Below are 143,352 nucleotides of genomic sequence, written 5' to 3'. Positions count from 1 at the left end.
AGGCCATTTGATAGCAGGTGGTAGGCTGGATTTGCCCCCCGGGGGGCTGCGGACCCCGGGGAGGAAGTGTTAAACATAAGTGTTTCTAAGGCACTTATCATGGTTGGGTATTTTTTCCCCTTCTTTTCTCCCTCTCTACTTTCCTTCCTTTTTTTTTTTTTTTCCTTTCTAAGTTTATCATCCTGTTTCCTCCCGTCAGATCTAAGCCCCCTGGAAGCAGGGAGCTTGTCTCTCTCTTCTGCTTTTCTTCCATTCCTTACCTCTTCTAACATTTCTTTTTCTTTTTTTCTTTTTTAAGATTTTATTTATTTTAGAGAGAAAGCGTGAGCATGAGCATGAGGTGGGGGGAGGAAAGGGAGAGGGAGAGGGACAAGCAGACCCTGTGCTGAGCATGGAGCATGACACCGGGCTCAATCCTACGACCCCGAGGTCATGACCTGAGCCCAAACCAAGGGTTGGTGCTTAACTGACTGCGCCACCTAGCTACCCCCGAACATTTCTTGAACCCTTACTCTGTACCAGGCATTGCTCCAAGCCCATTATGCCCAGTGACTTATTTAATCTGTGTAATAACCCCAGGAGGTACTCTGATTAGCCCAGTTTTACAGGTGTGGAAACTTAATGTCTTGTTCATCACTCTTTTCCCAGAGCTTAGAAAACACTCAAGCTGTCAACAAAACAGGGGCTCCAATGAAAACTTTTAATGAATTTGATATTTCATATATTTTTAAAAGGGAATCAAAGCGGTTACTATGTATGTGAGTCAGGGTTCAATCAGAGAAGAAGAACCGGTAGGAGATATATATTAAGAGACATATTGGAGGGAATTTTCCTAAAACGATACAAATTTATTATTTTTGTGTTCTGTAGGTTAGAAGTATTATGGGGCTAAACTCAAGATGTTGGCAGGGCTGCATTCCTTCTAGAGGCACTACGGGAGAATCTGCTTTCTTGCCTTTTCCAGCTTCTAGAGGCTGCCCCCAACCCATACCTTGTGGCCCCTTCCACCATCTTCAAAGCCAACGATGGCATCACTCCAACCACTGCTTTGGTCATTTCATCTTCTCTGGCTCTGACTCTCCTTCCTTCTTTCCTTGACAAGAAGCTTTGTGATTACATTGAGCCCATCTGGATAATCCAGAATGATCCCCCCATCCCTCAAGGTCAACTGATGAGCAACCTTAATTCCCCCTTGTCATTGTAACATAACCTATTACAGAATCCAGGGATTAGCACATGGACATCTTTGGGAGGCCATTATTCTGCTTAACACACCGTGGGAAAAAGAAAACCTCTGTTGATCTTCCATTTCTGTTTACTGTTTAGTATTGTTTCACATGGATTTATGTATGAGTTGGGGGTAATTTTTCAATGCCTATGAACTTTAATATTTTAATCTGGCCCTGGCCACATAGCAGGTAACAGGCACTAGAATTACTAGGCAGAAATGAAAAGGTTGGGCTTGTAGAATTCAGTGGAATCGGGTGCAACAGCTACTTCTCAGAGAGTTTGTGAAAAAATACAGATTCCAGGCCTATCTCTGACCTCCTGGATCTCAGGTGAGGGGCTTGGGAATCTGAGTTTCTTTTTGGATCTCTCCCATAATAGACTCTGCTGATGACTGCTCATAACTTCTTGGAGGATCCTACTGCTGCCCACGGGCTTCCTCTCAACACAGCACAAGCTGGCTGTGCTAGGGAGTGAATGCTCCCAGAAGAGCCCTCAACCAATGATCGGTGCAAGTGGAGGATAAATGCTCCCACTCCCACTCCCTCACCCAGTGGGTGGGGCAAGTCTGAAGTGTGTGTTCTAAACACAGCTCCCCAGTGGGTTTAAAACTCAAGCTGACCACAGGGATGACCTGCTTGACAACATACTTTGAGGATATCTCATGAGTTTTGACCCATGATGCTCTCATTATGTTTTTTTCCTTTCCTTTCCTTTCTTTCTTTCTTTCTTTTTTTTTTTTTAAGTAATCTCTATGACCAATGTGGGGCTTGAACTCATGACCCCAGGACCAAGGTTCACATGCTCTACTGACTGAGCCATCCAGGCACCCCCATAATTTCTGCTTTGAGACAGGATTTACTTAGGGAATGTTTTAGAACTTTCTACTTATTGAGTGTTTATGTAAATTTTGTATCCCTTTCCAATTTTGTTATATTTTTGCCAGGAGATATAAACTAACATTTTTCTGCTTTTATGACTTCACAGAGATTTTTTTTTTTCTTTTAAAGATTTTATTTATTTGAGAGAGAGAGAGATAACATGAGCAGGGAGTAGGGACAGAGGGAGAAGGAGAAGCAGACTTCCACCAACTAGGGAGCCGGATGCAGGGCTCTATTCCGGGATCCTGAGATCATGACCCGAGCTGAGCCGAAGGCACACACTTAACTGACTGAGCCACCCAGGCACCCCATGACTTCACAGAGATTTATTTCATCATCTAATTAATGAATAATTTTTTTAAGGTACAGGGAGAAATGGAAAAGTTAAATTTTTTGTTATTAGAGTATAAATATTGATGTCTATATAGCAACTCTTATTATTTATATTCTTTAAATTCTATATTCATTTTTGTTTTTTAGATAACTGTAGAAGACTGAATGCATAGGAAATGAAAGAATACCTTTGACAAACATAAGCATTAACATTTTGCATAATAGAAAATGCCAAAAATAACTTTCTTCCTATTATATTTTAACCAAAAGCATGTACTCTGAAAATATAGTTTATAAGTGAAACTCTGAACAAGTTGATACCATATAGATTCCAGGGCTCTGAAATCTATGAATTTAAGAATTTTTATGCTCACTGATGAATCACTAAATTCTACACCTGAAACTAATAATACACTGTTAACTAAATTGAATTTAAGTACAAAATTAAAAAAAAAAAAGAATTTTTATGCTCTCCACACAGATTTTATAGGTATGATAATATGTAATATATTATAGATTTTATGTGTTATATAAATACATATATATCGTACATATATTAATATATATCATTTTAATTAAGATCTATTGACAGGCAACACACCTACATTGACTTCTCTTTCTTGGGTGTCTGAATTCTCCACTCCCATGTCTAGACAAACCAAACTAGGACACTCCCCTCAATAATTGCTTGTGGTAAACACACTGGGTAACCACTGCTGAAGATGATCCATTAAAATACATTCCCATGCTTCCTGTGTATGTGTAGGCCCCATTCTTGGCATGGGGAATGGTGAGCTGAGTCAGATCTGGAGCTCTAGGGAAGGAGGAGTGGGATTTCAGCAGAGGCAGAGAGCTCCATGTGCTTCTTCTCTGTTACACTTCTAGGCCCCGCTAGGTTGGCAATGAAGGGATTCATTTTTAAAAAGCCTAAGTCCTCTATCGCTTCTTGGCCTTTTGGCTAAGATCAAGTGTAAAAGCCTAAGTCCTCAAGGACTAGAGAACAGGAAAGGAGACAACGGTGACAACATCTTGGGGAAGAGAAAGCAGGTGGGTTTAAATGGCTCAACAAAACTGAGAAAATCCAATCCTCAGGCAGCAGAGGGGAAAGCCACAGTCCAGCCTGATTTACACCCCCACCCCGGAAAAGCCTCCGGAAGGCTCAGGAATTGGTGACACCAGGTGCCTTTGAAAGTAAAACTGAAATGGGAGTGGTAAGTGGGCGGAGGAGAGGAGGGTGTGAAAGAAAGGAAATTGGCTAAAAAGAAGCAGATTTTCATATGCTCCCAGCCCCCACTCAATTCTAGGCAACTGGGCACCCACTCGGGTGAGAGGTTGGAGGACTATTCTGTGGAGACAATAAAACAGGAGTGTGTCTGGACTTGTGGACCCCAGCATGCTTTAGGGCAGTGGCACTACATTGATAGTGGGGGATTCACTGGACACTAGTAAGTATGGCAGCTTCCTGGGGCTGCTATAAGACATTATCACAAACTGTGGGGTGTCACAATAGAAACATATTCTGTCACAGTCCTGGAGGTCTGAAATCAAAGTGTCAGCAGGACTGTGCTCCTTCCAGAGGCTCTAGGAGAGAATCCATTCCTTGTCACTTCCAGTTTTTGGTGGCTGTTGGCATTCCTTGGCTTGTGGTCATATCTCTTTCCACTCCGTCTTTGCATTGTCTTCTCCTCCATGTCTCTGATCTCCCTCTGCCTTTCTCTTATGAGGATGCCTGTGATGGTGCTTAGAGCTCACTTGGATAATCCAGGATTATCTCCTTATCTCAAGAGCCTTAACTTAGTTGCAAAGATAGAGAGCATTCCCATGTTCCAGGGATTTACGTGGATATCTTTTTGTGGGCTGTTTTCTGGCCTGCATGCTGGGCTACCCTATTCTAGTCTTTCCCTACACCTGCAGGGCTGGCCCCATCAATCACATCCAGAGGAGCCAGGCAAATTAGATGCAGTGTCCCTACCCACATGGCTCTAGAACAGGCCAACCAGGCCATTCATTCTATTTCAGGCAGGAGACCAGGAGAGTCTTCTGCAGAAAATCTCAGACTCAGAGGAATCACCTAAAGATAGTTTGACATCAGGGGTCCCTAACAAAGTTCACAGGCATAACTCAAAGTCAACAGCCCCCTTTCCAACATACCCAATAATCAGCTTCTTGGTTCCCTACACTTAAACATGACCAGAAAATGAAGAAATATCAGATACCTGAGGATATCCTCCTTTGTGAAAATTCGAGACTAAACAAATAGAGAAAAGTAACTAGAGGAAACAGAAACAATGCGAGAGGAAAAAAAAAACAACAAGTTTTCAGAGAGCAACCCTGAAGGAAGAACAAGATGCTGTAAAAAAAGAAATATTTTGAGAACAAAGAGGGGCTCTTGGAAATTAAAAGCATGACAGTAGAAATTTTAAAAATTTAGTAAAAGGGTTGGAAGATAAATTTGAGGGTTTGTCTCAGAAAGTAGGACAAACAGACAAAGTTAGCAAATAGGAGAGAAAGGATAAGATGTTTAGGATAAAGATAAAAAAAAAAATCCCGCAGCTGAAAAATAGGCATTTTATCGAGAAATGCCCAATAGGCATTTATCCATTTATCATGGATAAAATAATTCACAAAAATGCTCCAGAACTAAAGGACATGAGTTTTCAGACTGGAAGAGTTTACTGAATGTCCAGCATGTTGGATAAAAATAAATGCATAGTAAGGACATCTTCATGAAATTTCAAAATACCAAGAACAAACTTCTAGAAGGGGGGTGTGTGTGGATAGGTCACATGTAAAACATTGAGAGCAGAACAATTTTGGACTTCTCAACCAAAACTTGGAAGCAAGAAGATGATGGAATAATACCTTCAAAATTCTGAAGGAAAAGGATTTCCAACCTAGAATTCCATACCCAGCCAAACAATCATCAAGGGAGCAAACAGAATAAACACATTTTCAGACATGGCAAGTCACAAAATTTCTGTCTCTCAACACCCTTTCTCAGGGAGCTGCAGAAGGCTGTGCTACCAAAAAGCGGGATCAGATGAGGAAGAATAAGACACATGACCCAGGAAACAGAGACCCAGCACAAAAGATAAACAGACAACATCCCCAGAAGATAATGGAGATCTCATGATGGCTGGGTACCAACGAGTACCAGTTCAGATACCAGTAGGTGTGAAGGCTCCACAGAGATTTCTTCCAAAAGATAAATGGATAGAATTTCTGATGCATTGGAAGGTGTTGAGAGGACACTTGGACCCTGGCAAAGAGTTCACAGTTGGACTGATAACAAATAATGAGAAAATTAGGTTGGCTTGGGGTGGGAATAGGGAATAAGACAATTATTAACTCAAGGAAAAATAAAAAAGCTGTGCAGGAAAGTAAAGGACAACCTGGTTTACTGTGGAGCTCAGCTGTGAGTGGCATTTACATAGTCACAATTATGTAAATAGTGGATATTGATCTCACCAAAATTACCATATAGCCATCTTGAGAGGATGGGGGGATGGGAAGGGTGTGCCTATCTGCTGGGGCCAAGTTCAGGGAGGGAAAGACAGCAGAACCCTCACATCCTAGGGTGGAAAAGCAGATTATACTGAAAACTGAAAAAAAAAATTAGAAGTGGAAATAGAAGCACGTTATTGAGACATACGGAATTAAACATCAAAAAGTCAGCTAAAAGTGGTCAAAGTGGTTGCCTTTGGGGAGGGGGAAATGAGCGGAGGGTGTGAAGTGAAGATTACTGTTTTTAGAAAATGTGACTCTTCGATTTATGTGACTATATAATCTTGATACAAATAAAATCTAAAGCCAAATAATAAAAAAGGACAGGAATAATATGTATTAAAATGTTGTTTTGATAATAGTTGTCTCTGAATTGTGGCTCATGGGTATTTTTCTTTTCCTTTTGCTTATTTGTTATTTTTTAACAGTTTTGTTCTGCAAATGATATACAGTGTGAAAAAAATAGGAGAGAAAAGAAGTTATTTTTAAAAGGGAGAAAGAAAAAAGTCACGCCCGGGGGCAGCCTGGAAACTAGTGTTTCCATCTGTCACCAGGTCGCAAAGTGGGGACAGTTGGAAGGATCCAAGAGTGAAGGGGTGAGGGACGGGGGAGGAAGAACTGACAGAGCTTGGTGACTCACAGAAGAGGGAGGTGAGGCAGTGTCAAAGACAGAAGTATCAAATAACCAGGGCCTTGACTTCTTGTTTTTAAATAAATATGACAAGCTGGCATAATGCTAATTTGTGAAAGCTGACTGGCAGTTCCTGAATGTTTCCAGTATCGGGCACAGTGTCAAAGGGCTTTGCTTATATTTTCTGCCTCTACTTTCACTTGCCTGCTATTTACTTTACGTGGCAGTCCAAGCCGTCCTTTTGAAGCATTTATCAGATCGAGTTGCTCTGCTCAAACCATTCCATGGCCCCTCATTTCACTGAGCACAAAACCCAAACTCCTCTTAGTGGGTCTGCAGGGCCTGGTTTGGGCTGCTTCCTGTCCCCCCCCCCCCCGCCCCCGGGAGTCTCTGAGCCCTTCTTACACCTTTTCCACTGTACTGCTCCAGCTCCTCTCACCTATATCCTCCTTGAAGGTGCCAAACTTGTCCCCACCTCAGGACCTTTGCACATACTGATCCTTCACCTACCTTCTTCCACATATTTTTATAGCTGCCTCCTAGTCATAATTCAGGACCTGTCACCACTGTCACTCCCTCAGAGGGGCCGCCCTGCTCCCTTGCAGTTATTATCTCTGCCAACAGTTTACTCTCTTGGCCTCACTGTACATATCTCTGTGTATCATATATGCGCTTTGTTTTAAAAATTATTATTGAGGGGCGCCTGGGTGGCTCAGTCGTTAAGCGTCTGCCTTCAGCTCGGGTCATGATCCCGGGGTCCTGGAATCTAGCCCCACATCGGGCTCCCTGCTAAGAGGGAAGCCTGCTTCTCCCTCTCCCGCTCCCCCTGCTTGTGCTCCCTCTCTCGCTGTCTCTCTCTCTCTGTTGAAAAATAAATAAAATCTTTAAAAAAAAAATAAAAAACATTATTATTGAGATGTAATTCACATAGCATAAACTTCACCATTTATAAGTGTGCAATTCAATGGCATTTAGTATATTTGTTATACTATGGCGTGGCCATCAGGACTATCTGATTCCCAAACATTTCCGCCACCCTGACAAGAAATCCTGTGCCCGTTAGCAGCCATTCTCTCTCCCCCATCCCGTGGCAAGCACTAATCTACTTTCTGTCTCTATGGATTTGCCTTTCTGAACATTCCATAGAAATGGAATCATGTATATGGCATTTTGTGTCTGGCTTCTCTCTCTTAGCATAATATTCTGTTTCTTTTTAAAAACTGACTTCCTTATTCATCCCCATTAAACTCTCAGGAGCTCCGATACCTAGATAGTGCCCAGCATAAGTCATTAAATATGGATTAAGCATCTCTTATGTGCTATACACACAGTAGCACAAAAAAACCCTCTCTAGGAAAGACTTCTCTAACCTCCATTTTCCCCCCAGTAATCTTCAGGTCTCCCCTTGTGCATCCCCAGGGTGGGTGATGGGCTAAGGGTTAGTGGGCTGGTTTGGGGAAGTCTACCCTTTCCTGGCTCAGGAGCCATGGCTGAGCTCTTCTAGAAAGGAACACTTCACACCAGCACAGTGGTCCCCACCAAAACTGAAACAAAAGAAAATTCCCACTGAGTACCTGTTTCTAAGGGGGTTCCCTGTCCTTTTGTATCTTATTCAAGACAAATCTGTGGGTCAGTTAAGATCGTCACCTTAAGGAAAAAGTGGAAGGAACTATATAAGACAAGGAGTGTGGGACACCTCTAGTTGCAGGGAGAATAGCCTCCACCACCAGCAGCAAGCGAGGAAACTGGGGCCTCAGTCCCAGACTACAGGAAACTGAATCCTGCCCACAACCTGAATGAATCTGGAAGCGGATTCTTCCCAGAGCTTCCTGATGAGGAAGCAGGCAGGCTGCCATCTTTGACCTCGGCCTGTGAGACCCGGGGCATAGAACACAGCAGAGCCTGCACGGGCTTAGGACCTAAGAACTCTGAGCTGGATGTTGTTTGAGGAAAAAATTTGACTTGTGCTTTCAGCCCCGCGCTGAAGGCAGGCTTGCTTTGAGGACCCCAGGGCTGGCTGGCTGGCTGAGTTGGGCCAATGGGTAGACAGAGAGTTAGAATAGGAGTTAAGGACCCATACCCAGTGCAGCCAAATTTCCAGGGTTCAAATCCCAGCACGGGGCTTATGATCTCCTCTTGTCATCTTGGGCAAGTTAGTCCCCCAGTGCCACAGTTTCCCTGGTAGGTATTTCAGGATATTCTTTTTGGATCAAGTGAGTTCACATTCATGAAGTGCTTAGACCCATGCCTGGCACATGATGAGTACTTTATGGATGTTTTGCAAATAGAAGTAACCCCCCCCCCCAGACACCAATGTATGTGCACATAATGGGGTGACTGCTTCCAAGTGGTGCTGAACTCCTTTATTGCTTCTCTTTGATTAGAAATACTGGTTGGGAGGGGCACGTGGGTGGCTCAGTCGGTTAAGCCTCTGACTCTTGATTTCAGCTCAGGTCATGATCTCAGGCTCATGGGATGGAGCCTACATCAGGTTCCGTGCTCAGTGGGGAGCCTGCTTGAAGATTCTCTCTCTCCTTCTCCCTCTGCCCCTCCCTCTGCTCACACACACTCTCTCTTTTTCTCTCAAAATAAATAAATAAATCTTTAAAAAAAAGAAAAGGAAAGAAATACTGGTTGTGGTAACATCTACCCACAGTTTTCTCAGCTCATTTGAAGACCAAAAGGGAAATTTTTCTCTATTTCCTAATAGGGGAAAATTAGAAAAATCCCATTTATCCATTAATAGAAGGATAAATGCAGATACTGAAAAGGGTGACTCATATCATCATCAGTGATGATGCTGAAAGAAGCCTGCCCTCTGCCTTGACCATGTAGTGGAGTAGTTAGGTTCACAGGCTTAAAGCTAGACCCCAGCTTGGTCACCTACAGCTGTTTGAACTTAGGTAAATCACTTAATCTCTCCGTGTTTCAGCTTCCCCATCTGTAAAATGGGGTTAATCAGAGTGTTTATCACACAGAACTATTAATATACAAGGAGCAATGAAAACATGCATTGTAGATACTCAATAAACTTTAGTGATTACTGTTGAATAAAAAGTAGCACAGATTCGCTTTAGTGTTTAAACGTATGTTGATGAATTGAAAAAAATCTATGAGATAATTTACAAAATGTTCTAAAAGTATGACTGTTGGGTGCCTGGGTGGCTCAGATGGTTAAGCGTCTGCCTTCGGCTCAGGTCGTGATCCCAGGGTCCTGGGATCGAGCCCTGCACCAGGATTCCTGCTCTGCGGGGAGCCTGCTTCTCCCTCTCCCTCTGCCTCTCCCCCTGCTCATGCTCTCTCTCTCTCTCTCTCTCTCTCTGTAACTCTGTGTCTCAAATGAATAAATAAAATCTTAATAAATAAATAAACAAATAAACAAATAAATAAAAGTATGTATGACTGTTTTTCACCCTCACTTCTTTTCTGTATTGTCTGAAATTTGTAAAATAATAACAATCCAATACTACTTTTGTAATTAGAAAAACTTTTTTTAATTAATTCCATTTGGGAGTAGAGGGCTTAATAAACAAGTCTGCCCTCCAGTGTTGAGGTGATCACTGAATTATTTGTTTGTTCTTGCCTTTGTGTGTTTGAGGACTGTTTTTGCCTGGGAAATTCTTGCTAGAACATGAAGTCATCCGTGTCTGCTCACATCCTCTCTCTGTGAATCAGGATGAGCCTGTTAAAGGCTGGGAGGATTCTCTTTCCCCATGCCCTACTGTGTGTCGCAGGGGAGGAGGTACTGACCCACCAAACCCCTGGTTCATTTGGCTTCCTCCCTCCCTCCCTCCCTCCCTCCTTTCCTTCCTTCCTTTTTAAAAAAGATTTTATTTATTTATTTGAGAGACAGAGAGAGCATGAGTAGGGCGAGGGCACAGGGAGAGGGAGAGGGACAAGCAGACTCCCCTTCGAGCCCAGAGCCCAACCCAGCTCGAACCAGGGCTTGACTCCAGGACCCTGAGATCATGACCTGAGCTGAAGTCAGACACTTAACCCAACTAAGCCACCCAGGTGCCCCCATTTGGCTTTTTATTTCATTCAGTTATTCAACAGGGCTTGGGAAAACAAACATGGCCCAACAAATCAATAGTATTCTATGCATTTGAATCAAAGATTGAGGCAGATCCATATCTATTACCCTGAAAAGATGTTTGTGATCATACTGCTCAGTTAAACGTACCAACTACAGAATATTTATTCAACAAATAGGTATTGAATATTTAACCACTCTGTTCAAGGCACTGGGGATGTGGCAATGGTAAGCAGAGAAAAATCCCTGCCCTCATAGAGCTGACATTCTGCAAGAAGAGAAAGTGCACAAGTAAACAAAATAAGTTAATTTGGGTAATGAAAAATGCTGTGATGCAAGAAAGCAGGACTAAGGTGGAGCTATTTAGATGGGGTGATCATGGAAGGCCTCTTTGAGGAGGTGGCCTTTGAACTGAAAATGTACAGTGTGATTCCATCTTTGTAAAAATATTCCTCTAGGGCGCCTGGGTGGCTCAGTTGGTTAAGCGACTGCCTTCAGCTCAGGTCATGATCCTGGAGTCCCGGGATCGAGTCCCATGTCGGGCTCCCTGCTCTGCGGGGAGTCTGCTTCTCCCTCTGACCCTCTTCCCTCTCGTGCTCTCTATCTCTCATTCTCTCTCTCAAATAAATAAATAAAATCTTTTAAAAAAAAATTCCTCTATGTGTGTGTATATGTCTGTTTATTAAAGCATAGAAAAAAAGTCTGGAGGGATACTCACCAGACTGTTTGCACTTTTAACTCCAATTACTTCTAGAGTTCTATTCTATGCATGGGCCTGAACAAAACTCTCAGGACACCAAGCTGATTTGGGCAGGCATGGTCCTCAGAGGACTACCTCCTTCTCTGATTCTCCAACTTAGCAGGGCTAGGCTGCACTATGAACTCATCATCACAAACAAAAGAACCTCAAGCTAGTTTAAAGGAGATGTGGTATAACTAGTTCAGGCATGGTTGGATCCAGGAGCTCCAGAGTGTCAACAGGCCTCTACCTCTCTCATCTCCCTCTCTACTTCCCCTTCTGTTGGTTTCACTCTCAGGCAGGCTCTTCCCAAGAGGTGACCAAGAGTCTCCAGTAGCTCCTAGCTTCTGTTCTAGCTCAGAAATCCTAGAGACAAAAGAGAGTACCCCTTTCCTTGGCAAGACCAGCAAAATTCTGGAGCTGCCTATCATTGATATATTTTGGATCATATGTGTTCCCTGAACCAATCACATTGGCCTTGTTGCAGGGGGAGGGGGGGCAGTGCAGGAATCCAGGTGAGGATAATGCATCCATTTCCCGGAGTCAGAAGGAGGAGTGTCCCTCACTTGGAGCACATCTACTGGAAGGAAAGGTCACCCAAATTGCTACTGGGAAGATAACAAACAAACAAACAAAAAAAAAAAAAACAAGCAAACAACTCCCCCAAAAAACAAACAACAAAAACCCAGCACAGATTGAGCAGTAACTATTTGCCACACAATAATGACATGGCTTAGGAGCTCTTATCATTTCCGTTTTACATAGAATTGAAGGTTGGCAACTTGTATAAGGCCACCCCGCTAAGAAGTGGAGAAACTCTTTAATTGAAATCTGTCTGATGCCAAGGTCCCCAAATGATGATGGTGATGTTGATGATGACAGTAATAAGAACTACTGTTTATGAAGTAACCAGTGTGTGCTAAACTTTGCAAAGCATGATGTCATTTCATTCCCTCTGCTACTCTTTGAGGTTTAGGGGACTGTGCAGGTAACTCCTTGACATCCATTCCCGCCCAGCCTGGGACCCAATTAGTCTGAGCCAATCATAGAATTGCATCCCTTCGCTAGAGATTGGTTCAAAAATAGGCATGTGACCCAAATTTGGCCAATGAGAAGCGAGGAGACGTCTGCCAGGAAAGTTCTTCCTCATTCTTCCAGCAAAGGGTCTGGAAGGGAGCGTGTTTTGCAACTGAACATGAAAGAGTCTGATAGCCTTTGGCAAGTCATCCTGTGATCACGAGGAGGACCAACCTTAGGATGAAACCAACACGAGTCAGCAGAACAGAGAGATGGAGAGAACCTAGGTCCTTGATGATAGCATTAGGCTGCTAGATCTATCACTGTCTTGCAGTTGGTCTGAGCTGGATATCCTTTCGCGGGGGGGAGGGTTAGGTTAAGTGGTTCTGGCTAGGACCCTTTGAATTTTCTCAGCTTCTTCTTTCTAGCAAAAGGCATTCTAATGGGCTCAGTACGGGTTTTTAAAATCTTTATTTCACAGATTGGGAAACTGAGGCTCAGAGAGATCAAGTGAGTCGCCCAAGGTAACACAGTGAGTGGGCTCTGAGCCAGGGTTTGTCTGATTCCAAACTCATCATGCAGCAGTTTCCCATACAGTCGTAGCTTTCCTTCTGTTAGATGCTTTTTAAGCACCGTAACACTGAATCCTCATGACTACCTTGCGAAGTTAAGTGCTTTTATTATCCCCATTTTGTTGATCAGAAACATCCATAGGAGAGGGGAGGCTGTTTAGCAGATAGACTTTGGATCTGAGGCTTTGCTTTTAAGTTTATGATTCAGAGCCAAGGGCAGACAATGGTCAGGTGGAAGGTGGGAGGGGGGTGGGAGCAGGGAGTAAGGAAATCCTGGAGGTTACAAAACACTGGAATCTTATTGCAATCCTGATGAAGTGTTGAGCCAGGAGGATTGGAAAAAATAGAGCCTCAGAAACTCACTTGTCCTCTCTCAGGATTGGCTCTTAATTTTAAATTTGAGTAAAAAAAAACACATGTAGGAAATACATCACCGTTTCAGAAAAAAATGAAATATAGGCACATAATAAGATAAGAAAATTCAAAAATCTTACCCATACTCCAGCTGTGTAATTACAATTATGCTCAATCTCTTCATGCCTTTGTGTCCTCTAAACAGGAGAGTCAGGAAAGCCTCTCTGAGGAGGTGGCATTTGACCTGAGGCCTGAAGGTTGAGATGGAGTTGCCATGAGAAGAGCGTTCCAGGCAGCAGGAATAGCACATGCAAAGGCCCTGAGGTAGGAGTGAAGTTGGCTGACTGAAGGGACAGGAGGATGGCCAGTGGGGTTCACAAGAAACAAGGAGAGGAGATCAGGGAGATAAACTAGAGTCAGATCACAGAGGAGAAAGTGGGTTTGGGGCCAGGGAGCTGCTCATGTGTCCAGCACACAGACGATGGGCCAATAATATAAGCAGAAGTGTTATTAAGCACCATCAGGCTTCTGGAAGGAGAGAAGGGTGAGACACTCTGCCAGTTCAGTCTAGTACATTTTTACCAAGCGCCTACCCTGTGCCAGGCTCTGCCTGGAGTTCTGGACTCTAGGAGCATCTGCTTTGAAGATCAGAAATCAGGAGCAGCCAAGGCTAAAAAAAAAAAAAGGCATTTTTTTTTTTTTCCAAAGAGGACACCTGACAGGCCATCAAATGGATGGAACAATCCTCAAGGTCCCTCCAAAGTAGGCAACGAAAGGTCAAATATTTATTGATATTTCGCAGCCAGAGACAACAATTTGAAAATCAGAAAATACCAAAGTATAGAAACACTCTGCCATTCCTAGCTGAGTGATTTGGGGCTAGTTACTCTACCTCTCTGTGCCTCCCTTTTCTCTCTCTATCAAATGGGAATGATCATTGATTTTACCTCAAAGCTTTTTGGGAGGGTTACATGAGTTGTTTCATGTTAAATGTTGAGAAAGTGTCTGGCACATAATTAGTGCCATATGTGGCGGTGGTGTATTATAATTGGTGAGGGAGTGGGGTAATGGGAACTCTCCTACACTACGGTTTGGCAAATTGGAATGCATGCACTCTGTGACCAACCATCCCACTTCCAGGTACTCACCCTAGAGAAGCTCTAGCATGTGCGAAGCCCGGTAGCTTCACCCATCATAGGCAGAATCAACTGGATAGGCGTCAGTGGGTAAATAAGCAGTGACATACTCCCATAAAGGAATTCCAGTGAGCAGTAAAAGTGAATAATCTAGATCGAAATAGGTCTTTATAATGTTGAGTAAGAAAAGAAACTTTCAGAAGTAAACTCTTAGGATCATACTCATGGAACCATTAAAGCCACAAAACAACATTTTATGTCTACGGTAATAGCAGGGGTGGTATTGAAAGATTTAACAACTGGCACGATCCAGGCACCAACCAGGCAGAACAGAGGCTGACCGTGTGGATCCCGAGGGGCAGCCCGTGGTTCCCGTTGCTCCTCAGATAGGGATGTGGCTTCTCTGTCCTCACCAGCCCTCCCATCTTCCCACCCCTGTTCTGACCATTCTGTTGCTTCTCAGCTGTGTGACATCAGGCAAGTTGATTAATCTCTCTGGGCCTCAGCGTTTTCATGTGTACAGTGAGAATAATAGCTGAAAAAGCTGACACAGACATGGTTTCCCATGTGCTAAACATTCAGTATAATCCTCATAATAACCCTTTGTGGTAAGTTCTGTTATTACCACCATTGTGCATATGTGAAAACTGAGGCACAGAGAGGGGTCTGAGAAACTTGCTCTTGTCCTGTAGAGCCTGACTTATAGGACTGTTGCAAATAGATGCTAAGTGATACGTGTTAAGAGCTTAGAAAAAGGTCCGTCTCCAAATAAGTGTTCAATAAATGTTAGGGGTTGTTATTATGTCACTGCCCTGCTCATGTGTCTTTGGTGGGTCACCATTGCCCTTAGGAGACATGGACTGCAAGGTCAGGGTCTGTTGCCTTCTTACTCTTCTACTGCCTTCCCCCTATTTCCCCTTGTTCTCTGTCCTCCAGTCATCTGGCCTTCTCCCAATTGCTCCCACAACCCTCACCTTCCCTGACACTGGCCCTTTGCACAGGATATTGTCCCTTGCCTGAAATGCTGTTCCCTCCTGCTCTTTTACATGGTTAGCCTCTAACCCCCTTCACAAGTTCCATACAATGACACCTCTTTCAGGAGGCCCTGCTGGAATGGGTTAAGTCCTCCTCGTCTACGTTCTCATAATTTCTCAAATTTCCCTTGAGTAATACTTTCCCCTCCCGGAATTATTTCATTAGTGTTGGCCTCCCCCTATCAACTGTGAGCTCTTGGAAAACAGAACTTTTCTGAATTTATCATTGTTATGAGCCTATGACCAGCATTACAGACCTGCCTCTCCTGTTCTGTCCCGATCCCATTCTAACGTGGCTTCCTGTACCGTAAAGGCAAAACAGTGAAAAAACACATTTCCCAGACGCCCTTGCAACAAACTGGAGTGACTTATGTGATCCAGGTTCCCCTGGTGAAGCCTTAGAGACAAACACAAGCTGTGGGACACCAAGAGGCTGCATCTTTGGGCAAGCACAGCAGTCGGAGTATCTGGGCCTCCTAGGGAATAGTTGTGGGGGGCGGATCCCATCAGCCAATCCCTAGCAGCTCCCTAAGTCCTGAGCTGAGGTGGGGCAGCAGTAGCCACATTTCTGTTGAAACAGTGCAGCAGTGAGGGTGGGTATTTCTCCTGGCTCTGGTGCTTCTACCCATGCCATTTATGGTTATTTAGCATGCAGGATACTACCTGAAACATTTAATAGGTCCCTTTCTGCTTAAACTGGCTCTAGTTGTTTCTACTGTCTTCAATTCAAAACGCCTTGCCCAAGCACTCAATAAATATTTGTTGGATGGTTGGATGGATGAATGGTGACCTCTTAGGAACCTCCCGGTTCTCGTTGCTTTTATCCCCAGAGGTAACGTCACAAGCCCTGGATGCATACTGTTCCTACAAAGGTCAGGGACAGGAAGATGACGTAGTATGTCTTATCCTGCCAGTGATAAGACAGAACAGTGAGGTCTTACAGATAAAAGAGAGTCTGGGGAGGGACCTGGGGCCCTCTCCCGGGGTGGGCGGGGCAGCTGGACGGGGGAAGAGGCAGGGGGATCACTGAGCTGTCCCAGGGCCAGCCAGGGGCGTTTCTCCTCTCAGGGCCCTTTCTGCCTTGTATACCAGGAGGCCAGTGGACGTGCTGCTTATCAGCTGAAAAACAGGTTGGAAAAATAGAGTTAGGAGGCATGTGTGTTCAAAGAATGCTTGAACTACGTGTCAGCCAGAGCGCTTTTGGCTGTGAGTGACAGCAAGCTGATCTTGGGAAGTGCTTAGGTTGGGTTTCCATAGAAGAGGATCTGAGACAAGGATGTGTGGGCAAGGAATTTATTTAAGAGATGATGGCAGGTGGGATCCGTGGTGGGGGAAGCAGGAAGGGAGACAGGACAGAGAAAGAAGCAAGATAAGTTACTGAGCAGGTGGTCACTCTGGGCAACCCCGCCGTGGAACCGCGGGACTCAGAGTAGAACAGTCCTCAGTATCGTCCACCCAGGGCTCAAGGAAGTAGGGCTATTTATCCACCAACTCCTGTCAGTCATTGGTTAAGATGCTGCCAGGGGAGGGTGAGCCCCCGGCATTCTTGCCTATTTGAGCTAACGGTCTTTGGGAACAAAGGCCGCCGACAGAGAGCGCAGGGGTTGGAGATTGGCAGCCTTTAGGCTGTTGAGCATCACAATGACAACTGCCAAGGGGATATGGGGACAGAGGACCAACATCGTCTGCCATGGTGACCGCAAGCCAAAACACAGCCATCTGGGCTCAGGGAGAATAACACGCCCAGGGATATGCGGGCTTCAGGTACAGCTGCGATTCAGGGGATTCATCAGTTATCAGAGCTGAGTCTCTCCCTCTCTCACTAGTGGCCGCCTTGAGCTTCAGGCCCTCGCCACACTCTTCCAGAACAGCAGAAAGAAAACAGGGCGAGGCCAGTGATTCTAAAACCCGAGGGCTGGCTCACTGGTCCACGTGGGGCGCATGCCCATCCCTGAACCAATCCCCATGGGCAGAGAGGTGAGGCACTGATTGGCCAGTTTAGGGCACCTGGCCTGCCCTGGAGCCAAGGATGGAGTTTGCCCCATATGCTTCCAGGGACAGGGAGTAGAGAAGGGGGCTTCCAGGAAAAAATCAGGGTGCTGTTACCAGACATCGGGAACTTGACACTGAGTAGATAACACCAAGAGGACAGATGTCGTCCAACCCAAGGTCACTCATTCTGGCAGTGGCAACCCATATTCTGGGTCTTTTTTTTTTTTTTTTAATTTATTTATTTGAGAGAGCACAAGCAGGGGGAGTGGCAGAGGGAGAGGGAGAAGCAGACTCTCAGCTGAGCAGGGAGCTCTACAGGGGGGCTCCATCCCAGGACACGGAGCTCTATCCCAGGACCCTGGGATCATGACCTGAGCCGAAGGCAGCCACTTAACCGCTTAACAGATGGAGCCACCCAGGCGCCCCAACCCCGCTTCTGTCTTAACCCATCTTTCCTCTAGAAGCCTGTGGCCTCTCAATAAACAGCACCTGTTTAACCAAAACAAACCCTTTAGCACCCTCCCAGCCAAACTCCTTTCTCAATTCATGCCTTCTGTGACTCTAACACATATGTCCCTGCTTTTGTGAAATATCTAAGCCCTCATTCCCCAAGCAGAGATACTGAGAGGTTAAAAAAAAAAAAAAGAAAGAAAAGATGTAATGCAGGGGTTGGCAAACTCTTTCTGTAAAGAGTTAAATAGTAAATATTTAAGGCTTTGCAGACCACATAAAGCTCTGTTGCATATTCCTCTCTTCCTCCTCCCTTCAACCCTTTAAATATGTGGCAACCATCCTTAGTTGCAAAGGCCCACAGGCCACCGTCTGCCAGTCCCAGGTGTAATCGAAGGACATAAGACTTGGTGTTTCAGAGGGTTGGCTCTGGCGCTTCCCAGCTGTGTGATCTAGAGCATCTATTAAGCCCCTCAACTATTAAGAGGCCACCATACTTCCTCTCTCGTGAGGCGGACCCGAGAAATAAAGATTATGAATCTAAGGTGTTATATATTAGGCTACAAACCAGGGACCCAAAATAACTATGACTTAACAAGGGAAAAGTTTGTTGTCTTCTTAAAAATGGAGATGAAATTCACATAACACACAAGTCACCATTTTAACCACTTACAAATAGACAATCCAATGAAGAGGGATGTTTTTTATTTCTTTTTAAAATCTTTCTTGGAATTGTGTGGGTGTCAGTACTCCAGGACCAGGGTGGCTCCCCAACACTGTGGCTGTCATTTCAGCCAGAGGGAAGGGGTACAGTGGAGGGAAGAGCATTGCCCATTCCTTGGGAAAGGCAGGACCCAGAAGTTGGTCCTTTGGATGTGTGGGAGCAGAGCTTTCCATTGGCTGTCACTTAATCTAAACATGGCTCCACCTCACTGCAAAGAAGGGTGGGATATGTGGTGAAGCCCTGGAAAATTGTGGGTCCAGCTAAAAATCATTTGTTCTCTTAATAGTAGAGAGAAGGCAGGAACATATATGGGGAGGGGGGGGTCATTCATAATCTTGATCCAAAGCATCTGGCTCAGAGAAGCTCTACAAAAGACACCTGCTATTTTTATTTTATTTTATTTTATTTTATTTTGAGAGGGAGAGCATGTGCAAGCGGCGGGGGGAGGGGGCAGAGGGAGAGACAGAATCCCAAGCAGACTCCCTGCTCCGTGTGGAGCCCAATGCGGGGCTCGATCCCAGGACCCTGAGATCGAGCTTTAATCAAGAGTCAGACACTTAACCAACTGAGGTGCCCCCTCAGTAGGTATATTTGAAAGATGCACATAAATGCTGGGTACTGACACCACCCTGCACTGGACTTTGGAATCAATACAGTAAAGGTTAAATCTTAGCTGTGCAACCTTGGGTAAGTTACCTAACCTCCCTGAATCCTACCTCCATCATCTGTCAAGCAGGGATAAAGGCATATTCCTCATTCAGGGGCTGGGAAAATCAAGTAAAGCTCAAGCACAATGTTCAGCTCAAAGAGAGTGTTCAATAAGTGGTCATTTTATCAAAAAGAAGTGTGTATGGTGGGTAAGAAAATTCTTCGGAGATCAGACAGACCTGGGTTCAAATGCAGACTCTTTGCTTCATAGCTGAACAAATTATTAAAGCTCTTTGTGCCTTAGTCCTCTCATCTGCGACATGGAAGCAATAACAATTGCAGCTCATGGAATGGTTTTGAGGCTCCAAGGAATGGCCGGTATGTTGAAACCAGCCAAGCGGAGTTATTAGGATCCCATTCCCACTTTGAGCTTGTGGAGGAAGGGGTGAGGTCTTTGCAGCCATTGCTGCAAACATAATGTCGTGCAAAGAAGTAATAAACAAAAGAATGAGCCCTGTATGATGCCATTACATGAAGTGCAAAAACAGGCCAAAATAGTCATTGGTGTTGGAAATCGGGGTCATTGTTACTGTTGAGGGTGGTGGTAGAGACTGGAAAGGGTCTTCTAGGGGACCGGGAATGTTCTGTTCCTTGGTCTAGGGGCTGGTTACCCTAGTGAGTTGCCTTTGTGGAAATGTACTGAGCTGTCGCTTACACGTGCATTTTTCTGTATGCATGTTACATTTCAATAAAAAGTATCTGTGGTCTATTGGAAGCCGTTAGTGGCTGAGGGGCCGAGGGGCACAGGTGGCGGCATCCTTCCTTACCAGCCACTGCAGTTTCTGTTTCGACCCGAAGTACAGGCATCAGCTTCCCCAAATGCTCCACCCCTGGAGCCTCTGGCCACAAAATTCCCCTTTCCCCTGTGATGTGGCCTGATTACCACATCCCGGGGCCAGGCTGCTGCCAGCCGCTTGACTGCCCACATTACTAGCTCCTGGACTATGGAACAGTCTTGTTTAATCCAGGAAACTTCCATAAGTCACTATGAACTACAGCCTCAGATCATTGATCTCACAAGTGGGATTTGTGCTTTTCATTCTTTATTTCGTGAATTCAACCCTTTTTGGGTGCCCGCTATGCACGTAGCTCTAGGCAAGTTTGTGTTTGGTACAACGATGCTTTATTCATTCATTTATTCATTCGTGCAATAAATATTAACTGAGCACCTACCAGGCACTGTGCTAGGTACTGGGGGTGCATCTGTGTACACACAGACGTGGTCCCTGCTCTCTCTGACTGTTAGTGGAGGTTTAGATGTTGACCAGCTCTAAGGAGAAAAATTAAGCAGAGAGAGGGCTATGGAATGCAAGACATGTTCGGGGAGGTTGCAATTTTTGTTTGGGGAATGCCTCCCTGAGGAGGGGACGTTTAAGCAACGACTTGAAGAAGGAGAGGATATGGGCCATGTAGGAGAGAACATTCCAGCCAGAAAGGAGAGTGGGGAGCTGAGGTCAGAGAAGTTGCAGGCCACCTGATCTCTCAGGTCCTCGTGGGCCAGGGTGAGGATTTTGGCTTTTCCTCTGAATGGGACGGCAGTTATTAGAGGGATTTGAGCAGGGAAGGGGCATGGCCTGATTCTACCTTAACTTTCGCTTTCGATTTGAGAGTCAGTTATTGGGGGAAAAAAAGCAACAAATCTCTTGAGGAGGCTGCTGGAATAATCCCAATGAGAACTGACAGTGGTTTGGCCCAAAATGGTGTCAGCAGAGAAGTGCTGATTCTGGATATATTTATTTATGTATTTTTTAGAGAGAGGGGGTGGGGAGGGGCAGAGGGAGAGAGAATCTTAAGCAGGCTCCACACCCAGCACGGAGCCTGATGTGAGCCTTGATCTCACAACCTTGAGATCATGACCACAGCAGAAACCAAGAGATCATGACCTGCCCAGAAACCAAGAGTTGGATGCTTAACCAACTGAGCCACCCAGGCGCTCTGATTCTGGATGTATTTTAAAGGTGGTACCAAGAAGACAAGTTGGTTTGGATGTGGGGGATGAGGGACAGAGAGGAGTCCAGGATGGTGCACAGATTTTTGGCCTGGGCAGAGACATTAACTAAGATGGGGCTGGTTGGGTGAGGAGAAGGTCAGAATTTGGATTTGGGGTGTGTTCCTTTTGAGATGGCTGCTAGATATCTAAGTGGAGATATGGAAGAGGTAGATGGAACTCTGATCCTGAAGTTCAAGAGAGAGGTCTTGGCCGAAGACACACATCTGGGGATGTCAGTGTTGAGATGCTATTTCAAGCCAGGAGTCTGGCTGGGAGAAGACGTTTGCAGACCGAGCTGCGGGGCACATCCGACATGATCAAGATCAGAGAGATGAGGAGAAGCAGCAAAGGAACGTGGGCTGGAGCAGCCATCACTAAAATTATACTGACCCATCGTAATGAAAATAAAAGCTGACCTTGAAAAAGATTATACCAAGATGGAATGCACTCCAGGATACACCTTTACAAGAAAACAAGACAAACAAATGTGTATATTTCTGTGAACAAAAATATGTTTTAAATTTTTATTTATGTATTTATTTGAGAGAGAGAGCGTGCACGAGTGGGGAGAGGGGCAGATGGGACAAGCAGATTCCCCACTGAGCAGGGAGCCCGATGCGGGGCTCGATCCCAGGACCCCAAGATCATAACCTGAGCTGAAGTCAGATGCTTCACTGACTGAGCCACCAAGGTGCCCCGAAAAAAATATATAATATTTTAAAACCATCACAGACTGATTCAGGCAAAAATTAATAACGAATGCTTAATCTAAGAGCTCAGAGAAATTTATAAGGAACAAAATATTTCATTGGTCTTCACATGTTCTCCCCAACAGATTATGTATCAGTTTTAAGGAGAACTCTACTTTCACCAGGAGATCAAAATCAACATCATCAAGGAGAGGAGAGCGACATTATGTCTCTCCAAATGTGACTCCCTGAGAAAGATACACCCCTTAAGTCACATTTCAGCTGGGGATGCATAACCAGAATCAAACTGGAGCAGATTGTATTTTCCACAGATGGTCATACCAATATTTATCCCATCCCGAGTGCTTTTCTTATGAAGTGGCATTGGCATGCCTCCTCCAGATGTGGAGTCCATGTTCCCTGCCCTTGAACCTGGGTAGAAAACAATAATTTCCTCAACTAATAGAATGCAGCCAAAATGCCAGTGCATGACCTCCAAGGCCAGGTCATAAAAGGCAATATAGCTTCCTCCATTCTCTCTCTCTTACTTGGCTGCTTGCCTTTCCATCCCAGCCACCATACTGTAAGGAAGCTCGGGATCCATGGAGATGCCCTGTGTGGATGTTCAGACCACGAGCCCAGCTAAGCCCCAGCCAGCAGCCAGATAGGTGAATAAGTAAGGCTGATATATGACAGGCTTCTCCACTATGCTCTTTCTGGTTTCTCGTTCTGTAGAAATTTGGGGTAATTTGTTACATAGCAATGTTAAGCAGACAAATCCTAAATGAGGAATATTCTATGCAATAATTGGGCTGTATGATTTAAAAATATTAATGTTGGGGCACCTGGGTGGCTCAGTCAGTTAAGCATCTGCCTTTGGCTCAGGTCATGATCTCAGGGTCCTGGGATCGAGTCCCGCATCAGGCTCCCTGCTCAGCAGGGAGTCTGCTTCTCCCTCTCCCTCTGCCCCTCCCCTGGCTCATGCGAGGGTTCTCTCTGTCTCGAATAAATAAATAAATAAAATCTTTTAAAAAATAAAAAAATGTCAATGTCATAAAAGACAAAGAAAAGCTGAGGAATCATTCCAGATTAAAGAAAACTAGAGAGAGGGGCACCTGGGTGGTTCAGTTGTTAAGCGTCTGCCTTTGGCTCAGGTCATGATCCCGGGGTCCTGGGATCGAACCCCACGTCGGGCTCCCTGCTCCACACGAAGCCTGCTTCTCCCTCTCCCACTCCCCCTGCTTGTGTTCCCTCTCTCGCTGTCTCTCTCTTTGTCAAATAAATAAATAAAATCTTTAAAAAAAATAAAGAAAACTAGAGACATAATAACTAAGTGCAAAACATGGTCTTGACCCTCAAACAAATAATACATTATATGTTAATAATAATAATAATAATAAACAAAGCAAACAAACCAAAAACATGGTCTTAATCTGGATTCTGTCCTAGAAGGAAATAATGACTAAAGGACATTATTGCAACAGTTGACAAAACTGGAATATGGTGGTAGATTACAGTATTGTATCAAGGTAAATTTCCTGAATTTGGTAGCCATGCTTGGTTATATAAAATAATATTCTGTTCTTAGGAAGTATATGCTGAAATTTTAAGGGGCAAATGGTGCATGATGTATGTAATCTATTCTCAAATGGTTCAGAAAAATAAATATATTTTTTTAAAGATTTTATTTATTTATTTGAGAGAGAGAGAGAATGAGTGGGGGAAGAAGAGGGAGCTGGACCAGCCGACTCCCTGCTGAACACAGAGCCTGTTGCAGGGCTCAACCCCACCACCTTGAGATCATGACCTGAGCCGAAATCAAGAGTCAGATGCCTAACCGACTGAGCCACCCAGATGCCCCCCAGAAAAATAAACATTAATAATGAATACATATATTCACATGAAGAAAGAGAGGATGATAAAAACAAACATGGCAAAATATTTTTAAAAATTGGTGAATTGGGGTAATGGGTATACTGGAATTCTTAGAATTATTCTTGCAACATTTCTGTAAATTTAAAGATATTTTATTTTTCATTTGACAGAGAGAGAGCACAAGCAGGGGAGCAGCAGGCAGAGGGAGAGGGAGAAGCGGCTCCCCGCCCAGCAGGGAGTCTGATGTGGGGCTCGATCCCAGGACCCCGGGACCATGACCCGAGCCGAAGGCAGGTGCCTAATGACTGAGCCACCCAGGCGCCCCATTTCTGTAAATTTAAAACTATTTTGCAACCCATGATTGTGGTGTGTCTGGGGAAGGGGAAGTAGGTGGGGAAAGGAACAAGGAAGAAGAGAGACTGACTTTTCAACCTTTTGTACTTTTTATAGGTATGGCCTAGCCCAGTAAATAAGTAAAAGGTGAAAAATAACAGAAGTTCATGTATTAGACACATATTCTAGGCATTGTGGGAAGTCACTTACACACTTGAGATGATTCTCTTTATTCCTTTCAATTATGCGCATTGCATGGAGGAGGAAGCTGAGGCTCAGAGAAATGAGGTGATTGGACCAGAACCAGAAATTAACCCAGGTCAGTCTCATTTCAGAGGCCTCAAAATCAGTTGTGCAGGATCTTTGCCTTTAAGGAGAGGAGATTTCTCGGGGCGCCTGGGTGGCTCAGATGGCTAAGCTTCTGCCTTCGGCTCAGGTCATGATCCCAGGGTCCTGGGATTGAGCCCCGCATCGGGGTCCCTGCTTGGCGGGGATCCTGCCTCTCCCTCTGCTGTTCCCCCTGCTTGTGCTCTCTTGCTCTCCTTGTCAAATAAATAAATAAAATCTTAAAAAAAAAACAAAAACAAAAACAAAAGGAGAGGAGATTCCTCAAAACCTCCTTCATTGTTTAGAAGAAATAAAAAAGCATATGACTTTTAGCCTGGTGGGTGTGCATTGTCCACTGTGAAGATTATTAATTTGGGGTGTAGCTATTTGACCAGTCATTCAGCAAACATTTATTGAAAATCTTTATTGGGTCCAAAGGCAGGTTTACGATGATTTACCAGTACTGGGAGGTATTAGGAGTTCTAGAGTGCTCTGGGGTCAGTGAGGGGCAGCTGGGGTACCACCGGGAAGCATTTCCATATAAATTTCCTAAAGAGATCTCAGAAGAAAGGGTCTTGACTCTCCAAGCGACCGGTAATTAGAGATGAGCTATTTTTTTGTCAATAAATACTTTCTTCCCTACTTAATATTTACAGTTTTGTATTCTTTTTCTAAAATTGCGTGAACTTCAGAACCGATAACCATCAAGAGTCAGAAGAGGGAGCTCAGTGAGGCTCGGCTGGGGGAAGTAGAGGCACTGTGGGCCGACAGCTCCAGAGCCAGTCACCCAGGGCTGTCTCTTCCTCTTTCTTCACGGTTTGACCAGTGATTGATATTCTTATTATCTGTTTTCCTGCTGTCCCCCAAGTGACGTGGGGAACGAGATGGCTCATCGGCATGTGTGATCATTGTAGATAAGGTAATGACTGCTCATGGTGTGCTAGGCACCCCTGCAAACACTTTACCGAATTCATCTCATTTACACCACGGAATAGTCCTGTGACGGACATGGGACTGTTATTGTGATCTGTGTAAAACAGGTTTTACAGGTAGTAAGGCGTGGAAAGGTTTAGCACTTTGCCAAGGTCACAGAGCTAGCAAGTGGAGGAAGAAGGAGTCCAACCTGGGCAGTGGGTCCACGGTCCCTCAATACCATGGGCATTGCACCTGCCCAGAATCCCGATTATCTTTTGGGGGCCCATTTGCCCCCACTTCTGACCATGTGGTTTTGGGGGACCTGACCGTACTTTTGGCTCTAGGGTGGTTCATGTCACCCAGTCCTGGACCATCAGAGCAACAAATTGTTCTGGCCACAGTGAGTAGTGCAAGGGCGATCCAGGCCAGGTCAATGCGGACCCTCCCCCTAAGCCTTTACTGATACTATGCAGAATCCCCAGGGTGGCAGGGATGTTTAAGAGTGAGGCAGCTTGGAGCAGCCAAAGCCATCTTTGTCACCTGCTTGAAAAGGCAACACAGGCTAGTCTGAGCTTGACAAAGCCCATTGACAGTTCGGTAGCGCCTGGATCCAGCCATGCCTGAAATGTCTGTGAGCTTTTCCATTCTGCTTTCCCCCTGCCCCTGCCCCCGCCCCTTGTTGGCTCAGGCTAGTTAAGCAGAGTAGCAGATTCTCAGTCTGTCCTCTTATTTTTTTTTAAAGTTTTTTTCTTTAACAGCTTTATTGAGATATAATTCACATACAATATAATTCCCCCATTTCAAGTGTACGATTCAATGGTTTTTCATATATTCAGAGCTGTGCAGCCATCAGCCTAAGAAGAAGATTTTCATCATCCTAAAGAGAAACCTCGTACCCATTACCGGTCACCCTCCATTTCCCTTCAACCCCTGACTCCATCCCAGCCCCTGGCACTCACTAATTTACTTTCTTTCTTTCTTTTTTTTTTTTTTAAGATTTTATTTATTTATTTGACAGAGAGAGACACAGCGAGAGAGGGAACACAAGCAGGGGGAGTGGGAGAGGGAGAAGCAGGCCTCCCGCGGAGCAGGGAGCCCGATGCGGGGCTCGATCCCAAGACCCTGAGATCATGACCTGAGCTGAAGGCAGACGCTTAACGACTGAGCCACCCAGGCGCCCCTTACTTTCTGTCTCTATAGATTTGCCCATTCTGCACATTTCATATCCATAGAATCATAGAATATGTGTTTCTTTGGGGCTTTCTTTCACTTTGCATGTTTTTGGGATCCATCCATAGTGTAGTTTGTGTCACAACTTTATTCCTTTTCATGGCAGAATAAGACCCCATTGTACAAATAGACCCACTTTTTTTTTTTTTTTTTTAATCCATTCACCATTTGGTGGACATTTGGGTTGTTTCTACTTTGGGCTATAATAAATTATGCTGCTGTAAACCTACCTGTGCATGTTTTTGTGTGGAGATACGTTATCCATTCTTGGGTTTATTCCTGAGAGTGGAATGGCTAGGTGCTATGGTTGGTAACGCTATGTTTAACCTTTGGAGGAAATGCCAAACTATTTCCCAAAGAGGCTGCACCATTTCACCTTCCTACACAGCAACCACACTCTTGCTGTGTGATTCTCTTTTGCTGTGTGACTCTGGCAAGTTGTGTCATTTCTCTGAGCTTCAGTTTCCCCATTTTCGAAACAGGGATGCACTGTAGTGAGGATGAAAAAGAGATCGTGCATGTGAGGTTTGGAACAAGTCTCCTAAATTCTGGGCCTCGGTTCTCATCTGTGTAATGGGGATAGCCAAAGCATTTCCCTCATAGGGTTCTTCTCAGGAGGAAAGGAGACTCAGCTGCTAGGGATAGGACCCACTCAATAAAACGTGGTTGTAGACCTGGTTATAATGTGATTCTCCTCTTTCCACTTGAACAAAACTTGCCTGAACATCTGTGGGCTATGCACCCGGCTTGTAGCATATGTATTAATGCTCCCTTAATTTTCGAGTTGGAATTCCTTTGCCTTGTGAAACTCTGGAAGAATTGTTGTCCAATCTGGGACTATCAGCTGACATTCAGGAACCCACCGAGTGGATCAGTGGGGTGACATGATCTGCTGATGAATGACACATTTGCTGAGATACAGAAACTGTGCCAGGCTGGAAGCCAGAGAGTGTGAAAACCCCATGACTGAGTCATGATCAGGGGACTGGGATGGGGGTGAGGGGGTGGAGGAGGGGTGGGGAGGGGCCTGGCTAAAATTGCAATTCCCTGAAGGCATCCCTCCTTTCTCTCTGACCTCATCACTTCCGCTCTCTCCCCGTACAGTACCCCTGGGTCAGACTAAATCACTCACATTTTCTGGAATAAGCAATGTTCTCCAGACCTTTGTACATGCCGTTCCCTCTGCCAGGTGCACCCTTTCTGCTCCTTTTCTCCCTATCACCTGGCATAGTCCAGCTCATTCCTGAGTTTTTCAGCTTAGAGGTCAATGTTTCCAGGAAGCTTTCTATAGTGGGGATCTTTTATCTTCCTTGTACAACATTGGTTTTCTCTGGATCAGAAAACAGCATCTCGATTTCCTGTTGGGGAACCACTCCCTCTCCCCCATTTATCCATTGGGGTTCAAGTAGGAGCTCCTGGCTCTATGGGTGAGCCTGGCCGATCAGCATATTCCATCTGTGCACCCTCCCCCCCAGTGATTGGTTTGTCCTCATTCCTGCAAGGAAGGACTTGGAGCGTCCTGGCCATCTTTGTCAACAGGTGCAGAAAGCCTGTCTGAAAGTAAATCCAAAACAGAGGAAAGCGGAGCGCAGAGATGGAGAGAGAGAACCAGAGAGAGGAAAGAGAAGAGACAGAGAGATGTAGATTTTTACATAATTTGAGCCCCTGGATCCAGGCACACGTGAAGGCAGTCTTACATCATGATTTCTCATAAAGCAATGAATCACTCTCCCCTTCGTCATCTGTTTCATTAGTTAGTGGGTATTCTGTCACTTAAAACCTAAATACACCTGACTAGTACTCCCTGGCCCCCCACGCCCCCTGGGATGGAGTGGGTACCCTTTTGGATTTTCAAAACAGCCCGTTTCCCCATTTTCCTTGCACTTAATAGATTGTGTTATAATGATCTCTTTGTTTGATTGTAGTTCCCACAATGCTCAAGGAGCAACTAGCTGTCCCTCTTTTACGGCTGTATCACTAGCACCTAGTTAGTCATGCCTGGCACATAAGAGCATCTCAGTAAAATCAATTTTAATTCTTTTTTTTTTTAAATTGCAAAATAGTTCATGATGGCATACATTCAAATACACACAAAACAATTCAAAACTTTTCTATGGATCTGCATGGATACACACCAAAGAAGTCTGGAAAGAGCCCACCCATGAGTCATAGTGGTGAGCTACCTTGCATCTTGGTGGTTACAAGGAGACTGTACTTATGTATCACTCGTTATTAAAAATTAATTAAAAACAAAACTGAACAAAAGAGCGTGTGCTCTTTGTAATATTGAGTGCATACAGTTCAAAAGGATATTGTTAAAGAGTTACATTACCCTTCCCAATAATTATGCGTTGAATAAAGGAATAAAAGGCATAACTATACATAGTTGATGTAGAAATGATTGAATAAGAAAACAGCTCTGTCTGGATAGACTTCGGTTCAAGATGACCCCCCTTACCCCCAGCCCAGTGGGCCAGCTGGTTTCCCTGAAAGTCTGGGCCTTGGGCCAATGTTTTATTTTTTTCTGGGATGGACCCGTGTCTGGGAGTCCTTTTTCCCTGGAGCCTCAGAGAATGACTCACAGAGTTTTGCGTGGGCAAGGAGTCCCCTAGTGACTGGCGGGTCACCTTCTGTTCCTTAAGCAGGTGGATTCTGAGTAGAGTCTCTGCGGGGGGTGGGTTGTCAGGGGAAGGGAGGCTCCTGTGTTTGCATGGCCAGTGGCTGATTGCTGTTCCCCAGGAAACAGTCTCTAGCAGAAACTCAGTCCCCAGTTGTAACAGTGTAGAAAGTCTGCTGGCCCAGACTGTGGGCTCAAGGTCCAGTCTTGCCAATTAACTTGCTGTGGAGCCTTTCCCAGCTATAAAATGAGGGAGGTATGTGGCAGATGCTGATGGGTACCTATCTAGTAACCATCTTGCCCCTTCTTTCTTGCTTACAGAACCTCACTTTGAGGGTGGGGAGCACTGGATGGCCATGTGTTTAAGGGGAAGGCTGAGCCTGTCTTCAGCCCTAATTTTCTGTGTCTGGGTGCACACACACGTAAATCTTATATAGCCTAAGTGAATCACAATAGTGCCATAACATCTACTTGCCAATAATGGGTTGAGGCATGTAATGACATTCTTCTCATTTCTATGTGGCTTTGGGCTTAATCTCACTTAAACTCTTTTTGCCTCAGTTTCTCCTTTAAAATGGGAATGGTTCTTACGTGCCAATGTTTGTTGTGGGCCTTAAAAATAACCCCGCTGGGGTGCCTGGGTGGCTCAGTTGGTTGGGCGACTGCCTTCGGCTCAGGTCATGGTCCCGGAGTCCCGGGATCGAGTCCCACATCGGGCTCCCTGCTCAGCGGGGAGTCTGCTTCTCCCTCTGACCCTCCCTCTTCTCATGCTCTCTCTCTCTCTCTCTCTCTCTCAAATAAATAAATAAATAAGATCTTTAAAAAAAAAAGAAAGAAACCATATTAAAAAAAAAATAATAACCCCGCTGAAAGGCCCCAGGTACAGCAGAAGTTAGAGTACCAGTTCTTAGACACACTGTTGGCTTCATTCTCTGTTTGAGGACACCTTGGATTTTTTCATAGGTACTCGGTGAGTGACAGTTATTAACTGAGTCTGCTAATCCAGCTAATCTCATCTGGAAAATGTGTGAATTATTACAATAAAAGCAGATTTTGTTTGATAAGCAAAATAATTTCAAAACATTGGGGGTACATACAGGCGAAAAGCTCTAAGGACAGAGGATGGGAGCCGTGAAATATTGAGAGCTGCTGGTGTCTGGAAAGTCTTGATATCTGGAAAGCCACCTTGTGGGTTATACAAAGCTGCTGGCTCCATTCCTAAAGGTTCAGACGCAGTGGGTCTGGGGTGGGGCTGGGACCTCTGGTAATGAGGATTTTATCAGCTAGAGAGTTTGAGACTTACTGTCTTTTGTGTGTGTGTGTGTGTGTGTGGTTTTTTTAGAAGATTTATTTATTTATTATTTTAGAGGTGGGAGAGGGCCAAAGGAGAGGGAGAGAGAGAATCTCCAGCAGACTCCCCGCTGAGCGCGGAGCCCAACATAGGACTCGATCTGATGACCCTGAGATCGTGACCTGAGCTGAAATCCAGAGCTGGACGCTTAACCAACTGAGCCACCCAGGTGCCCTGTGAATCACTGGTTCTGGACATTAACTCTAATTCCTTACTTTGCCCTTTACCATTTAGACAAGTCCTCCTATTTCCATTCCCTGGTTTCATCATCTGTAAAATGATGATGATATTATCAACCTTAGTAGTTTGTAGGACAGATTAACAATGGTTCTCAACCACGGTGATTTCATACCCCAGAGGACATGCAGTGATGTCTAGAAACATTGTTGGTTGTCCCAATTGGGGGAGGGCGCTACTGGCATCTAGTGGGTACAAGCCAGAGATGTTGCCAAACATCCTTCAGTGCACAGGATGGCCCCCTACAACAGAGAATTATCCAGCCCTAAGTATTAATAGGGCCAAGGTCAAGAAACTTGGGTTAAATGTATTAATGTGCCATGAGGTTGGAGGCCAAGGAGACCATTCTATTGCCTTAGCATAAACACAGTTGCCCACAACATAAAGGCCTTCTCCAGTTCAGGCAAATAGAGTTAAGTGGGTGTGTGGAGAAGGTTGGAGAGCCAAAGAGAGTTCCATTGTTCTGTGTGTGGTTGGGGGGGGGGGGCGGGTAGTGGCAGTGGTTCCAGAGTCCGTGTGTGACTCACTGGGAGAAGCCACCTGGCTGGCAGGGGATGCCGGGGCCTTCATTGCAAGGTGCATGTGTGTGATGAGCTTGAGGTTTTTGTGTAGATGGTATCCACAGCTCAATGCAAATGACTATATTTTCTAAGTTGCTTATTGCTATGCTTTATATAATATTAAGGAAACATCGATGGTCTACATCAGTGGTCCTGAACCAGGGGTGATTTTTTCTCCTAGGGGACATCTGGAAGTGCCAGAGACATTTGTGATTGTCACAATAGTGGAGGAGGCTGCTGGCATTGGGTGGGTAAAGACCAAAGGATGCTGCTGAACATCCTACACTGCACAGGACAGGACCCCCCCCAATATTATTTGGCCTCAAATGTCAATAGTGTAAATGTTGAGAAACCTCAGTTTATACTAGGATACTGTTGTTATTGGGGTCGAAAAGCCACCTCCAGCTGTCAGGGGATGATGGGGGACAGGTTTGGGGGATGGAAGTGATAACTTGTGTTTGGACAGGTCAAGCAGTCCCTGAGATCATTTGGGAGCTAGAAGGGGACCCTAGAGGTATTTCACTGAGTGTTTCTTGAGACCACATGACATGACATGCCTTCTGCCCTCTGCTGACCACAAGGGCATGTTAGAGGGAGTTTATCTCAGTTCTGGAGAAATGTCCAGTTAGCTGAACGACACACATTAAGGATTTTGAGGGGTACAGAGTCCTGACTTTGTTTCTGTGGGACCAGCAAGTGCCTTCTCTGCTCTGGTCCTTCATTTCTAGCTCCACAAGCCCTGGAGTCCCGGGGCTGAGATGTCGAGAAACAAGATGGTAGGACATGGGGGATTCTGGAAGCTGGACAGAGGTTCTGGCATCACTCGGGTTCCCAGTGGAGGATCAAGGAGGTCCAGCAATGAGGACAGAGCATAGGCAGAAGGCCTGGCCACCTTTTAGTCAAAGAGGAAATGATGAAGGGAAAGAAGCTTGTTAGGAGGAGGAGACAGTACAGAGGTTACATTTCTCAAACTGGAGTTAGGGTCTCGAGTGACATGAGTATGGCAGCATTGACCAGAACCCTCTTGTCCCAAACTGGGATGGTCGGTCACCCTGCTCCAACTGCCCATTTCCAATCTCCTGACCTGGCCACTGTTCAAACCCTCCGTGGACGCTGGCCCAGACTTTATCTCTTTGTCTGAGAACTTTCTTAGGTCGCCAGGGACCAGTTGGTTCTTGCATACTTAAAATTATGGGTAATTAACTCTCCTGGGAGTAGCTCTCAGACAAGGATTAACAGGAGTTGGTAGCTAAACCCCTCAGTGCCCTCAACCCTACAATGGGATACCTCTGTGATGCATGTTCTACACTGGCTCCCAGAGTTCCCCGATGGGATTAAGCTCCAATTGCCCACAGTGGTAACTTGTTCGAAAACGTACTGACTGGGGCACCTGGGTCAGTTGTTAAGCATCTGCCTTTGGCTCAGGTCATGATCCCAGGGTCCTGGGATCAAGCCCCGCATCGGGCTCCCTGCTCGGCGGGAAGCCTGCTTCTCCCTCTCCCACTCCCCCTGCTTGTGTTCCTTCTCTCGCTGTGTCTCTCTCTGTCAAATAAATAAATAAAATCTTAAAAAAAAGAAGAAAACATATTGACTGCCTACCTTTCCCTGTCTCATTCCCTCAAGCCCCTAATGGTGCTACCTGGGATCATCTCCCAAACAATCAGTTGCACTTGAAATCTTTGTATTGGGGTCTCCTTGAAGGGGAGCACAAGCTAAGGGATGCAACTATCCTCCCTGTTCCTGGGTCTCCATCTGTATGTGCTGGAAGTGAGACTGACCCCACCCGGCGACTCCAGGGTGGGCACACGAGTCGCATCTGACCAGTCACAGCACCATACCTCTTTGGTACGGTGATTGGTTCAGGAATCACCATGTGACCCCCAAGCCAGGCCAGTGGCAGCTTCTTCCCGGACTTCTGGTTAAACAATTGAGAACGAGAACATCTTTCTGCTGTGGTTCCTAAACTGTTCTGGAACTGGCTTGGGGGCTGGCGTTCCCTGACAGTGAAGCCACCTCAGAGGACAGTGGTGCTGAGTTGAGGAAGAGAAGTCAGATCCTGGTGGCCATCTGTGCATCCCTGGATCCAGTGCAGTGTAGCCATAATTTTACATGTCATTTATTAGCGTGGGACGTCCTGAGCACTCCTGTTCCCCATAGGCAGGCCTATTTCCCGTTGCTTCACAGGTGTGCTCTCCCTATCTGGTCCCCCAAGTGACAGGGTTTGCAGTCCCTGGGTTTGGCTGGGAAATAGTTCTTGCCTGATTGTTCTGAGTTGCTTTAGCAACACTGTGGAGCAAGGGGAGTTACCAAAGTTTACGGGGGTGGCATAGCCTGATTGAGAAATCAACTACTTTTCATTTCCTCAACCCCAGAGTCATTGAGAAAGAATGAAAGGTTTTCCCCTACTCTTTGCCAAGAAGGTAGCTGGACTTTGTGATTGAAAGGTCCGAATTTCTTTTACTATCTTTATTTCTTTACTATCTTTCACTATCCCCTAGTGAGGATAACAGACCATTCTTCCCCAAGGTCCTAGAGGCTCAGATTGGGGTGGGCAGGACCACCTACATTGGGGACTTGGAGGAGCTTGTTCCAAAGTGGAGTCAAGCCCCAGCCCCGGTTGGGGGGGGGTTCGGGAGGGGGAATTAGTCACAAATCTTTGGGGACCAGACCAGGGAATTGACCTTTCAAACATGCTTCTCCAAAGGCTGAGAAACTTGGGATTTTTTTAATTTATAAATGACAGAAAACCCATTTGAAACTGGCTTTCTGCAAAAGAGGCAATATATTGGCTTAAGTAACTGAAAAAGTACTGGCTGAAGTAACTGGAGAGTTCTGGCTTTAGGCCTGCCTGGATCCATGAACTCAAATGAAGTTGCCAGACATAGTCTCTTGCCATCTCTTGCCTTTGTTCTCCAGTGTGTTGGCTCCATTCTCAGACTCCACTTGACAAGATGGTGACCAGTAGCTCTAGGCCTACATCCTGCCAGGTACAAGTCTGGTGGGAAAAAGAGGGTCATTTCCTGAAAACTCTGCTGTAGTTCCAGCATCCACTCTGGACTAACTTAGGTCATGGTCTGTCTCTGAACCAATCACTGTCACCCCAGGAAGACAATGTTCTGATTATCCAGGCCTGGTCACGTGCCTGTTGAGGTAGAGATAGCCTCACCCGAACTACAGGGACTGGACACGGGGAGGGGAAGTTCCCCAAAGAAATACTGAGTGCTGTAAGCAAACATGGGGCAATAAATGCTGGACAGGCAAGACGATGGTGTCCAGTGTAGAGTCCCTGGTATAGGCCATGTATCTTGAGGGCTCTGGGCTTTTGGCACTCTTGTGAGCCTAAGTTATTCTTTGGTTCAGATCATGAGAAGAGAACCAAGGCACCCACTCAGGAAACAACCAAAACCATGAAGGAGACTCTGTTGATGGCTTCACTCCCCTCCTTCCTTGCTATCAGAGCCTAATTTTGTTGGGATTAGGAGCAATATGTAAGGCTCAGAGAATGAATTTTTTTTTAAGATTTTATTTATTTGAAAGAGAGAGAGAGTGAGGTCACAAGCAGGGGGAAGGGTAGAGGGAGAAGCAGACTCCCCACTAAGCAGGGAGCGCAATGTGAGACTCGACCCCAGGACCCCAAGATCATGACCTGAGCTGAAAGCAGACGCTTAACCGACTGAGCCACCCAGGTGCCCCCAGAGAATGAATTTTGATTGGTCTAAGCCGGCCATGGCAATCCTGTCTCCATTTGTCCTAGTCCTGGGGTAAGCATGGGACCCACTTCTGGCCAGTGAGGCAGCAGGGGTAGTCTGCTGAAGGCTTCCAGGCAGGATTCTCCTCCCTGTTAAAAGAGAGATGTTTTCTCCCCCAACCCCTTTTCTTTCATACATACATTCTTCCATCTTTTGGACATTGTTGTGCTAGGATGTGACCTTTGGAGCTACAGCAGTTGTTCTGAGACTATAACAGAAAGGCGAAGGGAATCCTCAAGAAGCAGACCCATTGCGCTAATACTGAGATGCCGAAATATCCAATCCTGAAACATCTTACTTATTGATTTATTGTTACCTGAGATAACAAAGATCGACATTTAAGGCTCTCTTTTTTTTAAACCTTTTTTTTTTTTAAAGATTTTATTTATTTATTTGAGAGAGAGAGAGAATGAGAGATAGAGAGCATGAGAGAGAAGAGGGTCAGAGGGCGAAGCAGACTCTCCGCTGAGCAGGGAGCCCGATGCGGGACTCGATCCCGGGACTCCAGGATCATGACCTGAGCCGAAGGCAGTCGCTTAACCAACTGAGCCACCCAGGCGCACAAGGCTCTCTTGATGGACTGTCCAGTTACCTGTAGTCCAAAGCGCCCTAACTGGTCCACCTTTAGACTATAAAAGTTTCAGGTCAAGAAGGCAGAACAAAAAAGGCTACCACGGCTCTGAGATTTTCTGGTTCTAAAGCTGATCACGCTTCTCTCATTTTGCTCTTTGACTGTTCCATTATAAAGCCCTTGCAGCTGATAAGCATTAATAATTCATCAGGACCCTACCACTCTGGACTGAATTTTGTGAACTTCCTCGTAAGTCTAAAAGTTGCCTGAAACCCTGTGTGAGCATTTACCATGTAGAGGGTAAGACTGGGCTGACCTAGGAGTTTGGCCTCTAACATTTTAATTTTTGTTTTGAATTTTTTTATTTGTGAATAATATTAAAGTTACAGAAGAGTTAGATGAACAAAAATAGGACAAAGAACACCATATACCCTTCACCTCAATGTACCTATTGTTAATATTTTACCTTCTGTTCTTTATCATTTGTACCTCACTCTTGCTCTCGCTCTCTCTCTCTGTCTCTGTTGACATAAGTTTTTGAACCATTTGAGCATAAGTTACATATATCATGGCCCCTTACCATGAAATGCTTTTAGTATATATTTGCTAAGAATAGGAAAATGCCTTACAGGACCCCAATACAGTTATCAATCTTGGTACCTTTTTTTTTAAAGATTGTATTTTTAAAAATTATTTATTTATTTATTTGAGAGAGACAGAGAGAGAGTGTGAGCAGGGGGAGGGGTAAAGGGAGAGGGAGACAAGCAAACTCTCCGTTGAGTGGGGAGCCCAACAAGGGCTTTGATTCCAGGACCCTGGGATCATGACTTGAGCCAAAATCAAGGGTCAGACACTCCACCAACTGAGCCAGCCAGCACCCTCCCCCAAACTTGGTACTTTAACATTGATAAAATTCTTTTTTTTAAAAAGATTTATTTATTTATTTGAGAGAGCAAGAATGAGAGAAGAGAGAGAGCACATGAGAGGGGGGAGGGTTAGAGGGAGAAGCAGGCTCCCCGCTGAGCAGGGAGCCCGATGTGGGACTTGATCCCGGGACTCCAGGATCATGACTTGAGCCGAAGGCAGTCGCCCAACCAACTGAGCCACCCAGGCGCCCCGATAAAATTCTTTAATCTACTATTTCTACTATTTGTATTACAATAAAATACAAATTTTACCAACTGCATACCAGTTTTGCTAATTGATCCACTAATGTCCTGAAGTGTTTTTTTTTCCCTCCAGCACAAGATCCAGTTAGTTTAGCGTCAAATATTGCATTTAGTTGTCACGTCTCTTTAGTTTCCTTTAATCTGGAACATTCACAGTCTTTCTTTTATTACATTGACGTTTTTGAATAATAGTCTCCCCCACCCCTTGTCTTTTTTTTTTTTAATAATATTTCTTATTTTGGGAATTGTCTGATATTTTCTCATGATCAGATTCAGATTGTGCATTCTCAATCTGTCCTCTAATTTTTTTTAAAGATTTTATTTATTTATTTGACACAGAGAGAGAGCGAGAGAGAGAGAGGGAGAGAGCACAAGCAGGGGGAGCGGCAGGCAGAGGGAGAAGCAGGCTTCCTGCATGAGCAGGGAGCCCGATGTGGGGCTCGATCCCAGGACCCTGGGATCATGACCTGAGCTGAAGGCAGCGGTTTAACCAACTGAGCCACCCAGACGCCCCTGTCCTCTAATTTTTATTCGAACAGAACCTAGTAAAAAAAAAACCCCAAGCAAGCTGTATTGCCTCTTTGAGCCTCAATTTCCCCATCTGTAATAAAAAAGCATTGAATTAAATGATCACTACAATCCTTTCCTAAGGAGTCTACTATCATTTTCATATGACACCAGCCCTCTAAATTCTTTTCTTGCTTCTCGGGGCATGTGGGTGCCTCTGGCTCATGATCTCAGCTCAGGTCTTGATCTCAGGGTCATGAGTTCAAGCCCTGTGTTGGGCTCCATGGGCTGGGCATAGAGCCTACTTTAAAAAACTCTCTTCTTGCTTTTAAAAAGAAAAAAAATGAATAAGAAGAATTAATAATAGAAGTAAATAGCTATTGTAGGGGCGCCTGGGTGGCTCAGTCGGTTGGGCGTCTGCCTTCGGCTCAGGTCATGATCCCAGGGTCCCAAGATCCAGTCCCATGCCGGGCTCCCTGCTCAGCAGGGAGTCTGCTTCTCCCTCTCCCTCTGTCGCTCCCCACCTTTCATTCTCTTTCTCCCTCAAATAAATAGATAAAATCTTTAAAAAAAGAGATGTGTTATAGGAAGTGGACCACCCACAATTATGAGAGGAGTTGGAAGTGAAAGTTCGGAAGAGGGCTTGAAGGATCAGAAAAGAGTCACCAGTCAAACTGAGAAACAAAGTATGTCCAGCTGCAGAAGTAAAACTGATTTGCAAGGATCGTGTGTCCATTCTGGTCCAATCATTGCTGAAGGGGAATGGGATCGCTGCTTCTACTTAAGATGGGTCATGATTTATCTGCTGGGGCTGGTGAGCAACCCACCCTCCAAAGATCAAGGGATTTCTACCCCTTAGCTGAGCCCCAAGTCAAGGGAGTTACTGGAGAGATCTATGGGAAGCAGTTGCCTCTGTGAGTCAACAGCCAAGCATCTGGCCACGGGCCCAAGATAGCTTTTGGTCAGCGGGACTAACAGGGGAAAGAGCTGGACCTGGCATAGTGGAGAGCAAAGACAAGTTCACCAGTCCTGAGAACAGACAATTATAATCTAGTCTGATAAGGATTTTTCTAAGTTTATTTCTTTCTTTTAGTATTCTCTATACCCAATGTGGGGCTTGAACTCATGACCTGGAGGTCAAGAGTCACATGCTCTTCCAACTGAACCAGCCAGGCGCCCCTTCATAAGTGTTTTAATAGAGGTTAGCATAAGGTACAATTTTTAAGAGCTGTAAGGATTTACTGAATCCAGTCTAGAAATCAAGGAAGTCTTCCTGGAGGAGACAACATTTGAGCTGAGACCTGAAGAGTAAAGAGAGAGCCAGAGGAAATGGGGGAGGAGTAGAGAAATTAGCACGTGCAAACACCTAGAGGTAGAGGTAAGATAGGGTATCAGGGGACTAAAAGCAGTTCAGTCTGGCTGGGGCCCAAGGAAGAGGTAAAGAGGGTCAGCGTGATGCCAGGGTGCTTGCAGGTCTTTACAATGAGGAGTTTGAACTCTGTCCTAAGAGCAATGGGAAGTCATGGAAGGATTTGAAGCAGGGGAGAGGTAAGTGTCATATGTAGATGTTAGCGATTTGGAAATGGGAGGATTTTCTGAATGTCTCCCTTCCAGGGAAAGCCCAAATATCCCTACGGGAACTCTGAGCTCTGCACCTCCAGGGGTTTGCCAGCTGTGGTTTCCATCCATCCCCCCCAGGCAATCTGGGTAATAGAGCATCGGGAAAGTGACCGCATCCGTTACGCTACTTTCAACTGCAAGTGACAGCATGTCTGACTAATAGTGGCTTCGGCGAAGAAGAAATGTAATTCTCTTTTATAACAAAAAGTCTGGAGGTCGGCAGCTCTGAAGTTGCTGCAGCGGCTCCGTGGTGTTGTCAGGGACCCAGGCAGGCTCTTCTCATCTTTTGGCTCCGTCTTCTCCAGCCGTTGGCTTTCGGCCTCAGACCCGTCACCCATCACAGCTATGGCGGCATCACATGCCATTTGATCACAGGACACCGGTCAAAGCAGGAAGGAAGGGACGGGGGCAAAAGGCTTTTGTGCCCTGAAGCTCTATCCTATTAGTGAAGTGAACCCCCAGATTTCCCCCGACCTTTCACTGGCCAAGAGCTGGATCATGTGCCCGTTCTGGACCAATCATTGCTGAAGGGGAATGGGATCACTGCTTTCCTAAAGACGGGTCATGATTTTATCTGCTGGGACTGGAGAGCAACCCACCCTCCAAAGATCGAGGGATTTCTACCTCTTCACTGAGCCCCAAATCGAGGTTCTTTGGGCAGGGAAGATGTGGACGTGGGGTGGGAATGCCTGCGGGGCAGCAAGGGGCAGTGTGTCAGCTCATGCCCTCTGGGAAGCAGATGCTAAGATGGAGTGAGGTTTACAGAGGGTAGGAGAGGTGTTATGCTTGTGAAAAATGAATATGAGAGAAAGCAGAATTGATCGAGGGAGCCTCAGACTGCAATGCAGACCTGCCAAGTCCTTGTCAACTCCATGGGGGCCCCAGAGCAGAGATTAGAGGAGCCCCATGTTGGGCAGAGATGGCCAGCCCTGGAACCCTCCCATGCTCAGTCATTGACTGAGGATACTCAGGAAGAGCATGGCGTTGGATTTGAAAGTTGAGACAGATCCCAGAGATGCTGCAGCTGGAGGCTGTCAGCTAACTGCATTCTTCACAAGGGAACAGCATGTTCTTCTTGAAGCTGTGCCCCTCCAAGACTGTCATAGGGTGTCCAGGGTCTGGCCTGGGTATGCCCAAGGAAGTCAAATTTGAGGTGACAAATCCATTTCTGCCCGGGACTAGCATCGAGTTTGACAGAAAGAGTTAGAAGAACAATTGAGAGATTAGGCTCAATTCAGAAATTGAGTTTCATTTGAGAAAAACATTTTCTTTCCCCAGAGAATACTTTTATTACACTAAAGTGAGAAATTGCACCTATGCACAAAGAAGAAAACAAAAATCAATCATAATTCTTCCACCATAGATGAGGATATGATTAAGACAATAATAACTACCATTTATAGAATGATAATTATGTACCAGGCACTGTGATATACCATTCATAATCTCTTTTAATCCCAGCTCTGCTGCTTGAATGAGTTACTTAGCCCCTCGATGCCTCAGTTTTCTCATCTGCCTCATGGGGAGATACAATAGCATCTATCACTCGGGGTCGTTCTGTGGATTCAACGAAGTTAATCCATGGGAAGTGCTTGCAACATTGCCTAGCTCAAATAACTGCTCGATAAATACTAGTTATTTTCCTTACAAGCCCCCATTCTTTTTATCTACAATTCTGAAATTTGTTTTAAAAAGCTGTGAAAACCAACAGTTTCCCAAAGTCTGGCACCAAAACTCACTTGGGAGCAAACGCTGACCTGATCTGAGGTTATTTATAATCTTGTCAAACCCTCTTCATGTGAATCCGCATTCATATGTTTCAAATCAATGTGTTTGATTATGGGATGCTATAAAATATACGGCATATAAACTGCATTACTTTTCTAAAATCCAGAAATTTCTATATTTTGAAACACTGGTCACCCTCATGACAACTCTGTGAGAAGGGTACTATTAATAACCTTATTTTATTGATGTGGAAGTTGAGAGTCTGAGTCATTATGTGCTTTGCCCAGGGCCCCCCAGCCAGGAGGTTGGAAGAGTGAGGTTTTGGATGCAGGTAGACTGATTCCAGGGTTTCTGTTTGGGGGGGATTTTTTTTTTTTTTTGAGTAGTTTCCTTTCCAATAGGACTTTCCAGAGGCTTTCATTTGCTAACATGCTCTGTAAATCTCCAGAAAGGGGCTATAGAAATAGAATGCAGCATTCTCCAAACTCATGGACTTTAAATGTCAAGGTCATTTTTTCAAGGCGATCCTCCCAGTGCTGACACTGAGCATCAGTGAGGCCCCTAAGAAGAGATAAGGAACGCCAGGCAGACCAGGAGCATGAAGGGGCCAAACTAAATACACCCACGCAGATAGGGGAATCCCTCCTGGTCATCAATTAGACTTTGTGTGACCTTGAAAAAAAAAAAAAAATCCCACCTCCTGACTTCTAAAACGGATGGCAAAACCATCTTTGAGGTCTCTTAGCTCGTCAGCAACATTTTCTTTACAGTCTTCAGAGAAGAAGCCGGCTGATGCATTTGAAATAGTCATTCAAAAGAATGTCAAGGGGGTGTGGCTGGTGTTAGTTTACTGGAAATCCTTTGGAACGTCAGGCTGGGTTGACTGAGCTGCTCAGTGGCGGGAAGGCAGGCAGGAAAAATTCTGAATGTCCCTGGAGGTTTGCGTGCTGGGTCCCAGATCACCTTCCCCACCCTTAAGTAACTGAACTTGTCAACATTTCTTCTTTTGCCATCCTAACGGCCTCTCAGAGATTATTTCAGCAAGGACCAGGCTTGCCACATTAAATTTATTTATTTCATGCACTTTAAAGAAATGTAAAACTCAATTGTTCCACTGACTTTTGAAGTTTTAGTTTCTAGTTTTTGAAATAGGAAAAACTGACTCGAGGTAAACAAAATTCAAGCAGAATAAAAATATCCAGAAAAAGTGAGTCTCCCCTGGGGCGCCTGGGTGGCCAGCCGGTTAATCGTCCGCCTGCGGCTCAGGTCATGATCCCAGGGTTCTGGAATCGTGCCTCGCATCGGCTCCCTGCTCGGCGGGGAGTCTTCTCTCTCTGCCTTCCCCTGCTGGTGCTCACACTCTCTCTCCCTCTCTCTCTCAGATAAATAAATAAAATCTTTAAAAAAAAAAAAGTGAGTCTCCCTCTCATTGGCTTCTCACTGCCTCCCGTGCCCCTCCCAGGCGGCATCCACATCCCCTTCCAGGTAAACCTCAGATGCACGTAAGCTTATGTCTTTGTATCTATTGAGATCCTTTTGGCTGTAAGTACAAAACATCACCCAATCTACAAATGAATGCCTTACTTATAAGATGTCTGGGTGTAGAACAGTTTCAGAGTTGGTTCATTTAGGAGAGCAATGATATCATCAAAGATCCAGATTCCTTCCCTTCCTCTGCTCCAGCCTCCTTAGCAGTATGACATTTGTCTCTGCACCTTTGTGTCTCGATATTAGGTGAGTCAGTACGTGGGCCATAGGAGGGTTCTGGAAGCTGCTATGTCAGGACAGCAGGCCGTACCTTCACTGTGCTTAGAAGAGATGGACAGCTTTGTGATCACACCCACTAAGCCCAAACTGAACGGAGTCCCCAGTTTAGCTTACCTTCAGCTGATCCCCCCAAGTGCCATGGCTCCCCAATGCCACCTGATGCTAAGGCAGGGATGTGGGGAAGTTGGAGAGACAGCAGACTTGATGATTGCAGTTACAATACCTTACCTTTTGCAGGTGTTACAGAATCACATGGTCCTGTGGCCACATTGAAAGCACTGTCCAAATGAGGCGCCCCGAACTCTTGCTTCATTCACTTCATGGTACATCTGCCTCTGGGTTTACAGGAAAGCCAGGCAGGACTGGATGATGGACTGGATGGTACAAGTGAGTCAGAGAGAAATCAAGAGTGATTCTAATGAGCTTTTGGCCTTGAGCAACCAGGTGTTTAGTAGGGAGAAATAGGTTTTTGGGGATTCAGGAATCAAAAGTTCAACTTTGACCATGTTAAATTTGTTAAATTTCTGTTAAACATCAATAAGTAACAGGTGGACACATGAAACAGGCATTTTTTTATCTCCAGACTTTTTGATAATTAAAAATACATTTGTTGGTTGGTTTTTTTCTTTTTTGGTGCTTACAGCCAAAAACATTAACAGATATAATATAGGCATTTACATGTATGTGTATGTATACATATCATATATAGGTCTATCTATCTACCTAATCTAAAATTTACCTAGAAGGTGGGTTGCCTGGGTGGCTCAGTCAGTTAAGTGTCCGACTCTTGATTTTGGCTCAAGTCGCGAACTCAGGGTCATGAGATCAAGCCCCATGTCGGGCAATGGGAGTCTGCTTGGGATTCCCTCTCCCCCTCTTCCTCTGCTCCTCTCTCCACTTGCTCTTTAAAAATAAATAAATAAATCTTTTAAAAAAATAAATAAAATAAAATTTGCCTGGAAGGTGATATATGAACCTAGTAATGATGAACGCATTGTGGGCATGGGGCGACTGGGAGCAGCGGGTTGGGGGAAGGAGAGAGAATGATACTTTTTAGATACTATTATTCTGCTTGTAGGAGGAAATGGAGGCTCAAATGTAACTTGCCTAAGGCCCAGGCAGCGTGTGGGGGACCGAGCTGCCATTTGAAACAGAGGTTGGCCTGGCCCCAGAGTCCAAGTTTCTTCTATTCTAACAGACTCACTCCAAATGAGCCCCTCCAGGATAAAGGCTGGTCTCCTCACCGTCCTCTGCCTGGACTGGTTCCTCTGTATGCCTCCCTGGGGCATCTCCTATAGCTGAATGTCAATACCGGGCCTAGAAGGATTCCTGTCTGTGGCTGGGAAAGGCTGTATGCACTCTTTCCCCCTCTGTTACGGAAACCACAAATCCTGTGGCTACAGCTGCGAGTAAAAATAGTCCTGGAAGGCCCCCCACACTAAACACCTGCCCCCAGTGGATGAATGTCTCTTTCCTTTCTTTACCTAAGAATTAGAGCTGCTTGGGATTCCAGGTGAGGAGGCCTGGGTTCTAACCCCTATCCCACCACTGCTGATGGAGCTGTGTGTCCTTGGGCAAGTTACTTACCTTCTCTGTGCCTCAGTCGACTCATCTGCAAAAGTGATATTAAAAATCTCACAGGAGGGCGCCTGGGTGGCTCAGTCGTTAAGCGTCTGCCTTCGGCTCAGGTCATGGTCCCAGGGTCCTGGGATTGAGTCCCACATCGGGCTCCCTGCTCTGCGGGAAGCCTGCTTCTCCCTCTCCTACTCCCCCTGCTTGCGTTCCTGCTCTCGCTGTGTCTCTCTCTGTCAAATAAATAAATAAAATCTTTAAAAATAAATAAATAAATAAATAAAAATAAAAATCTCACAGGAGGGACACCTGGGTGGCTCAGTCGTTGGGGCGTCTGCCTTCAGCTCGGGTCATGATCCCAGGGTCCTGGGATCGAGTCCCGCATCGGGCTCCTTGCTCAGTGGGGAGCCTGCTTCTCCCTCTCCCTCTACTGCTCCCCCTGCTTGTGCTCTCTCTCTCTGACAAAAAAATAAATAAAAATATTTTTTAAAAAATCTCACAGGATTGTTGTAAGGGTTCAATGAGTCAGCAGATGTACATTGCTTCTTTCTCGGTATGTCTACCTGGCTCACCGTTAGTCTACCTGCATTGCTCTTGCTTCCCACACTCCCTCCCCCTACAGGGCCTTAGCTCCTGTTCTTCCCTCTACCTAGAATGCTGTTCCCTTCCCTCTTTGTCTAATTAATGACTGTCGGTCCTTCAGACCCTCCAGCCCTTGACTATAACCTTCGTGAGGGCAGGATCATTTTTGCTCTCTACTGTGCGCCCAACACCCAGCACACACATGTTTGGCACACAGTGGGTGTTCATTAAATATTTGTTCAGGGAGTGAGTGAAAATGGACAAATGAGATAAGTGATCAGTTAATGCTAAGTCATTCAACAAGTGCTCTGCAATGAGGATGCTAAGTATCTACTTCATTGTATCATCATGAGGATTAAAAATATTATGCATTTAAAATATCTAGAATGAAGCCTGGTAGTACCACTGAATAAGGATTACTATTAGCACTCTTTCATGTTATTATTATGATTGATATTTCCTGCAGGTGTTCTCGTGGCTTCCTGGTGGGATAAGGCTCTGGTTGGATGCTCCTCCAGGCCCCGTGGAGCTCCACCCGACCACTGGGTCCATTTGTTCATGCAAGCAGCCCTCAGCCTTCCCCCAGAAGCAAGGCTCCATCCTGTCCCGAAGAAACAAATTCCTGGCTTCTGGTGCAGCTTCTGCGACTTGGCTTCAGTCTCTTTGTAGATTACCTCATTCAGGTACAGAGCATCGGGGACACATTATGTGGGGTCTGGCCAGTCCATGGCAACCCCTCTCTTTGCAACAGGTGTGGACACCCTAGGAAGCCATGCTTACAACTACACAACCCTGCCCTCCAGCCAGAGCTGACTGGATAAAGCTGGGGACCTGATTAAATGAGTCAACCAGATCCTCTCTCTTGAGATTTTGGGATTATGATGGAGTGATTTTTGTCAGCTGTTGCTTAAGGAAGGGATTGCGTGCTTAGGTGCTATAAGGTAGCCATATTTGGTCGTGGGCTTGGGGAAGGAGAGAGCGAGAGAGAAGAGAAGCAGAGATGAAGGAATCTGTGGGCAGAATGATAAAGGGACACAGAATATGGATGCCATAATTCCAGGTGACTTTTCAGATGCTAGGTCCAGAAATGTCTGAAGCCACTGCACTTCCTGCCCTTGTGTTTGCCATGAGAACAGCAGTTCTCACATAAAGACAGCTGGGTGGGACAGTTGACACCTACTGTCTTTGCTTTTCAGGCATCCTGGCTTCTGAGTTCAGGGCCTGACCACTGGGCTGGAGCCCTCCCCGTGAGCCGTCTCCGTGCCTGAGACTCACCCTGGGAATTCCCAAGCCCATCAGCCTGGTTACAGTGAAGTCCAGTCCAGGGTGAGAGCCTGCAGTGTCTCCTCAGATGGCCTCACAGGGCCCCTTGCCAGGCCCTTTTTTCCTCTGGAGCCTGGCCTAGCTCACACAGGCCACTCTGTGAGGCTGTGGGCAGGAGGCCTCTCTTTGCCAGCAGTGTTCAGTTACCCCAGTGACATTCAATTGTTCCTAAGAGAAGAGGCCTGTATTTGGCAGCTCCTAGACCTGGATTCCAGGAAGCTCTGCCTGACTCCTTTCCTGTTTGTTTCCAATCAGCCAGTCGGCCAGTATCACTTTCCACCAGGTTGCGTAAGTCCACCGGCTGCTCTCATTCCCTCTCTCTCTCTCTCTCTCTCTCTCTCTCTCTCGCTGTTGTCTCCGTACCACTCTGAGCTCACACCAGCCTGGGAGGAAGACGCAGGGCATATCAGCAGGAGTTTGGTGCTGCCCAGATAGACCCAAATTGCAGCTTGGCCCCACCAAGTTTCCAGTTTCCAGGGATGTGTGACTTACCCTAGAACAAGGATCCCAGGGTCTCAGCCCAGAAATGAGATCCCTAGGGTGGCATTTCAGCCCCATGGGAGGGACCTATGGCTGTGTGTACACGGGCATGGCCCCTTTACCCTCTGCAGAGTAGTTTGGCAGGAGCTAGGAAAACTGAAATTGGACATGCAACTCTGGAAGCAACTGCTTGAGCTCAAATCCTGGCTCTGTCACTTACCGGCTGTGTGACTTTGGGCAAATTACTGAACCTCTCTGTGCTCAGTTTCTGCATCTGTACTACACAGATAATCACAAAATCTCCTTTATTAGACTGTAATAAGATTTAAATCATGTAACACATGTAAAGGGCTCAGTACAATGCCTGGCACATAATAAAGCCTGAATAAATACAAGAGATTATTATTATAATTATAACAATGACTATTATTAATATTCATGAGAGAAAGGTCATATTTATGCCTAAGGAGATAGGATAGCAGTATTCATTGCAGCATGATTTTTAATGGTAACAGATTGAAAACCACCTGAATATTTCTCAGTAGGAAATGGCTAAACCAATTACTGTACATCCCCCCTATGGAATTCTGTGCAGTGGCTGTAAAGAATGGGGCAGAGCTATATGGCCTGATATGAAAGGACTTCCAAAATATAGTGGTCAGCCAAATAAAGCAAAAAGCGGAAGGATACAAAGAACATGAAAACTTATGTAAAACACCAAAATGCAAAACAGTCTTATCAGTAACATACATATGTAAATGCACAGGAAAAAAAAAAGTCCAGAACAGCACTATGGGCTACAGTTGTCACCAGCCCATATGTAGCTATTTACATTTAAATGTAAATTCATTAAAATTAAATAAAACTTAAAACTCAGCTCCTTGGTGGTATCAGCCACACTTCAAGTGCTCAGTAGCCACATGTGGCCAGTGGCTAGCGGCTAGCGTATTAGATCGTGCAAATATAGACTATCTCCTTCTTTATAGTACATTCTATTGGATGGTGCTGGTCTGGATGGTCAAAAAAAAAAGTCAAATTGAGGGAAAACTCCTGCATAAAATAAGTAACTTGGAATAGACCAAAAAAAAAAAAAAAAGCCAAATTGATAATAGCAATTCCTTTGGCATGGAGGGACGAAGGATGGCAGAATATCATTTATTCTTTTCTTTTTTTTTTAAGATTTTATTTATTTATTTGACAGGGAGAGAGATAGCGAGAGCAGGAACACAAGCAGGGGGAGTGGGAGAGGGAGAAGCAGGCTTCCCGCTGAGCAGGGAGCCCGATGTGGGGCTGGATCCCAGGACCCTGGGATCATGACCTGACCCGAAGGCAGACGCTTAACGACTGAGTCACCCAGGCGCCCCATTTATTCTTTTCACAGGTGTTTACTGAACACTTGCTCTATGCCAGGCACTATCCCCAAACTGGGAACTCGGCTGTGAACACAACAGACCCAATTCCCTGCCCTCTTGGACTTTTTGTTCCAGTGGGTGGTACGTTTAGTGGAAATGGGTGCTTTGGTGAAAAACAGAACAGAGGGTGTGGATAAAGAATGCTAGCAGATGAAGGGGCGCCTGGGTGGCTCAGTTATGAAGCGTCTGCCTTCGGCTCAGGTCATGATCCCAGGGTCCTGGGATGGAGCCCCGCATCCGGCTCCCTGCTCTGCGGGAAGCCTGCTTCTTCCTCTCCCTCTCCAGCCCTGCTGTGTTCCCTCTCTCACTGTGTCTCTCTGTTAAATAAATAAAATCTTAAAAAAAAAAAAAAAGAAGAAGAAGAATGCTAGCAGATGGCCCAGGGTGATCATCAAAGACATTTTTTACACTTACCTGCATTTTTTTTTTTAAAAATGAGGAGACTGCCTTACTTGTGTAATTAAACATTTATAAAAGGAAACAAAAGTACCTCAGCCCCGCAGAGGAGAAACCTGGATTCCTGCCCCGGTTCTGTTCCTAACTCATGCACTCCGTGGCTGGCGGCTTGACCATTCCAGTCCTCCATTTCTTTCCCTTGATGCACATTCGACTAGGGCTCTGAGGCCCTGCCAGCCCTCCATCCTGTAATTGAATGTCTCCACCCATATGTCCACCTGTCCAGGAAACCCGTAGATCACTGGAGGGAGCTATTTGGAAGTGTTAACAGGTAAAGATTCTGCAGGAACCTGTTGCAAGAATCACAACAAACTGGGGCGCCTCAGTAGCTCAGCTGGTTAAGCATTCAACACTTGACTTTGGCTCTGGTCATGATCTCAGGGTCGTGAGATCAAGTTCCACCTAGGGCTCTGCACTCAGCGGGGAGTCTGCTTAAGATTCTCTCTCTCCCTCTGCCTCTGTCACTCCCCCTGCTTGCCTGCTCTTTCTAAATAAATAAATAAGTAAAATCTTAAAAAAAAAAAAAAAGAATTACAACAAACCCTAGATGGGAGAGGGGAAAGGGCGGAGGGAGGAGGCAAAGACCTGCAGTCAGCAGAGGCTTGAATCTCCACCAATCTCCCCTGAGGGCTGCCTATCGGCACCCAGATTAAACCAACACAGAATTCCTGAGAAGTTCTTATTAGAGTCCTGCAGACAGACACTTTGTAGTAATAGCTAATATTTACTGAGCACTGACCATGCTCTTGGTATCCTTCATATAGATTAACTCATTTAATCCTCACAACTTTGTGGAGGTCAGTACAATTTATCAACCCCATTTTATAGGGAAAAAAAGAACAAAACCCTGAGGTTCCAACAAACTAAATAACACAGGATTATTAGGTGGGGAGGCTGGGCTTCAACCCAGGGGCCAGCCTCTGGAGCCCTTGGTCTTAACCACTGTGTTTGCACCTGCTTATAGATAACTAGAATATAAAACAAACAAAAAAAATAAAATAAAGGCTTCTGCTTGTTTAAAGCAGTTCATGCATGGGTTCTGGGTGCACAGACCAAGTGGGCATTCATTCTGATTGAGGGTGTTGGGTCTTCTTGCTTCTGCTCTCACCAGCCACCCTCTGGAACACAAAGGAATCCTAAATCAGACTATGTCCCTCTGCTCAAAACGCTCATGGCTCCCACCTCATTTGGGGTAAAAGCCTTACTATGATTGATAAGGCCTTCGGTGATGGCACAACCCCCCTGCATTACCTCTGATCTCCTTCCTCCAGCTTCCCCCCATTCCACTCCTCCCTGCTGCCCCAACTCACCACCTTGGTCCCTCCCCTGGGCTCTTGTGTGAGCTGTAACCTCTACCAGGGAAGCTTCCTGGTGGAGGTCAAGTCTGAGCTGAGCTTGGCAGGTGTATAGATGTGTGTGAGCCTAAGAGAGTGGGAAGGGCAGGGGTGGCTTTCAGGGAAACCATGTGTGTGTATGTGAGGGGGTAGGGGGATAGAGAGAGAAAGGGGGGGCAAAGAGAGAGAGTCAATGAGAGAGAGAAAGGGAATGGTTCATTCAAGCAACATAAAAGCAAACCACCAGTGAGATCCATGTTCTTGAAAAGAAACTGGGAGGAAGATAGAATCCAGCTCATGCAGAGCCTGGCAAACACAGGGCATTTGGATTTTCTCTTGAGGGCCATGGGGAGCTATGGAAGTTTTGAGCAAAGGAAGGACATATTTAAATTTGCTTTTCCCTAGCCCATTCAGTCTTTCCCGGAGCACTTTGCTAGTCTTGACTTGCTGTGTTTGGCTACAGTGACCTTCAGTCTCATTTCCATCACTAACTCACTCAATTTTTTTTTAATTATGTCTTTTTCTATCTTGGGGTATGTGTGTGCGCATGCGTGTGTGTGCTCTTAAGATCTTTTTTTAAGATTTTATTTTTATGTAATCTCTACACCAATGTGGGGCTCAAACTCACAACCCTAAGATCAAGAGTTGTATGCTCCACTGACTGAGCCAGCCAGGTGCCCCAGGTTCTTGTTTGTTTGCTTGTTTGTTTAAAGATTTTATTTATTTATTTATTTGACAGAGAGAAAGACAGCCAGAGAGGGAACACAAGCAGGGGGAGTGGGAGAGGGAGAAGCAGGCTTCCCACGGAGCAGGGAGCCCGATGCGGGGCTCAATCCCAGGACCCTGGGATCATGACCTGAGCCGAAGGCAGACGCTTAACAACTGAACCACCCAGGCACCCCCAAGATCTTGTTTTTTAAGAGCAGTTTTAGGTTTACAACAAAACTGAAAGGGAGGTACAGAAGCTTCCCATATACCTCCTGCCCCTTCTCATGCATAGCCTCTGCCATCTTCAACATCACTCACCAGAATGGCACACGTTTTTGCAAGGATGAGTCTATACTGACACATCATAGTCACCCAGAGTCCCCAGTTTACCTTAGAGTTGTACATTCACTCTTGGTGTTGTATATTCTATGGGTTTGGACAAAAGTATAATGGCATATATCCATCATTAACATACAGAGTAATTTCTCCACCCTAAAAATTGTCTGTGCTCTGCCTCTTCATCTCCCCCACTCCTTGTCCCTGACAACCACTGATCTTTATATTGTCTCCATAGTTTTGTCTTTTCTGGAATGTCATATAATTGGAATCATACAGTATACGGGCCTTTTCAGATTGGCTTCTTTTTTTAAAAATTTTTTTATTGTTATGTTAATCACCATACATTACATCATTAGTTCTTGATGTAGTGTTCCATGATTCATTGTTTGTGCATAACACCCAGTGCTCCACGCAGAACGTGCCCTCTTTAATACCCATCACCAGGCTAACCCATCCCCCCACCCCCCTCCCCTCTAGAACCCTCAGTTTGTTTTTCAGAGTCCATCGTCTCTCATGGTTCGTCTCCCCCTCCGACTTACTCCCCTTCATTCTTCCCCTCCTGCTATCTTCTTTTCTTTTTTCTTAACATATCTTGCATTATTTGTTTCAGAAGTACAGATCTGTGATTCAACAGTCTTGCACAATTCACAGCACTCACCATAGCACATACACTACCCAAGGTCTATCACCCAGCCACCCCATCCCTCCCACCCCCCACCCCTCAGCAACACTCAGTTTGTTTCCTGAGATTAAGAATTCCTCATATCAGTGAGGTCACATGATACATGTCTTTCTCTGATTGACTTATTTCACTCAGCATAACACCCTCCAGTTCCATCCACGTCGTTGCAAATGGCAAGATCTCATTCCTTTTGATGGCTGCATAATATTCCATTGTGTGTATATACCACATCTTCTTTATCCATTCATCTGTCGATGGACATCAGATTGGCTTCTTTCACTTAGTAATCTGCACTTAAAGTTTCCATTCTGGGGTCATTATGACTGATGTTGCTATCAACATCTGTGTACAAGTTTTTGTGTGGACAGATATTTTCAATCCTTTTGTGTATATATGTACAAGTGAAATTTCTGGCTCATTTGATAACTTGATATTTAACCATCAGAGAAACTGCCACGCTCTTTTCCAAAGTAGCTGCGCCATTTTACATCCCCACCAGCTGTGTGCAAGGGTTCCAATTTTTGGATACCTTTTAATACCTTTTGGTTTTTTGTGACACACACAACTGTGTGAGCATCTAAGTAGAAGGAGGTGAAGAAAGGTGGGCAGAGTGTGACAAGATGGGGTTGGAGGGGAAGGCTGGTACCTGATCATGCAGGGCCTCTAGGCTTCAGTCAAGTGTTGTGTTTTATTGTGATTTCAGGGGGCAGCTCTGGGAGCCTTTAAAAAAATTTTTTTTCAGGTTTTATTTATTTATTTATTTATTTATTTATTTATTTATTTATTTGACACAGAGAGAGCGCACACAAGCAGGGAGAACAGCAGAGGGAGCGGGAGAAGCAGACTCTCTGCTGAGCAGGGATCCTGATGGCGGGGCTCGATCCCAATACCCAGGGATCATGACCTGAGCTGAAGGCAGACGCTTAACTGACTAAGCCATCCAGGTGCCCCTATGGGAGCCTTTTAAGCAGAGAAGAAACACAAACTGATTTATGTGTGTGTGTAATGTGTTTTCATTGCTTTTACATTTAATCCCTAAATGGGTAATGACTTATAGGTTTCTCTCCCCCTGCAAGAGTTAACTATTGTTTTAATTTCTCATGTGTTCATTTGGAGTTTCTTTTGGCATACATAAGCAAATACAAACACATTTTTGTTTTCCTACTGTTTTTATACAAGGTGGATACTATCATGCTTGCTTTTCCACACAGCACTTAATGTATATTAAAGACTTCTCTGTACCAATCTGTAGAGAACACTACCATTCTTTTTCCAAATCTACATATATTCTGTGATTTGATGGATCACAATTTATGCTACCAGTCTCCTCATAATGGATAATGGGGTTGTTTTCCTTTTTTTTTTTTTTGCTATTACAACCCATGCTTTCCATAAACGATTACATACAAATGTCATCTCACTCATGCAGGACAAATTCCCGGAAATGGAATTGCTGGATCAAAAAGGTCTATGCACGTGTTATTTTGATAGATTTTGCCAAATTGCCCTTCAGAGAGGTTGGGCCAATTTATACCCCACCGGGAATTCTGAAGGTGCCCTCTGGCCTCAAACTCTTATCAGGCTTCCAGAATGTTGCCACTGTGCGAGTCGGAGCAGGGTGATTTGTATTTGCATTTCTTAGAATGAGAGCCGAGGAGCAGTTTTTCCATCTGTTTAACAGCCATTTGAGTTTCCTTCTTTATGAACTGCCTATTTGTGTCCTTTGCCCTTTTATTTCTATTGGGTTGTTGTCCATTTTTCTTATCTAAGAGCTCTTCTGATATGAGGGAGAGTAGCTCTTTGTGGTAGGAGGTGCAAGAATTTTTCCGTGGTTTGTCATGTGTGTTTTGACTTTGTATATAGTGTTTTTTTCTATTACCCTGTTTTTGCCATAAAGGTTTTTTTTTTAATGTAGTCAAATCTATTAATCTTTTCTTTTATGGCTTCTGGATTATTTATTTATTTATTTATTTTTAAAAGATTTTATTTATTTATTTATTTGTCAGAGAGAGAGAGACAGTGAGAGAGGGAACACAAGCAGGGGGAGGGTCAGAGGGAGAAGCAGGCTCCCCGCTGAGCAGGGAGCCCGATGCGGGGCTCGATCCCAGGCCCTGAGATCATGACCTGAGCTGAAGGCAGTCGCTTAACCAACTGAGCCACCCAGGCGCCCCTGGCTTCTGGATTTTTTAAAAAAGATTTTATTTACTTTATTTGAGAGAGAGAGAGAGAGTGCAAGGGGAGGGGCAGAGAGAGAGAGAGATTCTCAAGTAGACTCCCCACTGAGCACAGAGCTGGATGCGGGGCTCCATCGCACCACCCTGAGATCATGACCTGAGCAGAAATCAAGAGTTGGATGCCTAACCAACCCAGCCACCCAGGCACCCTTAAGGCTTCCGGACTCTTAATCATGGATAGAAAGCCCTCTTTCATATTTTCTTGTCATATTTATAGTTCCATTGTTTATATGGTTTACAATTCGGCCAAATGTTATCCTACTTTGTGTCTCATTCTGTAGCTTGCTGTTTTCTCACATTGATACATAGAGAAGCTTTAGTTCATTGGTTGTAACTGCTACATAGTATGCCATCATGTGACTAGTAAAACCATATTTTATTAGCCTGTTCCTCTAATAACAGAATTTAGTTTGCCTGCAAATGTTCACATTTAGACTCAATGCTGCAATGAACACCCTGTATATATCTCCTTATGCTCGCTTGCCAGAATTTCTTTGGAGCCCATACGTAGAAGTAGAATTTCTGTCAATCTCTGGATTTAAGCAGTATCTGATTCTGGTTTTAATTTGCATTTCCCTGATTAATCTGGAGATGGAACATCTTTTCATATGTTTCCCATTCTCACAGAAATTCTTTTCAAACCCTTACATCCTTTTTCATTGGGATGATTGTTTTTTCTTTCTTATTAATCTATTTGAGTTCTTTATAAATTCTGGATTTAATTCCTTTGTTATATTGGTTGCGAGTATCTTCTCCCAGCTTGTCACTTGTTTTTCCCCTTTGTGAGTTCTTTTGCCATATAGGAAATATTCAATTTTGAATTACTCCTATCTGTATATTAATCTTTTCCTTTATAGTTAGTGCTTTTTGTGCCTGGTTTAGGAAATCCCTTTCTCTCCAAAGTCATAAAGATATTCTTCTATGTGTTTCTTTCATCATTTTAGAGTTTTTGAAGAAAAAAATTTCTTTTATAATCTAAGATGATGCCAAAGGAGACTGAGATGCTTTTATGTTTATTGAAATGGGGTATGGGTTAAGAAAACTGAGAAACAGAGCTATAACCTCTGCCCGTCCTGTGGCCTCTAGCTCAGGGCAATCTTATATTTGCCGTCATGTGGGTTGATTGATTATGGCTGGGCTCTGGGATGTTAAGACCCTAGACTCAGATTTTCCTTCACTGTCTTTGATCAACACTCCTCTTTCCTGCTTGTGACCCTGGGGCTTAGCTATGGCCATAGCTCCTTGCTCTGGCCCCCATCACTCCGCTCCAAGTACTGTTGCTAGCTCAAAGCCCTCCCTTGAGACTCAGAGGATGTGTAGGGGGAGGAAGGTGGAGAAACAGAAACAGCTGTTTTTCCTTCCTGAGACCATGACAATATCTGATTCTGCCAGACACCTGCCACAATGTAATGTCCTTGGCTAATTGGCTTTCCCTGCTGCTGTCATGGGCTTCCGTTCCCCTAATCAGTGGTGATATTTGGAGCCCAGTCCATTTCTGGGGAGTTTCCCAGCTTTGGAATGTCAGTGTTCTGATCAGGAGCTAGGCTGGACAGGGGCAGCACGTGGCTTGGAGATAGGAGTCCTCTGACCTTCCCACAGGAACTTTCCAGCACCTTCCCCATCTGGGGCCACTTTAGGACCTTCCTGGGCTTCTGTCATGACTTTTTAAGGCCCACGCATATCCTATTAAGCATAACAAAATGCACCCCCATGACCCACTAGATACAATTAGATGTAATCATGTGAATTCAGAAGCAGTTGACTAGTTGCCTTAGTATTATATTTTGTAGACATTTTAATTAAGCAGATTAATTTCGATTTTTGCAGCTTCCTTTTTTTAAAAAATATTTTATTTATTTATTTAACAGAGAGAGACACAGCGAGAGAGGGAACACAAGCAGGGCGAGTGGGAGAGGGAGAAGCAGGCCTCCAGCTGAGCAGGGAGCCCGACACCGGCTCAATCCCAGGACCCTGGGATCATGACTTGAGCTGAAGGCAGACGCTTAATAGACTGAGCCACCCAGGTGCCCCTGCAGCTTCCATTTTATATTCTGGGATCAATATTGTTTTTAGGTCTAAAACATTTTTATGTGCACTTGAAATATTTGGAGGCTCTGGCCTCTGGTGTCCATTGGTAAAACTGCCCAGCCCCCAGCTTTCCTTCATAAGACCAGATTTGCCGAGCGCACTATAGCCCACAAAATCCCCAAGCTTTTGCCAAGCACCCTCCTGTGTATTAAATCATGAACTGCTTCCATATCATTTTATATGTAACACTGGAGGATATTTGCAGAGATTCTTTGTCCTCTTGGTTGAATCAAGGAGTATTTGCTGGACCCCCTTCATCTGTGTAAGATCTTGGAATGTGTTCTGAACCCTCTCCTACGTATCAAATCATGAGCTATTTGCAGAATACCATCTTGTATACAATCATGGTGTGCATGCATGGCCCCCTCCTCTGTGTGAAATCAAGAAATATTTACAGAATGCCCTCCTATCTGTAGCAGCACTAATTTCATATAGTTCCCTATGTTTAGGACCATGGGATATTTATAGAGCACCCTTGTTCTAGGTGGAATCAGGGGAATAAACACTCTCCTCCATGTAGAATCACTGATTGTTTGCAAATCCCTCTCTAGAATCACCAACTGTTTGCAAAGCACATCGGGAAATCAAGGAAGATCTACATAGCCTTATTCTATCTATAGAATTACATAATTTGCAGTCTCCTCCTAGGTATAAAATCCTAAAATGTTTACAGAGCACTCCCTGTATCTGGAATTTTAGGGTGTTTGAATAACTTTTCTTTCCTGTATATAGAATTATGAACTGTTTTTGAGGAACACCCTCATGTATACAGAATCATGGAATGTTTGCAGAGCCTCTTCTTGTGGCTTGAATCTTATATGATTTACAGAACACCTGCCTCTACAAAATCATTGAGTGTTTGCAGAGCCTCTTTGCTTATCATCATGGAATGTCTGTAGAGCTTCTTTATCTGTATGGACATAAGGAATGTTAGCTGAACCCCCTTCTGTGTAGAATCATGGAATGTTGACTGAGCACGCTACAGTATAGAATCATAGAATATTACTAAGCATACTCCTCACTATACAACTTGAGATGTTTACATCCCCACTTACACGTTGGAAAGAAGAGATACAAAGGGTCAGGATCAGATCATGGAGGGTCTTAAAGGTCAAATGAAGATTAGGTTTTGTCCTATAAGCTATAGGGAGCCACCAAAGTTTTTGATTAATAAAGCGACTTGACAAAAATTATGTTCTCTGAGCTTAATATAGTGAAGGAAGTACATGAGATCAACTAAAGGGTAGTGGCTTAAGAATAATTTTTTAAAACAGGGGCGCCTGGGTGACTCAGTCAGTTAAGTGGCTGCCTTTGGTTTGGGTCATGATCTCAGGGTCTGGGATGAAGCCCCACATCTGGCTCCCTGCTCATCGGGGAGTCTGCTTCTTCCTCTGCCCTTCCCTGCCTTATGTTCTCTCTCCCTCTCTCAAATAAATAAATAAATAAATAATCTTTAAAACAAAGCAGAAATTAAGGTACTGATTGATTTTACTAACTGCAATAATCTGTAGTAAATACTTTGATAAAATAAAGACTCATTCTCTAGTGCAGGGGTTAGCAAACTACAAGCCAGGGGCCAAATCTGGCCCACTACCTGTCTTTGAAAATAAACTTTAATTGGAATACAGCCACATTAGCTCTTGTCCAAGAGCAGAATTAAGTGGTTGTGACAGAGCCTGCAAAACCAAAAACATCTGGCCCTTTACAAAAGAAGTTTGCTTTTCTGTGCTTTATGGGGAGAAGAAACACCTTGAACTTTTTTTTTAATATTTGGATTTTTGGGGTATTTAAAATTTTTCTCACAGCAGACTCAGTTGAATTCATAAAGTTTCATTCATTCATTCATTCATGCATTCACTTTCATTCAAAGATCTACATTGTGCCAGGCCCTGATTTAGGCACTGGAGGGCAAAGGTAGAAAAAAAGACAGCCGTTGCCCTCAAAGAAATGTGTAATCTAACCAGAACTGTCATATAATTTATAAGAAACCAGCTGTGTGACTTTGGGCAAGTTCCTTAATGTTTCTAGGTTTCAGTTTCCTCATCTGCAAATGAAGACAATGGTAGTGCCTACCTCAAGATGTTTTTGTAAGGATTAAGTAAGTTGCTATGTATAAAGTGCTTAGAACAGTGCCTGACACTGAGTAAGTACTATTTAAGTGCTTCTTTAAATATGTACATACACTCGAACATAATGTCCTTGTGTACATATGTACATGTAAAACAGTGTGACTAGTGCCCCAATAGAGGCGTCTATAGTTACTCTACATGGGAGAGCTATACACTTGTGATACGTGTATGTTTCTGTATTTATGTTATACTTCAAAACAAGACAAAAGAGGGGTGCCAGGTGCTCATTTAAGCATCTGACTCTTTTTTTTTTAAGATTTTATTTATTTATTCGAGGGAGAGAGAATGAGAGATAGAGAGCATGAGAGGGCGGAGGGTCAGAGGGAGAAGCAGACTCCCTGCTGAGCAGGAAGCCCGATGTGGGACTCGATCCCGGGACTCCAGGATCATGACCTGAGCCGAAGGCAGTCGCTTAACCAACTGAGCCACCCAGGCGCCCTAAGCATCCGACTCTTGACTTCGGCTCAGGTCATGATCTCAGGGTCATGCACTGGGTGTGGAGCCTGCTTAAGATTCTCTCCCTCTCCCACTACCCCTCCCCCCTGCTCACTTGTTCTCTCTCTAAAAACAAAACAAAACAAAACAAAACAAAACAGAAAAACCTCAGCAGGTGCAAAACTGGGGGGTAAAATGATGGCCGCCAGGGCTAACTGGTTTCAGGATTCAAATTATATCATCATTGCTTGCATCAGTCTCTTCCCATATGCCAGCTTCATTCCCAGGTTCCACATGTTGATAAAATGGCTGCCATTGCTCCAGCCTCACAACACTTCATATTTATGTTTAGCATGAAAGAGAAAGTTGGTTTCTCCAAATGCACACATTTACATATCTGGGAGTTGAGTCTCATTGGCTCTGATCAGTCTGTCCAACCCCAAACCAATCACTATTACCAGAGGAATACAATGTTCTGACTGACCAGGCTGGCTCACATAACAAGTCTGAAGGTGGAAATGGATTCAGTAACCCCAGAAAACCACATAGAATGAAAGAAAGCAAAAGAAGGAAATTGGAGTTGTTGTGGAAGGTGAATGAACGTTAAGTGGCTTAAAAAGTTCAACAAATGCCTGGTACCTAGACGACATCATCATCATCATCATCATCATCATCATTTCTGTTAGCATTTATAAAAATGCCTGGCACATAGTCTGGTACTTGTTAAATATTTGTTGAATGAGAAAATTACTTCTCCGGGCACCTGGGTGGCTCAGTTGGTTGAATGTCTGACTCTTCATCTTGGCTCAGGTCTTGAGCTCAGGGTCATAAGTTCAAGCCCCTCATTGGGGCTCCAGCATGGAGCCTACTTAAAAACAAAACAAAACAAAAAAGCAAAAAAGAAAATTAGTTCTATCAGCTAATACTTCCCAGGAGCAGCCCTATGCCTAGGGCCTTCCTATCCAGGATAGAAAGGACAGTGGCAGATTTTTTAAAAGGGATGTAAGTCAGTCTTTGACTGCAAAAACATAGCCCTCTATAGAATCAATGCTCTTGGAAGACTTGCTGACTCTTTTATACCAGTTCCTCATATCTTTCTCTCTACAGAGGAGTTTCACAGCAGAAGGTCAGAGCCTTGGGAAAGTCAGATCAGAGCAACTGTGGGTGAGGCAGGAAGTCACAGGAACCCTCATTCACTGCTGCATGAGTGTAAATGGGTACACCCATTTTGAAAACCAATTTGGAAATAGTTAGGCAGAAGATGTGCAAACCCTATTGCTCAGCAAATCCACTCTTGTATGTATGTGCTCTGGAGAAACTCTAGTCCATATGCACAGGATATGTATAGAAGGGTGCTGTTACAGTTAATATCACTGTATAACAAAGCACTCCAAGCTTGGTGTGTAAACAGTAACTATTTTATTATGCTCATGGGTGTGGAAAGGGCACAGTGGGGACAGCATGTCTGGGGCTTCAGCTGGGAAGACTGGAAGGTCCAGGGTGACTTCACAGCTGGGGGCTGGAATATGTTCTCTCTCATGTCTGGTGATTGACGCTGGTTGTTGGCTGGGATCTTTACGGGGACCGTTGACCGGAGCATCTATCTATGGCCACTCCATGTGGCTAAAAGTTCCAAAGGTGTGTGTCCCAATCAACAAGTCAGAAGCTGTGTGGTGTCACTTCCACGTCTTTTTATTGGCTTATATGTGATTCACAATCCCACCCAGATTCAAAGAAAGGGGAATTAAAGGAAGTTCTAGAAGAGCATGGGGATGGGAAATATTGCTGAGACCATCTTTGGAAAATACACTCTGCCATAGATGCTCATTGCAGCAGTGCTTGTATTGGGTCACCGTCCCTTATCCAAATCCCTTGGGGTCAGATGTGTTTTAAAATTGTGAAAATCACAAAATTTTGAAAGGTTATACTGTACATACACTGAATATTTATATAACACCCCTTGAGAAGGATGGGTCACTCTGTAAACAAAAATCTACATATTTCCTCGGTGAAACATGTGAATATTCACAGTGAGATAAAGATTATAGACAGCTTTCTGTCTATTGAGGTCAAGTTTTGCCACTAAAGATGTTCAGGTTGGGTCAGGTCTTGTTGCCAAATAAATTATGAAAAAGCTTTCAGGTCTTAGGTTTTTTTGGAGTTTGCATTTTAGCTAAGGATTGCTGGACCAGTAATAGCAAAAAAGGAAACAACCTGAATAGATATCATCAGGGAAGAAGACTTAAAAAGTGTGGCCTAGTTATATGGTGAAATGCCATATAGCAGTGCAAATGAATAAAGTCAAGCTACCTGCTTCACTGTGGATAAAGCTTTATAAAAATAATGGTGAGAGAAAGCATGTTGCAGAAAAGTATATTCATGATCAGTTAGAATAAGCCAGATTGTGCCATAGTAACAAATAGCCCCTGTATCTCTGAGGCTTAAAACCAAGTTTTATTTCTTGATCATGATGGGGTTGGGGGAGTTTCCTCCTCACTCTGGACCTCAGCTGATGGGGCATCTGCTCTGCAGAACATTGAAGATTATTGTGGCAGAGGGAAAGGAGTGGCAAAGGGTGCACTGACCCTGAAACCTGCTGTCACTTCTGCTCTGAACTTCAGATGCCTCTGAAAGGGGCTGATAAACCACTGTGTGGCTGCAGGTTACCAGGGTGAGCCCCCCAGTCAACGCTCAGTCAACAGGAATTACTGGCACCGGAGGCACTCGGCGCCAGGGCTCCTCCGACATGGAGGGCGGTCACAACACATGTCAACAATCTTTATCTGCCCATGCCTCTGGGAGTTCGAACTGAGATAGTCATTGCTCTATGATCTTATACTCCTGGTGATTAGTGTTCGTGGATTGAGCAATGGCTGCCTCAGGCGGGTTCCTGAAACCTTCTCCAGTAGAGTAGGAGAGGGTGGTAGGAAGGGCATGGTATCACTTGTGACCTTTTACTTTCGGCTATGGGTCCTTTTGTTGATGTGTTTGATTTGGGCAAGCCTGTTAATTGGGTGCTGACAAGCACACATAAGGCCCAACTTGTGCTCTCTGGGATTTCTTCAGGGACCTCTCTTTCTTTAGGTCACTCCCCTCCTCCAAAACCTTCAAGGGCTCCATATGGCCCACAGGAAAAAGTATGAGAACAGCAACAGGGATTGAATACCTGCTATGTGCCAGACACTTTATAGATACTATCTCAAATCCTCCTCATTAAAACCCTGGCAGAAGGAACCAGATGTAGAAATGGAGGCTCAGAGAGGTGGAATGATTTGCCCAGATCACAGGGTGAAAACAAGGAAGAGGCAGGACTGGTTGGTCTCCAGATCTTTTTGACTCAGGGGCCCCTGCTGAGCCACAGGGTCAAGCTACCTCCAGCCTTGCCAGTTTTCTTTTCCTTGTCCTAGGGCTGACTGGCTGCTCCAGCCAGGCAGGCCTCCTCTCACTGCCCCTTGAGCAAGCCTGTCTCAACTCCCCTTCAAAGTCCATCTAGAATCTTACAAGACGCCTCCCCTGACTGCTGGCGTGAGAGTCCTTTCCTTATCACCTTGTACCACAGTTACCCACTCTCCTGTTGGTGCCACCACTGCACTCCAAGAACCTCCTCTTAGGCACCTGTGTACCCACCATGCCCAGCATGCTCAGTGCACACCTGCTATTTCTTCACCATTCCTCTAACAATTATTGAGCACCTGCTGGGTGCCAGGCACTGTGCTAGATGCAAGGATACAGCAGAAAATGAAACAAAATCCCCGACATCATGGAGCTTATATTCTGATATGGGAGACAGAAAATGAAAAAATAAACACATACATTTACAATATCATGTCAAAGATGAAAAGTACTATGAAGATTAAAAAAAAAAAAAAGCCACATAAGGGGAGAGTTCCCGGGTAGAGAGAAAGATATTTTAGAGGAACGGGCTCTTAGAGGAGGTACCATTTAAGCAGAGATCAGAATGCAGTGAGCTTGTTTGACTGAGGGGCTGAATAGTAAATGAAGGATGAATGAATGGAAGCATGTTTGAGCTAGTTGGAAACCTAACATGAGATGAAAAGGTTAAATAAAACCCCAATCTTCTTCAATACCGTGTTATTTCAGATGAGACAGGAGAAGAGATTGGTCATCAGTACCTAGTCCAGTAGGTAGTAGGAAGGCTTCTCTGTCTCTTTTTACAAGGGAACAGCAGAATTCCTTGCTCACCTAGGCTAGGGTGGAGGTGGATGGTAAGGGAATCCAATTGTAAAGGACATTTGTTTTGAGTCGGCTGGATCTCCACCACCCCCTTCCTAACTGGAGCCCGTTTTGTATCCTCCAGAGGGGCCAGACCCTCTTTTGCCTTGTGTGGTCAGAAGTGCACAAGTCCCTGAGATATTTCCGGAACCCCCCACCCCCCCTATACACTGAGGAAATCAGTCCTAGGAGTGCCATTTTACAGATGGGGAATGACGGAGTGCTGGATTCCAAAAGAGGCATTCAAAGCCAGGTCAGCCTACCCACAAGGACAGAGGCACCTCTTCCCTTGGCTTCCAGAGCACTCAGCCTCCTGGCTTTGCCTCCTGCCTCTCAGTCTGCTTGGCAGAGTCACACTTTCCTACTACTCGGCCGTTCAAAGCCTTGGCTGCAAGCTCTCCCTCTCTTCCTTAGAACCAGGGCCCACAGATGGGGTGTGGTTTTCCTTTGCATTTTTCAGAAGATTTAAGCACCTTTTCATGTGCTTATTGGCCATTTAGATACCTTCTTTTACGAACTGCCTGGTCAAGTCTTTTTTTTTTTTTTCTTTCCTTATTTGGTTGTCAGTCTTGTCTGTAAGTTGGTGGGTTTTTATAAAAAGTTCTGTCTGAGTTCTTTATAAGTTATGTATTTCTATTTTTTTTTTATTGTGCTGCCTGTCATTTTCCTTACTGGTGCCTTTTGATGATGAGAAATTCTTATTTTAATGCAGTCCATTTTATCAAAGTTTTCCCCTCTGTTTGGTGTTTGTGTCCTCTGACAAATCTCTGCCCACCCCAAGGACATGAAGACATTCTTCTTTGCTTTCATCTAAAAGCTTTTTTGTGATCGTTCACATTTAGATTTACAATCCGTCTTGAATTGATTTTGTGGATAGCGTAAGGTAGGAGTGAAGAGTCCGCTTTTTCCCTACGTGGAAATCCAATTGATCCAGCGCTAGTTCAGTTAAACAAAACATTGCATGGTGGTACATGGCTGTTCGCTGTATCATTCTCTCAACTTCCCTATAGGTTTAAAAATATTTTAAAATAAAATGTTGGGAGAAATGATGTAAAAAAGGTACAGACGCTGTTGTAGGTAAATAAATACTATGGCAATCATTCCAAATATAATGTTAAGCCTTGATTTGATACTGTTGAGAAAAACACCTATAAAAGACATCCTTTAAGCAATTGGGGAAATTTAGGAATGCACTGGCTATTACAGCATATTACAGTGTGATTGTTCATTCTCTTAGGTGTGATATTATTGCAGTTATGTAAGAGAATGTAATTTTTCTTAGGATTTTTGCTGAAGGATTTCTGCATGAAGTACCACCAGTAAGGCAGCAACTTACTTTTAAATAATTTGAGGTTGCGGCGCCTGGGCGGCTCAGTCGTTAAGTGTCTGCCTTCGACTCAGGTCATGGTCCCAGGGTCCTGGGATCGAGCCCTGCATCGGGCTCCCTGCTCAGCGGGAAGCCTGCTTCTTCCTCTCTCACTCCCCCTGCTTGTGTTCCCTCTCTCGCTGTGTCTCTCTCTGTCACATAAATAAAATAAAATCTTTTTAAAAAATAAATAAATAATTTGAGGGGTGTGTGTGTGGGGGGGAATTGGACTTATGAATATAGAAAGATAAATCTGGAAAAATGATAACAATCGATGAATCCAGGTGGAGAGTGTACAGGTGCTCCTTGTACTATTCTTTCTTTTCATACTTTTCTGTATGTTTGGAAAATGTTTATTACAGACATGGTAGGGGAGGCGCCATGGTGTGGGCCTAACAAAAAGTAGTTGCAGGTCAGATTATTCCAGCTAGTTTGACATTTCTCCTTTCTTTTTTTTTTTTTAAAGATTTTATTTATTTGACAGAGAGAGACACAGCGAGAGAGGGAACACAAGCGGGGGAGTGAGAGAGGGAGAAGCAGGCTTCCCGCCGAGCAGAGAGCCCGATGCGGGCTCCATCCCAGGACCCTGGGATCATGACCTGAGCCGAAAGCAGACGCTTAACGACTGAGCCACCCAGGTGCCCCTAGTTTGACATTTCTGGTCTAGGGCCTCAGCTCAGCTAACTCACTTACTCCAAATCATATGCCTGCAGCTATGGGCAACACTGGGTCCATTTTACAGACAATGAATAGAATCTGAGGGGTAAGTGACTTAGCCTAGGGTCACATAGCCAGCTGAGACCAAGGCAAGATTTGAACCTGAATCTGAGTCAAAATTCCCTGCTTTTCTTTTTTGTTGTTTGTTTCTTCTGCCCCATCCTGTTTCCCAAGCGTGTTGGTCAGGTGAGAGCTACATGCATTTACCATGTGCCTGGCTTTGCTTGTTATTACTCAAGTCCTCACAACAACCCCATGCAGTTATTACCAATAATATCCCCATTTTACTGAGAGGCACAGATAGGTTAAGTAACTTGCCTAAAGTCACTCAGCTAAGAATGGAAGAGGTAAGAGTCAGGGAATCTAAATAGTCTGGCTCTAGAGCCCTCACTTGAAGGGTCAAACACTGTAAAAAGTAGGAAACACTTTAGGAATAGAAAGCAGGATTATTGTTGGTTCCCAAAGAATCCTGCGGACTCCTCTCTCATGACTGCTTCTGCCAAGACAGCCTCTCCAGGTTGAGATGTGTCTACACAGGGAACACTTTCCTCCCCAGTTCAGCTGGCAGCTTCTCGAAGCTGGGGCTGGTTCTTCCAGCCTTCACCGTGAGTCTACGGTGATTGCCTACTGTCTCTGGAGGTCTTTTGGCCGGAGGCTGATCTTAAAGCATTGTTTTGGTTGCTGTCGCACACTATCCTCTTGAGTAGGATACCAATATGCCTGCAGGATGAGAATTAGGAGCAGGAGGGGAATGCTGAGGTAAATTACCACCTCGTGGTCACAGGTTGGCCTTGGGAGACAGTCAGTTTTGATGTGAGCCCTTATCGCAAGGGTTGGGCGGTCTGCTTCTCCATCTAGGAGCCTCAGTTTCCTCATTTGTAGGATAGGAATAATAAGAGCACGCATTTTAGGGCTGCTGGGGCAATTTAAAGAGATAAGTAAACACCCGCGTCTTTCAACGCAAGTCTTCACATTGATAACCGTTATCATAACACTCCTTATGGTTCTGTGGGATGTGGACTTTGCCTTGCCTAGAGATCTAACCTTATTCCTGCCGCTCTACTTGCCTCACTAGATTTTATCTGTGCTGACCTTGGATAACCAGGAGACGGAGGAGGCTTTTTAGCCTCAGGGCCTTTGTGCCTGCTCTTCACCCTTTTATGTCTCATCTCGTGTCATCTGCTCAACGAGGCCTTCCCCGACCACACTAGCCTGCCTCCAATACATTCTCCTGTTTGTGTTCATATCATTTATCAGTACCCGATACTATGACTTGATTTGTCTCCTTTTCTCCTCCCATTTGAGTGTAAGTTCATGAAGCCAGATTTTGTCTGTTTTGTTCTTTGTAGAATCCCCAGCACCAAGAATAGTGTCTGGTCTATGTCTGGCCTTCAATAAATGGTGAATTGAATGAATGAATGATTGAATGAATGAGGGAAGGTGTATGCCGAGCCCCTGTGCCTACAGTATCCGCTCCACTGTCGCAGTGGGCGACCAGACGCGTCCGACATTGCAGACCGCCCCTTGGCTGCGGGGCTGGGGGCGCCCTTGCGCGGAGCCGGCCGGCACTTGAGCGACGCTCCCCGAAAGCCTGGGCGGTGGCTGCGCCAGAAGAGGGGCTGTCGCCATTTAGCGACGTTCCCTGCGGGCCGCCGCTCCGCCGCGGGAGCCGGACCGGGGGGTCGGGCGGAGGGCGCGCGCGCGCGGGTCTTTTGCGACGGTGCCCGGCGGCGCTGGACCCGCCCCCGCCCCGCCTCCCGCGCCGTCCGCCCCGCCCCGTCTCTGCCGCTGCCCTCGCTCCGGGCCGCTCTGGCCCCCGCCCGCTTCATGTGGCCCGGCCCGCGGCGGCCGGCGGCTGGGAGCGGCGAGGCGGCGGCTGGGAGCGGCGGCCCGAGAGGCCCGGGAGGTGGTGGCCGAGGCCCAGGCAGCGGCGGCGGCCCAGGAGGCGGCGGACGGGGAGCGGCGGGAGCAGGCCCGGCCCGACTCTCCAGCGGCTGCCCGGCTGCAGCATGCGCGTCCGCCGGGGGCTGCTGCGGCTGCCGCGCCGCTCGTTGCTCGCTGCGCTCTTCTTCTTCTCTCTCTCGTCCTCGCTGCTCTACTTCGTCTATGTGGCGCCTGGCATAGGTAGGAAGGGGGTCTGGGGTCCTGGGGGGTGCCGCTCCGGCCTCGGGGGGGATCCCGGGACCCTCCCCCCGCCCCACCCTGATGGGACTCCGGTCCTCAGAGGACCCCGGCCCGAGGCCACCCCGAGCCTGGCCCTCAGAAGACTGCGGGGACCCCGGCTCGACCCTCGGGAGACCCCACGCCCGGCCCTCGGGGGACGCCAGGACATTCCCGCCCTCGGCACCCCGACGGTCCCAGGAACCCATATCCCCCGGCAGCCTCCCACGCACCCCCGGCCCTCCTAACCCCATCCCCGGCCCTCCTAACCCCATCCCCTGGCGAACCCGACGGTACCTCCATCCCCACCCCCCCGTGCCAGGACGCCCCCTTTCCCGCCTTTGCCTCCCTCGAGTCCCCCTTCCGGCTGCTTGGCTCGAGAACTCCCGCTCCTCCTACCCCGGGGTCTCCCGAGGCCCCGGCTCCCGGCATTCCGCGGACCCCGAACCCCCTCGGCCCGCCTGCTTCTCCTAGCCGAGCCCAGGAGCTCGGGTCTCGAGGCGCCCCGCCTCCCCGGTTCGCATCCATCCTTCCCCTTTCCTCCCGGTTGAGTTCACCGTTTCCTGCCCCCCCTCCCTACCCTTTCTTCCCTCCACTTTCCTGTTACATCCACCTCCAGGTCCTCCTCCCCAGCATACACATTCTCCATCTCCTAGTGGCCCGGTTCCTCACCGGGTGACACCCCCCTCTTATGGAGGTACCCCCCATTCAATCTAACCCCTGAGTTTCCCACGTCGCCTCCCCATCTCGGTCTCCTCCCACCTCCCCCAAGGGCACACCCTTGTTGTTAACCTCCGCCCCTGTACCTCTTTTCCTTCCCCAAATTCTACCCCCCCCCACCTCTGGTCCTCGGCCACGGTTTCCTCCTTGAATGAAGACTTGGGGAGAGGGTGCTGTCTGGATCTTTCCACGCTTTCACTGCTGCCCTCTCTTCGTCTTGAGGTAGAAGCTGGCCCTTCAGTATCCTATGGTTCCTGCCCAGGGACCGAGAGGACATGTAAATTGGCCCTAGAGGAGGATTTGTGATAAGAGCCTTGGGGAAATGGTGCCAGGTGGGAAGGAGGAGCATGGAGAAAAAAATGGAATGGGTACTCATTCTTCTCAAAGGCATGTCCTTTAAAGGCAAGACAGTCTCTGGGGAAACTGAACACTGCCCATAGACTTTGTAAGACCACTGAGCAGACATTTAGGACATGAAGAAAGAGACTGGAAGGAAATACAGCATGAGGGTTAAGGTTAGAGGACACTGAGGTCAGACTTGGATTCAAATCCCTGCCCTTTATGACCTTGGGCAAGTTACCAAGCCTCAGCTTTTCTCCTCTGTAAAGTGGGAGTACTAATCCTAACCTCATAGGTTTTAAGGAAGTAGATAAATTCCCTTTTAAAGCACATAATGATGCATAGGGAGTTTTGTTTTTTAAAGCAGTTATATATAACTTTTGAGAAAGAAGGGAGTAGATGGAAAGTTTAAAGAATGTACTTGCCTGACATGGCATCACCACAGGCTCTAGAGAAAACTTCAGTTCAGGGTGAAAAAATGACCAGAAGATGCCATTGGAGCTGGGGCAAGGAGAGTAAATTCTGCTCTAAAAAGTCTGGGTCATTTGGATATTAGGAGAGGGTTGATGGTTTAACTCTAGGGGAATGCTCTTTAGGATTGTAGTAATGACTAGTGCCATTCTCTGTTGACCTGTCAACACTGAACTAGCTGAATAGAGAAATTTCCAGATCGAGCAGGAGATTGTCTCCTGATTTTTTTTTTTTTAGAGCATATTTCACTTGATGGTGAATATTGATGATTTGTACTATAAACTAGATCTGGGAAGGTAGAACAGGCAACATCAGATTGCCCTAACAGTTTATGAAGTATCTAAGGAAAAAGCATCCCTCTAGGAGAGTACAGTGTGTGGCCTCATGGATCAGATGAGGAGATAGGAATTTTGGCAGAACAAGAACAGGTGCGTAATTAGTGGAACTAATTGAGAAAAGAGGTCATTATCATATTGGATATCAGACTTAATAACAATGTGTGTGAAATGATAGATTCGGACCTAGATGCAGTCTTGGAGCCATAAGTGATGGGGGTTATTTCTGTTGTTTGTACATAAATCAGCCATATCCAAATGGCAGAATAATCCCCCTGGGATGGTGATCACCTTTTAGATTAGAAAGGTTAGAAGCCAGATTCTCCAGCAGAAATTCCTCAAGGATAGATTTTTAGGTCAGTGGAACCCCAGTGTAAAGTGATGGGCATCTACTGTGCTTAGATTCTTGTATCACTGATAAGTGAAGAAGATGCAAAGCACTTAAATTTTCACTGGTTTCTCCTTAAATGGAAGTCTTCTAAAGGGCAGATCTACTTAGGATTCAGATTCTGTTAGTGGGAAAGGAGAGCCATAAAAAAGATGTGGAATGGCTTTAGGGTTCCTGCAAGCACAGTTACATTCAGCAGTTTGGTGGTTTTTTGTTCGTGTGTTTGTTTTTAATCTTGACGTTCTTGCTAATAGACTTAATTTTTCAAATGACCAGCTTTGGACAGTGGGGTGGCAAATCTTTCCAAAGGTTAAGGTAATCTAGAGAAATATAAGGTTTTTTGTGCCTTGGGTTGTGAAGACCTTAATTTGAGACAATTATTAAAATGAGCTTAGAAAATAATAATAGGTTGAACCATATGAAATTTCCGTTTTTTGCAGGTCAAAAACGGTTGTATAGTGTCAGTGTCATAGTAGCTCAACCTAATTCATTTCCAAAAAATGACAATTCTGACTTTTGGCATAATGGAAAGTGTTAGACATACTTCCTTCTGGGTTTAATTTTTTCCAGTCCTGCTTTTGAATTGTTTTGTATACCTTGTGACCATGTTTTGCTCAAGGGCCTAAAGAGAAATCAGTCCAGAGAGTGTGTTACAACTATATTCAGAAATAGGTAGGCTTGAATTGAATTTGAGATAAGAGAAAAATCATGTTAGTTATAAATGTTTTAAAGTTGTTCATATACGATATAATCCAGCCACAATGTCAGCCTACCCATTGACTTAATATTTTTCAGATCTAATGCCAGCTCTTAATATTGGTCACCTGTAGTCTTAGAGCAAAGGGAAATTTTCCTGGATTTGAGGGTCATGCGAAATGGGGCTAATGGTGCCATTTGACTTAGAAAATTGGATGCGAGGAGTGTTAACTAAATATGACTATGGTGTGTTTGTAGCAAATACAGAGTGCTCTCAGCTAATTTTAATATCCCTATCCCAATCCAGTTAGTGATTTCAAAGTATGGCTTCACTGGACATTACATTTTTGTTATTAATTCAAAAGTAGTGTCTTATATCAGCAGTTTGAAAGTAGAAATGAAAAGGATGGGGCAGAAGTGTGATGTAGGGGTGCCTGGGTGGCTCAGTCAGTTAAGCATCCGACTCTCGATCTCAGTTCAGGGCTTGATCTCAGGGTGGTGAGTTCAAGCCCTGCCCTGGGCTCCACTCCCACTTTAAAAAAAAAAAAAAAAGAGAAAGAAAGAAACAGTGATGGAGATGGTGGATTTGAAATAGAAGAGGAAGCTGATGTGTTGATGAAGATGCATCCGTGCCTCCTCTCTCTTGCTCTCTCCCAGCCACAGCCTGACTGATTCTCATTTACTTAATCACTGTTTCACCTGTCCTGGTGAAATATCCCTATTCCTTTCAGAGTTCTGAAGAAAACTTTGAACTTATTTATGTTGCTTTAACTTAAAAAAAAAAAAGGAATCTAACAGCTTAGAGTACATCCATATTTCAGTCTGACCAGGTCTTTTAGAAGATAAGTGAACTGTTTATAAATATAAATATGAAGTGCTGATTGGAAAACATCTTAATAAGTTTAGGGTGGGGCGCCTGGGTGGCTCAGTTGGTTAAGCGACTGCCTTCGGCTCAGGTCTTGATCCTGGAGTCCCCGGATCGAGTCCCGCATCAGGCTCCCTGCTCAGCAGGGAGTCTGCTTCTCCCTCTGACCCTCTTCCCTCTCGTGCTCTCTCTCATTCTCTCTCTCTCAAATAAATAGATAAAATCTTAAAAAAAAATAAGTTTAGGGTGCTCTCAGATGGGAAGATTGTAGAGAGGTTACTGACCTTTGCAAATTGCTAAAACAGTTACCGATTTTGAGAGAGGTACCTGTGCATGGTTAGAGGTACTAGTCTATGTATTGATGAAATTTTATTAACTGAAGTTCTGCCACTTAAACTGATTTTTCTTTTGCCCTTTGATTATTGAGAAAAGGAAATGGGGAATGATTTTTCCCTTTTGGTCTGCTTAGTTCCAAGAAAAGTTTGATTTATGGCTGGCTTTTGGAAGGCAGGAACCAGTAATTCTAATCCCACCTCATTTGACCAAATGACCTTGAGCAAGTCACTTGATTCTCTTGGCAAAAATCCAAAGCTGTTTGAAAAACTAGAACTGCATCTTAACCAAACTTTTTTTTTAAAGATTTTATTTATTTGAGATAGAGCGAGAGAGAGAGTGCGTGCAGGAGTGTGTACGCACAGGGAGGGGGGTGGGCAGAGGGAGAGGGAGAAGCAGGCTCTCTGCTGAGCAGGGAGCCTGACCGGGGGCTCCGATCCCCAGAGCAGAGGTTTAATCGACTGAGCCACCCAGGTGCCCCCTAACCAAACTCTTAATGAGATGTTTTTACATACAGAAAGTTGATCATTCATTCATTCTGTATAAATATTGGACCTAAGATTTTAGGTGAGTGTTTTATGTAATCAAATGCAACTTTTTCTTTCTTTCTTTTTTTTTTTTTTTTTTTAAGATTTTACTTACTTGAGAGGGAGTGAGAGAGACAGAGACAGCTAGAAAGAGCACAAGTGGGGAGGAGAGGGAGAAGCAGGCTCCCTGCTGTGGGGTTCGATCCCAGGACCCTGGGACTGTGACCTGAGCCGAAGGCAGATGCTTAACGACTGAGCCACCCAGGCGCCCCCGAATGCAACTTTTCAAATAACCACAGGAAAATTTCAGATTCCCCAGCTTAGTATGAGAACGGCCTCTTTTTTTTCCCCCTCACATGAAAATGCCCTCTAAATGCCTCAGTGCACGTAGTTCTTGAGCTTTTGTAGAAGGATATACATGCAGTGGAATGTGTGTTACTTTATTGTAAAAAGGTAAAAAATGTCATCCTGTTAAAGATCCTCACCTCCCACATGCCCATGAGCACTCACTCACTCACATATTTTCTGAGTCGTGTCATTCTTAGAAGGAAACCATATTTAGGGAACAGGTGGAAGTTTTTAAAACCGAACAGCACACTTTTGACCAGGACTTCGGTGATGTTTTACATCTTCCCTGAAGAATTTTGCTATGTTGGAAACAAGGTCTGGGTTTGGAGTCGAAATGTCTTTTAACAGTGAAAATGCGCTAATCTTGGACAGTCTTTAGAATCAGTGTCAGCTACTTTACCAGACCATCAGTAGTGTGGCCAGTAGATGAGTCTGCTCAAATTCTGACATTTCTCCCCACTCCTGCCCACCGCCCGTCCCCAGCCTGACAGGCCAGTGGGAGCAGCATATATTAAATTACCAGGAAGAAGAGTCTCTCTTGCTACGACTCTTCAGAACTCTTCAGGAGAGTAGAAATTCCAAAGCTGTAGAAGCCAGAATGCTATTGACTTCCCTAATTCTGCAGCTTTTTTGATCACAGAAGATCTGTCGGACACATCCAACCATATAAAGCAAACAGAACTTGAGCAAGCAAGAAATAAGGAATGTGATGCTGCTGAGACCTGTCAAAGAAATAGAGAAAATTGGGCGCCTGGGTGGCTCAGTTGGTTGAGCGACTGCCTTCGGCTCAGGTCATGATCCTGGAGTCCCGGGATCGAGTCCCGCATCGGGCTCCCTGCTCGGCAGGGAGTCTGCTTCTCCCTCTGACCCTCCCCCCTCTCATGTGCTCTCTATCTCTCATTCTCTCTCTCTCAAATAAATAAAATCTTTAAAAAAAAAAAAAAGAAATAGAGAAAATGAGGTTAACACTGGTCAAGATAAAGGATAATCAGAAGCAAACAGATTGGGTGTGGCTTAAAAGAGGTTAATGGAGAGGTCCTGAGAGGCAGGCCTGCACACTAGCCTAAGTGCCCTTATTCTTTAGGTTTCTAACAATGCTGCTAAGTAAACATGTGCCTGTCTTTGCACAGTAGGTGTATTTTTGTAGAAAGTTGTAAGAAAATGAATTTGAGATCTATGGGTCAGTAATTAGTATTTGAGTGTCCGCCTATTATGTTACCAGCTCTGGGAGATACTTGAATTCTAGACTTCTGACTGCTTTTCATTTTATAGGTGATTGTATAAGCCCATGTTGAGTCATTAACTCTCCCAAAGTTGAGAATGATAAGATATCCCTGAGGCACACCCAATATGGTTGAAAAGACAAGATTAATCCCAAGAAACAACTAGGGAAAAATAGAAGATAGTTTTTAGTAAGTTGCTACATTATATGATACTCGTTCTTAATGAGATGGGAGTTCAGACAGAGGCATTCATTCCCCCCCTTTTTTTTTTAAGATTTTATTTATTTGACAGAGAGAGACACAGCGAGAGAGGAAACACAAGCAGGGGGAGTGGGAGAGGGAGAAGCAGGCTTCCTGCTGAGCGGGGAGCCCGATGCGGGGCTCGATCCCAGGACCCTGGGATCATGACCTGAGCTGAAGACAGACGCGTAACGACTGAGCCACCCAGGCGCCCCAAGAGGCATTCGTTCCTTTATTCAACCAGTAGTTCTTTTGAGTGCCTCCTCCTCGGTTATCGAGCATTCTAGAAATGAATAAGGCAGAACGTTTCTACCGTCATGGTGGCTTTTATTTCAGTGAAAGGTTTTTGCCCTTATGGTGCTTTTATCCTAATGGGGGCACAGCCAATACAGAAGACAATTTCAGATAGTGGCAGGAGTGACTGAGTGTTTTAGATTGAGTGGTTAGGGAAAGCCTTGTTGAAGAGGTGATACTTGCCTTGAAGGTGTAGAGTGAGTCACAGGTTTTGGAGTGGGGGGCAGGGTGGGGATGGGGGGGCGCTCAGCACATGTAAAAGCCCAGAGGCAAGGATGAGTTTGAAGGTTGACTGGGTTTTTTCAGTGACGGGAGAATGGTAGGAGATGAATTCAGAAAGGTGGGAGAGCTCAGGCCATGTAGGACCCTGGAGCCATGGTAAGGACTGTAGGAGTGAATAATAGCTTTGAAATCAGCCAGAACTAGGTTTGAATCAACCCACTGAATGGGCAGATTTTTTTAAAGATATTTATTGTTAAGTAGGCTCTACACCCAGTGTGGGGCTAGAACTCACCACTCTGATATTAAGAGTCACCTGCTCTACTGAGTGAGACATCCCCAGGTACCTCCGGCAAATTATTTTCAATTTTCATACCTACCAGGTAGAAGATACTATCTTCCACCTGGTTGTTGTGAGAATTAAGTAGAATATACATGTAAAAGGGCTTACACAGAGCCTGACACCAAGCTCCATGTTTATGATGATTATTTGTAAGTGGGAGATGTCCTATCTGGTCTCATGCTGGTGTGGCACTGAGCTGGGAGGCTGCGGGCTCCAGTCCGACTTTACCACCAATAACTAGATAGGAAGTGTTACCTCAGTTTTTCTCCTCTGTGAACGGAGGACCTGGTTAATAGTACAGATTCTAGGGTCCCTTTCAGATCTGAGGTTTTTTGTTTGTTTTTTTTTTAAGATTTTATTTATTTATTCATGAGAGACAGAGAGAGAGAGAGAGGCAGAGGGAGAAGCAGGCTCCCAAGGAGCAGGGAGCCCAATGCAGGACTCGATCCCAGGACCCTGGGATCATGACCTGAGCCGAAGGCAGACGCTTAACCATCTGAGCCACCCAGGCGCCCTCAGATCCGAGGTTACATGAGTCTAAGCAAGCGTGGGTTGAACCTGCAAGTGGAAGGAGGAATGACAACTTGTGACAAGTAAAAGCCCCCCATTTTTTAAAAATTCAGATTTCCCCCTCACTTGGTTTCCTCCCTTTGGTGCAGTCCTGAGCGTGGCTTCTGTGGCGTGGCTGGAGTGGCAAAGTGTGTGAACCGACACACGACCCGGCTTCACCCTTTGGGGTGATGAAGTTCACACTGTGCAGTCTTTTGTTTTCTGACACTTGCCCTAAAAAGAATTTTTGCACTGAAGTCTGTATGTTTGAAATCACTATGATAAAAAATTTGTGTTGTCTTGGTCAAGGGAAAAAACTAAAAAGAATTTTATGGGAATATCTTCAGGATGTTAAGACCATTTCTACCCCCTTTTTTCTTTTCTTTCTTTCTTTCTTTCTTTTTTTTTTTGTCCTTGGGGAAATCCTTTTAAGTTTTAATCTGCTAAATCCGTCCTTTCCCTAGTTTCACACTTTGGCTTTTAAGCATGAGAGAGAGCCCTGGACTCATCAGCTCCTGCCCCATTCTCTGTCCTCTAGGTAATTGCATGTTAAATGAAAATGAATATTACATTTTGACCCAGTAAATTCTTTTTTATATTGTGGCTTTATCCTGAAGAACACTCATGCCTCCTGCTGATCCCCTGAATGCAGTGTTTTCCCAGGCACGGAGGCCCCACTGAATCATTTGAAGTACTGTCTCTTCAGTGCCCCTGTCCCCCCTTATTTCAGTAGTTTGAGTAAGCAATTATTAGACTCTAGGTGTTGTTCTCCTCTTTCCCAGGTTACAGATACCCAGGTACTTTGCAGCGATTAGAAGGGAACCTGGTCATTGTTTCTGAGTTGCCTTAGTTACTGTCATCAATTATGAACAGTTCTCTGAGGCGATTCGTGGCCTAATTATGGTGATGAAAATGCTGTGGAGTGTCAGGTACAGACAGGCGTGGATTGTAGGGAAGCTCGGTGTTGTGTATTAAAACTTAAATTAATCTAGGCTATGCTACTGAGCACGATTGTTTATTATTTTCATTAAAGAGATGTAAAACATGTAGATATAAAGAGGGAACTGTTTTCTTCACTCTCCAGGTGGTCCTAAAAGTATGATTAATAGACATTTAAACCTTTTGCTCACTTCTTATTGTTGAACAACCATGCACTCGGAAAGATGGGAAGACGGGAGTATTTTTTTCCTTGTAAAACTACTAATTATCCCATTTTAAGGAGTTCTCCATTTAGGCACCATGCCTAAATTATACTCAGGCTTGTGATGTATGCGTGTGTGTGTGTGTGTGTGTGTGTGTGTGTGTGTATAAATATTTAATTTATTTATTTGAGAGAGAGTGAAAGCATGTGCGGGAGGGGCAGAAGGAGAGAGAGAGAGAAAATCCCAAGCTGACTCCCTGCTGAGCATCAAGCCTGATGCAGGGGCTTCATCCCATGACCCTGAGATCATGACCTGAGCCGAAACCAAAAGTTGGATGCCCAACCGACTGAGCCACCCAGGCGCCCTTTTATTTTCTGATTGGTAGACCATTGTCTTGTGAAGGTCAGAAAATAGCATTTTCCTAATTGCTGTGCTGTGGTCATGTTTATGTATTAAAAAAAAAAAAATCCCTTATTCCAGTTTAGAAAATGACAAATTCGCAACTTAAGGAAGTTAAACCATATGGACCAAAGATGGTAGTAGACTGGCTTTAGGATTTTTGATGTACTTACTATGAAACTATATACTTTAAATAAAAGCATTTAATCTTTTATTAAGAAAAACTCACTTTATCCATATCCGCATAACCTATAGAGTAGTGATAGGAAAGTTTTCTGGATTGTGATTTTTCTTGTGCCTAGGATAGTGCCTAGCACATTGTACGCACTTAAACATTTAATGAAATGAATGAAGATAACTCTTGTCTGGGTCAACCAGTCTCTTCGTTGTTGGGATTGCATTTACTCTGCGGGAAGGATCACTTCTTCTGTTAATCCTGATTTTGAAGTGATTCTGAATTCATTTTGCCCCACACTACTTTGGAGTATTGTTTTCCTTGCTGTTTCTTTGGGGTAAATATATATAACATGATATTTGCTATGTATTTTGGTAATTTAAATGTGTAATTCTGTGGCTTTCATTACATTCACAATGTTATGCAACCATCACCACTGTTTCTAAAAATTTCGTCTCTCCAGGCAGAAACTCTGTTCCCATTAAGTCATAATTCCTCATTCCCCTCTTTCCTCAGCGCCTGTTACCATCTGATCTAATTTCTGTCAATATGAATTTGCCTTTTCTAGGTGCTTCACATAAGTGGAATCATCATATTGTTCTTTTGTATCTAGCTTATTTCACATCACATCGTGTTTTCAAGGCTCATCCATGTGATAGCATGTATCAGATTTGTTCTTTTTATGGCTGCCTAATACTCCATTGTATGTGTCTGCCACCACATTTTGTTTATTCATCTGTTGTTGAGCACTTGAATTGTTTCCATCTTTTGGGTATGTGAGTAACTTCCGCTTAACTTTTGAGTATCTGTTTGAGTCTGTTTTTAATTCTTTTGGGTATATATTTAGGATTGGAATTGCTGGGTGATATGGTAATTCTAGTTAATTTTTTGAGGAACTGCCTGACTTTTCCACAGTCACTGCACACCATTTTACATTCCTACCAGCAGTGGATGAGGGTTCCAATTTCCCATATCCTGGCCAACACTTGTTATCCATTTTTTGGGTTGTTTCTGCTATTTATTTATTTATTTATTTATTTATTTATTTATAGATAAGATTTTCTTTATTTGACAGAGAGAGACAGTGAGAGAGGGAACACAAAAAGGGGGGGGTGGGAGAGGGAGAAGCAGGCTTCCGGCTGAGCAGGGAGCCCCATGTGGGGCTCCATCCCAGGACCCGGGGAACATGACCCGAGCCAAAGGCAGACACTTAACTTGACTGAGCCACCCAGGTGCCCCTTTGTTTTTGTTTTTAAAGCATAGGCATCTTAGTAGGTGTGAAATGATGGCTCATTGTGGTTTTGCTTTGCATTTCCTTAATGACAAATGATCAGCATCTTTTCATGTGTTTATTGGCCATTTGTGTATCTTGTTTGGAGAAATGTCTGTTCTGGTCCTTTGCCCATTTTTTAAATTGGATTGTCTGTGTTGTTGAGTTGTGAGAAGCTCTCTATAGTTTCTGAATATTAAACTGTTATCAGATGTACGGTTTGCAAATATCTCCTCCCATTCTGTGGGTTGTCTTCTCACTCTCTTGATAGTGTCCTTTGATGTGCAAAAGTTTTTTAATTTTAATGAGGTTCAATTTATCTCTTTTTCTTTTGTTTGTACTTTAAAAAATGTACCACTCTCTAAGTACGACTTAACTTTTGCTCCCTGCAGCATGCCCATTACTTTTTCTGCCCATGAAGGTCTGATAGGCACTTCTTAAAATGCTTTAAGTTACCAAAAGGCATTTCCTGCACAAGCTGTTACTGATCTGATTATTGAGGAAGCAGGAGTCAAGGGTTTTTGGTTTATCTTGCTCTTAACCTCCTTAATAAGTTTGATGTTGGTTGCTTGATTTCTGACTCTTTGTCTTTAAAATGGTTACTCTGTGGGGCGCCTGGGGGGCTCTGTCAGTTAAGCCTCCTACTCCTGTTTTCTGCTCAGGTCATGATCTCAGGGTTGTGAGATCGAGCCCCAAGTTGGGCTCTGCGTTGAGTCTGCCTGAGATTCTTACCCTCTGCGTCTCCCCCTGCCCTCTCTCTCTCTCAAATAAATAAATAAAATGGTTACTCTTTTTGTCACACTTGACAGGCTCTGTGGATTGTGTTAACTATTTCACGTCTTAGAAGGGTCCTAGGACTTTCTGGTAGAAGGGGGACTGTCCATATCTTCTTTGATTTTTTTGTTAATTATTTTGTTTAATAGGACTGAAATATAACTTAAATGTTTTCTACTTATAGTTGCAGTTCTCAGAAAGTCCATGTAAGGCAAGGCCAGATGTTGAGACACCAAATTTTTGGTGTTGGGGGCAATACAGTCTACTGATTAAACATATGCTATAGAAGAGAAATTTGGAAAATATTATAGATTGGTGAACATAGTTAATGAAACACTGGACTCATTACTTTCCATTACAGAAATGAAAGGGGCTGATGACTTTTAAGATAGGGAAAAGTAAGTTTTTTTTTTTAAAGATTTTATTTATTTATTTGAGAGAGAGAGAATGAGAGGTAGAGAGCACGAGAGGGAAGAGGGTCAGAGGGAGAAGCAGACTCCTGCTGAGCAGGGAGTCCGATGTGGGGCTCGATCCCGGGACTCCAGGATCATGACCTGAGCCAAAGGCAGTCGCTTAACCAACTGAGCCACCCAGGCGCCCGGGAAAAGTAAGTTTTACTTGGCATTTTTTTGACCCCAGATCTCCATTAACCAGCACCTTTTGTATTTTGTTATTTAGAGTGAAGACATGGAGGCATGACTTTCAATTTGGTATCAAGTGTGGGGTTTTGTTTGTTTTCTGTCTTCTCATTCGGTGAAAATTGGTAATTCCTTATTCACCAGAGCGTTCTGTTTCCCGATGCCTCCCAGTCAATGGCACAGGCACAGGGTGGCAGGTGGAGGTAAGGGATGGGCTCACGTTCCTTACCTCCACCTGCCACCTGTCCCTGCATGACTGGGAGGTGTGTGATGCAAACACAGGGTTTCCTCCCCATGTTTCCTTCATAAATAACATTATCAGAAAATGAACGGAGTGCTAAAGAATGAGTATAGAAAAATCTAATTTGTAAAACCTGCTGAACTCCTATACCTCAAGGTAAAATACAACAGTTGTATTTTTTTGTCCTGGGTACCAGCTGAACTGCAAAGGTATTGATCTAAATGTGAGTGATAATGGTAGTGATTAAAGACAGGTGGGTACTTAGAAAATGTTTATGTTTTGAGGCCTGTGATAAAAGAAAAAATATATAAACTTGGCTTTTCATTTGTCTGATTTTGGCTATTAGAGTGAACTTTATTAACTTAATCTCTGTGTATTACACCCCTACAGTGTGCTGAGTCGGGGGCTTAGTGATGAATGAAGCAGACACCAAGGCTCTGTTACATTTTAAGTATTCAGCTAGGGAGTACAGCTTCGTAGTAAGAAATTTTCAGTTTTGAGTGATTTTATACTCCTGGTTGGGTGTGTTTAATTGAAGGTCAGTTCAATCAGTTCAGCTGCTGTTCAGTTGGTGTTAACATTCCTTAACTGCTAGAAATAATAGTGAATATACTTTAACTGTGGGTGTTTAAGACAGCAAAAAAGCTTTTAAGAAATTCTTGAAAACACATTCAGTTTCCTACCCCATTGGCTCATTGGTTGTGCCTGTTTTTGGTGGTGGTCATATTTACAAGCAATGTGTCTGCTGTTTATCTCCCGAGTGGAGTCATGGTGATGGTGGTAAGCAGTGACCTGAAGTTTCTTTATAACACCAGTGCTCTCTGGACCGATGGAGGAGTCGCACATTTACGTGCCAAGGCCTCCTCCCTCCTCCCTTGAAGAGTATTGGTTTTAGAATACAAGTTTGGCACTGAGTAGGTGCTCAGGAGGAGTTTGTCAGACATGATGAATTTGTCTTCGACCCTTCAGGGACTTTCATTACCCTTGGGATAGAGTTCCGACTCCTTGTTGTAGCTCGAAAGGCCTTTTGTGATCTGGCTTCTGTCTCCCTCTCCAGCCTCATTTTCTGCCACTCCTCTCCTATCCCTCCAGCATGGACTAGGCTTTTTCCTTTCCTTGCTGACTCCTGTACTCCTGCCCATCCCCAGACCTCTAATTCAGTGTTAAATGGGTGGGACTTACCTTTCTTGATCATTGTTGTATTCCTGCCTAGAACACTGTTTTGGCACACAGTAGGTGCTCAGTCAATATTTATTTAAGTCAGGGAAGTGAAGTGGAGGTGGATAGTCAATCTGAGGTGCTGAAAAGTACAATTAGCCAGTTCCCTGCTCAGCCTGCTCCTTTGGGTATGTTAAAGGTTGCTGTGCTAATCATTAAGATTTCAAGGTGAGGAACTAAAAGGATCATATAAAAGCACAATGGATTTGTAAATATGTTCATTATAATTGAAAATATGATTCATAGCATAGTTTTAGATTAATTATGCCCAGCACAGTCAAATATTTGGTTATGTGGGGGCCTGGTTTGCAGGCAGATAACAAGTAGGAGTTTTAAGTTTTGCCCGTTTTGTATTCAACAAGGATTTTAACCCTTCTAAGTGCTTTGTATTGTACATACTATGTGTGTGATAATGCGTTGGAATTGGATGTCACAGATAAATTTATTAATGGTGTGTCTCGTACCTAAACTTGATATTTAGATGAAAAGAAGGACAAACATAGGAAAACAATCAGTCCTGATTTAGGATGGGGCAACTACAGTAATTCTCGTATATTGCTAGGAACATTGTTTCTTATTTTTAATTAGAAAAGTATTTAGGTGAATGGCTTTGGTGTTTTCAGATTTATAAAAGCTACACCTTTATGTTGTGAATATGCTTGCCAATCTTTGAGAGATAGTTTTTGCCTAGGACATGAGAAGTTGTTTTATATTTTACTTCATCCAGGAAGAGATGAAGATAAAACCCTTTCTGATAGCAGAAAGTCCATGTGGATGGAATGGAAAGTAAGCCTGTTCATAAATAACTAGTCTCTTGTGCTTCATGCTACTGGATGGAAGGTGGAAATGATCTTGCCTCTATCACTAAGATTATGTTTTCAATACAAGCTTGAGCTGATTAGTGCTAGGCCAACACCCATCAGTTGCACCGTCTGGAAGGGACAACTAGAATTCTCCATTGTGCTGTGTGTGTGTGTGTGTGTGTGTGTGTGTGTGTGTGTGTGTGTGTGTGAGAGAGAGAGAGAGAGAGAGAGAGAGAGAGAGAATGTATGTGAGGGGGAAGTGAAATGTTTTGCTGTTGGTTTGATTGTCTATTTCGTCATTGACTTGGTTTGTCTGGCTTTTTCATTCTGGTTAAGTATCGAGAAGTCTTAAGATTTGTGTGAATTAGAAGATTTGGATTTATTTGAACTCCACTGGCAATTAACTTCAGGTAGGAGCTATGTTTTTTGGTTGGCTTTATGTTTGAGATCATTTTTTTCCTTAATTTTTAAATTTTATTACAGAAAATTCCAAACCTTTACAAAAGCAGAGTGAAAAGTATAGTGGATCCCCATGAACAAAGGTAATTTTTTGATGTGACCTTGGTATTTATGAAGAATATAAAGGTAAAAGGGCCCAAAGACTCCCCCTTCCAAAAGAAAAAAACCCCACAAAAAAACAAACAAAACATAAGGATAGGCTTATTTTATTTTATTTTTAAAGATTTTATTTATTTGACAGAGAGAGACACAGTGAGAGCAGGAACACAAGCAGCGGGAGCGGGAGAGGGAGAAGCAGGCTTCGTGTGGAGCAGGGAGCCCGATGTGGGGCTCGATCCCAGGACCCTGGGATCATGACCTGAGCCGAAGGCAGATGCTTAACAACTGAGCCACCCAGGCGCCCCTAAAGCTTTTGATTTCATTTTTGTTCAGATGTGTTGCTGATCCAGTTACCTAAATGAGTGTGTTTCTTAATATGTAAACGCAGTATATAAACGCAGGATTATTGCAACGATAAAGGAGAGAGATCATCACATGTTTGCAAGTCTTGGTACTAGTTAAGTATTCACCAGATCACTGTCCCCTCCCCCTTCCCCAGCCTCTTGATCACAGTGCTCAGTTGGAGTAGAGACAGGAAGGGAAGTCAGGAAACTTCCTGCTAGGGTTACCAGCTCCCGTGAACGGGTGTCTAATAGACCAGGGCTGAAGCAGTTGATTGCAGCGAAGTTTCTGGAGGATTTAATTTTTTCCATTACCCCGTTCTTCATTTGAGCCTTCAAATTTAGAGCTACAAGAACAAGGGTCAGCATGTTTGCAAAGGATAAATCTTTCCATGCTGTGGTATTACCTGGCAGGTTCTGCTGAGCTTGAGGAGCAGGTGCTATGGCTAAGGCTGCTGAAGCCTTGGGGGGCCCTTGGGAGCAGACCATTACTGCCAGTGTGTCTACCACCTGTGTTCTTTTGGTTTCCATGGCCTTTTTTTCTGAGACTATATTGCTAATTTCTCTAGCTATTTATGTTGGCTTTGACCAAAGCCAAATACAAATCTTGCAAAGGAAAGTGGAAAAAAATACTTCTTTTAGGACTTGTTTTGGCATAGGTTTTGTGGTTTGTGTTTAGTAACATTCCCCAGGATCCACAAATTAAACATTACCACCACTGATTTAGTTTTAGTATTATTCGGTTAATTTAATTTAATTTAATTTTTTTAAAGATTTTATTTATTTGAGAGAGAGAGAGAATGAGAGATAGAAAGCACGAGAGGGAAGAGGGTCAGAGGGAGAAGCAGACTCCCTGCCGAGCAGGGAGCCCGATGTGGGACTCGATCCCGGGACTCCAGGATCATGACCCGAGCCAAAGGCAGTCGCCTAACCAACTGAGCCACCGAGGCGCCCCCTATTCGGTTAATTTTATAGTTCTGTAATTAAAATAGTAAAACAGTCTGCATAGATTGAGGCTATAGTTTTGGGTTGATTGTATGTGTGAAAAACTGACTCTTTTCATTGTGATATCTGATTAAACTTACCAGTAGGTTATTTATATAAGTTTATGTCATCAGAAACATTCCGGAATGAATCATGTTTAATTAGAAACTCACAAATGTTACCACCCTTGTCCTGTTGAACAGTATTGTTAAACTATTAAATCAACTTCAACAATGATAAAATTATAATAATTTATTCATAATCACATTTTCATCACAAGTGTTTTCATTTCTTGGTTTCCTTCTCATCTTTATACACACTTGGGTATTTGAAAATTTTGTACCTTAGGAATTGTTAGTCTGAGAGAGTTGATTTTAGAAGAGTGGTAGCAATTTAGTCAATGCCGTTTTGTGCTGAAATAATCTTTTGCAATTTCTCCGCTCTAACATCTTTTCCTGGTTAGTTCTGTGTTTCCCTCACTATAACTAAACATAATGGCTTGCTAGAAGATTATTTCTGGCAAGGGAATTCTGGAAAGAAAATGATAAAGAAAACATACTTGTTGTGTTTACTGATACGCAAAAAACCTGATAGGAAATTGTAGCCCCTTTGGTGTCAAGTTGATTTAATCTCATTTCTAAAGATTATTAGTAAAATTAAGTCAAAGAGTTTAAAGTTTCATGACATCATACACCAGTGTGGCTAATTTAATGTGAAAGTGTAATATTTGATCTAGTTCCTCCTTTGATTGGATTCAGCAAAGTAGAAATAAAGGCTTTCCCACAAATCTTGTACTTAGTGATTATTTTTCTCCAGTCTGGTATTTTTTCTCTAGTTTGTCAGAAGTAACTAAACTTTGAATGATGGAGAAGTTACTCAAAGGTAAGTTAGAGCAGATCAAAACAGAGGGTCGGTTGGGCTGCTCTGGCCACATTAAAACGTGCACATTGCTGTCATTATTTCCCTGGTGTTTTCAAATGTAGCTGTGTGACACACTATGCCCTCTAACTCTGTAGTTAAAGGAATTAACTATGTAGTTAATTTGTGTGGCCTGCTCTAGACTTTCTGGGCTTTTCTAGTCCTTTGGAAGATCCCAGCTGGAACCATTAGACAAAGTGAAAATTCAGGATATTCCTTTTCTTCTGAGTTGCTGGGAATTTAGGTTGCAACTAAATGTCATGTTTTCTTTTTCCACCTCTTTTCTATACCTAATATGTACAGAATAGGGACACCATTGATGTCATGCAAGTTATTCTCTGTAAAGGTGGTTATATTAAATACAGTTAGTTCTGTTATAACATGCCTTGAACATTCCTAAAAATCACCATGCTCTACAAAATTGTTGAATAAAAGCCATAGAACTTATGGAAAAAGTGAGTTTAGGTACATAATGCTTAAGAGCTTTATTAGTGACTAATTTAAAAAACAAAGGAACCTAATGAAAAAGGAAACTAATGAAAACAGAGCACAGGTTTACACCTATTAAGTGGATAAGAAAAACCATAAATAGGGCACTTTACTTTGAAAAGACCGGAAGTTTGCTCGTGGTTGTGGGCATCGGGACAGCACCCTCCCTGAGTTATTACACAGTGGTGGAAGGAGGATTGTCTGATACAGTACCAAATGTTGTCACGTCAGAAGTGTATAGGACACCTGCTCAGTGAAGTGAGGTAGCTGGTAGATGTTTGGGGTATGTACATGTGTGTGTGTCTGCTCAGCTGGGTGTAGTTTTCTGGGTGTTCCTTATGGGTGAAATTGCACATAAGCAAATGTGAAATTCTAATTTTGTTCATCCTTGTCAAATATATCAATTGTCTTGGAACAAATGTGCATTTTCAAAATAAGCATCATAGCAGAACTGTCTATAAGACAAAATGTGGGGGCGCCTGGGTGGCTCAGTCGTTAAGCGTCTGCCTTCGGCTCAGGTCATGATCCCAAGGTCCTGGGATCGAGCCCCGCATCTGGCTCCCTGCTCAGCGGGAAGCCTGCTTCTCCCTCTCACACGCCCCCCTGCTTGTGTTCCCTCTCTCACTGTCTCTCTGTCAAATAAATAAATAAAATCTTAAAAAAAAAAAGATCTAATTTGGATACATGTGTGAGACTATTTAAAAATGATTTTTTAAAAATTCTGAAATCACAAACTTATGGAAAAGGTGCAATTATAGTACATTGACTTTTTCTTGAATCATTTGGTGACATGATTTTCTATCACCCCCAAATACTAGACTGTGTTTTTCAACAAGCAAGGATATTCCAGCAAAGGACCATCCAACCATCAAAGTTAAGAAATTAACATTGATACTTTATGGTCATCTAATCCTTCAGCCCCCGTCAGAGTGCTGCCAGTTGCCCCAGTAATGTGTTTTATATCAAAAAGAATTCAGTTCAGAATCACTTTTTTACTTTCTGACATAACAACATATTCTAGGTCCTTTGTGCCTTCCTTATCCCAGACCTAGAATCAGCTATTTCTCCAAAGAACTCTTGAGTCTTTTTAGTGGAGAATGCATATTTAGAAGCCAAGATCCAGGTGCTGGGTGGGGGTACTCATTGCTATTGGAGTGTTAAGGCTTCTTGCCTTGATGTATAAAGCTGCAGAATACATACGTATGTGTATACATCCACGCATGTTGACATCTGTATTTCTACATGTATATAAATGGGAAATTGTGGAGTTCACATTCATACCTGTAATTTAGATCTAACACCTCAGGGTTCATTCTAGTTTTCTCCCTTTCTGTATTTGTAACTCTTTTCTCTGGCAGTGAGAATCCTAGCTCCCATTTTTCTTAATATATTTACTTAGTTGATCAATCCCTTGTATGTAGCATGCTGCTTTATCCCCAATCCCTGTTTGGACATCCTTTTCGCCCAAAGCAGTTCAGTTCCCTTTCCTGGGCTTTCTTCTCTCCTCATCCCACTAAAGCTCCCACACCCTGCATCAGCCCACCTGCCAGCATGGGTGTCCTCCACACCCCACTTGGGCCCCACCTAATGGCTTTAGGACTGAGTGGTTTTGGAAAAGGGAAAAGCCGATATAAAACTTTTTGATACGTAAATTCACATTTTGGGGGGGCAGAAATTGCCTGGTTTTGCAATTCTGAAAATATAGTCGCCACACCTGTCAAATTCTTTTTAGGTTATTTTCTGTGTCTCTCGATAGACAGGCTGTTCTTGATTTCTTCCTATAGGCTGCACATTTTTAGCTGACCAGAGGGTGACAGAGTGAAACATTTAACCCACATAATCCTGATGAGTCTTTTTCCCTCCTTCTTCAGTCTTTCCTCAGGCATAGATAGGGACTGTAGTCTCGGAAAAAGCCTGCTTTCCAGAAGTGACTGCCTTGGTCAGTAGTTTGCATTTCTGTCTCTCCCTTCCAGCTTGGTGGCCTTCGTGTGTCCCAACATGACAGTGGCAGCAGGTGCTGCTTCCATTAGCTGAGCCTTTTCTGTAGGTGTTTTGCATGTGTTATCCTATTAAAACACCCTACCTCTGTGAGGTGTAGGTGTTTTATGGCTGAGGAAACCAAGGCTAGGAGGGGTTAAATTTGTTCAAGGTCACATAACTTGTAAGAGGTTAGAGGTACAGTTTGAACCCAAGCCTGCTTTTTTTTTTCTAGAGCCTGTGCTCTTGACTGTGCTGCTTCTGTATGATTATGGTAAATTTGATGATTGATACTGAGTTTTTTAGTCACAGTTTTTGTTTCCTTTTGATTTGGGTTAGGAAGAGGAAGCATAAGCTCTCGAAAGTTAGAGTTGGAAGAAGAATAGATGCTATTGGCTGTTTGGAAACAGTGCCACTCAGGTATTCCTGGAAAGGGAATGGGCCCACAGGAGTGGTTGGTGTGTGAAATGGGCTGGATAAGCCCATTTCTCCTGTGATCTGGGCACAATTCCACTCTTCATACAGAAAGGGCACTTTGAAGTACAAGGATCAAAACCCTTCTAAATTCTGTTTGGAAGCTGATGTGAATATTAGTAAGGTCTTTCATAAAGTATATTTAAGCTGTCTGATGTTCTGTAAGGAAGAGCGGCTTCGCATTGACTCAGTTTATCAGCCCATCTCAGTCTTGTCATTTCTCTGTGAATGGAATGATGTGGCTAATTGTGTTGAAAGTGGGTGTCCATCATGTGGTTTTGGGAGTTACTTTGCAGGTGCAGAGATGAATTGTTTGTGCCTTTGCCCCCCTTCTCGACAGCTCTCCGTTGTGACTTATGTCAGGCTTCTGTGAGGCAGCCGTGTTGGACTGGGGAGCTTCCCCCAGGCTACTCCTTATGCAGAGAGGTGTTCTTTATGCAAAGCTGCGGGCCTGCCCTGGAGTCGAACTGGCACGGTAACCTCATTTGCACTGCTCTCTAACCATGGGGCTGAGCTAATCATATCTGAGAATAAACATGCTGTCAGCCAGGCTTTTGGAAAAGTGGCTGAGGAAAGTAAGCTTGTTTCTTAATGATGTATAACCATGAGAATAGTAAGGATATTTGTACTCAATCCCTGGACTCCTTGAAACAGAGGTGTAGAAAGCTAGCTAGCTTGCTTTCTGTCTCTCTTTACCCTTCCAATCTGTCAGTCATCTGCCTTACAGATCTTTAGAAACACCCAAGTTATACATATACTGTGTTTACTGTTTTGTTCAGGACAAAGGGAATGTGCCTGACATAGGAGATAAAAAACTGCATTGGTCTGTGGAGCCACACCTTCTGAGCTCATGTCCCCGCTCCTCAGTTTGCTGGTTTTGTGACTTGGGGCAAATTACTGAACCATTCCGTTCCTACTTGAGCTCTCTCATGGGGTGATAATAGTTCCTACCTCATAGTGAAGTGAGGTTCCTGGCAACGGTAAGCATACTCAGTAAATGTTAGCTGCTACTATGATTGATATTCTGCCCTCTGGGAGATTATAATCTTAGATGTGTTTTGGGGACTAGGTTACATATGCAGAATAGAACAGGCTCAAAGAATTACAACATAAAAGAGAGGGAGAGGGTATTCAAGATTACTGGAACAACCTCTGTATTTTACAGATGGGAAATGGAATTTTAGAGATGGTGAAGGATTTACTCAGTCTTACGGGCAGTACCAAGACTAGAGCTCATTCCCAGTCTAATTGTTAAACCAAGGATTTTCATAAAGGTGGCATTGGTGATGATGATGATGATGATGATGATGATGATGATGATACCACCAGGATTTTTGTTGTTGGGGTGAGGCAGAGAGAGGCTTTTGTATAAATAGAAAAAGCACACTCAACATACCTATTGTTTTTATAGTGCAGACTACAGTGAATGAGTTAAAAAAAAAACTTGGCAGATAGGAATATACTGAATATAGTGAGAAAGCATGATTGTGGGGGCATAGGTTTAAAACAGTTCAAGTACTGTCTGCTGTCCTTACAGACGTGGGGTAAGTGGGATGCAAGGGTGTTTTGCTGTTGTGAAAACCAGGTTATATGCATCTTTGGGGTGAGCAGCAAGTATAAAACAGGTACAGAGGGCATTGTAGCTCCATAATCAGAGTGGGATGGGGATCATTACAGGTCAGTTACAGCTAGGGTTTTGTTTTTTTCCTAGTTAATACTTATTTTGGATTATAAAAGTAATACACTGAAAGTGTAAAATGTGGAAAATACAGCCAAGCATAAAGAAAATAAAGACAGCATAAATTCTTACCTATTAACATTTTGGGTTTTGTGGTTTTTTTTTTTTTTTTTTTTTTTAGTATGTGTGTGTTTTTTCAGAAACATAATTGAGCTCATATTGTATGTATGGTTTTATATATTAACTTAAAATGTTAAAGTATAATGTAGAGGCAGAGTGTGAGGTTTCCAGTCCTCTGTGAAAATGTGGACTTCATCATGCCATAGAAGCACATTCTTTGCTATGTTTTATATAATAGTAATATCTAAGTCAGGCTGATAGTGCTGCACCTTTGTTTTTATCAGTGTGACTCATATTTCCCCATCTGTAGGCAGTCTCAGAAATTAAAATAATAAATTAATCCTCAAGGAAGTTTTGCCTGACTCAGCAAGCGCTGTTTTGATCACTTACAGCTCTTATCTGTTGTTAAATAATATTCTAGGACCAGAGCTCAGGCAGCCTGCTAATTTAATGTTAAATTAACCGGTTGCCAGGTAAAGTGAAGCAACCAAAGTTCACAGCAGAGAGAACAATCCATTCTTGCCAAGAAAGATTTGGTTTGGTCATACACAGAAAGGGAAATCCAAGTATTCAAGGAATGTAAATTATGGATAAAATTGAAATCCGTGGCTGAGGGATTCTTCCCTAGAATATTTTATGCTTCCATGAATTAATAAAAATAGAATTTCAGCAAACAAGAATAGTTGTTAAATAAAGGATTCATATGTTGCACATACCAATCAGTGTGCTGCCTTTGGGGCTAAATATTACTACATTAAAAGGTACTGGCAGCAAATTAACTATTAGATTAATATCACTTAAAGTGGAATTTAAAGGAACTATAGGAATTTAAAGATGTCACTTTTTCCCAACTTCTCGTATATATGTTTTAACTTTAGGAATGTGCTTTCATTTAATATTTTATAATTAAAATGGCCTTTTTAAGCATTGCTTTTCTAAGATTGATTCCTCACACCATAGACTTGAAGATTATTCAAAATGCATTTCTGGAAATGAGTAGGTTAGAAATGACACTTGCTCTGGGAAGGGGGAAATGAGTGTTGGGATTGACCGGAAAGAGGCTGAGGAAACTGTCAGAGGTGATGGTGTTTCATATCTTGATACAGGGATTTGGGCTACACAGGTGTGCAGTTATCAAAACTCAGCAAACGCACCCTTTCATTTTATGAAACTTTATATCCAAAGGGGAAAAATTATGCAAATGTTGAACTCTTACTAATGATATGCTGAAGTATTTAGAGAGCAATTTACTGATCTCTGCAATTGGAAATGCATGAAAAAAATAAGATGAATGGATGAATGGCTAGATGGATATATTTGTGATAAGAAAGTTAAGAATAGAATCAAGATGGTTAGTATATGGGTTTTCACTGTAAAATTCTTTCAACTTTGCTGTATGTTTGAAATTTTTCATAATGTTAGTTTAAATAATGTTGTAAATTAGTATCTCTAAGATTCTGTCACCATGGGGCAGAAATGGAGCCATTTGAATCTGACCACTGCCTTGATCATTTTAACTTTGAGACTGATAGAGAACTAAGAATTGTTGGATTCTTGATCTTTGCTACGTTAAGAATCTCGGGACACCTGGGGGGTGCAGTCAGTTAAGTGTCCAACTCTTGGTTTCAGCTCAGGTCTGATCTCAGGTCATGAGATTGAGCCCCATGTTGGGCCCCACGCTCAGCGGCTCAGCACAGAGTCTGCTTGAGTTTCTCTCTCCCCCCTCTTTTTCTGCCCCCCCCAGACTCCTCACATGTGTGGCCCCCCTCAAATAAATAAATCTTTTTTAAAAAAGAAAAGACTCTCTCAGTGTCTTTCTCACTGAGTCCCAAGATTATTGTCTGATTATTTGACTGTTCCAGAAATAACCAAGTAACATAAACCCTGTATAATTGTCAAAGAGGTAGCACCTGTGTTCATTTCCACATGCAGTATCCAGTGGACACATAAACACTGTTTGCCAAGACACTTTCTAAGGCTAATGCTCAATACAAATCTGTATTTTTCTGTTCTTCCCTCCAGACTTCAATCTGGATATTTTTTATTGCCCTGACATCTAGTTCACTAATTCTCCTTTTTTGCTATATCTAATCCAATGTTAAACCCGTCAATTAACTTCTTAATTTCAGTTACTGTATTTCTTAGTTCTACAGTGTTTACTTGGTACTTTTTTATAGTTTCCAATTTTATGATGAAATTCACCATTTCCTCCTCATCTTTATTCTTTTTTTTTAACTGAGTAAACAGATTTTAAAAGGCACACTTTCATAGAGTTTCTTCACAGTGCATCTTAGAAATGAAGCAAATTTTGATTCGCTAGTACACAGTGATATTAATGTCTTACAGTGTATTAATGTGTTACATTAATGTATTACTGTGGCTCTTTTCCTGTTGTCTGGTTCTTTTGATATTCAGTCATTTGGTCCTGTCTCTTGGCATGCTTGGTAATTTTGATTGAAAACTGGATGGTGTGTATAAAAAATTAAAGCAGCCCTGTATGATTTCATCCTTCTCTGGAGTGGGCTCACTCCATTTGCCTGGCAAAATAGGGTGGGGACTGATCCCATTCATCCTATCAGGGCGTGAGCCACCAAAGGTAGGGTGTGGCTGTGGTAAGGCTCCACTGACCTCTGGTTTGCCTGGACTCTTACGGAGTAGCCCTGTGGGAGTTCTGAGAACCTGGGATGTTCACCACAGTGTGTCCTGGACTTCAGTCTTTGTCTCCTTAGCACACGGAATGGGTGAACTCTGCTCTGCTCTTCAGAGGCTTTCTGTTTGGTGTCTTAGCCTCCTAACCTTTGCAGCGGTGGGATTCTAGAAATCTCTTAAGGGGAAAACTGGTTCAATTCTTTTCACTAGGGTTCTGGCCCGTTAAATCTCTATTTTTGTTTCTTCATACAAGGAGATATTGCCAAAGTTCTGCTGGTTTCTCTGCCTCTTGTAGTGACTCCAGTCCTGTGCCCAGACTGCCTGCTCCCTCAGCCTTATTCTTGGTACCTGTAATTGGCAAGTGCCCTGAATGATAAACCCATTGCGGTAAGCTGGCTTGCTTCTAAGGGGTTCGCCCTTCTCCAGGATCCTGTCGAAGTCCTGGTTGCCTCAGCAGTTCTCCAGAGACTTCATACTTTTTTTTTTTTTTTTAGTCTGGCTTTTCTAGGTGTTCTCTGAGGGATCCCCGATCTATGGCAAGCTACTGAGTCATAGTCAGAAGCAGAGCTACTTTATATGATTCTTGTTCATGTGTTTTGTTCCTTATGTTGTAGAAAAGATATTAGTCTGTGCTGTATTAAAGAAGACACGTTTAGTTCAAAGGGAATTGAAAGAAATATCTGTTTATTAATCTAAAATGAACCATCATTATAAAGTTACTTGTACGTTACTACTATGCTTTTTGTGTAACAGTATCAACAGTTAACTTAAAAGTAAGTTTTAACATAAAGAAGTTAAATGCAGAGTTTCTCAGTCCCAGCACTAGTGACATTTTGGGCTGGATAATGCTTTGCTGTTGGAGGCTGTCCTGCACACCGCAGAATTCTAGCATTGTCCCTGGCCTTTTACCCACTAGATCCAGTAGTACCCTTCTCCCTGATCTGCAACAACCAAAAATGCCTCCAGGTGTTGCAGCCTGTCCCCTGGGGAGCAAAATCACCCCTGCTTGAGAACCACTGGTCTAAGAGGCAGGATTATTTTTCCTAATCTGGTATAGTGCCAGAGAAGTGGAATGAACTCTGCGTTACGCAGGTCATTGTCTTCCATCCTTGGATGGCTCTTCAGCCTCATTCTGGCCTGATCATTTGATAGTAGATACTGGGGTGCTAAAGTGGTATTAAGAGTACGTGGATTTGTTCACCATTCGCTTGCCTGCTGTGAATGGGGAGTTGAAGTCACTTGTTCACTTGTCCTAGAGTTGAGAGGACAGACTCATGATTTCTAGCTGACGGGGACTGTTGCAGTGTGTGATATCTCCCGTGTGTGGTATCTCCTCGGTCTTCTGCAGAACAGTATTGTTGCAGTCTGTTCTCACTGTGATCTGGCGCACGTACAGCCTTTAAGCTGACAGGAGCAAATGAACACAGAGAAATCTGCTCAGAGAATGTAGATAACCATTTGGAATTTAAGGTAGGAAGGACATAAAGAGAGCCAAATTAGGGCTTAAAACTAAGGGTTAAAAGAGAAAGGCTGCTTACGAAGAGAAATGACTTCGAGTGGACATCTCTGAATGGTATGACGCTGCCAAAAGTGATTTAAGCTGCTTGCTACTCTTCTTACTTTGCAGACATTTTCCTGTTTTCCAAATCATTCTACTTTGATGCCAAGGCTCTTGTTAATAATGCATGGCTTTTTTATGGTACTCCCTTCCCATCGTGCCTTTTAGGTGCTGAGTCAGAGGGGATGGCAGAGCAGCATCCCGGCACCGGTGAGGAGGAGCAATCCTCTGCAGTGTCCAAACACTGCCATTCTTTTTGCACATACATCTTGTAGCAAGCGTTCCACACGAATTACTCTAACGCCTTGATTCAGATGATGCTTTCTTCTTACTCTTAAAAAATGAGGCTTTAGAAGTGCCTGGGTGGCTCAGTCGGTTGAGCGTCCCGACTCTTGATTTCGGCTCAGGTCATGATCTCAGGATTGTGAGATCGAGGACCACATCGGGCTCCGTGCTCAGCCCTGAGTGGCTTAAGATTCTCTCCCTCTGCCCTTCCCACTGCTCGCCGTCTCGTCCCCTCTCTCTCAAATAAATTTAAAAAAAAAAGTATCTTAAAAAGAATGAGGCTTTAAAAACTATCCAGAGGGGCGCCTGGGTGGCTCAGTCGTTAAGCGTCTGCCTTCGGCTCAGGTCATGATCCCAGGGTCCTGGGATTGAGCCCCGCATCAGGCTCCCTGCTCTGCGGGGGGCCTGCTTCTCCCTCCCACTCCCCCTGCTTGTGTTCCCTCTCTCGCTATGTCTCTCTCTGTTAAATAAATAAATGAAATCTTTTTAAAAAATAAAATAAAAACTACCCAGAAATGTCCGTGACAGGAGGTTTTTGAGAGCTCATCAAAGTGAATCTGAAACAAAAAAAAAAAGTTGGTCCAAATGTTAGTGTGAATCATACTCAACTTCTGGGACAATAGCTGTTATTTTCCCGCTTTTCTAGCTGTTGTCTGGGCATGTCTCTTCTGAGTCTCTAATTTCTATTTTGTAAAATGTAAAATGATATTTTCACATTACCTTTTTGATAGGTGGCTGCTAGGAGTCAAACACATATGAAGGAATGGGACTGATAATTAATTGTTCAGTGCGTGCTCGGATCCAGGCTCACATCCAACATTTTTTCCCCTACCTTTGCCAGCCCGCAGCATTCTGGACGGCCACTCAGAGTCTGACCTTCGAGAGCCCAGCAGCTGCTATCCCTGCTGCTTTCAAATGCAGGCCTGTCTGGGCCACAGAGTTTTTCATTTTCTGGTTGGTTAGGAAATACTGTGGTGTGATGGGCTCTGCAGGGCATAAAAGGTGTTTTTGTGACTCAAGGAGATACCCTCACACCTGCTGAAGCTCTTGTCGGAGATGGTAACGTGGAGAAGGTGTTGCTACGCCTGTGATGAGCATAGTAGCCTCTTGCTCACGTCTGCCTTTAAACGTATCTTAGGACACATCTAAATAGACCTGTTAAATCGGTCCACTGATGCGGTCTGGTGTGTTTAAGTGCTTCAAGCAGGATTTTCCCAGAGTGACTGTCTTCACTATTGTCATGTGTTTTAAAAGTAGCTTAGAAGTCATTTCACTGTCTTTACAACTGGAGTAACAATGTGGATAAAAGTCAGAATTGTATGGGAACTCTTTGTAATAAATTCACTGTTTTTCTGTAAATCTAAAATTATTCTAAAATTGAAGGCATGTAAAAAGGATAATAACTGTGACTTCCTGAAGGCCCACTCTATTCTAATCACTAACTTAGGGGTCTGACATTTGTTATTTCTAAAGCCTCACAGGACGGTGAGAAGTTCGGTCATGAGCTCAGAACCACAGGATCAGAGCCGAAGGAAAGATGACTCGCACCCCATTCAGCTTCCTCTCTGTCTGCTGGGGAGTGGGGATAGAAGTATTTGAACAAGCAGCTCTTCAGCGTGTCATTTAAGCCCCCATGTATGCCTTGGTTTCTTTCTATTATAGCACCAGTAATAGTGCGTGGCACTTAACTGATTTGTACACTCGTGTTCCTGCCGTGTGGCCTCCGTCAGCTCAGGGACCAACGTTTTCTCTCTCCTTTCTTCATTAATTTTTAAGAGTTTTTATTTAAATTCCAGTTAGTTAACATACAGTGTAATATTAGTTTCAGGTGTACAATTTAGTGATTTCTTTCAATAAATTTTGAACTAACCCGAGTGTTAACCATATATAAGGCCCTGGTCTTTGAACTTTGCATGTGTTGCTTATCTTCCCTAGCCCAATGAGATAGGTGTTATTATTTGCTTCATGTTAATAGGTGAGGAAAGTGAGGTTCAGAGAGGCTAAGTAACATGACCAAGTCTACACAGTTAATATGTGACAAAGCTTGTGCTCAGGTCCAGGGGTTTTCCTCTGGAGGCCAGCTCTTAACTACTAAGCTGTAGTTCCGTTTTAGTGTCTTTGGATCTTCATTGTTTCATGGATGGTTAGTGGGGTGCCTCTCTGGATGGGGGCCTCAAATGTGGGGTGACTCGATTGGGTGGAAGCCCGTGCAGTGACAGGATGCACCTGAGGCAGATGGAAGTTTATCGAATACACAGCAAGGGAGCAGCTCTCTGGCCGTATTTAAAGGGGGAAGGTGAGGACGTATGGGGACATAGGGAATTTTCCCTTTTTTGGCAACTGTGCCTGGTTGGAAGTAGCCCATTGGTTGGTCGGGGCCTGTGGGTATTTTGAGGTGGGTCACCTAATGAGCTGGTTTGCACTCAGCTTCGTGGTCGATGTGGGGCCCTTCTGGGTTGGTCATGTTTCCACTGCTCAAGCATGTTGCCTAAAAGGCACCTCTATGGTTAGATTAATAATATAAAAGTAACTCCTTGGAGAATAGAAACACATGATTTTATAAAATATTTTCCTTTTTCAGTTTAGATCAGAGGGCATAAATGGGGGATTAGGGTCAACTAAAAAGATTGTGTTCTGTTCAAAGGAGAGAGCCACTGGGCTACTCAGCACCTGATGATTGCATCAAGGTAGCAAGGTGGGAATTTTATGCTCGTTTTTGCTAGATCTTCCAATATTTTGAGAGACTCTAGAAATCTGGATTTTTATATGAATGATAATAAGCACTTATTTTTTTTAAAGATTTTATTTATTTATTTGACAGAGACAGAGATAGACAAAGCAGGAACATAAGCAGGGGGAGTGGGAGAGAGAGAAGCAGGCTCCCCGCCGAGCAGGGAGCCCGATGCGGGGCTCGATCCCAGGACCCTGGGATCATGGCCTGAGCTGAAGGCAGACACTTAACATCTGAGCCACCCAGGCTCCCCAATAATAAGCATTTAAATAAATGTAGTTCTTATTTTGTTCTAGGCTTTCTTCTTGGTGTTTTACAAATATTAACTCATTTAATCCTAAAGGAAGTACAAATATTGTTGTCCCTATTTTATGGATGAAGAAACTGAGGCACAGAATGGTTAAGTAATTTGCCTAAGGTCGTTCAGCCAACTGTGATTTAACCCCAGGTAGTTTACCTCCAAACTTGATACTTTTTAAAAAAGTATTTGTTTATTTTTATTTATTTGAGAAAGAGAGAGAGAGCATGGAGCATGAGTGGGGGGGGGGGCGGAGACAGAGAAGCAGACTCCCCCCCTGAAAGGGAGCCTGACGCTGGCTCGATCCCGGGACTTTGGGATCATGACCTGAGCCGAAGGCAGTTGCTTAACCACTTAACTGACTGAGCCACCCAAGTGCCCCCAAAGTTGATGCTTTTAGCTACCAAACTATTTACCTGGTAGTTAAGCCACAGTTTAAAGATAAAAGGAAACCAGAAGACCTCTACACACAAAACAACCTTTGTTGTTTTGTGTGTAGATACTTTGCAACTTCTCATCTGAACGTTCTCAGATCAAAACAGTTTATTTCTAACATAACTGCTTCATTAATAGTTGTTTTTGGGAATTTTTATCTGCTGGATCTAAGCTTGTTTCACTCTTCTGTATCATTTCTATATTTTTCTTTTGCAAAAGAATATGGAGTTATAGAAGATTAAAATGTTACAGAAATGTATAATCATAGAAAGTTAAAAGCCCTGCATAACCCCACCATTCCTCCAAGCAATTGCTATTAAGCTGCCTGGTACATATTTTTCTAAGCTTTTTTCCTAAACATAAACTAATAATAGTTTTTTAGTTCATTTCAGGTATATTATTCTTGTTAAATGTCAAAGTTGTATTTATCAAGCTGTTGCCCCTTAAGTCCAATTTGTTAGAAATGTCCTTGATGTTCTTGATTGTGGGGGCAGAGAATTTACTACCATTCTTCCATTTTTGACTTTTCTTGCATGATACGTTTTTCTTCTTTTAAATACTGCTTATAGAAACTAGAGTTATCGGGTGCCTGGGTGGCTTAGTCCATTAAGCGTCTGCCTTTGGCTCAGGTCATGATCCCAGGGTCCTGGGATGGAGCCCCCGACAGGCTCCCTGCTCAGCGGGGAGTCTGCTTCTCCCTCTGCCCCTTCCCACTGCTTGTGCTCTCTCACTCTCTCTCTCTCTCAAAGATAAATAAATAAAATCTTAAAAAGAAACTAGAGTTGGGGTGCATGGGTGGCTCAGTCGTTGAGTGTCTGCCTTTGGCTCAGGTCATGATCCCGGGGTCCTGGGATCGAGCCCCGTGTCTGGCTTCCTGCTCGGCAGGAAGCCTGCTTCTCCCCGCTCCACTCCCCCTGCTTGTGTTCCCTCCCTCGCTGTCTCTTTCTCTCTCTGTCAAATAAATAAAAATAAAATCTTAAAAAAAAAAAAAAAAACTAGAGTTACCCATTTTCTTTCCTTTTTTTATTAAAGATTTTATTTATTTGAGAGAGAGTGAGAGAGAGCATGAGAGGGGAGAAGGTCAGAGGGAGAAGCAGACTCCCCACTGAGCGGGGAGCCCAATGTGGAACTCGATCCCCGGACTCCAGGATCACGACCTGAGCCGAAGGCAGTTGCTCAACCAACTGAGCCACCCAGGCGCCCGAGTTATCCATTTTCTCAGCTCCGGGTTGGTGTCTTCTTTTGCTAATACAACTTTTCTTTAACCTCAAAACAGGAGGGTTTCTTTTTTTCCACACCTAGTTCTGGTCATTTCAGCCAAGAAGGTGGAATAAAAATCGGTAGTAATGGGAACTGGAATGGAATGATAGGATATATATAAATTAAGATGTTGACTTTGAAGATTAAAAATAAAGTTCAGTAGGATATGAGTAAATTGGAAAGCTAGAGCTTGAAACAGGTTTCAGATTATGAGCACAGATGGTATTTATTAATTGCAACTCTAGACCAGTGTTAGATTTTTTTTTAATTGAAAAATTTGTCTTTAACTTTAGAAGTATTTGTCTATATTTGGAATGTGTCATAAGCCAAAATTGTATTTTCAGATTCTTTTTAAGTATGGATCCTAATTTTTTCCATCTCTTCTGTTAATCATTTAACCCTTCCCCCCATTAGAATAGAGATCTTGAATTTTTCCTTAGGCTAGGTAGCCATACCACACACACTCAGCTCCAGGTAACATGTTATTTATTTACTGGGCTGCTACTGTATGCTGGCTACTGTACGCTGGACACTGGGATAAGTGAACAGAAATCACAAAAATCTATGTCCTCTGGAGCTATAGGGTTAAGTCAGACAAAAAAGAAAATTATGTATCATATTAAGTGATTAGCGCTGTGGAGAAAGATAAACAGGAAAAGGGAAGGTGCTGGTTTTTTTTTTTTTTGCTGGGCAAGGGTTGCAATTTTAAATATAGTGTGGTTAGGGAAGATCTCACTGAAGTGACAACTGAATACTTTCAGGAATTGTGTGAGCAAGCCTTGCAGGTGCGTGGGGAGAGAGCTCCCTGGGCAATGGCCTTGAGGTAGGAGCTTGCCTAGGGTACCCAGGAACAGCAGGAAGGCCACTGTGGCTGGAGCAGAGTGAGTGAGGCTGAGAGAAAAAGGACCTGCCCTCAGAGGGGGTGAGGACAAGGCACAAATCCTTTGGAGCCTGGGCGGGCCGACTTTGTATGCAAAGGGCCAGCTGTAACTGTTGCAGGCTGCGCAGTCTCCCGCAAGCAACTATTCCACTAGTTGGAGCTTGGAGGTGGAAGCAGCCACAGACAACCATGGGTGTGGCAGTGTTCCAGTAATGTTTTGTTTATAAAAACGGGGTGGGCAGGATCTGGCCCCCCAAGTTTGCAGACTCCTGATTTAGGAGACAGCCATGGTCCACAGTTTGACTTTAACTCCGAGAGAAATGAGGATTCATTGGAAGTTTTTGAAGAGGGAGGACTGAAACCATCTGACTTCTGTTGAAAGAGGATGTCTCACAGTTCCTGGTTGAGAATGGCTGTGAAGGGGTGAGGTGGCAGGGTAGGGTTGTACTTAAACCAAGACAGGAAGGCTGTAGGTGGGGCAGGTGGTGGGTGAGGACAGTGATTTGGTTTAGACAAGTTAAGTTTGGGGAGACTGGTAAGACATCCAAGTGGGGACGTCAAGGGTGCAGTTGGCCTGCAGACCAGTGCATAGGAGAAGTCAAGGTGGGACTCAGTCAGGAGCCTTCAGCGTGCACGTGACATTCAAGGTCATGAGGCTGAATGGAGAAGAGTGGGAGCGGCTATAGCTTTGGACTGTTTTCTACACTTTGGGAATGTGGATTCTTTTCTTTTGTTTTTTTAAGTGGGGGAGGGGCAGAGGGAGAAAGAATCTTAAGCAGGCTCCACGCCCAGCACGGAGCTGTAGCCGGACTCAGGGCTTGATCTCCTGACCTGAGCTGAATCAAGAGTCGGACGCTTACCTGACTGAGCCACCCAGGCGCCCTGATTCTTTTCACTCTTAAATGGATTTGAAGTACAGAACCTTCGTGCCCCTTGGTTTAGGCTTATTATTTACCACCGCTAATCTTACTAATTCTAGGTCTTACATACAGCTTTTTAAAACTGTGGTAAAATGCACATAACATAAAATTGATCATTGTACCCATTGTTAAGTATGCAGTCAAGCGGCATTTAGTTCACTGCGAATATTGTGCAGCCATCACCCCTGTGCATTCCTGGAACTTTTGCTCATCCCAAACAAAAACTCTGCGCCTGTTAAACAACAACTCCCCAGTCCTGCTTTTTCCTGGTCCTTGAAAATCACATTTCTACTCTGTCTCTCTGAATGTGCTTGTTAGAGGTCCCTCGTATAAATAGAATCATGCAGTATTTGTGCTTTTGTGTCTGGCTTATTTCACTTAGCTTAACGTCCTCAAGGTTCATCCATGTTGTAGTCAGTGCTTTCATTACTTTTTTTTTAAAGTTCTTTGAATAATTAATACAAACCTCTTATATTGAGTCCTGTTTCGAAGAGGAGTTCCTTGCTTCTGAGCGGTCTCAATGACTCAGCCTTGTGTTCCAGAACATTCCTAGTCTGTGCATCTGGGAAGCCGTAAGAGCTTGAGGAAGTGCTCCTTCAGCCCATGCAGCCCTCTTTTTATTTGTGCAACTAGTAAAATAGTGACAATGATAATAAATAGCTGGATGATTGACTCTCTAATGTGATCTGATGGATTTTCTGATATTATGGCATTTTTAATCAGGATAAGGTGAAATCGATAGAAAACCTTAAAAAGGGACAGCTTATAGGTAGCAGTTGTGTCAGAATAGATCCTTCTGGAAATGGGATGAGAGGTATTTCTGGAGAGCATAATTTTACAGCTTGCTCATTTGACAAATTGCTAAGACTGGGGGCAAGTCCTGTAATGTTTGCCTGTTACTTCAAGGCATTTGTGGTGTTATTCGCCTTATCTCCTAAATAAGCTCTTGACTCTGCTAGATAACAGCAGTATTTATGGCAGGGAGTGCATTGAGGGAGAACCTGGCCCTCCTTTGGGGTTCAGGAGTTAAGGCCACTGAAAGCTCAGTTGACATGTGAACAAGGCATTTGTTTGTCTAACCAACACTGAGTTTTCTAGGCAAGGCTCAGTAATGTTCTTTACTGTGGTGCCAGAGAATGATGGATAGTAGAACGAAAATTAATTTTTAATTTCACTTGAAGATCGGCAATTGCAAAAAAAAAAATCTTTGTTAAAAAAAATTTTTTTTTGAGAAGAAAATTAGAGGCAAGAGGTTGTTTTCAGGACCCAGCCCTGAGCTCGTAGTTTCGGTAGAGTTTTCAAGTTACTTCCCAGAGCTCATTGAGTCATCCCAGCAGTGCTGAAAACGGTCCACTGTAAGGAGTTGAAAAGGAAGATCAAAGTATCCATTGTTCTCTCCTTTTGAAGAGAGGAGGGTTAGTTTTGGGTCTGGCCCTAGGTTTTTATTTTTATTTTTATTTATTTATTTTTTTTAAAGATTTTGTTTATTTATTTGAGAGAGAGAATGAGATAGAGAGAGAGCATGAGAGGGGAGAGGGTCAGAGGGAGAAGCAGACTCCCTGCCGAGCAGGGAGCCCGATGCGGGACCCGATCCCAGGACTCCAGGATCATGACCTGAGCCAAAGGCAGTCGCTTAACCAACTGAGCCACCCAGGCGCCCTGGCCCTAGGTTTTTAAATTTTTCTTTTTTTCTCTTTTTATGTAACCATCTAGTGGGCAAGGGATGAAATTAATATATCTGGGAGATTGTAGGGGACTTTGCTTTGGGCTCCATGAACGCTGAGAACTTTTCATTTTTGCCCGTTAGCTGTAAGGGCAATGGCAGCCGGTACTGAGGTACTTCCGGAGGCCAAGGATCACCAAGGCCTTAGTAGCAAGCTTGGTGAGAACTTGTAGGCCACGTCAAAGCAATATTTGACTCTGTTTTTCTATAAAATGGAAATAATGATACTTCATCGAAATTAAATGAAACCCCTTAACTCTTAATTTTCTTCTTGATTAAGGCTTGTGCAAGGAGGAAGTTTGAAAAGAATATGCCCTTGTTACCTGTCTGCCCCACTTTGTTCCACCACAGCCCGTGAGCCCCTGGATGGCTTCCAGGGCTCAGTGATTATGTATCTTATCAAGCAAACATTGCTAGGCTTTTCTTCAAGACCTCCTGGCCAGCTGATTGTAAGTTTTGCCGTGCAGAGGCGGTGTCTACACCATTGGGTGTATCTGCTTGAGGACTCATGGCTGGTGCCTAGCTCAGGGCTACAATAGGAGGAAGGTACCTACATTCTTTGAACAGTAGGTGAATCAGCTCAGGAAAGGGCCTAAACTCTTGTCCAGCTGAATTACCTACTTGTTCTGGACTATAAATAATGCTGTGACATGCATTTAATCCTATTTGAGTTCCAGGGTTGGTTCTGCTTTTCTATCTTGATTCCCTTGGGCTGTCGCTGGGAAATTAGTAACCAAGTTGACCTTCATCTTTTAATTTAGCTCAGGAGCCCTAGGCTGTATCTGATTGGTATATCAGGAGGGGTGAGATCTAGGCTCCCTTCCAGTGTCATCTGATTCTCTTACTTTGCTATTTTCCTGTGCTCTGAAGAAATAAAATTTATTTACTCTGTGTCTTAAGGTGGAAAATAGCTCTTTTTTAAAAAAATTGCTATTTTTAAAATTTATTTAACTTTTTTTCTTAAGATTTTATTTATCTGACAGAGATCACAAGCAGGGGGTGGGGGCAGGGAGATGCAAGGCTTGATCCCAGGACCCCAGGACCACGACCTAGGCCGAAGGCAGATGCCCAATCGACTGAGCCACCCAGGCGCCCCTAAAATTTATTTATTTTTAAGTACTCTCTGTGCCCAGTGTGGGGCTTGAATTCACAACCCCGACAGTAAGAATTGCATGCTCTTCCAGCTGAGCCAGCCAGGCGCCCCAAGATGGAAAGCATCTTTTAGAACACCTGCTTATGACCTAAAAGATATTTCGCCTATCACGTTAGCCAAATCTATATGTAATTTTGCAGGACGTAACTCTTATTTTGTATTGCATTCTGGTTATATTTAGATTTTGTTTTATCCATTCAGCTGCATAATAAAAAAGCTGTGTCCCCCCTTTCCCTACGGAGAGAGTTCCACTTCAGAAATCAGAAATAGATCGGATAAGAATCAAGAAAGCCTTACTTTAACATCATTGCCAGGAAGTGTGTGCACCTAGCATTAGGGATCAGACATCGGTGTTCACAGTCTTAAGTGGTATGAAAGGGGATTAAAAATTAGAAATAATAATGCATGTTAGCCTGAGTTGTCTGGATTAAAGAGCAGTGCTGTTTTGGAAGTGCTGCCTTGGGGAAACTACTTTTGGGTGCGGGGAGAGGGGCGGGATGGATGGCATGATGCATGTTTTACCAGACACAGTGTTATCTTAGGGCCGGGCTCTGGGGAGGGAGAGTCAGACTTCTCATACTAAGGAGGAACTTGTGTTTTAGTTGAGTATGGGTCATCTATGCACAACAGCTCGTTTGGTTGTGCCCACCTTTGAAGCCCTGTGGTTCCTTTCTAGCCCATGCTCACCACTTGACATCAGAAAGTTGTAGTGCTCTCTGGCTAACACTCTTAAGCTTCTTCTGAAAAGGCTGCATGCAGACAAAGAAGTCAGCAAAACTGTAGCACCTCTAAAAAAAGCACACACACGTCATCGGGTGGTATTCGGATGCCCCGGTCCCATAATTTGAGGATGATTATGCCTTTATGTAGGTAGAGGAATACAGAAGTAATTCTCTGCTTCTCAGAATGACTCCCCTTCATTTTTATTCACCAGAAAGCAGCAGGTACTCATCATCGTAAACGCAGAGGATGAATGCCATATAACCTTGTTCTTCTAAAGAGTGAGAACACTCACTGTGTAGTGCTTCCTTTTCCTCCCCCAGCATGGGCTGGCACAGCTGCTGACTGTCTTGTATCCGGTTGGTGCCTCTCCTCCCTTCAACCAGCTTCTTAGTAGTTTTGCTATGTGCTACTCTAGCCCTGGCATCACGGGGCCTTCGCACACTTTGCAGTCAGTGCGCATCTGCCAAGTGCAAACGGTGTTGCCCGTAAGAGCAACGGGACTTCTTCAAGGAGGAGGAGATCATTTGGCAGGTTCATCTGTGCTGGGTCTGGAAGGTACCCACTCATCCTTCTCTCTCTCTCTGTTTGACAAGGTTAGTATCTTCAATCACTAGCTTAACTTCATCTCTGCTTTTATTACCACTCCCAGCATGAATTATTTAGTACAAACTCAGACATAATCTCATAAAATTACTTGGTGTTAGTGTCCTGCTGTGAGCATCATTTTCTTGAGTGTGTTGTGCTCTGCCCGCAAATTAGCAAAAGCCACTTCAAGAAAATCTGTGGGTCCATTTAGAGAGGTTTAGTTGGTGTTACCTGATAATTTTTTTTTCATTTTCTTTTTATTCTTTTTTTTTTTTTTTTTTTCCCCTTAAAGTAGCCTCCACACCCAGTGTAGAGCCTAACGCAGGGCTTGAACTTCACAACCCTGAACTTCACAATCAGGAACTGGCTGAGATCCAGAGTCAGATGCTTAACTGACTGAGCCACCCAGCCGCTCCTACTTTCATTCTTACATAGTTCACAGCTTTCCTAGAACAATTTTTTTTTTTAAGTTTCTCTTTTTACCTGATAATAACCCCTCAAAAATTTCTCAGTGGGCTGGTCATTTTATGAGCAGGGATCCAAGAAGTGCCAAGCTTTGTTTGGGGGGCTGGATTTGGAGGAGAGGGGAGTCTTCTCTAACCAGAAGACTCCAGGCCTGTAGTCGTTTAAGAATTGGGTTTTTTTGGGGTGCCTGGGTGGCTCAGTCGTTGGGTGTCTGCCTTCGGCTTGGGTCATGATCCCAGGGTCCTGGGATCGAGCCCCACATCGGGCTCCCTGCTCGGCGGGGAGCCTGCTTCTTCCTCTCCCACTCCCCCTGCTTGTGTTCCCTCTCTCGCTATGTCTCTCTCTGTCAAATAAATAAATAAAATCTTAAAAAAAAAAAGAATTGGGTTTTTTTAGGGTGGCATAGTACAATGACCCTGCTCTAAAGATAAAAATCACTCATCCCCTTAATAATTTGCCAGATTGTTGAAATAAAGTCTAGAGCTAAAATTTATGCTCCCTTTTAACAGTGATCTAATTGTGAAAATCACAGATGGCTACTGACAGTTTATGAGCGTTAGGCATTTGCTGATTTTCAAAATAACTGTAGGAAAGGAAAATCCAAGGTGAGAAGAGAAACTAAAAATCATACAGCCACATTATTGGGTGTTGGCGTCTTCAGACAGCAAAAGAAGCAAAACAGTACAGACATAGGAAGTTAGCTCTCATGGTTACACTAGTTCAAGTTCGGCCTCCCTTTACGCCGAGCCCCTAGAGCATTGCGGGAGCTTATGGGTCAGGGGCCCCTGCCAACAAACCCACAGGGCCCTACAGCAACTTGGAAGCCTAGGTGTTGGGCGTGGTGGGAGATGTTAATTGGCCTCTGAGTGAACTCCGTATACTGCTAGGATTCTTATCCCTTGATAAACTTACTCCCTCGGGCAGTCTTGTTAATATTTAAAAATAGTGCTAAATCTATTACAAAGCACCATAATTTAATTTTTGTGGCATTTCAGTGCTCTGTGGTTGTCAGCCCAGGGTCGTTTAAAAAGTCTTTGGGCATACTGAGTTTTAACTCTTAACCTATAAAAGGTTTTCTTGTTTTTTGTTTTTTGATTGTGGGGTGTGCAGTCCTAGGAATTTTTGTCTGAGAGTAAGGTCAGCCTCAGGAATTTTTAGTTACTTTCCTTTCCGTAAACCTGCAGATGTAACTTTGAAAGGGAGCGGCAAACAAGCCAAGCTAGGAATGCTACACTAAGAGAGAGGGTGTGGCTTTCGCTGGCATCTTCTCCGTTCCCCCTCCCTGTTCATCCTGAGCACATGCTTTTGTTGTGATGGTTGATTTTTCCTGGAACTTTTTCCTTGTCTTTATCTTGGGTTTTGTGTCTTTAAGTTCCGGGCAAGAGGAGCAGTGTTGTCTGAGATCTTGGCTGGTTGCAGAGAGTTGCTGATGCCCACCGAGGGTGGGATTGGGGAGTGGCAAGAGAAGAGATTGCAGAGACAGGCCAAGTTTCATGGACTCTTGTAAGTTATGCTGTGCAAGAGGAATTTGAACTTGACCTTGACGGCAGTGGAAAGCCATTCAAATATAAATTGAGGGAGCAACAGGAAAATTTATTTGTAATTTCTCTGCAGTTCTCCTATGAAATTATATGAAAAGAGTAAATGCGGTTCTTGGTTTCAGAAACAAAATAATTTTTTGTTGGCATAGAATAGCCACCGAATGCTTTAACTTCTTATGTAAACATTACTTAGGTATATACTCCCCGTATTATAATTTGTGATCCACTTACAGGATTCTTGGTATGGTATTAATATACTTTAATTTAGATTTAGTTGGCAATTTAGATAGCATCCAAAATCAAACTCTTCTCCCAGCTTTTTATTATGAAAAGAATTTAAACCTACAGAAAAAGTTAAAAGAATGACACAGTGTACACATTACCCTTCATCTAGGGTCAACAATTATTACCATTTTGCTTTATTTATTTTAACTCTGGCTCCCCCCGCCAGCCATGTGAAATTAAACTGTAGACACAGCAAGACATTTAACCTCTAAATACATCAGCACACATCTCTTACAAATGATAAGGATTGGGGCGCCTGGCTGGCTCAGTCAGTGGAACATGCAATTCTTGATCTTGGGGTTGTGAGTCCAACCCCCGCGTTGGGTGTAGAAATTGCTTAAAAATAAAATCTTTTAAAAAAATGATAGATATAGCCACAATACTGTTATTGAAATTAACAGTACTTTGAAAATATCTTCTGGTATCCAGACCATATCCACATTCCCCCAGCGGTGCTCAGAGTGTACTTAGCCGCCCTGCCCTCAAATCACGTACTGTATTTGAGTGTGTCTCTTTGGTCTCAGTCTGTAGCTGCCTTCCCGCCCCAACCCATACTCCTCATTATAGTAACTTTTTGTTTTTGTTTTTTTAAAGATTTTATTTATCTATTCATGAGAGACAGAGAGAGAGAAAGAGAGAGAAGCAGAAGGAGAAGCAGGCTCCCAAGGAGCAGGGAGCCCGATGCGGGACTCGATCCCAGGACTCTGGGATCATGACCCGAGCCGAAGGCAGACGCTTAACCATCTGAGCTACCCAAGCGCCCCTATAGTAACTTTTTGAAGAGACCAGGCCAGTTGTTTACAGATAATGTTCTACATTCTGGAATTGCTTGGTGTCAGTTTGATGTGTTTTTTAATCCCCTGAATTTTTCTAAGCTGGGAGACAGTTCTGAAAGCTTGATTAGATTGAGGTTACAAGTTTCTGGCAAGAATATTCTGAAGGTAATGTCAGCTTGTTCCAGCGTTAGGGATGCCCAGCTTGATCCCATGGTCAAGGGGTGCCTGTCTGAATTCTCCATTGTAAACGTACACTTTCCCCTTTGCAATCAAGTAATCTGTGGGAAGAATTTTTTTTTAATGTTTAGGAATAGTCTTACAAGTTTTGACCATGCCTTATGCTTTCCAGGATTCTCTTGGTTGGTCCTTCTGTTTCTGTGGACTTGTTGGTCTTGCATTGCTTAAACATGTGAACATCACTTAGCTAAAGAAAGAAATGCTAATGTCTGAACATTCTGGATCAAGTGAAAGGCAAAGCAATATAAGAGATGAGAGAAAATGAGTCCAGCACTTTGCATGGCTCAGAGGACCCATTTCTAGGACAGTTTCATGTCTGCTAAGGACAAACCATCTGGTCTGGAGGAAGGGTTCATACCTATAGGGTGTCAAGGGAAGATCTTTCTTTGCTAAGTGTTTATGCCGAGAGTCAGGACATTTTCAAGTGCTTTCTCTGGTAATTTTTGCCTTTCTATGGAAATGATGGCTCTGATTTCATGTGTCTGACAGTGTGTTAATCTCAGCTAGAATGATGCCTTTTGGAAACAAATTCCTAAAGAGTAGATAACCCTATTAGTCTGTTATAGTCTTCCAGGCTAACAGTAATATGATTATAATATATTATCCCCATGGGACATGGAGAATAATCTCCTTTCCAGAAGAGGATCAGGAGGGAGGCCAGAGAACTGTCAGTGGACAAATACTTTGGGATTGTGGGCTAGGTAGAGGAAGCTTGCTTGGTGAGCTTTTAACTAGAAAGATCAGAAGTTTTAGGATAATTATGAATCATTGGGTATAGGTGAAGGTGGAATAATGGTTTAAGATTGGGGAAATTATCTGGAGCAATAAAGAGTGAGGGGCTAATAAGGCAAAAGCTCTGTTGTGTTTTTGTACTGCCTGCTTCTCCCCGCCCCCCCCGGCATTAAAATGTATGATTGTTTTAAAAAATGAAAAGAAAGAGGGGCGCCTGGGTGGTTCAGTCGGTTAAGCTTCCTTCCGAGTCTTGGTTTCGGCTCAGGTCATGATCTCATGGTCAGAGGTGGAGCCCTGCTTTAGCTCACACTCAGCACAGAATCTGCTTGAGATTCCCTCTCCCTCTCTGCCCCTCACCCCTTGAGCACGTGTTCGCTCACTCACTGTCTTTCTCTCTCAAATAAATCTTTAAAAAAAAAATGAAAAGAAAGAAAAAGACCCATGTTTGAAGGCATCATTCCTAGAGTGTGTTCATAGATATTCAGTGGGTGCTATGTGAAAAAGGCATTCTCAGTAACTCTGGAAACTTCAAAATTTGGGGTCAGTTCAAACAGATTTGGTTACTGCCAGAACTTTCACTATTGGAACAGAGAACTTCTTTATTATACAAAGATTTTTCTGATGGCTATGGAAATGCTGCATTGCAACAAAGAAAAGAAAGTGCAGATGACCCCATAATTCTAAGCAGAGATGGCACTGAACATTTAAAAATTGTTTTATGCGTGTATTTTCCTCTGTGTCTTTTTCTTTAATCCAAATGTGGTATACTATATACATTGTTCTACAGGATGATTTTTTAGATGAAGTAATGATTGCTTAGATTTCCATGGCATGACTTTGCCATAATTTTTGTCCCTAGTCCCTTTTGTTGCACATTTAGGTAGGTGTGTGGTTTTGCTTTTATAAATAGTACCGAGATAAACATCCTTGAACACACTTATTTATCCAGTTACTTCTTTTTTTTTTTTTTTTAAAGATTTTATTTATTTATTTGACAGAGAGGGACACAGCGAGAGAGGGAACACAAGCAGGGGGAGAGGGAGAGGGAGAAGCAGGCTTCCTGCGGAGCAGGGAGCCTGATGCGGGGCTCGATCCCAGGACCCTGGGATCATGACCTGAGCCGAAGGCAGACTCTTAACGACCGAGCCACCCAGGCGCCCCTATCCAATTATTTCTATAGGACAAATATCTGAAAGTGGTAACTGTTGGGTTAGAGTGTGAGCATTTCATTTTGATATACATTGCCAGATGGCCCTCTAAGGGTTGGTTATCCCAATTTATGTTCCTTTCAGCAGGCATGAGATACCTATTTCCCTGCATCCTCACCAACATTCATTATTATCAGTCCCTTTTTTTATTTTTTATTAAGTAGGCTCCATGCCCAGTCTGGAACCCAACACGGGGCTTGAACTCTCAACCCTGAGCTGAAATGGAGAGTCAGAAGCCTAACTGACTGAACCATCCAGACACCCCCATTATTATCAGTCTTTTGAAAATGCAAGCAACTTCTAGCTTCATCCTAAAATCTTATGTTTCATATTTGCAAAAGGATAGAAGAAACTTAGTTGTAGCCAGATAGCATTTCAGAGGTAGAGAGATTTAGCTCTTTGCTATAGAATTGCATTCTTTTTTTTTTAAAGGTTTTTTAGGTTTTTTTTTTTAAGATTTTATTTATTTGAGAGAGAGAATGAGAGAGAGAGAGAGAGCATGAGAAGGGGGAGGGTCAGAGGGAGAAGCAGACTCCCCGCTGAGCAGGGAGCCAGATGCGGGACTCGATCCCGGGACTCCAGGATCATGACCTGAGCTGAAGGCAGTCGCTTAACCAACTGAACCACCCAGGCGCCCTAGAATTGCATTCTTTTAAATCATCACTAAATTATAATTTTTTAGCATGATAAGACAGGAAATAGAATTAGAAGCCCTTTTATGACCCTTGTTCATTGTAGGTAGCTCCAGTATAATATCCTGACCAACTTGTTTGGAGAAGGAGGTGGCTCTGGGAATGTGCTTTTCCATCCATTCAGGTGCCCTCCAGCTTTATCAAGAAGGGGGCTGAAGCACCGTTGTTCTAGAAATGAAGGCCAATAGTGTAGGACAGTCAAACCCTAACCAGCTATGGAAAAGGAGAGGAGAGAAGGCAGACAAACGTAAATCTGAGGTGTATGCAACCCAGTTTTTCCAAAGCGAGGAAAGGAGAAAACACATTTAGAATTGTGAGATTTTGAGTGTAAGGAGGCTTGGCAGTTCAGTGATCCTCAAGGTCCAAAGGGAAGGGAGAAGAATCAGAAGGTTTCAGTACTTATATAACCTTATATTTTGAATGCATGTAGTGTAATTTTATCTGCAGATCTCCTGTGTATCAGTGATGGGGGTTGAGGCTTGGTTGGAAAGATTGAGAAAACCACACGCAGTTCAACATGAATGTTGTAAAGATGGGGCGGCCGAGGTCCAGAGACCACAGAGCCAGCCAGGGACAGTACTCAAAACCAGTGTTGTTGACCTCCCCAGTCAAGGAATTTCCTCTCCACCATCTTCCTTAGAAGGCAGATTTTTATGAGGGGTTTCTTACTCTTCCTGTCATTTGTGCGGTATATGTACGCTCCCCAAAGACAGGAAACTAGAACTCCCTGTCAGTACGTAAATTCCTGGATTCTGTAGACATTTCTGGTTCTAAGAAGCTTTCCTGGGTTTCAGGGTAGGGAGGACTTGAGGAGTGGCCGTCATTGACCACCTTTCTAGAACAGAATGTTGATGTGGAGATAATTCAAGTATGACAGCTGCATACTTTACATACTTGCTCCTCTCCCCACCCCCAGTCTGACAGCTAAAGAATGAAATTGCGAATGTTTTGTTTATTAATGTCTATTGTCAGATAAATTCAGCCTGGCTGGAGGAATCGTTTATTTATTTATTTTTCTGTATTACATATTTATTTTTTTAAAAACTGTTGTAGAGAAAAGTTGTAGAAGCAGAAGGAAGTCAACTCACATACTGTTAACACCTAAGCACATGGGTAACCTTGCTTCTAGTCTTCTTTTGCCTTATGCATTTACTTACTCTTTAGCACTAGTTACCGTAATATGACAGAACTTTTCTCATGTTAAGTGTGGTAGTCTGTGCCAGGTGTTCTACATTTGTTACGTTTATGAGGTTTCATAGCTTTTTAAAGATGTATAAGATCCTGTCAAGTGTATGTATCACAGTTAACTTATCTGTTATCTTATTGTTGCTTTTGAGTTGTTTTCCAAGTTTTTGCTTTTCTAGATCATTTAATAAAAGACTTTGTGCAAAGAATGTCTGCATATTTGGAATAGTTTCCTTGAAATTGCCAGATCAGAGGATATGAGCATTTTTATGGCTCTTTGTTGAATTTGCAAACAGTTTTTCCAAAGGGTTATACCAATTTACACTTAAACCAGCAAAATTATCAAGTGTATGTTTCACTCTGCCCTTTTCTGGCTGAATCTTTGTGGTGTGGTTGCAGAAAAGCCACTATACTTAGAGCTTTTGAAAACAGGTCACCTCCACCAAATGGCCATAACAGCATGCTGTGTGCTGAGCTGTAATTCATTAATTTAATAAATAGCTAAGTGTTTACAATTTATCAGACATTACAGATTAAAAAAGAAAAAGAATAAGGCATTTTGCACTCTCACAGCTTCTGAAAGAACCATGCTCAGATGTATAGGATCATGGATAAGAGTTTATGTATCAATTGGAAAAGAGCCTGGACTGTTCTAATCCTGGGGGTGGGGTGGGATAATATCAGGAAAAGCTATGAAAGGGGCCATGGAAGCTTAGTATGAGTATGAGCAGGTATCGCCAGAGCACAGTCAGACGGAGGAGCAGTTCTGCCTGGCCGTGGGGAGGTGAGGCCCAGGAGGTGGGCAGAGCCTTTGTCTGGAGTCAGCTGCGGAAAGCGTGTTGCTCGTTGGTTCCAACAGTGACATCTCCACCCTCTCTGAGACTTTACCGCCCAGGGCAGGGCCAGGGTACCTGCAGGTATTCAATGGGAACAGTGACAGAAAGGTAATTTCTAGTTTTCTTTGACCCAGGGTTCCATGCAGGTTACACAGTGCGAAATTGGGGCATCCGTGTTGGCCGAGCCCCTTGTAGGTATGTACTTGTGGAGGTTGGTAACCATGCTGTTAAGAATTTGGGGGGAAACAAAGCTAAAGTGACTGCCTTAGGCTGCTCGGCTAGTTAATACCGGTTTAGGCAGAATTTTCATTTCTAATCTCATGTACAGTTTAATAATTTAACAGATAATAGACTAACAGGTCTGTAGAAATGTTTACAGAGTATTTCATAGTTGTTAATTTTTACCACTTTTTTTTTTTTAATAGCTGGGAATAAAAACTAGGGAGGGTGGAAAATAGAACCTGTGATTGACTTGGTGGTTTTTCTGCTTCAGATGGGGAGAACTAGGAAAGCAAAAGACTTGTCAAGTGAAATTTTTCCCCAAAAATAATTTTGGGGGTTCCTTACTCTCTTAATGTCTCCCCTGCCAACACCCAGTTTTCTTTAAATACTTTTTGTGTGAAAATTGCTACACAGTTGCTCTTGAACGTCAAAATAGATATGCCAAAGGCTGTAAATTTCTTGTCAAAAAATTCCTTGCATTTTTTTTTTTTTTTTTTAGACCGAGCAGGGAGGAGAGGGTGGGGGGATGGGGGGAGAGAGAGAATCTTAATTAAGCAGGCTCCATACCCCAGTGCAGAAGCCCACGCCAGGCTCCATTTCAGGACCTTGAGATCAAGACCTGAGCCAAAATCAAGAATTGGAGGTTTAACCGACTGAGCCACCAGGTGCCCTGAAAAAATTCCTTGCATCTTAAAAAAAACAAAAAACAGGTTTATTTTCTTTCTTAAATATGTGTCACTGTGCACCCACAACCTTGGATCTTAATATTTCTCAGTGTATAGTGTGAGCCTCCAACATTTTAAGTAGATCTGAAACGCAAAAAATCAGGATTTACATTAGAGCTTCAAACTTACTACATTTTTATAAAACTTAATAAAATTTTAGGGACGCACCATACTATATATCATGAGCATTGGCATCCACTACTGAAGTGTGATGCCTGGAGCCAATCAGGTATAAGATATTGACACTGAGGATCCAGATAAAAGGAATCTGTAAGCAAAGTGTGGGAACAAGAGCTGTGTGTTCAAGGGATTTCTAGGCATTTGAGAACCTGAGAAGATGATGGAACATAGTATTTGTTAAAAACTTGGGTTCTGGAGATAAATCTTGGTTACACACAGTCAAGTTCTTGCCTTTCTGGGCCTGAGTCCCCGCGTCTATAAAATGAGGGGGTAACCTGCCTTCATTTAGTGTAAGGAAAGAATGAGACGACACAAGTATTTGGGAAAGTGTTGGCACACACGGGCTCAGTAAATGTATTACTTCCCCCAGGAATCCATCTCCTTATAAGCAGAATAAGTGAATGCATTCTTTACAGAACACCTCCGTGTAGAGCAGCGAACATTGATAATCTCTGTTTTTGGTTGTAGAGATCAGTAGTTTTTTCTGGTTCTTACTTTTCTCAGAAAAGATTGGTCAAAAAGGTAGTGTAGGTTTTGCAGATAGACTCTCGCATGGCAAAACTCAAGTCCAAAACTCCTAAGACACATCTCTGTTCTTTGTTTCCCCTTCATTTGTGTTGTATCTTCTATGTGTCTCTTGTATGTGGGGGACGGGAGAGAAAGTGAGCAGCCTTCCTGTTTTCCTCTAGTTATTCCTTTTCTGCTTCTTCTGTTCTCTTTACATTCTCTCTTTCCCCAACCTTTATTATATTTTGAGAGTATGGACATCCGAATGGGGTATAACCCTGGTTCATAAGATTTGTTACAGTGTTTTCCTGGAACGTATTTGACACTGTTATAAATCACACATTCTGTGGTCTGTAGGGGGAACAGAACAGAGATGCCTGGTGTGAGTAAATCCAGGGAAAGAACAGGGAGTCTGGCAGCCCACTCCAATGCGAAGCAGCACCTTTGCGGACTGTCAAAAGCCCGCGCCACACCCCAGCCCTCCCCAGCTGTAGTTAGTATGAGTAGTCTCCAGCTTTCTATCTTGACGTCTTCTCTCCATCTGCTGGCTCCAAGATTTGGCAGAGAGGAGATTCCTCCTGCTGCTTCACGTCGAGGGCAAATACGGCCTTTGGTAAGATTTGGACACCCAGCTTTTAATAACCAAGTGGGATTCTGCACAGACAGCCTCAGTCAGTTCATCCAAAGAACTTCCTTTCTTTGATTAAGGCACTTAGGTCTAGATGCTAAAAATATCAGCCCTTTATCTGGAGCCATGAATGTAAGTAGGAGTGAATTTACTTGTTTTAATACCTACTAGTTGGCCCACTGGAAATCTGATCCTGGACTATTTCTTCAGTGTCAGGCCCCTAAATATGGCACATAAAGCCCTTTATGATCTCGCCCCCTCTGTTTTTCTAGCCTCCTCTCGTTTTTGCCATACATACCCTTCAGTCCAGCCATACCGAACTGCTTTTCGACCCTCAGACATGTTTTCTCCTTTGATATCCGTTCGTCTTCATGGGTGCTCTTCCCCAGCCTATTCTGCACTCTTCTTTCGAGACCCAACCATAGACTCAACTTCTTTTTTTTTTTTTCTTTTTAAGATTTTAATTTATTTGACAAGAGAGGGGGAGAGCACAGCTAGGCAGTGGGAGAGGGAGAAGCAGACTCCCTGTCAAGCGGGGAGCCCGATGCAGGGCTTGATCCCAGGACCCCGGTATCATGACCTGAACTGAAGGCAGACGCTTAACTGACTGAGCCAACCAGGCGCCCCTAGACTCAGCCTCTCCTTGAGAGTATTTTCCCTTCCCTGCCCTCACAGTCTGATTTAGGAGCCACTCTGCTGTCCCTTGGAAACATGACTAATTACAGGTTTCCTTGTCTGGGTCCTGCACTGCAGAAAATCACAAGGACTGTATCTTATTTATAATTAACTTTTTATCCACAGAGCAGAGGGCAGTTCTTGGCACATAATACGTGTATAATGAGTGTTTTTACCTGGTTTGCCTTTTGTATGTTTCTTTTTATAAAAATGTGTGAGAGTATAAATTTCATCTCATTGCTGAAACAGCACACATGCGTGCATGTGCACGCTGTTAAGGCTCTTGGCTTTTTTTTTTTCATTTAACAAGATATCCTGGAATTCAGTTCACAGATTTTCTTTATTCTTTTGGGGGGGTAAATTTTATGGAAATATACTTATTAAAGTATTCACAGGTAAGTGAACAGCTTGGTGAATTTTTACAAAATGAACACACCTTTGTGTGCTCAAGAAATAAAACAATTACCAGAAGTCCCCTTCCAACCCCACTGCCCACTCCAAGGATACCTATTTTCCTAACTTCTTATACTATAGACTGGTTGTGGCTGTTTTAGACTTTATGTACATGGAATGATACCGTGTGCTCTTTGGTGTCCTTGTTCCACATCATGTACGAGAGATCCATTTGTGTGGTTGCATATAGTTACAGTTTGTTCATTCTGGTTGCTGTATAGTATTCCAAGATTCAGATAAGCTACAAGTTTTTAATCTGTTTTACTGTAGATGGACTTGTGGGTTCTTTCCAGTTTGGGGCTATTATTAATGGTTCCTCCCTCTTCTTTACGGCCTCATAGTACTCCATCCATGTGAATGTACAATAATTTATTCAACTAGTCTTTTTTGGATAGACATTTAGGTTTTTCCCAGTGTTTTTCTGTTACAAATGATGTTGTACAAGGTTTTTGGGTTGTTTCTTTCTTTCTTTCTTTCTTTCTTTTTTTTTTTTTTAGATTTATTCATTTATTTGAGAGAGAGAGCATGCAAGAGGGTGGGGAGAGAGGAAGAAAGAAGGAGAATCTTTAAGCAGACTCCCCGCTGAGTGGGGAGCCCGATGCGGGGCTTGATCTCATAACCCATGAGATCATGACCTGAGCTGAAACCAAGAGTCAGTTGCTTAACTGACTGAGCCACCCAGGTGCCCTTTTTGTATGAGGTTTTGAATAAACTTGTGCATTATATTAAGGAACATGAAAGAAAACCAAACAACTTCGTGAGGAGGGAGAGTACCAGAGAACATATTTTGGGGGAAAAAATAATCTATTTGGCAGTTACGCTCAATTGGTAAAAAGGAATTGCTGAACTTTCCTTAGGAACAGGTTAGTTCAGGGAACAACATTTGGGGTTTCTCTCGTAAAGGAGAGGGAGCTAATGTAAGAGAGGGGCTTGGAATCCCATATCTCTGCTTCCTTGGGCACAGCCTAGTTCAGAAGATTCCATTGTTTAGGGTCCTGACTTACTCACATACTGGTTGTGCATCTTCTGGGTGCCAGACACACTCTTCTAGCCACCAGGGTATAGCTCCTTGCCCTCATGGAGCTCACATTCTTGTAAGGGTGGTAACAGTAGACAAGGCAAATAAGAAAATGTGTAGTATGTCAAATGGGAAAATAAAGCAGGGAAGGCAGATTGGGCTGCGTGTGTATGTGCATGTGTGCATGTTGGGGTGTGTGCGTATTGGGGGTAAGACACAGATCTTCCTGAGTGGTCAGGAAAAGAATGTCTTTTTCTCCTTGTAGTTTACCAAGGCAGATGTAAGAAACATGAAGAATACACATGTTTAGGATAAAAAATTATGAACTCTTTTAAGTATATAGGATCTTGTAATTTTGTCTTTTCCTCAAATTATTTTGCTCCTCATCTGGGATGTCAGACCTCATTATCTTGTGAGGAATTTTTATGAGTCAGAGTCATTTAATAATGTGTGTGTTCAAGTGAAAATCATTTACCTGATTCATATGGATATGGAGGCTGACCAGAATTCTAATGGAGAGGAGAGTATGTCTTCTGGTTAGGAGACCCAGTGATTTGCTCCCACAAATGCTCCAGTTAAAGCCATGGCCCAGGGCTACTTACATTGGCACCTGGATGGAAATTTCCAATTATGCAAACCTGAGTGGGGCTTACTCTTGTCCACTACATTATGGTCGTAAGAGATCCGTCAGCCCAGATACCGACGGTACATAATAATTATGGTTTCTCATGAAAGTGTAAAAAAGTTATTAGTAAGCCTGACTTAGTAGTAAATGTTACTTTAGCATTTGTCACCCTGCATTATAATTCCTTGTTTGTGTCTGTACCTTACTCTGTGTTGTCCTATTCATCTTTGGCCCCCTGTGGCCTAGGACTGCCTGTAAAAAGTACCCAGGAAAGCAGGTGCTCCGTAGGTACTTGTTGACACAATGCAGGACTTAACCACTGTGTGCCAATTTAAATTAGGGTTTTTTACGTGTGATTCAGCCACCATTGATCAAGATGATATTATTGGAAAGTACTGTTTTTCCAAAAGCTCATCGAAATGTTAGGGAACACCTGATTTCACCTCTCTCTGGTTTTTTTTGACTTTGCTGACCATGTGACCTTGGGTAAATGACTTCTGTGCCTTCCTTATCTAAAATAAAAAAATTGAGATGATATCTACCTCACAAAGATGTGAATTTTAGATGAGGTAATTTAGATGGAAAGCAATGTGTGTGTGCATATGCACTTCCTGGTTTAGGCCAGAGCCACACGCATAATTTAGTGACAGGACTTTTAATGGGGACATTTGTAAGGTCCTGTAGTTTGAGCTATATAACCAGCTTGCATGAGCACAGGACAGGAAGGGAGCGGCTTTAGCAGCCCATATCTGGAAAGACTGAGGATTTTTGACTCCAGCAAGCTTCCTATGAATCAGTGTGGTGTGACTCCTGTTTATCAATGACAATTCAGTAATTCCCAGGTGATTACCTGCCGGGAATGGAAAATTCTAATTTCTATTAATAGAAATACGTAAAACAGAATTTCCCAGAGTTCTGCAGAGAATCACTTGTTGTTGCCAGTTATCATTGGAGGACATGGGGCTGGTTTGGGAAGTGGCCGGTTTTAGATAATTGAACATTGTTGTAGAATTTCTTTGGCCTTGTGTTATCCTGCATTGTGAATCTCCAAGAGTGGGTCGAGTGGACCACTTTGTAACAGATGGAACAGGGTTGCTGGTGCTCCTGCTTGTTTCTGAGCCCATCAGACTGCACCCGGACCGTTTTGTCAGCATGGCACCACCCTTTGTCAAGTGTAGACTGCTGGGCCTGTATCCAGAGGCCAGCAGCCAGGATGCAGAGGGCACACAAAGGAAGTAGGGCTGCCTAGCCTTGAGGGACGGGAGAAGGTTAGGTGGGTCGAGGTGAGGGTGCAGGGAGATCGAAAATGCTGTCCTTGGCTATCCTGGGTGGGGGAGAGGGATTTGACTGTTCGGTCACGAGGTGGAATGAGAACCAGTGGGTAAAGGGGATTGGGAAACACTTTGGACGGAACCCAAAGGAGGATTTTCTAAGAAGATGGCTGTGTTTTACATACTGACACAGTCTTCTTGGAAGGCAAGATTTGGGGTTGGTGTGGGGGCATTAAATGGTGATGAAAAGTGTTCTTTAAATCCCATCCAATGCTGAGTCTGTGAATTTGTGATTATTTTCTTTTGTTTGGCAAAATTTATTTCCTCAGCCTTTTATTTTTTTCAGCGTTGTGCTAATTCCTGTAGATAATCAGAAAAAGCATTAATAGGTGGTTTGTGTACATTGTTAGTTGAATGGCAAGACCAACATGTGAGACAGTGGTTAGCCAACTAAGACAAAACATAAACGAGGCAGAATTTTGATAATCTGTAACAGTACCACAGAAATTCCAGAAGAGGAGGACTGAAGAAGGATGTAAACTGGAGGTTGAAAGTTTAATGAGATTTGCATGGCAGACAGGAGAGCAGAAGCCCCCGGGTGGAAGGCTTTTGAGCAGGAGCAGTGTGGATAAATCTGTAATTAAGGAAAATCCATCTGGCAGCTTTGTGGAGGAGATAAAGATTGGAGAGCTGGCTCCTTAGCAGTAATCGTGTAAGCCATGTGGGTTCCTGAAATCTTTGAGGGAGACGCTGTGGCTGTAGCACGGATGAGCAAGGTCTTAAAGCTTAGTCCTTTGAGCACAGGTACACCTGGTGTAGAGTCCATTCTCAGCTGACCTTGGTGAAGCAGCATGGAGAAACTGAAGCCTAGAAATGGACTGTAAGTTGAATAGTATTACTTGTCTCTTAGGATAATTATGAGAATTAAATGAGATAATAATTAAGTGCTCAATGGGTGTTACTCACGGTTTATTATGTAGCTGAAGTTCTCTAGAGCCATGGTTCTGGAAATGTTCTCAGACTCCCCACATTGGTATCACTTGTGAGCTTGCTACAAGTGCAAATTCATGGGCCCCACTTGGGATTCCAGATCAAAGAAAGGGTGAGGGGCGCCTGGGTGGCTCAGTTGGTTGAGCATCCGGCTCTTGGGGTCCTGGGATCAAGCCCCACATTGCACTCTATGCTCAGTGGGGCATCTGCTTGTCTCCCTCTCCCTTTACCCCTCCCCCTGCTCTCTAAAATAAATTAATAAATCTTTAGAAAGGGAGGGCGAAGAATTTAAAAGAGGGGCCAACAACAGTGTCCTTACAGAAGATAAAAGTACCCAGAAGACTGAAATTTAGGGGAAGGGAAGTAGTATGTTTTTTGCAGGGCCCAGCCTTACATGCAATGTTTAATGAATATTTGTTTTCATATTTTTTTTTTTTTTTAAGATTTTATTTGAGAGAGTGAGTGAGCGAGAGAGAGAGAGCCCATGGGCAGAGGGAGAGGGAGAGGGAGAAGCAGGCTCCTCATGGAGCAGGGAGCCTGACGCAGGGCCTGATCCCAGGACCCTGGGATCATGACCTGAGCCAAAAGCAGCCGCTTAACCTACTGAGCCACCCAGGCGCCCCATTGTTTTCATATTATTGAAGACAGCTGGTTTAGTATTACGTTGGCGATGGAAGGAACATTTCAGGGCAGTTATATATAATATGTATAATGTACATATTCTGTAGCCCAAATGATGAAAAAATACCATGAAACCACATTAGAAATTTGATATTGGATGGAGTTTAAATCTTCTGTTCAGGGATACTTCTAGACTGCCTACCTCCCGTGACCTGTGCTGTCCATCTGCTATAGATAAAAACTGCGATGTGACTCTTGCTTTCAGAGGCTTCACAGAGTTACACTTTTTGAAGGACTTGAAGCTGTCTTCTCCTATAACTTTTCTGGCCACAGAGAGTAAATATTCTCTCTGATGTCTTCTCTGCCGCGGTCAGAGGTTAACGTGTGGTGTCTTCCACTTGGTCACTGCAAGGCCTACTTTGAAACCACTTCATTTCTGAAAGCATTATAGACATTAATTTTTTTGTTTATTATTTTATGGCTCAGGACATACCTTAGACATCATTTAAATCCTTTGCAAGATTTTATGTCCGTGTTTAATGTGGGCCACCTGGGGTTTTCATGGAGAATTGTGCCAGTTGGTCTGTCCCCATCCCCAGCCCTGTCACAGTATAAGCACCAAACAGAGTAGCTTGAAATAAAGTAAATTGACGGCTAGGCTTCATCCATTTAGTCATTATTTACTGCCCATTGTGTGCAGGACACTGTGGATAATAATGATGAAGTGGTGTCAATAAAATATGCCTCGTGGAAGAGCCAGGACAGCCCGAGGCCTTGTGTATCGAGCCTGGCAGAGTGGCCCGGGCGGTTGGTAGCATACCTGCCTGGGGCCTGGTTGGACGGCAGCCAAGTGTTCAGATGATCTCCAGCACACACCAGAGTTTGGATGTGTAAATGTGTCACCCCTGAGGGACACCCCTCTTTTACAGTGGTGAAGAGAAAAGAGATTAGATTAGAATGGCTGATTAAGAAGTTGTGTTTTGACGGGGCGCCTGGGTGGCTCAGTCTGTTAAGCGTCTGCCTTCGGCTCAAGTCATGATCCTGGGGTCCTGGGATCGAGCCCCACATCGGGCTCCCTGCTCAGCGGGGAGCCTGCTTCTCCCTCTCCCTCTGCCTGCCGTTCTGCCTACCTGTGCTCTCTCTCCCTCTCTGTCAAATAAATACAATCTTTTAAAAAAATTATAAAAATAAAAAAAGTTGTGTTTTGAAACCTTATAATTTCTTGAAAATGAATGGCATGGTGTTTGAGATTGCAAAGGGGCATACCGGAACCGTACTAACTCGTCTTTGTGACTCCCTAGTTTCCCGTCTCAGAGACACTTCAGAAAAACATGAGTGGAGATCATTTCCCAGAGATGATGACCGGTTAATCTGAATAATTATTTGTTAAGAGTAAATTTTTTGTTTTGTTTTGCTTTTATTAAAATATAGTTGAGGGGCGCCTGAGTGGCTCAGTCGTTAAGCGTTTGCCTTCGGCTCAGGTCATGATCCCAGGGTCCTGGAATGGAGCCCTGCATTGGGCTCCCTGCTCTCCCTGCTTGTGTTCCCTCTCTCGCTGTCAAATAAATAAAATCTTTAAAAAATAATAATAAAATATAGTTGACATATTGGTCACAGGTGTGCAATGTAATAGTTCAATATTTGTATATATAATGAAGGGAATATGTTTCAGTTGACACTTGGATCAAGTTGCGTGTTCTTTTCCCATTGCTTTGGGCTTTCGGGCTGAGGTGGGTGGGTAAGTCAGACCGATGACAGTCTCTCATTATCTTCTTGTCTCTCCAAATCCCCTGAAGAAAGGTAGCTGGAGCCCTAGTCCACCACTTTCAAAGGTTGCCAAGACCAGATCTGGACCTAAATGTTTCTAGTAGGCAGAGTGGACAGTGATTCCCTTTCTCTGAGTAGAGCCAGTGGGTGTTGAGAAGGTCACCTTAAAGCAAGATGAGATCTTTTTTAAGTGTTTTAATCTAATCCATAAAGGTTTTGTGATCATCACAGTGATAGAATACAGATTGGATATTTGAAGACCTGGTGGAATAGAACTTTTGTAATTTATGGGTTTGTTTTTTTTTCTAAAACTGCTGAATATTGACAGAAATTCCCCTTAGTCCTACAGAGCTACCCAAGAAATGTTGGTAACCTGGAAACATTGAGCCCAGAATGGAAAATAGAGTTAAGGCATTTTGGGGTTTTAGAACTGAAAGAAGTTTTTTTTTTTTTTTTTTTTTAAAGAAAGAAACCCCAAGTATGTGTGTTTGTTTTGTTTTGCTTTAACGATTGTTTTTGAATCCACCTCTTTTTCTCTCCCCTTCTGTTTTCTGCAGTGAACACCTACCTCTTCATGATGCAAGCTCAAGGCATTCTGATCCGGGACAACATGAGAACAATTGGCGCTCAGGTTTATGAGCAGGTGGTTCGGAGTGCTTATGCCAAGAGGAATAGCAGCATGAATGACTCAGGTATATTTTTAGTAAAGAGGTGGTCTGATTAGAATGTCCACTCCCGGGGCGCCTGGGTGGGTCAGTCGTTGGGCGTCTGACTTCAGCTCAGGTCATGATCCCAGGGTCCTGGGATCGAGCCCCACGTCAGGCTCCCTGCTCAGCGGGGAGCCTGCTTCTCCCTCTCCCCACTCCCCCTGCTTGTGTCCCCTCTCTCGCTGTGTCTCTCTCTGTCAAATAAAATAAAATCTTAAAAAAAGAAAAAAGAATGTCTACTCCCCACAGAGGTAAATTTGGTTCAAATAATTATTTTTGATGGAGAAAAGTGCATTGTAAAAGAAGGTTTGGCTGAGTCTTACCTTATTACTAAAAAAGAGACTCTTGTAAAATGAATCTTTGTTCGTTTTGCTAACAGTATATTAAGGGTGGCTGGATGACTCCAGTTTGCTCCTAAGACTTTTCAGGGTCAGGGAGGTAAGAAATATCTTTTAAGACCCCGTTTTTCAGTGCACTAGCCTCCAAGAGGGTACCAAAATTAAGCTTGTGTTTAGGACACAAGCAAAACAGGAGCACCAAAAGCTGTTTCTGGAAATACTTTGATTTCAAAAAAGTGTTCCGCACAACCAGACTTTCTTCTACTTACTTATTTTAGGGTTCAACACTGTGGGGTTGGTTGGTTGGTTTTGTCTTGTTTAGTTGCCTGTGGTGGTGGTAGTGGTCCATAGTGTTTTCAAAGCAAGTGTGGCCCTGGTTGCCACACTAGAAGAGTTGCTTCAACTCTGTTCTTCCTGTCGGACTCTCCTCGAATTTGGTCAGTCCAGGAGGATTTGTTTACCTCGTTTACGAATGCTTCGAGACTTAACAAATTTCTACTTCATAGTAATCACGTAATCTCAGACAGTATCCACAAATTAAAAAAAAAAAAAAGCAATTTAATCGTTTACCTGGTTTACTTTCCCTCATCAGGTGTGGTTTTCATCCTGTGGTTTAATTCCAGCTACGTGACTGAGTTTGGTGGTTGGAATCATTCAGCTTTGCAGAAAGCTTTTCAGACTATTTCGCTAAAGATGGCAATGACAGACACAAGAGTGAACATTTCTGCCTTCTCAATCTTCGGAGCTTTTACCTGTGGCTTTTATTATCTTATAAGCACTAATTATATAAAGAGGAAAAAAGAACACAGAGCTTAGGTGACTTGCCTAACATTATGTTAAAAGAACTTGTTCCAGAATCATGATTTTGACTCTATTTTTATAAAGGCTAAACACGGCAAGTGCTTCACCTTTGAAAGCTTTTTTGTCTCTCTTTTTAACTCTTCCAAAAATTGAACATAGGAAGTATTTCCACATGGTTAAATGGGATAGTCGTGAGGCTTCTCCTCTCTGGCCAGGGATGATTTTTATTTAAAAAATAGATTCTGAGGGCGCCTGGGTGGCTCAGTTGGTTAAGCAACTGCCTTCGGCTCAGGTCATGATCCTGGAGTCCCGGGATTGAGTCCCACATGGGGCTCCCTGCTCAGCAGGGAGTCTGCTTCTCCCTCTGACCCTCTTCCCTCTCGTGCTATCTCTCATTCTCTCTCTCAAATAAATAAAATAAAATCTTAAAAAAAAATAGATTCTGAGATTTTATTTTGCTAAGCATTTATGATTTGCCTTTTATTTCTTTAACTGAGAACTAGAGTGCTTTCCTGGGGCTCCTTACTGATTTCACTCAAGCCTAGTGCAGTATTATAAAATGAGTACTAGTTTAAGAAATATTCTTTCCTCTTTTCTTCTGTAGTAAGTTCTGCAATTGTCCAGAGCTCACTATAGAATGTGAAATTGCTTTGCAAATATTGCAAATGAGAATTCTGTGGTGCTTGGGATCTCAGGAGAAAGCATTGTCTCTCAAAGGGAAATGAAATCCTTAAAAGAACTGACCACATCCTGGTTTATCTTCAGTCTGCCCTGCTGGCTAACTTAGCAACAAAGGAGTATAGTTAGCAAACTGAAGCTTTAATACTTCCTTTCTTCTTGTTTGCAAAGAGCAAGTTATTGACTTTTCAGAGCTTTTCGGCCAAATTGTGGCTTCAGGGGACGATTACCTGAGCTCTGACTCAGACCTGGAAAAGGAACTGGATGAACGCCTGAAGTCGTGGGAGAAGGCTGAGCACACTTTTGTTTCCTCATTCATTGTGTGTGGCTTTAGGTTTTGCAAATAATCCCCTCACACGTTGTCTCCCTTGACTCCAGCATGGCCCTGTCGGGTAGGCAGGATTGTATGTGACTTCATTTCTTCGGTGTAGTACAAATAATCTGGGGGGGGGCGCGGTTTGGAGTGACTGGGTCGTGTGATGTTTCCTGAACCCCACCCGAACCTGCTGGTCATCGTGTGCTGAAACTAGGGAGTCCTTTGACTGCTTCTCCAGAGCTCTTTGCCCTGATGAGTCAGGAAAAAGGAACGTTTGTGCTGCCGTGACATTGATCCTGTCCAAGTGTTCATGCCTCTCCAAGGTCAGATGATGCTGGGACTTCCATCCGGGCATTTGGCGAAGTAGTCTGCCCTCTCCCAGAAGTTAGAGGGGCACACACAGAATCCCGTCCCTCCACAAGCACAGGCTCTCACTAACTCCCCCACAGGTGGTTGTCCTTGAAAACCAAGCACCAAGTGAGTTGTGCCCTTGGAAGGCATATCCAGGGACCCGTTATTATTTGACTTAGCATGTGTTTATTTTCAGGTCATCATACACTGAAATAATTTTTCCCAGCATCCCTCTGGTTGGAATAATCACCCTTTTTGTGTTCATGGTGTCTATTTCCCTTATAAATTGGAAGTCTTTGCTATCACATTTGCTCTGTGCTGGATGCTTAACTTGCATTGCCTCGTGGACTTGTCAGGAACTCAGTAGGGTAACTGCGGTGTCCCCACTTGAGGGATGAGAGTGTGGAGGCACCCAGGAGTCACGGCCTGGGTGTGGCTGCGGGGTTGGGCCTGCTGACCTCTGGAACCTTGCAGTGCCTTCATGGTCTCTCCCGTCTATGTAGCCCCAGTGCGTTGTACACTGCCTAGCACGTAGGCCCTCAGGAAGTAGGTTTTGAGTGCTTGAGTGAATAGATTTAACAAGAAAACATTTTAAGTGTTGTGACCTAATTCCGAGATTACTGTCTTAATTGGCTTCTGTGTTGTTGGCCCATCCATGGGGAGTGGGTATTAAAGAGGAAATGTTATTTCATTGGCAGTGTATCCAGTGAAAACCCACCATTTTTATTCATTTCAAAGCAGTTCTCTGCCTGGCACCCTCAGAGAGGGCACTCTGGACCTAAAGCTGCTGAGATAATTGGGTGACTGTCATTTCTGACCCGACCACTCCCACCAGGAGCCACCAGGGGCTTGACAAGGATAGCAGGACTGAGGTGGTCCGTGAGCTCTGCTGCTCCACCCTGGACACAGTGCTGGGGGCACACACCCACATTCAGTGGCCTTCATTAGGCCAAGTGTAGCTGAAAAGCTCTGTGTGACAGAAGTAATGCTAGCTTTCTTTACCCTTGAAAGTTAAAGTGGTAATTGTCTAATAAGAATGCACTTTAGGTGGGGCGCCTGGGTGGCTCAGTCGTTAAGCGTCTTCCTTTGGCTCAGGTCATGATCCCGGGGTCCTGGGATCGAGCCCCGCATCGGGCTCCCTGCTTGGTGGGGAGCCTGTTTCTCCCTCTCCCACTCCCCCTGCTTGTGTTCCCTCTCGCTGTCTCTCTCTCTGTCAAATAAATAAATAAAATCTTAAAAAAATTAAAAAAAAAAAATGCGCTTTAGGGTATGAGGACTGTGAGCCAGGAAATACACCTGATGTGATAAGCTAGAGAAGAAGCTTCTTGTCACTGAAAGCCATGTGGAGTATGAGATCAGGAATCTGCAGAACTTCCTGTGAGCAGTGGGGGAGATGCTCAAAAGAACATTGGCATCAGAAGAAAACTCCCACTTAGGTTTTTTTTTATATTATGTTTATTTATGTTTTTTAGTAATCGCTACCCCCACAGTGGGACTCAAACCCACCTGAGATCAAGTGTTGAACATTCCTGTGACTCAGCCAGCCAGGCACCCTCCTGCCACTTAGTTTTATAGTTAGGGCGAGTGGTTGGGTGGCCTGTCCTTTCTCGTCCTTAAATATGAGTTTACAGGTGTCCTTCTACCTGTAACTTTCACCCAGAGGGAGATTTCTTACCTCTGTACACACGTGTGCACGCACATGCATGCAAACCTTCCCACGCCTCCGGCCCCAACCCTCTTTGTGTTCAAATACTCAGAAAAATGTTCTCTTGCCCACATCCTTGGAAACAGGATTGTTGCCATAGGTGAATAAAGTCATTGCTAGGGCGCTTTGTAATATAGTCAATGAGCTGGATATTCTTACCTTCTTTCTCTCTGGTTTTTAGGCGCTTAGTCCATAGTCTTCCTACGTCTACTCACCCAGCAGGTACAGGGTCATCCTTAGGTGTGCTAACTTGTGAAAAATGCTAATTCTATTTTACAGATATTTGTTCTGATGACATCATTCTAGCATATATAAGTTTGTACGTTTTCCAAGCAGAGAGGGAAGTATTTGGTCTTTTCTCAAATGGAAGGGAAATGTGGTGGTTCTTCCTGTAATCTCTTGGTCAGCATTTCCCAGTCCCTGCTCCACTGGATCTGGTAAGATAAGGGAGAAGGCAGATTTTTGCTACCCCTGTGTATTGGGGTAGTCATGTCAACCCCAGTGCATCTGAAAACCCCTGCCAAGGTGGGGCTTTAAAAAATACCAAAGCCTGCACCCCACCCCCAGAGGTTCTTATTTAATTAGTCTGGGAAAAAGCCTGGGCATTATTAGGATTTTTAAAAGCCTCGTAGATGATCTAATGTGCAGGCGTGGCTGCCGAACCATTGGTGTAAAGCAAAGTTGAATCATCAGGGCCATCTGAATTTGTAGGTAGGAAGGATGTCTGTTGTTTTTCCATTTTATAAATGTAGAAACAGTGCCTTCTTTGCCCTTCTACCTCCCTTGCTGGGAGGACATGTCCTGATTTAAAATAGATTACACTTAGGGGCGCCTGGGTAGCTCAGCCGTTAAGCGTCTGCCTTCAGCTCAGGTCATGATCCCGGGTTCCTGGGATCAAGCCCCGCATCGGGCTCCCTGCTCGGCAGAGGCCTGCTTCTCCCTCTCCCACTCCCCCTGCTTGTGTTGCCTCTCTCATTGTGTCTCTTTCTGTCAAATAAATAAATAAAATCTTTAAAAAAAAAATAAAATAGATTACACTTAACTTAAAAAATAAAGCCATGGCCATAGAAATTCAGTAGGCTCGCTTTATCCTTGCAGCTGCTCCCTCGTTCAGTAGGGACACGCTGAGGAAGAGGAAGAGGAAGGGTTGCCTGGCCGGCTCTGTGGGAGGAGCGTGCGACTCTTGATCTCCGGGTTGTGAGTTCGAGCCGCTCCCACGCTGGGTGTAGGGATTACTTTAAAAATAAAATCTAGGGGCGCCTGGGTGGCTCAGTCGTTAAGCCTCTGCCTTCAGCTCAGGTCATGATCCCAGGGTCCTGGGATCGAGCCCCGCATCGGGCTCCCTGCTCGGCAGAGGCCTGCTTCTCCCTCTCCCACTCCCCCTGCTTGTGTTCCCTCTCTCGCTGTGTCTCTGTCAAATAAATAAATAAAATCTAAAAAAAAAAAAGGAAGAGGAAGAAGCTGTCATTGAGATGTGCCCATTTCTGGGCAGCTGGGGAGCAGAGCTGGTAGCCCATAGAAACCATGCAGCGTTAACCATGTCACGAGCAGTTAATTTCCTCTGCCTCTTCCACTTCTTTAAAAGGTTTCTACTGGTGAGAAAGCAGATTTCAATTGCATTTTTATGTAAAGAATTTAAAATTAGAAATGAGGAAATGAAGGTTTTTGTTGGGGGGGTTTCGCCTTAAGGTGTAGGGCAAGGCTACTGCCACTTGGAAGTTGTGTGTTTGTGGGTTCTATAAAAAATGATTTCAGGGGCACCTGGGTGGCTCAGTTGTTAAGTGTCTGCCTTCGGCTCAGGTCATGATTCCAGGGTCCTGGGATCAAGCCCCGCGTCGGGCTCCCTGCTCAGCGGGAAGCCTGCTTCTCCCTCTCCCACTCCCCCCTGCTTGTGTTCCCTCTCTCGCTGTGTCTCTCTCTGTCAAATAAATAAAATCTTAAAAAAAAAAAGATTTCATTAATTTAGTAATCAGAAGAAAAATAAGTGGTACTGATTTTGTCTCGTTTTGTTTTATGCTGGTTGCTTACTAGGCTTATTATTAATATTTGAAGGGAGTAGAAAGGGGTTTATCTGTGTCTTCACGCAAACCCCCAAAGGTAGGATCATTAAGGCTGGAAAGTGTCTTGTCTCTTCTACATGTTAGTTTTTTGTTTTTATTTTTTTTTTAAGATTTTTATTTATTTGACAGAGAGACAGCAAGAGAGGGAACACAAGCAGGGGGAGTGGGAGAGGGAGAAGCAGGCTTCCCGCTGAGCAGGGAGCCTGATGCGGGGCTCGACCCCAGGACCCTGGGATCAGGACCTGAGCCAAAGGCAGACGCTTAATGACTGAGCCACCCGGGCGCCCCTGTTTTTTTTTTTTTTAAAGATTTTATTTATTTGACAGAGAGACACAGCGAGAGAGGGAACACAAGCAGGGGGAGTGGGAGAGGGAGAAGCAGGCTTCCCGCCGAGCATGGAGCCCGATGTGGGGCTCAATCCCGGGACCCTGGGATCACAACCTGAGCCAAAAGGCAGATGCTTAACGACTGAGCCATCCAGGTGCCCTGTTTCTGTTTTTGTTGTTACTTCTTATTTCCTGTTTAGGTTGTAGTTCTAAGGCTTGGTTCTGTCATTACCCAGAATTACTATTCTCTTCTTCTGTGGCTTTTTTTTTTTTTTTTTTTTGCTTATGAAAATGCCATTATAATGCCTCTGGGAATTTCTTCTGTTTCGGAGGCAAATGTAGTTACTGTGATGCTGTTTTGGAGCAGCTTCTCCCTCCACACATGTGCATATCTCAAAATACACCTTTTCTAGTACACATGAAAACTTTTCTTAAAGAGAATCATTTGTATATTTATACACACACACATGCACATATATAATTAAGAAGCAAAATTAGAATTATCCAGAGTAATGATGAGTATTGGGGGTTCTTGACATAGGTTTTTATACCTAGTGTTAATACCTTCAAGAAAGATCAATTTAGTAGGACAGGTTTGCATGTACGAACTGAGGACTTTTGGGCTAATTTCTTTTATTTATTTATTTATTTATTTATTTATTTATTTATTTATTTATTTGAGAGAGAGAATGAGATAGAGAGCATGAGAGGGGAGAGGGTCAGAGGGAGAAGCAGACTCCCTGCTGAGCAGGGAGCCCGATGTGGGACTCGATCCCGGGACTCCAGGATCATGACCTGAGCCGAAGGCAGTCGCTTAACCAACTGAGCCACCCAGGCGCCCCAAAAATTATTTATTTATTTATTTATTTGAGAGAGCAACAATGAGAGATGGAGAGAGAGCACATGAGAGGGGGGAGGGTCAGAGGGAGAAGCAGACTTCCTGCCGAGCAGGGAGCCCGATGTGGGACTCGATCCCAGGACTCCAGGATCATGACCTGAGCCGAAGGCAGTCGCTTAACCAACTGAGCCACCCAGGTGCCCCTGGGCTAATTTCTGCATAAATGTAATTTTGCCTTGGAGTTTATGCCGGCTCTGTTTATGTCTGTATAATGCAGGCTTGGTGTTTTTTCAGGAAAGCTACCACTGAAAAGGACAGAAAGCATTCTGTTCCTCTCCTCCCCTGTTAAGAGACTTAATTCTCTTCCAGTCTACTCGGACTGAGTTGTATCCTGTGGGCACTTGTAGAGCAGACAGCGTGTGCCTGTGGATTCTTGGAAACCTTCTCACAGTGTTGCTTAAAAAATATCTGAGTTGAAGATTGTAGAATTCTCCAGTGCAAAAACGAGTTTGAATAGGAAGTTTTAATTTTCATAGAATCCGCATGAATCCCAAAGAGGACTGGTGAGAGAGATTTTAATACTCTGAAAAAATAGTACAGCGTACCGGAAAGATCACTAACCCAGAGTTTAGTCGGGGCTCTGTTGTACAGTAGCCAAGTCTCCTTACACCGGTTGTGTATATGGTGCCTTGATTTCTTTATCTGTAAAAAAAAAAAAAAAGAAGTTGGAGGGCCCCCTTCATGCAGATTCCCTAGGAAGAAGGCATCCACTTCTCACTCTTAAAGCCCCACTAAAATGACAGTAAAGAGGGTGTGTGTGCGCGTGCACGTGTGCATGTGTGTGTGTTCAATGGCATAAACCCCAGAGAATGAAGAGAACCAGAAGTAGGAAGTCGGAAAGCAGACCGACGAGTGATACAGGGCTCAACAGGTCGAAGAAAATGGACTGCTGATGTGGCCGCAGGGAAAGCCGCTACCACCCCAGAATCCCCCAGAAGGTCAGGAATTAGCAGTGTCAAGTACTTTTGCAGATAAGAATAAAAGTGGCAACTAAGATAAAATTTGGTTGAAAGCTATTTAAAGAGCAGTCGGACACCCAGGTCCTTTCCCCATCCTGGCAGAGGACTGAAGACTTGATCGCCCTCAGGGATGGTGAAACAGGGGCCCCTCAACTTGGGGGCTCCTGGCTTGGCCTGGGTGCCCCCAGCCCCTTTCTTCTCTTCTGTCCCAATGTGCTTGTAGCAAGGACTGCAACCTTCTGGCAGGAGGTTAGAATAGAGTGCTCTGGGGGCACCTGGCTGGCTCAATCAGAGAGCGTGCAATTCTTGATCTAAGGGTTGTGAGTTCAAGCCCCACGTTGGCGGTAGAGATTACTTAAACAAACAAACAAACAAAAGAATAGCGTTCTCTGGGGAATCTGATTGGACCAAGAAGGAAGACCCTAAGATACTGACGCTAGAGGCTTCCACAGCAGACTTCTGGCCAGAACACTCTGTAATGAAGAGCCTCAGTCCAAGCCCTTCCAGTTAGCTGGTTAGTGTCCCACTCGTTTGTTTTTTTTTTTTTAAGACTTTATTTATTTATTTGACAGAGAGAGGGAACACAAGCAGGGGGAGTGGGAGAGGGAGAAGCAGGCTCTCCGCCGAGCAGGGAGCCCGATGCGGGGCTCCATCCAGGACCCTGGGATCATGACCTGAGCTGAAGGCAGACGCTTAACGACTGAGCCACCCGGGCGTCCAAGTGCCCCACTCTTAAATATTAGTAGGTGACCAAGGAGCACTGTGCTAGGGATCAAAACAAACAAGCAGCAGCAAACTGAGAGAACAGGTTATGCTGGGAGAAGAAAATGCAAAAGAGCTATCCCACGTTCTCAAGGGTGAGGGGAAAGGGATCGCAAACATGCAAAAAGAGTATATTGTAAGAAATGAACATTCAGAAAATAAAAAGGACTTTTTAAAATTAAAAAAATAGCATAAGTGAAAATTAAAAGAATGGCCGGGGCGCCTGGGTGGCACAGTTGGTTAAGCAGCTGCCTTAGGCTCAGGTCATGATCCTGGGGTCCTGGGATGGAGCCCCGCATCCAGCTCCCTGCTCTGGGGAGTCTGCGTCTCCTCCGTCTGCCCCTCCCTCCACCTGTGCTCTCTTTCTCTCTCTCTCAAATAAATAAGATTAAAAAAAAAAAAAAGATTGAAAAGAGAAAATCAGAGGACCAGGAGGTCCAACATCTAACTCATGTTTTCTGTTCTCCAGAAGGAGGTTGCAGAATACAGAAGGGAGGGAGATCGTCACCACAGTGATACCTCTAGTCCTGCCCCCAAATTCTAGAACAGGAGGACACGAATTTCTAGACTGTAAAGGTCAAATGGTCAACACAGTGGGTGAGAATAGAACTCAAAATAGAAATGTGACATTTCCTGAACCAAAAGGAAGTTCATCACACTTTTAGAAAGAAATTCCCAGTCACCTTCACAAAGAGCCAGAGTTGGAATGGCTTCAGAATTAACAGGTGTAGGTGGAGTCTAGAAGGCAGTGGGTAGCAGTTGCCCACTCCTCAGGGGGAGTTGTTTCCAGCCGAGCATTCTGTAAACCCAGCCACCCCATGAATCAAGTGAGAAAGAACAAAAACAGTGAGATGTACAAGATTTCAAAACCACTTCCCATTGCCCCCTGCTTAGGAAGCTACTTGGAAGATGTGTTCCAGCAAGAAAAAGGGGGACATTGAAGCCAGGCACCGTGAGGTTTCACCCTGGTGAGAAGTGAAGGGAGTCTCTAGAACGCTGAGAGGAGGGGAGACTGCAGGGCAGCGTCTGCACAGCGGGCACAGGGGAGAGCCAGTTGGGAAGACAAAGTTGAGAGAATGCCTGATGCTGGTGGACATCCTAAGAGCGACTGTAGTGGCAGAGGGCATGGTGTTGAGTTAGTCATGATGCCATATAAAACTAAGCATACAGAGAAAGCAGTCCCTTCAGGAAAAAATGAATTATGTGGGAAAAGAAAAGGAATCATAACTTTGCACATTTCTCAGCTATGAATAGTATCTATAGAATAAATACTTCAGTGTAAATACTAAAGATGGGCTGAACCACGGCGACCATAGATGTTGGGAGACAGGAAGGCAAAGTGGGGGTATGTGCGGTGGGGGGTGGGGGCAGGGGAGGGAAGGAAGCAAAATCCGCAGGCCCCACAGTGGGAAGTCAGTGGGTAAGACTTAAGAAGCATCTCGAACAATTGTATAAGAAGTAAACACTAAAGTAGTTGGCTAAAAGAAGCGAAACTAGTTCCTGTAGAGAGTAAGACATGGGGGGAGGGGGGTGCTGGTTGTTTTTTTGTTGGTTTTTAATTACGTCGTAGAGTTCTTCGACGGGACACTGAGTGCGTATAAAGCTGTGATAACAGTAAGAATAGAGACACTGGTTAAAATGGTATCATCTGGTTAACCTTTTTATTGATGGGTTCAAATTTTTAGCTCCAGTGAAGAGCTAGTCCAGAGTCCTGATTCTGCAAAAGATGATATCTAAGAAAAATGCTTTGGTAGGCCTCTGAGAATTGCAGAATTGACGACCTGTGCCGGTCTGAGCTGCCTATTTTCTTCCCTCTCTAGATTATCCTCTTGACTTGAACCACAGTGAAACCTTCCTACAAACCACAACATTTCTTCCTGAAGACTTCACCTACTTTGCAAACCATACCTGCCCCGAGAGGCTCCCTTCCATGAGTGAGTAGCGCGTCCCCTGCTTTTCAAACTGACGTGTCCGTTTCTTTGATTAAAATGAAAGGGAGAGTGTTCTCAGTTTCTCAGGATGCCTCCCCTATGTGGAGAATAGAACAGGGATTTGGAACTGGAAACAGGGATTACAAAAGCTATTTGTGTCCTGACCCTTCTTCAGCCCTTCTGCGAGGTTGCCTATGTTCCTGGTGCCATTTTCTACCGTATTTTTCGGTCTTTCCTTTGCACGTACCCCCTGCTCGGTGACTTGGGGTCTGTAAGATGTCCTAGAGAAAAGTACAGGCAACCAGCTTTATCTTTTAGTACAAAAGATAAAATCCCACGCTGATTATAACTTGTTTGATCATATGACGAACGTGACTCCCTCCAAGTGCTGGTTCAGAAGAATCCTGGGATCTTTTTCTCTCTCCATTCTTAGCGTCTCATGTGTAATCTGAAGCAATGGCAGGAAGCCCTTGTACCTTTTCCGTGCCTTCGGGCTTCTCGGACAGGGCCCCTTCTTCACTTAAGTCAGTGATGACAAGTGTTTGGGGTTTGGGCAGCATCACTTGGGATCACTGATGAGTGAATTGGGACCCTGTGTCTGCTTGCCTCTGGAGCACGCAGAGAGGCTCCAAGCTTAGCCTCGCTCTTTCCTCCTTCCTCTTTGAGAAGTTCAACTGCCGTTCCACTCAGTCTTAATTTCTCAACTTGCTGCTTTACCCAATACTAGTGATGAACTGAAATGCAAGGAGTTGCAAAGCAGAGGAAGCGCCTCCCATCTCTGTGAAAAACAAATCAGCTGGAAAAAAAAAGCATTGAACCTCCCTAGAGAGTGAAACCCTGGTCATTGGGGCAGGGGGAGGCATTCTGACCCTTTCTGGACTCTTAATACTTTTTCTCCCCTCCCCCCCCCCCCACTGCCAACTCTCTGTTCAGAGGGCCCAATAGACATAAACATGAGTGAAATTGCAATGGATGACATCCATGAAATCTTCTCTAAAGACCCAGCCATCAAGCTCGGAGGTCACTGGAAGCCTTCAGATTGCGTGCCTCGATGGAAGGTAGGGTGTGGAGTCAGGCCCGAGGTGCTGGGAGGCCCACCTGGCCTTGCTATCATTCCAAGCCACCGTGGGGTTCACAGACTGTGGTAATTCGTAATTTGCACACTATGACCCGATGCAGAATATCTGCATTTGATGGAAACACGTCGGAGGCATGGGTTTCCCGAAGGACATTCTGTAGCCCCAGAAACGTGCATCGCTCCTATGACTGAGCAGGACCCTTTTTGTCGTCTTCATAGGATCTGGCTAAGCAAGGGGGAGGCTTCGTAGGTCTCTTGTGCCACATTTGTAAAAGCCACCTTCACAAATTCACTGCTTCGTACCTTTTTCGGCATTGTTACTCTGAGTTTAGTGCAACAAAGAGGGGAGCTATCCAGCCCGACACTGAGAATTGCTTATTGGTTTTCCTGCATGACTTGAAGCCATCAGTATGTGGATCTGGCTCCTGACACTGGCTTAAGTCCATTCTTTTAGCAAGTTACTTGCTCCAGTGCTTATTCTGTGCCAGGCCTGCAATGAGCAAGGCAGATCTGGAATAGGTGGGCATTTCCAGCCCGTCGCTGGGATGCCATACCAATTCAGTGACCAGCATTTAAAAAAAAAAGTATATATATAAAAGATACACATATGTCAAAGTGCACTGCATGTCCTAAGGGGTGTACTGTTCTGTGGAGTGCGTTTTAGTTGTGTGCTTATATCTGTGGACGTGTTTGTGTGCGGGTCATGGTGTAGAATGAGTATCTTCCTCTGGGATGTGGTCTAGAGTGAATTCATTCGGCGGGTCGACTGTGTGCACAGTATGGTGTGTGTAAGAACAAAGTCCGCTTACTTCCAAGGGTCTCCCTGCCAGCATAGCTTTTCATTTAGTGGAGGTCGAAGACAAGGCAGCCTTCCAGAATGCCCCAGGGGCAGGCTGGTCACAATTCTGTGGCAGTGTCCTGCTACAAAGTGGAAGTTGAGGGGATGAACGGGGCGGCTTCCTCTGCTGTGCCCTGCTCCAGGTGGCGATCCTCATTCCTTTCCGGAACCGCCACGAGCACCTCCCGGTCCTGCTCAGACACCTGATTCCCATGCTTCAGCGCCAGCGCCTGCGGTTCGCGTTTTATGTGGTTGAGCAGGTGAGTGGCCTGTCCTTTGCTGTTCTTTCTGTTCTGAGACAGCAGTTCACAGTGCTTTGAGCCCGTCCATCCGCCTTTGGAGTACAGAGCCAGTGAAACTGCTATCTTAGGACTGAGCTACCCAGAGGTGAAAGGAGGAGCAGAGAGCAGTTCTGGGCTTCTGGTTTGAGATGTTACTCAACACGGGCAGACTGGAGTGAGTCCAGGATGGAACTTTGTTTACCCTTGAATAAAGGCCCCTTGTGTGGTGGTTTAGCCAGAGGTGCTTTGGGTGGTGTCTTTGGTCTCCAGACCCAGGAAATTCCCCTTAAGATAAGAAGCCATGGGTATGGGCGCCTGGGTGGCTCAGTTGGTGAAGCGACTGCCTTCGGCTCAGGTCATGATCCTGGAGTCCCGGGATCGAGTCCCGCATCCGGCTCCCTGCTCAGCAGGGAGTCTGCTTCTCCCTCTGACCCTCTTCCCTCTCGTGCTCTCTATCTCTCCTTCTCTCTCTCTCAAATAAATAAATAAAATCTTTAAAAAAAAAAAAAAGCCATGGGTAGAAATGGCCCTTCTTGTTCTGTCTTCCCTTTATGGGGCTGGGTACTTCTCCAAATGCTGCGATAGGTCAGATGCCTGCTTTCATGACAGTCTTGGGAGAGAGGAGCTTGGGCTTGTTACCCTTCTTGTTTCTAAGGAAATCGAGGCCAGATGTCAAGTGGCTTGCGAGGCAGTGAAGAGCGTGCTGGCCAAGCCCTCCTCTGGCTCGGTGATCTGTCCCAGTCAGATTCATTAAAGCTCTCCTTTAGGCAGGGCTGAGGCAGCGAATCTGTTGCTCCACAAGTCCTGTTAAAAATAAAGTTCTGCTTCTTTTTTAGGTTGGCACCCAACCCTTTAATCGAGCCATGCTTTTCAATGTCGGTTTTCAAGAAGCAATGAAAGATCTGGACTGGGACTGTCTTATTTTTCACGATGTGGATCATATACCGGAAAGCGATCGGAACTACTATGGATGTGGGCAGATGCCAAGGCACTTTGCAACTAAGTTGGACAAGTATATGTATCTGTGAGTATCATTTCCTCTGGAAAAGGTTAAATCTAAAAGGATGCTGAGAGATGCAAAGATGGCAAAATCCATTTAGCTCCACCCCAGTGTGCATCCTCTGGCGAATGGATAAATAAAATGGAGTGCAACCACAGCTTGGAACACTGTTAGGCAATAAAAAGGAATGGAGTCCTGCTACATGTGGCCGGAGGGATGAACCTTTGAAAACACTGCTTTGTGAAAGAAGCTAGTTACCAAAGGCCACATGTTGCATGATTGTGCTCCCATGACTTGTTCAGAATCGGCAAATCCATAGAGACAGAACAGTGGTTGCATCGGGTTGCGGAGTGGGAATGAGGAGTGACTGATGGATTCAAGACTCCTTTTTGGGGTGATGAAAGGTATTAAAATGGATTGGGGTTCATGGTTGCACAACTCCGCGAATATCCTAAAAATGATGGAATTGCACACTTTATAAATGGGTGAATCATTTGGAATGTTAGTTATGTTTCAGTAAAGCTGTTACGAAACAAATCAATTCGAGAAAGATGCAGTTCGCCGCAAAGGTCGATGCGTCCCAGTGTGAGGAAACGGTTGCGGGTGGTTGAGGGCAGTAGGTGCTGTACTGTGTAGGACACGGTTCTCCAGTGCCACGGTGGCCCTCCCCAGGGGGAGAAACCATCCTTTGATTCCCAGATGATTCAAGCTGTGCATCTCCTTCTAGGCTTCCTTACGCCGAGTTCTTTGGTGGAGTGAGCGGCTTAACAGTGGAGCAGTTTCGGAAGATCAATGGCTTTCCGAACGCTTTCTGGGGTTGGGGTGGAGAAGATGACGACCTGTGGAACAGGTACTCCCCTCTTCCGGTTTCCGGGGCCTTCTAGAAATGCCACCTTTGGCTCCCCAGACCAGAGCCACACAGGAGGGATAGGGTGCAAGCCATGTAGGTAATGTGAAACGTCCTAGTAGCCGTGTTTAAAAAGGTTAAAAAAAGGCTTTTTGAGGTGGAATTCATTTTAGTGTAGTAATAAAACATGCCAGTAGTATATTTATCACAATATATCAAAAATAATATCATTCCAACATATAATCAATATGAGATGTTAATGAGATACTTCACATTTGTTTCTCTTACAATATCTTTGAAATCTGGTACTATTTTACATTCATAGCGCATTTCACTGAAACCTCCCCAAACAGGAGGTCATGTATTAGTGATAGGTGTACCCAGATTTACCTATCCTATCGGATAAGGCTTGTATTACACAAGTTTGCGAGAACGATGCTGTATTTGAGTAGTGTAAACTAATCTTTTTACAGACTAAGGAAATAGTAACCTAATGAGGAGCAAATAAGCAAAAGAATCTCCACCTTGTATCTGTTGACTTTCTAGATGGGCTCTAAAAAAGAAAGTTACATGTAGCTTATTAATTACAAAGTAATACTTGCTGGTAAAAATTCACAGAATAAAGGTGCATAAACCGGGGCGCCTGGCCGGCTCAGTCGTTGAGCGTCTGCCTTCGGCTCAGGTCATGATCCCAGGGTCCTGGGTTCGAGCCCCGCATCGGGCTCCCTGCTCGGTGGGAGGCCTGCTTCTCCCTCTCTCACTCTCCCAGCTTGTGTTCCCTCTCTCGTGGTGTCTCTCTCTGTCAAATAAATAAAATCTTAAAAAAAAAAAAGTGCATAAACCAAAAGGTATAATTCTTTAATGCTGTGCTGTCTTGTTCCCAGGAAGTAGTATTTTAACAGGGCTGTTTCTTTCTCTGCTTTGTATTCATACACAAACAACCCAGACCCATCCCTTCTCCCCTCCCAACCATTTTAATACAGAGAGAGCCACTTCATTATCTTTAACAATTGCATGGTTTTCCTTTATGGAGATACACGATATTTTATTTTAACCCTCTCGTGTCAATGAACATTGTTTACAATTCTTGAATATCCTTGTTCATGTGTGCAAATAGCTCTTCAGATTGAATTCCTAGTTGTGGAACTGCAAAGTCAAGTAAATGTTCTTTTAAATTTGCATAGTTATCATCAGGATTTCTCCCCAAAAGAGATCGCAGAAAGATTCCAAGCAGCGGTGCATCAACATTCCCGCTTTCTCACATCACCGCCAGCATTGGTTATAGACAACCTTTTGCGTTTTGCTACATTTCAGCCCTTCAGCAGCCATGTGTGGCTCGAGGCTGCCTGTACTGGACAAAGGAGCTCCAGACAATTCTTTTCTCAATCTGAGAGGTAAAAATGGCATCTCATCCTCTTAGTTTGGGTTTCTTAGGGACCTAGTGAGGATGAACAGCTTTTCCGTAGCATAACTGGTTTGACTGGTCCTTGAATCCAGTTGAGCTCTCCCAGGATATCTGTTGTAATTCTCAGCTCACCTGGAGCCCCTGGGCTCAAGAACAGGAGCTGGTTCTCCCCAGTGCCCTGCACAGTTCCCAGGCGCACAGTAGGCGTTCTCTATATATTTATCAAATCAGAGCGAGAACACATTTCCCAATATCAAAAGGAGAGTATAATTTGGAGCCAAGAGGAGGATGTTGAAATAATACTCCCCCCAAGTTTTTTAAAATATGAAGACAACCGTAGATTTCACATAGATATCCAAAGTCTACCTCCATGTATTAATTATTTCTTACACCCCTATCAAGTTTCCAGTAAATCCAGCTTGTGAAATTCTGGTCTTTATCACATTAAGGATAAATAACCGAACACCTCCTTAAGTTTTGCTTTCCTCCTAGTGATGTGAAATTTTACATTGAGATCAGAGGACATCATACAAATTAGTTCATCTCCCTGGTCATGGGGGAGGTGGGCAGAATGGTTAAGTTCATAAGCAGGGAAAACACAGTGCAACTCTGAGTACTGATTTGCTTTATAGTAGGTTGTGGACAGGAAAGGTGCTGTCCACTGGTGAGAAAAGCCTTTTTGATAGGACCCAGACCAGCCAGCGGAGAGAGAGTGAGAGTGCACACTTATCTCCTGGGGAATGCTCACTGCTGTACCTGTCACTGAGAACCCGTGTCACACCTTACTCTCAAGAATTTTGAATTCCTTTTCTTTTTCAAAACTTTTTGGTATTGTAGACCTCTTTTCTAAAGCCATGAACTTATCCAGAGGAATGGTCAATTGAATATTCAGACACAGAAGAAGTTCTCTTGTTCAACTTGGGGTTCTCAACCTTGGCCATCTGTGGTCATCTATGGTACTTGATCATTTTATCTGAAAGCCCAATCTCTTTGTCTCGGACAGAGTACAGAATGCAGGCTACTCTGTGAGCCGGCCGGAAGGTGACACAGGGAAGTACAAGTCTATTCCTCATCACCATCGAGGAGAAGTCCAATTTCTTGGAAGGTGGGCACAATTTATTTATTCTTCTTGCAAATAGCCTTTATACTTTGCATTTCCGGATGTCCCAGAGCATATCATATTGCAACCCCTCGGCTTATTCCCCTCCTCCTCTCTACGGTCCTGTTATGGCTGCTTTATAGTTCCTAGATAGATTTTCATTTACCTGTGAGGCAGGCGTTTGTGTGAAATCAGATTATCGGTGAAAATTTTGATCGAAGATCTTTGAAGGAAATCACTCATTTGGCCCCTTAAGCCTCATGGTCTCTTCTGTAGCCTTCAGGGAGTTGGAGAGAGGTCCACTCGGTCAAAGGTCCCTGTGTAACTTCCACTGACAGGACAAAGCAGAGTTGGCACCCTTTCTGCGAGCTCCAGTTCTGGAAGGGTGCCCCCGAGCTTCTGTTCGTGCGGGTGCCCTTGATAAGGAAGTTCTGTACTGCACTAATTGGGGCATGTGGATGGAGTGACATCTCTGTTTTCAGGAATGCCCTTTTGTCTTGTTAACTGGGAGGACGGCCCTCTGGACACCACCAGGTCTGATTGCATGAGCTCTGTCATCTGGGGAGTAAGAAGGCACTGAGTGCGGACCCCGCCCTGGCTCATCTGATGTAGTTTTAATATCTTACCTCCCACTTCCCCCTTCCGTGACCTTACCTTGAGCAAGTCATGGAACACCGGGGGGCCTTGGTTTCCTCATTTGCTTAAGGAGCGGTGCATTCAGTGAAATGAATGGCATGAGGCAGGAAATGTTTCTAATAATAAGCCCCAGCAGGGAGCAGCTGGGCGGGGTGGGCCAGCCCCTCCGCCCCGTGGTGCCGGAGAGCCGCCCTGTGGTGCCAGAGAGCCACGCGGGGTCGGGGTCCCTGCTGCGGGCTGCCCTGCTCTGTCCTCTGCCCTGAGGCGGCCGGGCCCTCACTCAGAGCCGCCCCTCTGCTCTCTGCTCAAACAGGTACGCTCTGCTGCGCAAGTCCAAAGAACGGCAAGGGCTGGACGGCCTCAACAACTTGAACTACTTTGCGAACGTCACACACGACGCCCTGTATAAAAACATTACCGTGAACCTGACACCCGAGCTGGCTCAGGTGACCGAGTACTGAGCCGGGGAGACAGGCTGGGTTTGCTTTACCCCCCGCCGCCAGGGAAGCCCACCTGGGGAGAGGTCTTGGGGCTCCACACAGGAAGAGAATAGAAACACGGTGTCTGATGAAGGATTACAGGGTTCGAGGAGAAAACCTGAACAGAGTACGCGCACAGAACGCCTTCGCTGTGGCCAGGGACATCCTTCGTCAGGACCGGCTGTCTGTTTCCACAGGACGGACGTCGGTCCTGCCACTTTTCCCCCCTGGTCCCGAACCCCAGCGTCCCGTCCCAGCCGGGCTCTCCAGAACAGCAGCTGACATCTCCTGTGGTCCTGGCTTCGAGCCCGTTCCTACGAATGGCCTTTGGAGCTTCTCGGCCTTCAGAGCAAAGAGGCAACCCCACCACAGGGCTCTTTTAGGAAGAGCAAATGAAACTCCACACACCATTCTTCTCCATCTCTGGTGTTCTCTTTGGTTTAGTTTTTTTTTTTTTTTTTTTTTTTAATTACCTGCTTTGGGTGGGGATTGAGGGTGGGGCGGGGGAGGGACGGGGGGAAGGTAAATAGACCTGTAACAATCACTTCTTGAAGAAGTATAATTGTAAATAAGCCATGTAAAATGCCTTTTTTAAATTTAATTTTATAGCTGGCTCCAATTCAAACTGAGGATTTATATATTAGATCACTTATTTGGTTGGCAAATGCAGGAACTCAGTTAAAATGCAGTGGAGAAGGGTATCACCTCCCGAATTGCTATCACTTTGGAAGGGAGTGGAGATAGGGCGTGTCACAAACAGATCGGGACAGTCCAGTCTGTCAGTGGTAGCTAACTCCTGCCCCCTCCCATCTTCTTCCAGAAGTCTTGCTCTTGACTTTCGCTGTGGACTCTCTCTTCCCTGTTGGGCACATACACTCTCATCCCGGTCTCCTGCTAAACAGGAGCCCTCCTTGCTCAAAGTGGACCCCTTCAGGGGGTCTCCCTGTGCACACGCCCCTGGATCTCTGGACTTCAGTTTTTGTCCTCTCATCACCAAGAGTGGTGGGGTTGGTTGGGTGGGTTTTCTGCCTCTTCTTTTTTCCTTTTTTGTTTTTTCACTCTTGTGGAACTTGGCCACAATTCCTGAAATCTGTGCCTGAATTATCAACTAGCTTCAGTGATTCCTCTGAATATTTTTCCCTTTTTGGTTTCCGGAAAGATTCTTTGTCAACATTATGAACTAGTTCATAGAACTAATGAGCGATGGACTGAAGAAGTCAGCCAGAGAGCAGGTGACACTTATGTGCTGTGGGTCAGTTGGGGGCCGGGGTGGACCCCGTCATGAGCTTCGCAGGTAGACGGACGGAGCTCTCGGATGCCAGGACCCAAGCCCAAAAGAATGCTGGGTTCACACCCCATGCACTTCTTGAAATTAGAGTCTAAATTGCCCTTGAAGTTGTGCCTCTCTGTTTTTCCCTGAGCCAAATCCCTCAATTTGTAGTCCCTCTTGGCTTCTGCAGGATTCTGAAAAAGGCCAGTCTTTTCCTCTCCTTTTCCATAAAACATATTTATATATTGTGATTAGGAGTACTTTCTGAAAAGTACTTCATATTTTTTTTAATTGCCTTGTTTGCCTTCAACTTCCTTAATTTTCATGGTTTACATGGATGTGTGTGTAGGGGGTATATTTGTGTATATACGTGTGGGTTGGGGTTTTCTCCGTTGCATGTGTTGGTTCCTTGGACGTATGATCCCCACAAGCTGTGGGAGTGATTGGCCAGGCCTTGTTTTTTGTTCATGCTTTTGTTCTTTTGAAGAATAGAGTGATATTGTAGAAAACCAACTGCATTACAAAGCTCTTATCGGCTCATATGAGAGAGCAGGCTGCTGCCCTTGAAAATGCTGGTAAGTTGTATCATATGTTTTAAAAGAATGTTCAGCATCTCATGCTTTAAAAGACTTTCACGAGGGAACATTACACACAGGAGCTAACTTGGTTTTCCTTTGAAGTCTGGTGCACAGAGCAATAAAGATTTCTTTCCCCTTTTCTCCCGCCTCCCCTCAGGCCTATGTGCTGGCCTTGACTCTCCTCCTCCCCCCTTCTGTCCTCTCCCATCCCTGAAGGCCGTGAGCGGCTTTCAGTGGGACACAGCCATGATGTCATTAGGA

At 44.1% G+C, this 143,352-nt stretch overlaps 1 protein-coding gene across 2 annotated transcripts; it reads left to right on the top strand.

Moving 5' to 3' along the window:
- The first annotated feature begins 66,477 nt into the window (after nucleotides 1–66,477).
- Nucleotides 66,478–141,725, top strand: B4GALT5 (beta-1,4-galactosyltransferase 5). Of its 2 annotated transcripts, XM_028125178.2 has the most exons (11): nucleotides 103,926–104,117; nucleotides 122,306–122,440; nucleotides 133,470–133,583; nucleotides 134,514–134,638; nucleotides 135,640–135,756; nucleotides 136,614–136,801; nucleotides 137,505–137,627; nucleotides 138,809–139,018; nucleotides 140,033–140,134; nucleotides 141,078–141,210; nucleotides 141,441–141,725. In XM_028125178.2, the coding sequence occupies exons 2-11, from the start codon at nucleotides 122,323–122,325 to the stop codon at nucleotides 141,624–141,626; spliced, it is 1,416 nt and encodes a 471-aa protein (XP_027980979.1). In that variant the 5' UTR covers nucleotides 103,926–104,117; nucleotides 122,306–122,322; the 3' UTR covers nucleotides 141,627–141,725. The 2 variants fall into 2 exon arrangements, with proteins under 2 accessions (XP_027980980.1, XP_027980979.1); XM_028125179.2 differs by lacking the exons at nucleotides 103,926–104,117; nucleotides 138,809–139,018 and adding an exon at nucleotides 66,478–66,784 and having other exon boundaries at nucleotides 141,078–141,534.
- The last annotated feature ends 1,627 nt before the right edge of the window (nucleotides 141,726–143,352 follow it).

The sequence above is a fragment of the Eumetopias jubatus genome, unplaced genomic scaffold (assembly GCF_037043125.1).
Source record: "Eumetopias jubatus isolate StellerSeaLion01/CBP00866 unplaced genomic scaffold, mEumJub1_p1.0 scaffold_9, whole genome shotgun sequence".
Classification (NCBI taxonomy): Eukaryota; Metazoa; Chordata; class Mammalia; order Carnivora; family Otariidae; genus Eumetopias; species Eumetopias jubatus.
The sequence above is the reverse complement of the archived record's forward strand: the minus strand, read 5'-3'. Positions and strand labels throughout refer to the sequence as shown.

Bases quoted from the DNA above. Each gene is read 5' to 3' on its own strand.
- B4GALT5 (XM_028125178.2), top strand. From the start codon at position 122,323: ATGATGCAAGCTCAAGGCATTCTGATCCGGGACAACATGAGAACAATT. The intron at 135,757-136,613 runs GTGAGTGGCCTG...CTTCTTTTTTAG, and splicing joins CGTTTTATGTGGTTGAGCAG to GTTGGCACCCAACCCTTTAA. The intron at 139,019-140,032 runs GTAAAAATGGCA...TGTCTCGGACAG, and splicing joins TTCTTTTCTCAATCTGAGAG to AGTACAGAATGCAGGCTACT.